This window comes from Engystomops pustulosus, chromosome 6, assembly GCF_040894005.1.
Source record: "Engystomops pustulosus chromosome 6, aEngPut4.maternal, whole genome shotgun sequence".
Classification (NCBI taxonomy): Eukaryota; Metazoa; Chordata; class Amphibia; order Anura; family Leptodactylidae; genus Engystomops; species Engystomops pustulosus.
Genome location: NC_092416.1, coordinates 36,317,097 through 36,461,275, shown reverse-complemented (window position 1 = coordinate 36,461,275; position 144,179 = coordinate 36,317,097). Strand labels below are relative to the sequence as shown.

Here is a 144,179-nt window from a genome sequence, read left to right as displayed (position 1 = left end):
TACATCAATGCCAGATAGTACTGGGTGTCAGACCACCGCAAATCAACATCTGGACAAACGCTGCAGCCAACTACTCCTTTCCTAGCACACTGCCACACGTCGTATAGTGGCCGTGCTTGGTATTGCAGTTATTAAATTGAACTGGACTCGGCTACTTTAGTGACTTCTCTCTTCTGAGAAGATAAGTCTGGTCTGTTGAAATTCAGTGGGATCTTTCATCAATAACGTCAGCACAAAACTTTTCTATATACGTTACATGGTCGTCCAGTAGTTTACTCTAGAATCTATTACCATTGTTATTTTTTTTACTCCTTTCTAATTTTTTTTCTTCCCTAGGTTTTTGGGAAAGGAAATATGATTTTCTGGATTGTCTTCTCTGTGATCCACATAGTCTTTACTCTGGTCTTGAGCACTCAGCTGTATTATATGGGCCGCTGGAGACTAGGTAACGGTCCGAGGGTTAAAGAGGAGGGGAAATAATTTCCTAGGGGTCCTGATCGCATTCCTTTATTTCTTTACCACTAGACTCTGGGATCTTGCGGCGTATCCTGCAGGTCCTGTACACGGACTGTGTGAGGCAGTGTAGCCCTCCTATGTATGTGGTGAGTACTTTCCATTTATATAAATCTTAGTGTAGGTATATCTATAGGTGTAGGTTGTTATATCATATCATATATGATTTCTTTTCTCTCTATATATTATAGTCTGGTATGTGAGGGTAAGTGGCTGGGAAGTCTTTTTATATACGCACATCTCCAGTAGGAGTCTTGTCTCTATTCTACGTCTCACAGCCAAAATACAAAGGCGGAAGAGATTATATAGCTCTAGGACAATAAAGTGTTAATAAAAGCATTAAAACGCATTGTGTAAAGCCTCTAAAATTGGAGGCAACATGCAGTGGCGGTCACTTACCTCCTTTTAGTAGTCCTCCCTTTGCCTTTCTCTCTATGGATAATCATTACATTCACACGACCTTATGGGGGACATAAGGTCGACGCATATGCACCCCCTTCAGACTCCAATGGGCGCACGACGCTATACTGGAGCATGTGCAGCACCGTTCCGTAGCCGGGAGAAAAAAACAGTGTTTGCGTGGGTTTTTTCCAGGTCCTCTGGTTTCCCCCCACACTACAAAACACACTGGTAGGTTGTTTAGATTATGAGCCCCATAGGGGACAGGGACTGATTTGGCAAACTCTGTGCAGTGCTGTGTAATCTGTGTGCGCTATATAAAGGAATTATAATAATAATAATAATAACGCCATCCAAAACCATGCCCATACATATGGGAGAGAGGGCAACCGACCCTGCCGATTCCTGAACAGGTTGTATCATATGTGGGAGGGCTAGCTGTGTGCTTACTATGTTTGATGTCAGAGGAGTCCAAGATCTGATAAATTTAATAAATTTGTCCGATAAAAGTTATTCCAGCCCCTCGGGTTGATGGCTTTGGCCACTCCCCTTTCGCCATTGAAATAACTTGCTTAATTGGCCTTGTGTGAAAGCGTTGAGAGTGATAGTTAACGAAAACCCTCAACGATCTGAAGTGTATGGCCAGGATAACTCTCACACCTACTAAATTCCTTCTTTATCTCTTCCCTGAATTTTCCCTATTAAATTTACATCCCTCATTGACCCGGACTACGATTCTTCCAGGACCGCATGGTGCTGCTCGTGATGGGGAATATCATAAATTGGTCTCTGTAAGTATTTCTATACCGTCCAAAAGAATTCCTAAAGAATCAATCTACAAGTACATGTATTTTACTGTAGATTCTGTTTTAGAAGACACTTTTTGTATCTAATTTGACAAGGGGGTGTGGCTTAAAATGCTACAATATGCATAAAATGGTACAGCTCAATCCACTGTGATGATCTGCCACGTGTGTAGACTCCCAAAGGCTAAGTTCACACGGTCTAGGTATTGGACACATTTGGGGAGATTTATCATCAAGTTTCTGAGGTAAAACTGTTCTAGTTGTCCATGGAAACCAATCAGAGCTCAGCTGTAATTTTATAAACAGCTGTGGGAAAGTGAAAGCTGAAGTCTGATTGGTTGCCATGAGCAACTAGCACATGTCTGCTCTAAGAGACTTATGATAAATCTCCCTCATTGACTTTATGGACCCTAAAGAGGTTTTTATTGAGGAGACCTGTATCCCCTCTTTCTTCAGGGCAGCTTATGGCCTTATCGTACGACCAAATGATTTTGCCTCTTACCTTCTCGCCATTGGAATCTGCAACCTGCTGCTTTACTTTGCTTTCTACATCATCATGAAGGTGAGATGTGAGAGATCTAGTCTCATTTCCTGACTTTGTTCTCCAATATATTGTCCGGAATTACAATGTTTTGTATAATTAGCTCCGCAGTGGAGAAAGGATCCTTCCCCTTCCATTGCTCTGCATCGCCTGCACATCTGTGGTCTGGGGTTTTGCGCTGTTCTTCTTCTTTCAAGGACTGAGTACCTGGCAGGTAAGACGGAAAGTCGTGTTGTGTAGAGCCCCCAGGCTCATCTACCTGTGCTTCTCCTAAAAAAAAAAGACTGGGTCTTAAATTACTTTTTGCTCTGTGCCATATATTCTGGTGTCATTTTACAGAGGAGAAATTCCCCTTTAATCTTCCGTTAGGATTGTGTTCCTAGATGCACTGATAAGTTGGTAGAGGGAGTTGTATATGAAAATCACAGTCCAAATTGTGTTATATTAAAGGGGAGTTTCTACTCTTTAAAATGATACCAGAACTTTGATTCTAGGTGCTATGGATTAAAATATGTAGACATTCATCTGTAGGGTTTATTTTGGGGGTACAGCTCTTATTTCAGTCCTTCACTGGAAAAACGGAAAAATCTTGCGAGGACTTATTCTCGGTGTAGTTCGATATATTTTTTTTTTGTTTGTTTTTATTTTTTTGTTTTTTTTTTTATCTGAAAAATGTGGTACCACAGTAATCTTTCCAAAACTAAATCTACCATCAAAATCGAGCATGGATAAACTGTGGACACTCATAGACCCAGGCACCATGACTGTGGTAATCTTATATTTGTTATCCATGTCCTCCTTCCTTCCTTAAATCAACTCTTAAAATTGTGCCAATGAGCTTGCAGGGTTACTGGGGAGGTTCCTAGAGCCCTTCCGTGCTTTATATTCACAGACTGCTACACTGTCTTCCCCTCCCCTTTGCACTGTAATCTCACATAGTGGGAGGGTATTAGTGCTCCTTGCACTGTAACAGCCTGTGAAGCTAGAGCACAGAGGGACTCTGTTAACACCCCTGGAGCCCTTCAGGCTCATTAGCATATTTTTACAAGTTGATTTTAGAAAGAAGGTCATGAATAACAAAAATAAGATTACCACAGTCACTGGATCCTAAGAGTAAGTGTCCCTGATATATCATGATTGATCTTGATGGTAAACTTCCTTTTAAGGCTTGTTTTGTATGTGATAGGTTGCATTTTTAGATGAAATTTTGTGCTACATGTCATGTTTTGTCTATCATCCATCAATAATAATGGCTCCTTGATTTTTGTGAGTTGTGTGGTAACCTTTATCAATTTGTGTTTCATACAACAATTCGCGGTGTATCCAAATAATTCATATTCAGTGACAGACTTGTGTGAGGGCTTGATTTTTGTGTGTAGTCTCACATGACAACCTGGAACCCGTTATTCGGTTCAGACTTCCATTATGATGACATAATTTTGATTCACTGTCGTGATTGTTACATTTTGATTTTTATCTCTTCTTATATTCAGAAAACTCCAGCTGAATCTCGAGAACACAACAGAGATTGCATCTTACTTGGATTCTTCGATGACCATGATATTTGGCATTTCCTTTCCTCCATTGCAATGTTTGGTTCATTTCTGGTAAGTTCTCTTATCCAGGAATCCTAAAGGGACGCTCTTTTGGTGTTAACCTGTTATGCTTATTGCGGGGTCTGATGGGAGGGGCATGACCCATTTATAGCATACAAAGATCGGACATGCTCCGCCCCCTTCAGAACCTGCATTACTTATAATATGGGCCATCTGCAGTGACCGCAGTGTCCATTACGTCCATTACCATTGAAAAGCTATTTTTTTTTCCCGTTTCCAGGTGTTGCTTTGTCTGGATGATGATCTGGATGACGTACAGAGAGACAAGATCTATGTCTTCTGAAACGGTTGGCTATTACTAGCAATGGATTATAGGTCTGAGCTGTCACCTCAGACAGAAATGAAGCCGTCCTGGAGAATTATCCGTCCAGTTACCCGGATTGCTTCGGGGGGAAAAACTGTAGCTCAAATATTGGGATGTGCCACTGATTTATGCCAGGACATTCTGGTCTGACATTGTACTTTGTGCTTTGGCCACAGGGTGGCAGTGTTGTGTTTCCTGTTGCCAAAACTGAGCTTCCTGTGGTTCCCGACTCTCGGCCATTATATGGCTTTATGCTGCAGAGCTGGGATCGTGTAGATGAATTTGGATGATCGACCTACTGCTGGATATCCACGATCAGGAGACACCCAGGTCAAGGCAGTTTTTTTCCCTCGTTGCCAACTTTTACTTAAGTTTGTGTTGTGGTGGCTGCATTCACATAATGAGGATGAATTCCACAGCATTTGTCGGATCATTTACAGAGCAGAATCGTATGTGTCACGTGCAAAAATCACACAAGTTACCCCATATCGCCAAAAGTACAGGGAAGTAATGTCCCACGGATGTAGATGACATCATTAATGTAATGGACGGATAAGAGAATATCCACACATCTGCTATAGATTTAGGGCTTTGGTTTTGTGGCCAAAACAATTTTTCGAAACTGCAATTTTGCTGCATGATTTTGGGTTTGCAACACCCAATCCACAGTAAGTGAGTAGTCGTAAACACAACTTACTTGGAGGTCTATGTCGGCGTACGATGTGTGAAGTGCAACCAAAAACCGCGTAGGTTCCGATTATTCGGCCGCATTCACTATTGTTACTTGTGATGTTGTAATGGAGCCTTGCGCCCAAAGTTGTTACTGTGCCTCCACCATGTCGCTTCTTCTCTACAGAAAAGATAAAAGGGTCCAGCAATGGCGCCACATAGTGTCAGTGATATTGCAGCTGTTCCCTACTCTCTACAGATCTGCAATACCAGCCTATGTATGCGGGTGGCGCTGTTACTGGAATGCCAAATGGATCTCTTTAAAGAGGACCTTTCACTATTAGTAGGTGTCGCTCCCCTGATTTCGGGCTCAGCTGGAATGTTTTCTTCAGCTCCCACCAGGGACGTTCATTTTGGCATTTAATATTATGCTAATCGGACTCTCTACTGTCAAGTGGGCGGTCCTGGGATAGTGGACATCTTGGCACCTCCCACCTAACAGTACAGAACCAATACCTCAGTGATGTATCCTCAAGATTTTTACACATTGTAATATTCCCGGTTACTTGCACAAACATCCTCCACTGAGGACAAATGATGTTACCGATTTTTACCAAAAATTCACTAATCTAGAGCTGTGATTTGTTGTTAAAAATGGCAACTATTCATAAAATTAACAGTAATAGTAGCAATGGTTTATCACACTTGGAAGATGCCAAGAAAGGGTGAAGAGCATAATTTTACATAAGATGGGTTCCTATAAAGCCTGGTTCTGCGCACTCACTAGAGGGACCCCAAAACCCCTTATAAACCTTCACAACCCTAAACGTCCAGTGATATTATCCATAACCTCTACGTTGCCCTATATTGTCAGTAACTTACATACTGATCAGTAGGAATATAATCAGATTTAGACCACCAATGATCTTCTACATCTTCTACCCCTAGACCACCAGGGATATCATTAGTAACCTTTATTAGTAGCCTTAGATTACCAGTGATATTATCATTTACCTCAACATAACCCTAGACCATTATTGATATTATCAGTAACCTCTTCATGTCCTAGGCCACCAGGAATGTCCTAGATTTCTTCAGACCACCAGGGATATAATCTGTAATCATTACATGTCATAGACAGCCTGCAATATTATCAGTAACCTCTACACTGCCCTAAACCAGTAGGGATATTATCTGTAGGCACCATATTATCACAGACCACCAGGGATATTATCAGTAATCTCTTTATTTACCAGTAGGGATATTATCTGTAGCCTCCATATTATCACAGACCACCAGGGATATTATCAGTAATCTCTTTATTTACCAGTAGGGATATTATCTGTAGCCTCCATATTACCTGAGACCACCAGGGATATTATCAGTAATCGCTTCATGCTCTTGACCACCAGGAATATTATTCTTAAAGGTAACCTATTCGTTTGAATTGATGCATTAGGAAGCAAACATACCTTGAGAATGCTGTAGCTACACTGATGCAGGATAATATTTTGGTTAATCCCGGAGCTGAGTGGTTTTGCTGAAAAAACAATTATGCCATTCGGGACATTGGGAAAGCTGGGACAGACTGCCTTACACATTACACGGGAGCTTGGAATTAAAATGGCTGCTAAATAATGTATGACTAGTCAAGCGCTAATCAACCTGAGCTGGATCACTCATACACAGCAGCTGGGGGATGGTGCAGCAATTGATTATTCTGTCTGGCAGGAAGGGAGAAAAACTCTCCTGCTATGAGAAGCGGCAAAGCAAGCACCAGAGCAGATCTAGAAGCCACAGAGCTTAATTATCATAATGTTATCTCTGTTTTATCAGCGAAACCCCTCAGCTCAGGGATTAACCAAGATATGATCCTGCATCAGTGTAGCTACAGCAATCTCAAGGTAAGTTTGCTTCATAATGCATCAAATCAAATGGTAGGTTTCCTTTAAGTATTATACTGCTCTATACTAGCAGAAGTTTAATTGGTAACCACCAGGTAAGTTACTTTTAACTCCTTCAGTTCTACTGACCACCAAGAATATAAGAATGTAATATGAACCCCCAACCGATCCCGTTTTCTAGGGATTTATTAGCCTGCTCCTGCGACAACAGTGAACATAGAATTTGGTTTCTTCCAGAAGAGCTCTTTGTAATTGGTACATTTACAAAGATGTTCCCCGTTTTTTACAAACTCTTATAGCCCCTGCTGACAAGTAACATTTAAAGGAGTTGTCCACCTTGGAGCATTCATCTCCTTGAGTAGATCCAACAACCAATTCCTGAAACAGAGATGTTCCTTGTTCTTTGAAGATGTGAAATTACACCTATGAGGAAGGTCAGAGACGCCCAGTAACAATGGGGTGTGTCTATGTACACAGTCACCAATGATTGGATAGTATTCTGATTATGCAGAGACACGCCTCCAACTGTCAATTTTATAAATTTCTAGGACGAGAAACGGCACAATGCAATTTTTTTTTAATCGACTGGTCAGTAGATGTGACCGTTTACTGGGAAGATGATGGGTGGTCTATATGAAGGGACGTATATATTGAATATTTACATGCTGGACAGATTTATAGCGATGCAGATTATGTTGCAGCCAAATGAAATAAAATTCAGGTTTTACTGTATTTAATGGTGTTTTTGTCAGTAGAATGTGAGTAGCCGTGACCCTAGATCTGTACTCAAACCTAAAAGCACATGAACCTCCTCTTGTCCCCGGCGCTGCTATTGTCTTAACCAGATTTTTTTTTTTCCATGTTGATTTTATACTGCTGTAATAAAAAGGCAAAAAAATTATATAAAAAAGGAAAATTTGTCTCTGTCTGTACTTACTTTAAACTGTGTACACGTCTTGTAAGGAACAATTTGGGGGATTAGTCATAAGTGTCTGAGCTCATGTCTCTTCCAGTTGTTCATTGCAACCAATCCGAGCTCAGCTGTTATTTAATAATCTTCCATGGGAAAATGAAAGCTGAGCTCTGATTGGTTTCGACGAACAAACAGAAGCATTTTGTGTCGTGAGATGGAAGGCGCTTTATACGGTTTACATATTTATTATTCCTTTTTCTCAAGGAGAACAATTCAGAAGAGAAATGTCAGGGTTTTATTTTATGCAAATTAGCCTCTAAGTGCACCAGGGGCGGGGCTATGTATACACTGATGCACCTGTATTTGTTTTCTTCCTCTGCCTTCTTTCTAAGGAGATGTCATAGTGTTCATTAGGACTTGTATCCTATTGTAGACCACATGTGTGCCCGGCCGAGACCCAACGTTTAGATTTATTGGTCTACAGGAGGAACTCAGATTTGGAAGTATTGATTTTTAGTCGAGGGAATCAGGGGGAAAATGGATAAAATATGGGTAGGATTTTAGGAAGATCGGTATAAGATTTGATTTTGGTTATAAGCCAAGAGGGCTGAGCCTTCTCCTTGCATAGGGGGTGTCTGCCGTATATCAGTACCTGCTATGATAAAAGGGCAGCCACGGTCCCCCCACCCCTTACCGACAAAAACATGCATGTTAATAATTTTATTGAAAAACCCAAGCACTCAATGCTGGAACACATAAAGAAAAATTATAATGGTAATGAATGGCGGGTGACTGCTGTATTATGCCCTAGTCACTGCCGCTTACAGCAGTGATTGGTGCTGCTTTCAATTGCAGGTGTTAACCTTTTGACCAAGGCACTTGTATAGATCTACCAAACTCCAGGGGACCTTAAATTTTTTTTTATCAAAATGAATAGTCCCACATGGTGAACCCTGGAATAGAAAAATACATCTATATGCCATTCATCAACCAAAATACATTAATAAATATTGATCAAAAGGTCCTACAATGGTATTGTAAACCAGTGGCTCTAGACTACCACCAAAAAATTACTTCTTACAAAGCTCCATATTGGAGTATCCGAAAATATGGGATAATTAAAAATTATAGATTTGTTATTTCCATGATCATACTGACCCCACTGTGTCATGTAGACTGCAAAGTCAAAGCATTAAAACATAATTTACGATCCTTAGGCTTTTTTTTTTTAATTGTACTGCAACTGGAATTTTATTCCCAATTGAAATTAAAGGGAACCTACCACCACGAATCTTCCCAAAAAGGTAGATCGGGTGGTAGGTGGATCCATGGGACATGAGGATAGCCCTTTTAAGGGCTAATTCTCACGACCATGCACTTTTTTGATAACTTTTTAGCCAAATATGTAAATTGTTATGCGGCTACGGGGCGGCTACTCCACGCCCCAGTAGCCTCTTTGTTTCTCCTACCCAAACTCTTTGGGTTGGAGCTGCACGCCGAAGATTTTCGGTAGGAGGAACAAAGAAGCTACTGGGGGTGGAGTACCCACCCTGTGTAACCTCAGCTGCAACTACTCCACGTCCCAGTAGCCGCATAACAAAATTTACATATCTGGCTCTTAAAAGTGATCAAAAAAGTGCAGGGACGTGAGGATTAGCCCTTAAAAGGGCTATCCTCACCTCCTATTGATCCACCTAATCTACCTTTATAGGTAGATTCATGGTGGTAGGTTCCCTTTAAAAAAAAATAACATTGGGTTGGTGAAGGAGCATCCACTTCCTTCCAAGTGTCCCCAGCCGTTAGGTAAAGGATCCTCCACCTCCTTCCAAGTGTCCACAGCCGTTGGGTGAAAAAGCTGCCACTTCCGTCATGGTTTCCACAACCGGTGGGTGAAGAAGCTGTAGCTTCTTTCTATCGAGCCATCAGTCATTCTTATTGTTGTCACCCTTTTTTCAAACCAGCTGTCTAGGTTGTGTGGTGCTCACAACTAGAAGGTGAAGGAACCTCCACTTCCTTTAGAATGTGCACATCCAGTAAATGAAGATGCTTCCCCTTCCTTCAGAGTGTTCACATGGTAAAATAGCACCCACTTCTTTCAGTGTCCACATGTGGCAGATGAAGATGTATCCACTGCCTTCAGAGTCCACATGTGATAGGTGCAGCAGCTTCCTTTTGTCAGTCCATCAGTCATCCTTATCGTTGCCACCAGATTTGTAGACTAGTTGTCTAGATGGTGACACAGAAAGAATGGCTGAAATAAATTGTTCAATGACTTGTTGTGTTATGTGGAGAACTGTGAAAAACCTCTGATGACTTCATATTGTTCTGTCTTCATATTGGAGGAAAAGAAATCCTTCCTGAACCAGAATATGGAGATGAGAATAATCCCCATGTGCCCATACTGTAAATGCAGGACTTCAGCCTGACTATTATTATACAGCTGTCAGGGAACCTGCTCTGCTTTATAGCATCTCAGGGACTCGTTGACGTTCTTCATCAGGTTTTCCAGTACTCGATTTCTTAGTATAGAAAGAACATGTCTTCATTGTGGTGATACGACCACCCTCAGAGGATGATTGGACGTCTCCTCTGCTTTAGATGCTTATTTGGATGTGATAGAGTGGGCCCTCTGCCATATAAGCCGGTATACATTACATGTCTGAAGACAGACCCATGATGATCTGCTGTGCGCTGGACTTGTAATTGTAAATTCCCATTAACGTAGGGTTCACACTCTTAGCATTTCTTATATAAGTAATCCTTCTGTGAGTTCTTATGCCGAATATACCATAATATTGTCAATCGAGGATATAATTATTCCTATGAAAGATGCAATGAAGAGCATCTAGTATAAAGAGTAAATAGACAATGGGGCTCATTTACTAAGGGTCCGAACGCCGCACTTTCACCGGGTTGTGTCGCACCGGCGCCGGCTTTCACGCAACAGTAATCAGGGGGGGGGGGGGGGCGTGGCCGTCAGACAACCCGATTTGGAAAAACAGCGGAATTTAAAAAATAATTTTTGTTGCAAGATCAGCGCTTACATGCACTGGGACGAAGAAGGTGAACTCTGGCGGACCTCGGCGCAGCAGCGACGCCTGCTGGGTATCGGGCGCACGGACCTTAACCCCTTCCCGCACCTTGACGTGATACTACGTCGTTCCCGCACCTTGATGTAGTATCACGTCATGGCGATCACCCGGGCTCAGAAGCTGAGCCCTTGCGATCGCCGCGGGATCCCAGCGGTACGCGGTAGCTGGGATCCCGCAGTAACAGCCGGGATCGTGACTATCGCGATCCCGACTGTTTAACCCTATAGACGCCGCGGTCATAGTGACCGCGGCGTCTATGGTGCATCGGTGCGACGATCGGCACCCTCCGTGCACGATCGTTGCCATGGCAACCCTGAGGCCCGATCAGGTCCCCTGGGCTGCCTATGGCAGCTGCCTGCTAGGATCGTGCACTGTGCACGATCTAACAGTGCAGCTGTCAGCCTATGCAGAATGCATAGGCTGACTATGTAATATGCTGCAATACATTAGTATTGCAGCATATTACAATGAACAAGTGATCAAATGATCACTTGTTCATGTCCCACCCTGGGACAAAATAAAACAGTAAAAAAAAAGTTAAAAAAAAGGTGCAACTAAAAAAAAATTATTTAAAAAGAATAAAAGTCCCCTTAAGTCCCGTCCCATGCAGTAATCAAATAAAACATTAAAAAAATGAAAATCACTAAAAAACAACGTCCGTAACAACCCGTACAATAAAATAAAATGGTCATTGAACCCGTACGGTGAACTCTGTAAAAAAAAACACAAAAAAACCTCACAAAAATGATTAAATTTTCACATCTGACCGCATAAAAAGTGCATAAAAAGTGATCAAAAAGTAAAATGTACCCCAACATGATACCAAGAAAAAGTACAGCTTGTCCCGCAAAAAATAAGCTCTAAACCAGCGCTGTAAACAAAAAAATATAAATGTTCTGCCCATTGTTACATGGCGATACAAAAACAAGCAAATTTCTCACAAAATGAGTTCTATATTCTGCAAAAAAGTTAACCATAAAAAAGCCATATAAATGGGGTATCACCGTAATCGTGATGACCCGTAGAATAAAGATAACACATTATTTTTATGGTATGGTGAACGTCGGGGGGAAAAAATGCTAAAAACCATAAACAAGAATGATTTTTTTAACCACCACCAAGAAAGAGTTAATAAAATCTGATTATTAGCTATTGAGCCCCCCCCCCCCCCCCCCCCCGTAAATGATGTACCTGAAAAGCGGATCTCTTCCACAAAAAATGGCGCTCTGAATGGCGCCTCCTTCCGTTCTATGCCCGGCCGTGCGGCCGTACAGCAGTCACCACCACATATGGGGCATCCTCTGACTCGGGAGATGTTGGGTATCAAACTTTGAGGAGTTTTTTGTCATTTAATACTTTGTGACGGTTTAATTTTTGGCCAAAATTAATATATTGTCTAGAAAAAATAACAGCTTGTAAATTAGACCTCCATTTTGTTTTAACCCCTGTGAAGCATCTAAAGAGTTAACATACTTCTTAAAGTTGATTTTTTACACATTGAGGGGTGTAGTTTCTAAAATGGCATAATTTATGGGGGTTTACTGCTGTTTAGGCCTCTCAAAGACAGTTAAAGCTGAGCAGGTGCCTCTAAATAAGGGTTTTGGCGTTTTTCCTAAAAATGAGAAAAATTGCTCCCAAAATTCTGAACCTCCTAACAACCTAGAAAAGAGAGAAGATGCATAAAACCCTATGCCGATATAAAGCAGACATTCGGGAAATGTTAGTTATGAAGTTACTTGGGTGCTATGACTATCTGCCTGAAAAGCAGAACATTTTGAACTATGAAAATGAAGAATTTTTAGAAATTTTTCCCAAATTTCAATTTTTTTCATAACTAAACACAAAAGATATAATCAAAATTTTAATATTACTTTGAAGTGCAATGTGTGACGGTAAAACAATCTCAAAATCCCCTGGATATGTTAAAGTGTCAAAAAGTTGTAACCTCCTATAATGACACAGGGCAAATTTTAAAAATCAGGCCTGGTCCTAAAGGTCTAAAATGGCATAGACACAAAGGGGTTAATGAATCCTGGCAGTCCCGAATATGCGTCAGACAACGCGCCGTGGGATCGCGACTGGACTGGGTAAGTAAATGTGCCCCAATGTTCCCATATTGTCCACATGATGCTACCAAACCACACATATAATGACCAGGGGCCCCTGATAATTTTATTGAAGGGGGAACATAGTGACACAATCCCCTAAAATGTCTCTCAAGGGTTCATCAACAAGTGGGATTATATGGTGCCATTAAAACTGTTAATGTTATTCTGAGGTAATTTTTTTGTTCTGTGTTTCCCGCTTTTTCCATGAGGTAGTTTTGTGCACTTTTCTGTCAGATGTTGTTTTCACGGTTACTGCTTGCTGATTCGCTGAAGATGAAGGCCAGCTGTGATTGGTAAACAGCTGGATCTATGGCAGCGCTGTAACCAGGCAAAATATTGTAGGCAGACAGCCGATTGGCAGCTGGCTGCAGTAACTTACACATAAATAGAGATGTCAGCAGGGTGTCTGGGCCAGTCTGAAGAAGAACGCCCCACCTAGCCCGCCCTAATGTATTTATTCTGACCGTCGCAGTGATTATTAGTGGTTTCATGCTGGGCAGACTAAGTTATATAATATTGTTATGTTGTCAATCTGTATTTTTGAATTATTTTGTTTTTAATAAAATTGATTGATTTAATTATATTATTTTGGTTAACCTAATAATATTTTTATTCCAACATGGTTTATGGTGTCTTTATTTAATGTGGAAATATTAAATTTATCTTCTATGTGGGATTTGTGTTACCATGCGGCCATATAGTTCCCAAAATGCTAAATTATCATCTAGAAACGCTGTCATACTGTAAGTAATGCCACCATATAGTAAAGGTAATAATGCTATAATGCTGAATGCTACTGAATCTCCTTTTAGGGGTCACATTGATTTCCAAATTCCTACTTTTTTCTTTAGTTAAAGAGGAACTCTTCTGCTAGGTCTGGTTTAGTAACTACTCGTATCCTCCACAAAACTCTGTTGTTCCTCATAGAGTTGTGTCCCTGACACTGACAACAGCACTGATTGGACAGTGTCACCTCTGACTGTTACACTGTCCTCCCAGCAGGCAGAAGTGGTATTGGCTGTAGTTTCCCTTGTGATGCTGTGCTGAGGCATCATTGGGCTGATAGCAGAGATTCTTTTGAGTGTTTTTGTTGTGAATGTTTTTTCCCACTACTTCAATTAAAAAGGCCTTCTCATCCCTACGAAAACTTTACTGCTGGTAAGATCCATTTACTATGAATATCAAGATTGCATTGATTATGTGTGAGACCTGCAATGGTGTAAAGAAAAAGTTTGATATCCTTTGTAAAAAAAAAAAGGGGGATAGTAGGAGTATTACCTCTCGGGGGTTAAAGAGGAGGCTAATCCAGAGGAGGTTGTGCTGCGCCTCTCTGCTCAATGTCAGCACAGAAGAGATGACGCTATAAGGAGAAGTTCTGCCTATTGTCTTATTTCCAACAGAACAGTAAATGTCAGAGTATCTCAGTGTGCACAGAACCATAAAAACCGCTGGGCTCAACCATATAACAAGGCAGATGCAAAGGGAGGTCATAACTTTATGGGGTGTGGAGGGTGCGGCACCCATAAGGTGTCTCTTCCCCATATACATAGATCACCTCTATAAACTGTAAATTACAGGTGGAAGCAGCTAAACCCATAGCTATTTCCCCCATATACAGGCAGTCCCCAGGTTACGTAGGTTCTGTAGGTTTGTACTTAAGTTGAATTTGTATGTAAGTCGGAACTGTATATTTTATAATTGTAACACCAGCCAAATAGTTTTTGGTCTCTGTGACAATTAGATTTTAAAAATGTTGGATTGTCATAAGAACCAGGATTAACAATAAAGCCTAATTTCAGACACTTTCGACAACTGTTATAACTGTTTAGCGTAGCCTAAGGATAAAGTACAATAAATTACCAAAATCCAGAGGTCCGTTTGTAACTAGGGGTCGTCTGTAAGTCGGGTGTTCTTAAGTAGGGGACCGCCTGTATATCAGCACCACGGATCTGCAGCTCCCATTCAAGTGACTATACACTGGACAGGACCTTCCACTTCGGGTTAAAGGAAAACTACCATTTGATTTGATGCATTATGAAGCAAACATACCGGTGCTGAGTGGTTTTGTTGAAAGAAACAATAATAACATTGAGGACCTTGGAAAGCTGGATTGCATGATTGCACAAGTTACAAGGAGCTTTACACAGGGGCTTAGACCAGGCAGGACTAATCAACCTGAGCTGGATGACTCATACACAGCAGCTGGGGGATGGTGCAGCGATTGATTATTCTGCCTTCAGGCACAACCCAGGGATTATATCATCCTCCTGTGCAGTGAATAACTAATGTGCTAGGAGAAGCGCTGAGCCAACCACAGAAATAAGACAGTTTCATTATCATAATTATATAACTTATTAGCAAAACTACTCCGCACGGGGATTAACCAAAATATGATCCTGCATTAGTGTAGCTACAGCATTCTCAAGGTATGTCTGCTTCATAATGCATCAAATCAAATGGTAAGTTTCCACAGAATAGGTACCGGTGCGGGGTCCCAGGACAGACTTTTATTTCTTAAATGAAGGGGAAAATGACATATTTGACAACCCCAGTAGGTAATGGGTGGGGGCCTAACTTTTAGACTAAATCTGGAACATCACCACCATCTTAAAGGAAGCCATATCGGATCAAGGGTAAGTTTTTCCAAAGGGAATATCGGAACAGAGAAGACCAGAATTCTCTCAGATATGTATTGTACCAATCAGATTTGCAATTTTTTTTTGTGGTTTAAAAGTTACAAACGGGAATGTTCCCTGTGATGCACAGCTATGTGACATGTTGTCCTTGGTGCTGATGGCGCTGGATCCAATCATTAAGTCAATATCTGAGTCAAATAGTTTTTTCCTTAGATATGAAACATCACCACCTTCACATTTGATAACCTTGATCCAATATGCCAGAGTAAAAGAAGAGGAGAAGGACCTCTCTACTAGAGATGAACCTCTCTACCGCAGACTATTACTCCCATGAGGGATGTAACTACAGGGGTTTCAGCCATAGAAAATTCTATGGGGCCCACAGTTTTAGGGGGGGCCAGCATCTAGATATTAGGTGTGTATATGTGTGGTGTGTATATAATGTATGTGTATGTATATCTGTATATCGTTATGTGTATATGCTCTAGATGTGTGTGAATATGTGACGTGTATATGCTGAATGAATGTATAAGGTATTGTGTGGATGTGTGGTGTGTATATACTGTATGTGTATGTATATGCTGTATATCTGTATATCATATGTATGTGCTCTAGATGTGTGTGAATATGTGATGTGTACATGCAGTGTGTATTTGTATATGCTGAATGAATGTATAAGGTATTGTATGTGTGTGTGGTGTGTATATACTGTATGTATATGCTGTATGTCTCTATATTGTTATGTGTATATGCTCTAGATGTGTGTGAATATGGGATGTGTACATGCTGTGTGTATTTGTATATGCTGAATGAATGTATAAGGTATTGTATGTGTGTGTGGTGTGTATATACTGTATGTATATGCTGTATGTCTCTATATTGTTATGTGTATATGCTCTTGATGTGTGTGAATATGTGATGTGTACATGCAGTGTGCATTTGTATATGCTGAATGAATGTATAAGGTAGTGTTTCTATATGCTGTATGTATGTATATGTGGTGTGTATATACTGTATGTATGTTTATGCTGTATCTGTGTGAATGATGTATACATGCTGTATGTATATAAGTATATAAGTGTGTATAAATGGGTGTGATACAAATATGTCGCCTCTGACTACCATTGCTCTACAACTGAACCCATCAGTAAAGTCACCTGCTTCTTTATGCACCTGACTATATCTGCGTCACTTGTATCTGACACTTCCTAAACTTGTCATATATATCGAGGCAGACCCATACAAATTACATAGCCGACCCATCAATTTTTGGAGAAGCCTATAAGAATATAACGACATAAAACAAACATAACATAAACATTCATACCCTAGCACTTCATGTTCTTCTCTGGCTTTGTATATACTATACTAGAAATATATTTAGTGGGGTCTGTCCCTGCAGAAGGTACATCCAATATTATATTGTGTAATAAGGGCTATTGTGTAATAATAATAAAAAAAAAAAAAGTACAGTAAAAACTTTCACTGAAAAGTTTGACATTTTCAGCTGGGGCGAATAAAACCAGCAAACTACCTCCAGGATAGCGTCATCCCAGTGTAAAGGGTAAAGGGTTTATCTGGGAACCATTGCCCCCGAATTGAGTCTATAAAAGGATTTGCTGGAGGGAGATTTCCCCCCTCCTGTTCAGTGACAATCTCTTCCCCTTTCCCGCATCCTTTAGGTATCCAGGGAATGTGTTCAGACCCCCAAACCCAGCAGTTCAGTCAGACCTTCCCCTAATATGGAGTTGGGAAGATCAGAGTCGGGAGGGGAAGGTGGGACGATACTCCCCCCCCACTTTACTTGTAGAACTAGGAGAGGACTTTTATCTCCCCATCCTTCTCCTCGCTCAGTCAGTACTTTGCATCCTGGAGGGAGACACCATCATCCAGTAACAATCTGTGAGTTTGGGGTTTGGGCTGGGGGTTTAGGATTAGAGTGATAAAGGGGGTCTCTGTATATGTGAATGATGTAGGATGATACATAGATAAGACGCTTATGTATTGGGTATTTGTGGAACTGTAAGTCCCAGCAAGCTCTGGCAGACAAGTGCCATCCAGGTAGGATGTCATATATCCCATATGACCCCTGTCACCTATAGGACTAAAGATATGTGGGATATTCTCTGCCTGGCAATACCCATGCCGCCTGCTATAATATCATTCTAAATAAGGGAAGAAATCAGACTGGAATGTTTCCTCGTGTTTGACGTTCTCTGGGAATTTATTGCAGAAACTTGCCAGATCTCTCGCAAGTTCCTATTTTTTTATGGAGTGAGACCAATGTAAACACATGGAAGAGCATCACGTAGGCCAATGAGACTCCATGGGCAGAGGTGGAGGGGACTTGGCTTGGGATTTAGTCTCCATAATTGGAGCTGACGCGTGAATTAGAGTTCAGACAAAACATTTTGCTACTGTCATTGTAAGGAAACTTTGCATTATGTTTATTAAAGGGCACCTACACCTATTTCTTACAATATTGTGAGACAGGCAACAGGGACACTGTTCCAGCTTACTTTGGAGTTGGCATCTAGGTTTGCTTTTAAAGGAAACCCATCACACTAAAAAGAAAATCACAAAACACCATGTTATACAGCAGGAGGAGCTGAGTGAATTGTATATAGTATCCTATCTGTAGGCAGCATGTTATATAGCAGGAGGAGCTGAGCATATTATATTTAGCGTTTTATCTGCAGGCAGCATGTTATAGAACAGAGTATACAGTGTCCCATCTACAGGAAGCATGTTGTAGAGCAGGAGAAGGTGAGCAGATTAAACATAGTGACCTAGCTACAGGCAGTATGTTATAGAGCAGGAGGAGCAGAGCAGATTGTACATAGTGTCCTATCTAAATGAAGCATGTAATAGAGCAGGAGAAGCTGGCCAGGTGGTACACAATGTCCTAGCTGCAGGCAGCAAGTTATAGAGCAGGGAGAGCTGAGCAGATGGTACATAGAGTCCTATCTCCATGGCAGTATTTTTTAGAGCAGGGGCAGCCAAGCAGGTTGTACATAGTGTCCCCTCTGTATGCAGCATGTTATAGAGCAGGAGAGAAAGTCATTATAAAGGTCAGATAACTTCTTAACACTTGTAACAGTTGTTTTCATCAGGAGTGGTGGAGCACATAAAGAAGCGGCATTTTTAAAAAAAATGATATGTTATTTTTATGTAGTCTCTGCATCGGATGCAAAAACTGCAGAAATAACTGGTGTGAAATGGCTCTAACTTGTCATTAATTGATTAGAATTTGAGCAGGTTGTCTGCTTAGGAGTCCAGTGGGCGGCCCTACACAGTACATAACAGCTTTTGGTATGTGCACACAAGACAGTCAATAACTGAACTGGGCCAATCACTGGACTATGAAGCGTGGGTCAACCTTTATGTCTTTTTAAAAATATTTTTCTGTCCTATCAGTTAGCATTGCCTGGGTGACAAACACTGAAGATGCTGTCAGTCACCGCTAGTTGCCACCCATAGAAGATAAGACTCCTTCCAGGGGAACTATATTTGTGTATATACGTAGAACATCAGTGTAATCCGTTTTGGGTAAAACATATCCCTGATATTTCCCTATCAGACATTTAAAGGTTCAGATTTTACAGAACTTTATTTTGCTCTGAAATGTCCAAAAACCCTCAAAAAGGCTGGAATATTGGAATATTATATAATACTGTTGTATACGATACTAGATAATTTTTTTGTACATTCAGGTCCTAGCAGCCATGGCCAACAAAGGTCCATCCTACGGTATGAGCCGCGATGTCCAGTCTCGCATAGAGAAGAAGTATGATGAAGAGCTGGAGCCTCGCCTAGTCCAATGGATTAAGTTACAGGGTGGGTCAGAGGTCGGAGAACCACCCGAGCCCGGAAGATACGGATTCCAGCAGTGGTTAAAGAATGGAGTGGTGAGGAATGACCAGCCATGATGTGTTACACCTAATATGCATATGCTACCCTCCTAAAATAGGTCTTATTCAGAGATAGAAGCTCTACTGAGAGGGGAGGGGGAATAAGAAGGATTCTCAGCAGCTAGACAAGGACAGCAGGACTCCACATCATCTCCCTTCCTCCCCTGCAACCACTAAACTTGACTCATCTCATGTGAAGATGATGTGAGAAGAGTCATATTTTCCTGACTTTGTAGAATTTCCTCTTTTATGTGAAATCTCACCCGCTAACCTATAAAAAATCTCCTCCAAAGGGCATTTCATACTCTACCTGAGGGGACTAGTAGTTTGGTTGGGTAAAATGTGGTGGCAAGTTAATTGTCTTTGGTTAGCGTTAGTTGTCTACAATGCTGTTCTCCTTAAAGGGTATTTACTAGGACAGGGAAAACATATTGGCTTATTCCAATGAAACAGCGCCCCTCCTGTCTGTGGGGGTTGTCTGGTACTACAGCTCAGCTCCATTAACTGCAATTTGAGTTACAATCCCAATGCAGGGTCAGAATGGGTTCACACCAAATCTCCTTCTCCTCTTCAGGTCCTTTCCAAAATGATTAACAGCCTATATCCTAAAGGATCCCCACCTGTGAAGATCCCCGAGCCTCCTCCCAGCATGGTCTTCAAGCAGATGGAGCAGGTGGCACAGTTCTTGAAGGCGTCTGAGGACTATGGAGTAGCGAAAACAGATATTTTCCAAACCGTAGACCTGTATGAAGGTAAACGGCAGAATATATGGTCATATAAACCTACATTTCCAATACTTTATACAACCATGGCCACATCCACCCTGGTGCCCACTGTTCACGTGATTTTGCAAAAATGGGTGCCCCTTTGGCACCAAGGGTTTGTTTTGTTTCCTTGGTCACCTTCCATGGACAGATTTTAGGGTTTTGTGTGCATCATCATGCTAATGAAACAGTGAGAGCGCGTACACACGTTGCGTTTTGACCTGCGTTTGAATTGCGTTTGAATTGCATATACAACAGCTGAGGAGAGGTGATTTGCCTAATTACCTCACTGTTAACATTGCGTTAACAAACATACACGGTAATGTAATTAGGCAAATTACCTCTCATCAGCTGTTGTAATGCGTTTCAAACGCAAAGAAAACGCAACCAAAACGCAACGTGTGCACGCGCCCTGAACCGTAAAGGGTTCCTAAGGATAGAAAAACATGGCTGCTCTCTGACCAAAATAGCACCATACCTGTCTACAGATTGTGTGTGGTGTTGCAGCTTATGTCAATCACTCCATTATAATTAGATATTTTTCTAATCTCTTTAACACAGGCAGTAATTTTAGAATGTGTGTAAATTAATTTTTTATATGGTAAATTTTATTGTAAGTGTGAGGTAATTTGTATTCGTATAAACTGATTATTGATCGCGAGAATGAAAGATCAGTAGTTCTGTGTCTGAAAGCAGCACAATAGCCTTGCAGGGGGGGGGCGTCAGCATGACCCGATAGTCAACCTATTTGTTATCATTGGGGACATAGGATGGTGGAGACTTAGGCCGGCGGCACATGTGGCGTTTTGAACCCGTTTTTGGGCCGTTTTTAACCATCTGTTTTTGACTGGTTTTACCAATTATCTTAATTAAAACGGGTCAAAAACTAATGCGTTTTTTAACAGACTGCTTAAAAACTGCCCAAAAACTGGTTCAAAACGCCACGTTTGCCGCCCGCCTTATTAGAAGTGTCTGAGAGCAGAACTGTTCCAATTGCTCATGGCAACCAGTCAGAGGTCAGCTTTCATTTTATAAACAGAGGTGAGAAAATGAAAGCTGAGCTCTGATTGGTTGCCATGAACAACTACAACAGTTTTCCTCTCAGACAGTTCTGATATATTTCACCTATAGTCCCTGTGCTACGATGGAGATTTAGATATAAACCATATCTCTATGACATACCACATGAATTTTAACAATTATGGTCAGCGTCTCTTCCTAGGGTACAGAAAGTTTAACTCCTTTACTGCCCTAGACTTCAAAGGGTTGTCCACTTACAGTGAATAATTGATACGGTCTGTGTAATGAAAAGTTATCTAATTTTTCCATATACATTCGGTATAAATTCCTCACGTTTTTCTAGATCTCTGCTTGCTGTCTTTCTATAGGAAGCTTCTATGTTTACTTCCTGTGGATAAAAAACAGTCCCTGGTCATGTGAAGTCACACAGGTTTCACGGCTCCTTATATCACAGAGAGTAATCAGAGCTGTGTGATATAATGAGCCATGCACCTGTGTGACATCACATGACCAGCGAACGTTTTTCATCCACTGGAAGTAAACATAGAAGCTTCCTATAAAATGACAGCAAGCAGAGATCTAGAAAACCCTGAGGAATTGGTACCGAAAGTATATTGGAAAATTGGATAATTTTTCCTTACACAAACAATAATACATATTTGCTAAAACAGGAACACTCCTGAAACCGATTTACTTCCCAGATAATGGGTGTGGCGATTACCTTTGCCGGTAATTTCTTCACGTTTAGGGCAGTCAACAGTGGCGTAACTAGAAGCTGATGGGCCCCAGTGCAAAGTCTGTGCCAGGCCCCCGACTAGAATGTATGGTTTATAGTAATAGTCTTCTCATATGGGAAAGTGACACCATAAGGGCCCCCTAAATCTCTTGGGCCCAGGTGCGACCGCAACCTCTGCACCCCCTAAAGTTACGCCCCTGGCAGTCAAGAAGACAGCATTGCTCCATGTAAATTACTACTAGTTCTCAGGCTGCTCCTGTTCTTCCAATTGTTTAATTAGTGCCAGTTCACACTTCTGAACTCATGTGAATTATGGGCACCCTTAGGCCACAGACATGGAATGATGTGCATTTCACCCTTTGATGTTCATGCTTACATGGAGGGGGACACAACCACAATTTTGCAATGAGTTCTACCTTTTCTTTTTTTTTTTAGTAATGACGCTAGCCTGGATCATCAGTGTTATGTACATTCACCCTATTATTCTCTACCCTAGAATTAAAGGGATGTTCATTTAACCCTATAGCTCCTCTAGACCTCAAGAGATGGTGTCATAAACACTTTAACTACCCAGAAATATTATCTCTATAATATTGGGTTGCAGTACATAGTGCTGGGTGGCTAATAACATAAAATAAATATAAAAGCTAAAGCTATATATAAATGAAGTTGAAAAACTGCAGCTAAATATGACAATTAGATTGTCTAGTATAAACAGTATCGGACTGCCCAACCAGAGAATCATAGAATCCTCCGGCTGGTCCCAACACAAACCCAACAATGGGGCACCAGCATTAGACAACTGAATGTGGAGTCTACTAGGGTTTATTCCCTAAGGGTGATGGCACACGTGGCGTTTTCAACACGCATTTGGCCCGTTATTAAAGGGGTTGTCCGAGTTTAAAAAAAAATATATATGTGGCCGGGAGCGGGCTGACTAAAACAAAGCTGTACTTACCTCCCGGTGCCCTCCCGTATCCAGCGCTGCTGTCGCTCCGGTCCGGGGGCCATGTAAACAAACATGGCCGCCGGAGCACCGCTGCATTCAGCTTCCGGCCGGATGCGACAACCTTCCGGTCCCCATACACAATGCTGTGTATAGGGACGGATAGGCGTACCCGGCCATGGCCGGCCGGAAGCTGAATGCAGCGCTGCTCCGGCGGCCATGTTTGTTTACATGGCCCCCGGACCGGAGCGACAGCAGTGCTGGATACGGGAGGGCACCGGGAGGTAAGTACAGCTTTATTGTCAGCCCGCTCCCGGCCACATATATATATATTTTTTTAAACTCGGACAACCCCTTTAAGCAGTCCGCCAAAAAACGCATACGTTGAAAAACGCATCTGTTTCTGACCAGTTTTAATTAAGATAATTGGTAAAACCTGTCAAAAACTGATGCGTTTTCAAATGGTTGATGGTGAATAATTTTATTTGATGGGTCCGAGGAACCCCAGTCCAACAAAGAATATAAATATACCCAGTCCATCCATAAATAGGGGACAACCCACTATTAACACTTGGAAAATAAGTTGGGAAATGAGTTGGTATTTTTGATCTTGTAATGTACCACCTGAGGTAAAGCCTTTTAATATGAACAGTTTTCCCGCTCAAAAGCTCCTGGCCAATCAGGACACAGCGAATCTTGCTCTGTATCAAGAATAATCTTGCATTAGCTACAGGTTTAAATTATTGCCGCAGATTCTAAATGTAAAATTTAACCCAAAAGGTTGAACTCCCAATCCAATACCAGAGGGAATACATTATAGAAAGCCGCCATGACCAACCCATTGACACATTTTCAGTTCCTCTATAAATTATATTATATGTGTATACCATCAGTCTTCGTTATGGAGATTTAGGTTGGTGGCCTCACTAGGGGTATCCCTATATTTGACAAGTTACCTCCATCTTATCCATAGGAAAAGATCTGGCTGCCGTGCAGAGGACAATAGTGGCTCTTGGGAGTATTGCAGTGACGAAAAACGATGGCCAATACCAAGGAGACCCATCCTGGTTCATGAAGTAAGTGGCATCCGAGTCCATTACAGCACATATAACCTACCAGTGCAATGTAACCGCATTAACCCCTTCCCATCTGTTTACCCAGGAAAGCCCAGGAGCACAAGCGGGACTTCTCCGATGATAAACTGAAACAAGGAAAGCATGTGATTGGTTTGCAGATGGGCAGCAACCAGGGGGCCTCCCAGGCTGGCATGACAGGCTATGGGCGCCCAAGACAGATCATCAGTTAAATTCGAGTCCGGAAGGGTTAACCTCTTCACTCCTGGAAGAGTCCTTGAGTATTATACAGCAGTGTAAGGGTATAACAGTACACAATTTCCAGCTCCCTATGCATCACATTCCATGGCAGAAGCCGTCAGATACATCCCGTCCAAGTACATGTAGTAAAAGAATGGATGGAAAACGTTCGATTTCCACATTGTCCTGTTTTTTTAAATCCAATTAACAGCACATGCATCCGTAGATCCGATCTATAACCACTTCATTGGGCCGAATTTACACAAATCCAGAGAATCCTCACTTATTTTAATACCATATGGCAACCAAATGCTTCATCCCCCGCCTTGACCTGCATGACAAGGAGCACAGTCAACCCTTAGAGACATAGTTCAGATGCAGAAAAAGTCTTCTTTCTCTGTTGCTTCTATTCTTTGCCGTAAACCCCCCCCCCCCCCCCCCAAACCGCAAGTTTTTGGCCTGCAATGCTCCGCTCATTTCTATATTCTGCATGGTCTTACTTTCTGCTCTGTAGCTCCGTACTAATCACTACGATGCAGCAGTAAAGAGGTTAATCTGCTTACCAAGGAAATGTTCAAGAAATCAGTGTTTATTAAGATGAGTTTTTTTAATCTTTTATTTTTGATCAAAATAAAAATTCTTTTATCTGATTGCATCTGGGTTTTATTTCTAAATGTAAAAATATTTCCCAAAAATAAATATATTATATATGAAGATGAAGATTATACACTGAAGATTTGACACAAGTAGCCAGTATACAGCTTGTTTAAAGTGTCACTTTACCAAATTGTCATATGCTACCCCATTTTTAAAAACAAAGAGTGATGCCCATGTTGTGCTCTTCACCCTTTCCTTACCAGAGTAATGGCATTTTTCTGTTCTGAAGTAACTTGTCAGATATCTTCCTCAGCAGAAGTGAAGTGGGAGGAGACTAATCTCTTCCTGTCTTTCCTGCGGCTACCTGTATATTTTGGGGGAGAGAGGGGGGGGGGGGCTGCACTGTGCAGGGGCTACCTTGGGGCAGTGTGACCAGGACTTGGTCCTGGAGCTTTGTTTCTGTACAAAGCTTGGTTAGAATACTGTACTGAACTCCATACAGGTGCTGTATTTATGGTTTGTTTTGGTGAAGTATATGTAAACCACCATTATAATAATTCATGACAGGCACAATATAATTTGAAAGACACTGTACATTTTAATTAAACAGGGGACACTGTATGCTTTGTGGGGGGGGGGGGAGCAATTTATATGCCAAGTCAGACACATACGTTTATATATGGATGATAGCATATGCCAAAAATCCCACTAAGAAATTTAATTTGTGGGGGACTGTTAATGATAAATACCAGGGTACGTTGTAGTTTTTTTTTTTTTTTTTTTTAATAGCCCCTGTACAACAAATTACCTAGAAATGCCTCCGATCTGTGCCATGTGAGCATTAAGGGTTAACAGCTTCCCTGCTGTGTAGAAAGTGTATGGAAAGGAAAATGGAGGTTGGTGAGGTTGCTGCAGGAGTCAGTGAAACAGTTTGAGGTGCAGGCAGAGATGAAGACAAGTTCACAGATTGGGATGGAGGGACTGATAGGGAAAGATCTTTTACCTTTTTAATGCTGAGGAAGAAGGCAAAAAAACAAAACAAACAAACTGCTGAACAAAAAGTAATCCCAAAAGCTCTGGATTTATAGGAGCTGTCATTTAACAGTGAATTTTGCGTTCTGAAAATAACTCCACACTAAGTAATTACTGTCTAAACTAATGGGAACAAAAACTGGACTATACCCCTAAGTGGGTGCAGTGAAGCCAAGAGCGGGAGGCGCACAACCGGATAATGGATCCAGTCTGGTTGTGCGCCTCCCGCTCTTGGCTTCGCTGCACCTACTTTCTGACCACAGTCGATCTAGCATCTCGTGCCTGGAATACCCAAAGACACCTGCTGCACCTCGACCATAACCTTATACGCCAATACGAGAGTTGTGCCTTATGTTGAAGTACAACTCACCCAGGTAAGCGACTTTTCAACCAAGTCATATACCCTGAACCAAACGGTATTACCCTATGAGCGCTGTTGTGTTCCCTGTCTGCTGTCCTCCTATACCCCTAAGTGGGAATTTGAGAAATGGTGCCCAAAGTGTCAATATTTTCCAGGACTTCTCTCTTAGTTAAGATCAGAGAGGAAGTGGAATCCTCTTCTACTACTCCAGGACGACACCACGGCGCTGGTAGATTTTAGAGACCCTCCACCTTCCATAGGATTCAGATCTGGAGACACGCTTGGCCAGTCCTGCGAATTTTAGAGGAGGAAGGAGTGGCGGGCTACCGTGACACACACACACACACACACACACACACACACACACACACACAACTCTGCTACCTGCAGGCCAATAGTCCCCCCTCTGACCATATCCTTACACCACAAAATTTAAAGGGAATGCACAAGACCCTAGAGGTTCACCATTTGTAAGTAATAAGAGGAGACACAGAAGCGCTGACCAGAAGAGCTTACAACCTAAAAAGGTTTAGATGAATAGAAGGCAACATAACTCTATAGATAAAAGAATGGACTAATGGGGACCCCGAGTTTTTAGCTACACCCCTGTGTGACACTGGGCCGGGGGCTGGTCTGACTTTTCTAACAAGTCTATATTGTAAGAATTTTTACATCAACATATGAAAGGTCACTATAATGAGTCTGGGTGGAAATTTTTCTTTAAAGTGAACGAAAACTTTATTTTAATTTTCTACAATAACTGGACTACACAATATTATTTCTCTTGACATAAAGCACACAGACAGTTTTTTTGTAAACCTTTTATTGCCCGTAAAATAAAAATTTCCAACAATGCAATCATATATTCATTGCAACACCCTCGACGTCCTCATAAAAATATCAAATAAATTAAAAATCATAAAAACAGAACAATTTGGGAAGATATTTATGAAATTGTCTGTAGCAACCAACCACAGCGCAGCTTTCATTTTGTAATATGCCACTGACACATAAAAGCTCTGCTGTGATTGGTTGCTATGCACAACATTTGTTTTAGAAACGTTTTCGTAAATCTGCCCCAACTTTTCATGGTTTCCATGTATTGGGTGTAAACCTCAATGTGTCCTATTCCATAATATATTAATCTCTTTCATTTGGTTCTAGTTTTAGGGTGGGTTTCAACTTTGCATGTCCAAAACTTTGCCAATCCTCAGTGGCTGCTGGTCTCATGATTTTACTGGAAAACCAAGGTAAATTTGTGCGCCAACCAGCCACAGTGGATGCTTCTTGGATTTTGGATGCTCCATGGATACCCAAGAATTAGCTAAAAATATGAATTTTCTTTTTAAAATTTCCAGTTCTATCTATACGAAACCGTCAGACGCAGCAGCAAGAGATCCAAAACCTTTCGTAAAACTCACAACAGATTTTCTACTACCCTTACACCTGACTAGCATTGCAGGAATCTGGACCGGATGTCAGGCTCGTGACCTAAACAACCCCCTTCAGACACTCAATTTCAGCAACAATTCTGCGAGATTAGGATTAACCCTTGTAAACCATCACATTATAAAAGTTCTTAAATCAGTCGAAATGCATCAGTGGGGTACTGGCCAGACCAGGGACCAGGTTATTCCACAAATAGCAGGGATTTACAGAATGGGCCAACCCTTATTCCGATGGTGGGAGACATTAGAGAACAAGAAGGGCAGCCGCTGTGTAATCGAAACAGCCTGATCCAAGGGATAACCTAAGGGGTCTGGTTGTGGCTTGTCCCCCTATGCCAGCTCAGCATAGCTGTCCACTAAAGTGTATGGCTGGCCTTAACATTGCCCACCAGGACATAGACCCTTCCATTTTAGCTATAGTATTCCTATGACACCTGTACGAACGTAAAATCATAAAAATAAAAGTCAGATATTTCAGAATCTCCTGCTTTTGGGCCCCAATAGATGAAGTAAGAGGTAGGGGGACTTCATTTTGACCACCGTAGGTCCCAGTCTGGGAGAAGCTTCCTTGATATTTCCATCCAGCAGATATGCCTGATAAGTGCAGGTCCCTCAGTGCAGGTCTAGGACTCTCAAACCACGAGACATGGGGATCTACATATGGCTCATTTATACCATTTTCCAAACTCTTCACTGACCCCCTGAAGGATAAGCTGCCACGAGAATTTGTGTACGAACCCCCAGTCTCCAGATAAGTGAGGGACACAGAGGTGGGACCTACACATACCAGCTAAATATCTACAGAGAGATCATCTAGGCCACACAGCTGCCTGCAGGATCAGACAGACCAGCGCCGCTTCTGCCAGGACCAAGGGGCTAAAACATTGGTAACTGGAACACAATTCCGCACCCCAAATCATCCACATATGATAAGTTAAATACTCAGAAGTGCTCCTTGTTCACGTCTAGTACCCAGTAGACCATTATCCATACTCATTTAAGTTTGTATCACCGTCCCGAGTGTCGTGTCTTACTGTGTCCTCATTGTCCTGCAGGTCAAAGATGGCATTGTTCTGGGGTTTTGGCCTGTTCTCCACCATCAATCGAAACTGTGTGGTGGAGGGCTGATGCCTGTAAAGTGCAACGTGCCCCACATTATCCTCATCTTCCTCATAGTCTACAGCCACGTCATTGCTGCCACACAGAGGCAAGGATTCGGTTTCTAGGCCCGCTTCTAATTGGCGGGGGCCAGAACTTCCCTGGCGTCGGGATAGGATGCAGGAGGAACCTTCACAACTGAGGTCCAGGTCGCTAGAACTGGAAATCCTCGAAAGGTAGAGCTCCACCGTGTAGTACAGCGACCAAAATACAGCGAAACACCCCAGCAGCATGAGGGTCTGGTGAAGACAAAGAAAACAGTAAGCAAAAAGACTTAAAGGGGTTATACCAACTTTGTTCAATTATTATCCCCTACCCACAGGACAGAGGATAACAATTTGATTAGTGGGAGTCAGACTGCTTGGACCCCCCCCCCCCAGGTTCATGAGAATGGACCACCATAGTTAACAAGAAAGGGGGTCTTGTTCTCGCTAATTAATGGAAAGGCCAGACCAAGCATGTGTCCTGCATCTCTCAATACTATGGGAGGCTCCAATTTTACGTCCCTACCACAGTAATGAAATGAGATTCAAGACACATTCTCAACCTACCAGGTCACCGAATTCGACAATGAACTGTAGGGGTCAATTCTCGAATATGGAGACGCACCCCCACTAACTACAGTTACCCTCTATCCTGTGGAGAGGGAATACTAAATGGAAGCTGGCACAAGAAAATATTTACAATGGGACCCAGAAGTTAGAGGGATACAGGACTAAAATATTGATCACCAAGCGTCATGTCAAGTAATCAACACCAGATTGTGCAGCATCACCATATATAGCACCATACATTCTACAGTGGTTGTGCTTGGTATTGATGCCGACTCCCATTCACTAAGCAGCAACCAGGCCAGGTGGATGATAGATGTGATCTAGTAGAGCTCTCCAGAATGCTGATCAATCTGATACTGAAGACCTAGGAATAAATCATCGATATTTTCATCCTGAAAACCCACTATGAAGTTGAAACCGTGGGTGACCGCCTGGTTCTGCGGCAGCGCAGCTTCCTGCCAATTGCCTTTAAGTTTCTCTTAAATACATATGTGGAGTCTTACCCTCAGGGTGTTATTGGTGATTGTATAGCTGTCCTGTTCAGAAATCTCCAGTCCAGGGGGACAAGGAAGAGAGAAATTATCATTCAGGAATTGACCGCCCTGCGACTCCTCTACCAGCCTGAGGAAGGGAAGACAATATTAAGGATGGTATAGACATCAGTAAATATGGAGGACTACAAGTAACAGGACATATAGTCCTACATGCACACATGAAGACCTGATACACAGGACACTAAAATACTAGGGAGCTTTTTAGAAGTCTTACCTCCTTCTCTCAGCCACATCCTCCGGCGTCCATGAAGAACCATAGAGTGTTAGCTGCCATGTCTGAAAGACTCCTCTTTTGAGAGTTTCCTCTCCTGTATCAGGAATAAAAGGTTTATAAGGGGGAAGTAGAAGTATATTCTTTGTGATATTTGTCCAATACAGGCGGTCCCCTACTTAAGAAGACCCGACTTATAGACGACCCCTAGTTACAAACGGACCTCTAGATGTTGGTAATTTACTTTACCGCCAGGCTACAATGATCAGCTGTAACAGTCATCAGAGGTGTCTGCAATTAACAATTATTGTTAATTATGATTCCTATGACAACCCAAAGTTCTAAAATCCAATTGTCAAAGAGACCAAAAAATTTTGCCTGGGGTTAAAGTTATAAAATATACAGTTCTGACTTGCATACAAATTCAACTTAAGAACAAACCTACAGAACCGATCTTGTACATGAACCGGGGACTACCTGTACCATACAGAATTATGCAACAACATGGGCTGCATGGTCCGGAACACAGAATGTGGAGGAGATTTGCCAATTAATGGGAGTTTCCAGATGCAAGACTACGACCAATCTTATAGAGGGTTGTCCAATCACAACCAGTAATCCCCCATCCCTAACTTGCTCATCAGGGACAGAGCAGAGGTGGGATAAATAATAATTTATTTATATAGCGCCTACAGATTACGCAGCGCTGAACAGAGCTTTCCAAATCAGTCCTTGTCCCCATGGGGCTCACAATCTAATCAACCTACCAGTATGTTTTGGAGTGTGGGAGGAAACCCACGCAACCATGGAGAGAACATACAAACTTTTTGCAGATGTTGAACCGGGACTTGAACCCAGGTCCTCAGCTCAGCTAGGCTGTAGTGCTACCCACTTAGCCACCATGCTTCCCATAGATCACAAGAACGGGGGTCAGCCATGTGTCGCTCCATCCACTGTCTATGGAGGTGGCCGAGTATTGCACTAGGCCATCTCCGTAAGCACCATATGAATGAACAGAAGATGGTGTATCTGACTGGCGACCCAGTTTCATTTGGGTTACTTCTCTTCTCAGGATCCCCACCAATCAGCAAGGTATGCCCTATCCAAAAGCTTGGATTCACTGAAATGGCAGGAAGACCCCTTAAAAGTCTTGGACAACCTCTTTAACCCAACCATAGGCACAAGCCTACCTACGTCCGTAACCAGGATTCTGTAAGCCCCTTCTGCGTTCTCTCCCCAGCATCGGACAGTGGAGAACGTCCATTCGGTGAAGCCATTTGGGTCACTATAAAAATATAATAAATAAAATCGATATACTGGTTACATAAATCTGTTATACCCCAGATTAAAAATCAAGTAGGTTCCTACCCATCGTTGTACTTACGCGTCCAGCTTCCGAGTGGCTCCGATAAGGGAAGACATTCCACTCGGACAAAACAGCTGGATCTGTAGGTTTCCGCGCCGTGGGTGTGTGATGCTTACAGTCACACCGACATGCTCTAAGGTCCTCATCCCCGACAGAAGGAGATCAGCGGTGGTCACTAGAAAAACGGGAAGGGAGTGAAAATGGGAAAGACAGATGACCCTCAAGACCAACTTTAATAATAATCTAACAACCCCGGTGCTAATACAGAAGTATTCAATCAATGCCACCATTTAGGTCACATCATGTCCAGATGTCAGAACATAGACCTGGAATATATGTATGGAAACAAAGCGGTGCCCACACATGGTTCACTTCCCCACATACATCCAGTACTAGGAGATCCTTCCTCCATGCTGCTCCCCTCCTCCTCCTCTGCTAATGTGCTACTCGCTCTTTTCTCTCTTCACATTCTTTGCCGGCCAAGTCAGAAGCAGTAAACATTGCCTAAAAAGGGCAGAGGGAGAAATCCTGAGTGCAGCTTGGCAGGTGCCCAGGAGGTGTGTGTGTGCCCTGCTTCCAGCAGCAGCGGCTATGGGGAGTGAGGGGTTAAGGTGCAGGCCTAGGTTATAGGGAGACTTTTGGACGTGGTCCTGCAGGTGTCATTACATAAATCACAGCTGGGTCTGAGGTCTAGAAGTAGAACGTGGTTCTGATTTATGGAATATACCTTCTCTGTGCAAAACTGTAAACTTGGACGCATCGTCCACAACATATTATAGCTCCAAAGAAGAAGTTCTGTTCCAGCATCAGCTAACATACCCACCCAAGTCATCCCAGAATGCAACACTAGCCAAAATATTTCATCCTGACCTATAAAATACCATCCTAAGACAAACACAATGAGACCAGACCCTTGCCAAGAGCAATACTTCTCCAAAAAATTCCCTTTATCCTCGCTGGATTATAAAAGAAACCAGCAGCGGCCGTCATATCCTATTCACCGATTAAAGGGAAATACACTTCACAGAATTATGGGGGAGATTTATCATCATGTCTTAGAGGTAGAACTGCTCTAGTCCCAGGCTGCAGTGATCAGCTGTAAAAAGTGTCTATAATGAAGGTTTATTGATAATCCTTGGTCCCATTATAGCAAAAAAAGTTTAAACTCCAATTGTCACTGGGGCAAAAAAAAAAAATAAATAAAAAAAATTTATGTCTAGAACTACAATTATAAAATGTACAGTTTCGACTTACATACAAATTCAACTTAAGAACAAACCTATGGACCCCATCTTGTACGTAACCCGGGGACTGTCTGTACTAATTTTTTTTAAAGGAAACATGTTATCAGATTTTACATCATTTAACTAGTAGCCCCCTCTATAACTATTGCCAATTTAGACATTCTCACAGGGGGATATTTATCAGAGAATTTTTAAAAATTTAAAAAAAAAATGTTTAAAAAAAAAAAAATCCAATGGCCAGGAATAGTGGTGGGAAAATCAAGCACCGACATACAATGTCACATGTTGGCTGCAGGTGTATGGAGAGGGCTTCAGGACCATCCGCGGTCTGGGTTGGCACAGCTCACAGGTGTTAACCATGTAAATGCTGGAGGAAAGGCTGGTGTAGTTATTTAAATCCTGGCAGGGCGCCGCCGTATTGGAAACCAAGACCCAAGGCTGTCTAATTCTACACTGCGATTTGCACAATGTACGGTAATAAATGATGTATAAAATCCCCATTTACTGCCATACTGTAGAACGTTAGCACAGGCGGTCCCCTACTTAAGGACACCCAACTTACAGACTGCCCCTAGTTACAGACTGACCTCTCTGCCCAATGTGACCTCTGGTGAAGCTCTCTGGACGATTTATTTTAGTCCCAGGCTGCAATGATCAGCTGTAAGGGGTCTGTAATGACGTTTAATAGTTAATCCTTGTTCCCATTAAAAGAAAAAAAATTTAAATAAAATCCAAAATACGTAACCCGGGGACTGCCTGTATATGGGAGGATCAACCAGACGATCTCACAAAAAGACACCGCCCACAGCTGCGTACACTAACGTATGAAAAAGTTATTAGCGCCAGAAGATGGTAAGATTACATTTTTTTTGTACAGGTGGTTTTAATTTTTTTAAGTGTATAAAAACATAAAACCTACATAAATTCAGTATCCCTGTGATCGCACCAACTCAAAGAATAAAGTAGACATGTCACTAGGGGCGCACATTGAAAGTCGTAAAATCCAAGCCCACAAGAATATGGCGCAAAAGACCAACACCATGAAAAGCAGGGGAGCTCCAAAGGCAGCCACAGACCCATCACAAGGAGCCTGCGTGTGTTTTTGTTAATACGATAGCGCTGCCAGAACTAGTTTTGGATCTGTATACGCGAATTATCTTGCGCGGAGAATGTTTTACCTCTGGACAAGTATTTGCTTTGCATTCATGAAATGCTGAGATTTCATTCTACTCCTAAAAAGGGAAAAATGTTTGGATCGTCATGCAAGGTGGATGCCAAAATCATCGTGGGACTTCATTACCTGCATTGTCCTTTCCTCTCACCCAAATACTGAGCGCCTTGAGATGAATTGGCGTTACTATGCAGAGCGACATAATTGTCCACGTTGTAGATTAAATTTGCGTAACAGTCTCTTTAAAGGGAATTGATCCCCTATACTTTTCCTTTAACAGAATACAAGATACGAATACATTTTTTTCAATCAATTTTTAACACCATGTACATTAATTTGATGGCCGAGCGCTGCTCACAGCATTTAGAGGTTTGCTTTACAGCAGCCATGTTTACCATTGTAACCTGCAGGACTAACCAGGACACATTGGCTTGTTAAGATAATAAGAGGTCTGCACAGTAGTGATCTCTACAGAGCAGGAGGAATCGTCCAATTAAGAAACTCATTGTCCGAATAGGGTTCCTTGGACCCTCTAGATAAGATAGTTCTGGGGGTCCACACATCAGCCTTCTGGCAAACAGACCTTTCTGGTCTCTTTAATTAGAGTTTCTTCTACCGTACTTCTGTGGTCCAATATTAAGATACAAAGTGGGCCCACTGAAAGATCTTCTGGTTCCCAGTCCATCACTGATTAGAGAAAACTGAGATTTTAAAGGGAACCTACCACCACAAATCTACCTATAAAAGGTAGATTGGGTGGTAGGTGGATCAATGGGACGTGAGGATAGCCCTTTTAAGGGCTAATCCTCACGTCCCTGCACTTTTTTAATAACTTTAATTTGGTATTTATTCAAATTTACTTATGCGGCTACCGGGGCGTGGAGTAGCCGCATATGAGATTACACGAGGCGGCTACTCCACGCCCCGGTAGCCATTTTACCACTCCTACTCACCCATCTTCGGCGCGCAGCTCCGTGTAGCTGCGCGCCCTCGTCCGGCGATCCTGCCGTCTGCGCATGCGTAGAAGAGCAGGCCCGCGCCTGTTTCGGAGTTGTGACCGCGCAGGCGCGGGCCTGCTCTTCTGCGCATGCGCAGACGGCAGGATCGCCGGACGAGGGCGCGCGCCGAAGATGGGTGAGTAGGAGGGGTAAAATGGCTACCGGGGCGTGGAGTAGCCGCCTCGTGTAATCTCATATGCGGCTACTCCACGCCCCGGTAGCCGCATAAGTAAATTTGAATAAATACCAAATTAAAGTTATTAAAAAAGTGCAGGGACGTGAGGATTAGCCCTTAAAAGGGCTATCCTCACGTCCCATTGATCCACCTACCACCCAATCTACCTTTATAGGTAGATTTGTGGTGGTAGGTGCCCTTTAAGGGAATGGGTCACCAAAATAATAATACCCTATATACTGTCGGACTCGCTGTTTACACACTTGGCTGCTACTTTTTTGCACTTGGCACTTTATTTATAGGTTGTCATCATCCTCTGCATTTATGTATTGTTGTGGTACTTTCTACACTCTATTTGTAACACGCTAATTCTTTATCATTATTTATTTCTTAAGACATTGTATTTGCATTATATATTATAGAGTTTTAGTGGTTCATCGATTTTTGTAGCTATAGCACATTGCACTTTATTAGGCATTTATGGATATCAATTTTGGATACTATTAATTTTTGTGTAGTTTGTGCATATACATTATTCTAAACAGCCTTGTGATCTATCTGTACTATATACGTGGGGTATATCTTTGTGAGGAGAGACCAGCATGTTCTCATCCCCTACATTGGGGTTTTTAGATGTTTTTAATCTGTATTTTGATGAAATAATAAATTAATGGTTTGCACATCCGCTTTTCTTCCTTATTTCAAATTACCCTATATACTTGTGTATAAGCCAGATCGGTTACCATGGTAGCCTCGGATCTTCTTTTGACACAAGGCTACATGGCTTATGCAGGTTCGTTACAATGAGCCAATGGCTCATTGTAATGTATGACCTGCAAAAATAATAATAATAATAATAATAATTCTTTATTTATATAGCGCACACAGGTTACGCAGCGCTGCACAAGCATGTCAAATTGGTCCCTGTCCCCATGGGGCTCACAATCTAAACAACCTAACAGTATGTTTTTGAAGTGTGGGAGGAAACCGGAGTACCCGGAGGAAACCCACGCAAACACAGAGAGAACATACAAACTCTTTGCAGATGTTGACCTGGGTGGGATTCGAACCCAGGACCTCAGTGCTGCAAGGCAGATGTGCTACTCACTCAGCAAAAATGCCATATATTGCAATACAGAAGTATTGCAGTATATGGTAGGAGCGATCTGACCATCTAGGGTTAATGTACCCTAGATGGTCTAAAAAATAGTGGAAAAAGAAAAAAAAAAAAAAGTTTAAAAAATAAAAAAAATTAATAAAATATTAAAAGTTCAAATCACCCCCCTTTCCCTAGAACGGATATAAAACATAATAAACAGTAAAAATCACAAACACATTAGGTATCGCCGCGTCCCAAAATGCCCAATCAAAATATAAAAACCGGTTACGGGCGGCGGTGACCTCCGAGGCTGGAAATGGCACCCAAATGTCCGAAATGCGACTTTTACACCTTTTTACATAACATAAAAAATGAAATAAAAAATGATCAAAATGTTGCACAGACCTCAAAATGGTAGCAATGAAAACGTCGCCTCATTTTGCAAAAAAAATAACCCCTCACACATCTCCGTGCGCCAAAGTTTGAAAAAGTTATTAACGTCAGAAGATGGCAAAATTTTTTTTTCTTTTTTGTACACATTCGTTTAATTTTTGAAAATGTATTAAAACACAATAAAACCTGTATAAATTTGGTATCACCGCGATCGCACCGAACCAAAGAATAAAGTAGGCGTGTTATTTGGAGCGAAGAGTGAAAGTCGTAAAAACTGAGCCCACAAGAACGTGACGCACGTGCAGTTTTTTTTCAATTTTTCCACATTTGGAATTTTTTTTCAGCTTCGCAGTACAAGGCATGTTAAAATAAATAACATTACGGGAAAGTAAAATTTGTTACGTACAAAATAAGCCCTCACACAGGTCTGTACACGTAAAAATGAAAAAGTTATGGATTTTTGAAGTTGGAGAGCGAGAAATGAGCCGAAAAACCCTGCGTCCTTAAAGGGTTAAAAACACCTGACTTACAGACGACCCTAGTTACAAACGGACCTCTGGTAATGGGTAATAAGCTGTACTTTAGTCCCAGGCTACAATAAACAGCTATAACAGTTATCACAGGTGACTGTAATGAAGCTTTAGTGTTAATCCTGGTTCTTATGACAACCCAACATTTTTAAAATCCAGACCAAAAAAAATAATTTGGTTGGGGTTACAATTATAAAAATACCGTATAAGCAGAATTTTTCAGCACATTTTTTTTTCTCTGCTTATACTCGACGTCCCCCTGGGAGGTCCTTCGATGTTCCGACTCCCTCTCTCCGTGCGGTGCTGTCGCGCGAGCTGTGATGTTAGCGGCTTGCTGACATTCTAGTGTGCGCACCACCATCTAAGCTGACGTCACAGCTCGAACGATGGCACCGCACGGAGAGAGGAAGCAGAATATCGATGGACAGAAGAGGACCTCCGGTGTTACAAAGTATACAGTTCCAATTTACATACAAACTCATCTTAAGAACAAAAACTACAGAACCTATACTGTACGTAACCCAGGGACTGCCTGTTTTCACCTTTCCGACGCCCCCTATAGGTCATCTTCTTTCTACTGATGCTCCGTCTTTGGTCCCCATGTGCTGCCGCCACTTATATTGGCATCGCTCAAGCACCAGAAAATGGAGATGGAGCACCGGAAGCAAGAAGAGGACCCACGGGCCGGAGTCAGAAAGGTGAATACAAAGTTAATTTTTTTTAAAGACTCGAGTACAAGTTAACATGAGTATACATTTTTTTGTGCTGAAAGACTCTGCATATACTCTAGTATATACAGATTATTTCAGGGATACAGAAAGCAGCCATGTTTTTTAACCTCTGGACAACCCCTTTGAGACCTGCATGCTGTACCTAGAATACACCGGACATCTGATTTTTTTTACATTTTTTTTCAGCAAATAAGCCCAAAAAAGTGAATAAGAAGGTGAAAATCCCATTCATTTCTGAACAGACACAGACTATTTTCTGGTAGGTGTGAAGATGCTATACAGAACTAGTCTGCACAGTCTACCATCTGGATTGAGTGAATCCAAATCCACAAATAAAAGGCAACCAAAAAAAAAAAAAAAAAAACACCAACCCAGGACTCCAGCCAAATCCTGCAGTCAAATAAAAGGATTACAAGCAAAGTCTGGAAAGTTTCATTAGTGCAATACATTATATTCAGCAACTTTTAGCAACATGGTCAATTTAGGAAATGACTGCTATTTTATGATGGCTGGATGGGTCATAAATCTAAAGTTTATACTCTCGCCCCGCGCAGCTGAATTCAAACATTAAACATTTGCATTACAGGAGTTTTCTCAAATCTCAATCCCCCAGTTATGTTTACACAATAAAGATCATTTTAACCCCTTACTTAACCACTCAGTGATGGTCAGTGTCATATTCCAGGGTGTGGGCGGGGACTCGCTAAGCAGACACATTATGATCCATTAGTTCTGTGGGGTGACAATGTGGTTACATTATCAGGGTACAGGTGTATATACACTGATCTGGCTACTGACATTGTACTAATACACTGACACAGACAGAGATGATAAGATGCATGATGCCTGTTGGAGAGAGGCATGATGGAGAGAGGCTGACAGACTTTTACACGGTCAGCTCTGCTACATCTCTGTTCTCACAGAAATGTGCCTGCCTCCCCCTTCACTTCTCTCCTTGTAGTTTGCAACGTCTATCTGCTCGCGATATGTTAGCTGGCAGGAAGTGATGAGTGTCTGAACTCCGCCCTGGACTGCAGGGGGGCGGGGCTAGAGGCACAGAGCCGAAAGAGACTGAAATTTCAGCTTCACAGCAGTCACAAAGGAATCCAAGATGGCCACCGCCCGATTACAAGCCAGAAGTTACAGGGTCGTGTCTAGGGGCAACTGAGATTGTGTACAGCAGGACTGATAGAGACAGGTTGGACTTATATTTGTGAAATATTGCATTTTTGTTCACAACAGGGAATTAGTCAATGTGTTATTTTGTTATCCTGAATACATCTAAGAAACTGGGAATACCCCTTTAAGGAAGAATAAAAGACACACCCTAAACAAACCCTTGGGCTACAGAAATTAAAAGATTACACTACAAACACTGTGCTGACATTTTGAAATCCACAGCCACAATTCGCGGAAAAAGTCACCGCTTTGTGGCTAAAGTTTTCACAACTATAACATTGAGAGGAGAAACCCCGAGCAATAGCCAGGTCTGTTTTACATCCACAATCTTGTTTCAGTTGAAGCCGAGTCTGTATGGTAACCAGTCAGTCTTTTGTCATGTACATAACTGGGGACTGTATAGCATCAGTTTTTTTACAGCTTCAAAAATTAAGTGTGTGTGTGCGCGCGCATTACATGTGTCTGCATTTTTTTAAATTTATTATTCCCTTGCCCTAGAGCCCTTTATAAGTATTTGTAAATACAAGTATATATTGAGTATAAGCCGATCTGAATATAAGGCGAGGCACCAAGAATTTTACAAAAAAAAAAACAAAACACACATTTGGAAAACCTATTGACTATAGGCTTATTGAGTATAAGTCCATGGTGAAAAATGCATTGTCACAGCCCCCCCAGTATATAGCTAGTTCCCAGCCAGCCCTCTGCCCCCCCCCCCCCAGTATATAGCTAGTTCCCAGCCAGCCCTCTGCCCCCCCAGTATATAGCTAGTCAGCCATCCCTCTGCCCCCACAATATATAGCTAGTTCCCAGCCAGCCCTCTGCCCCCCCCAGTATATAGCTAGTTCCCAGCCAGCCCTCTGCCCCCCCAGTATATAGCTAGTTCCCAGCCAGCCCTCTGCCCCCCCCCCCAGTATATAGCTAGTCAGCCATCCCTCTGCCCCCCCAGTATATAGCTAGTCAGCCAGCCCTCTGCCCCCCCCCCCAGTATATAGCTAGTTCTCAGCCAGCCCTCTGGCCCCCCCAGTATATAGCTAGTCAGCCATCCCTCTGCCCCCCCAGTATATAGCTAGTTCCCAGTCAGCCCTCTGCCCCCCCCCCCAGTATATAGCTAGTTCCCAGCCAGCCCTCTGCCCCTCCCCCAGTATATAGCTAGTTCCCAGCCAGCCCTCTGCCCCCCCCCCCCCAGTATATAGCTAGTTCCCAGCCAGCCCTCTGGCCCCCCCAGTATATAGCTAGTCAGCCATCCCTCTGCCCCCACAGTATATAGCTAGTTCCCAGCCAGCCCTCTGCCCCCCCCCCAGTATATAGCTAGTCCCCAGCCAGCCCTCTGCCCCCCCCAGTATATAGCTAGTTCCCAGCCAGCCCTCTGCCCCCCCCTCAGTATATAGCTAGTTCCCAGCCAGCCCTCTGCCCCCCCCAGTATATAGCTAGTTCCCAGCCAGCCCTCTGCCCCCCCTCCCAGTATATAGCTAGTTCCCAGCCAGCCCTCTGCCCCCCCCCCAGTATATAGCTAGTCAGCCATCCCTCTGCCCCCCCAGTATATAGCTAGTCAGCCAGCCCTCTGCCCCCCCCCCCAGTATATAGCTAGTTCTCAGCCAGCCCTCTGGCCCCCCCAGTATATAGCTAGTCAGCCATCCCTCTGCCCCCCCAGTATATAGCTAGTTCCCAGCCAGCCCTCTGCCCCCCCCCCAGTATATAGCTAGTTCCCAGCCAGCCCTCTGCCCCCCCCCCAGTATATAGCTAGTTCCCAGCCAGCCCTCTGCCCCCCCCCCCTAGTATATAGCTAGTCAGCCATCCCTCTGCCCCCACAGTATATAGCTAGTTCCGAGCCAGCCCTCTGCCCCCCCAGTATATAGCTAGTCAGCCATCCCTCTGCCCCCCCAGTATATAGCTAGTTCCCAGCCAGCCCTCTGCCCCTCCCCCAGTATATAGCTAGTTCCCAGCCAGCCCTCTGCCCCCCCCCCCCCCAGTATATAGCTAGTTCCCAGCCAGCCCTCTGCCCCCCCCCCCCAGTATATAGCTAGTTCCCAGCCAGCCCTCTGCCCCCCCAGTATATAGCTAGTTCCCAGCCAGCCCTCTGGCCCCCCCAGTATATAGCTAGTCAGCCATCCCTCTGCCCCCACAGTATATAGCTAGTTCCCAGCCAGCCCTCTGCCCCCCCCCCAGTATATAGCTAGTCCCCAGCCAGCCCTCTGCCCCCCCCAGTATATAGCTAGTTCCCAGCCAGCCCTCTGCCCCCCCCCTCAGTATATAGCTAGTTCCCAGCCAGCCCTCTGCCCCCCCCCCAGTATATAGCTAGTTCCCAGCCAGCCCTCTGCCCCCCCCCAGTATATAGCTAGTTCCCAGCCAGCCCTCTGCCCCCCCAGTATATAGCTAGTTCCCAGCCAGCCCTCTGCCCCCCCCCCAGTATATAGCTAGTTCCCAGCCAGCCCTCTGCCCCCCCAGTATATAGCTAGTTCCCAGCCAGCCCTCTGCCCCCCCTCCCAGTATATAGCTAGTTCCCAGCCAGCCCTCTGCCCCCCCCCTCCCAGTATATAGCTAGTTCCCAGACAGCCCTCTGCCCCCCCCCCCAGTATATAGCTAGTCAGCCATCCCTCTGCCCCACAGTATATAGCTAGTTCCCAGCCAGCCCTCTGCCCCCCCCCCCAGTATATAGCTAGTTCCCAGCCAGCCCTCTGCCCCCCCCCAGTATATAGCTAGTTCCCAGCCAGCCCTCTGCCCCCCCAGTATATAGCTAGTTCCCAGCCAGCCCTCTGCCCCCCCCCAGTATATAGCTAGTTCCCAGCCAGCCCTCTGCCCCCCCAGTATATAGCTAGTTCCCAGCCAGCCCTCTGCCCCCCCTCCCAGTATATAGCTAGTTCCCAGCCAGCCCTCTGCCCCCCCCCTCCCAGTATATAGCTAGTTCCGAGCCAGCCCTCTGCCCCCCCCCCCAGTATATAGCTAGTCAGCCATCCCTCTGCCCCACAGTATATAGCTAGTTCCGAGCCAGCCCCTGCTCCCTGGATATAGCTAGTTCCCAGCCCCCCACCCTCCAAGATTGTACAGCCTTTACCGCCTATGCAAATATGTGCCTCTGTGATCCCTTTATTACTGGTCAGTATGAACATAATGCACCAATGCATGCCACTAGAGGGAAAGGAGCGCTATATTGGGGAAGACCAGGGGCAGCTGTAAAGAAAGTAATGTCGACTTCTGGCTTACAGCAACAGAAGATGGAGATCACCTTTGTTGGCCAATTGTGGGAACATTTTATCAGGTTTTCACCAACGTTTGCTGAAGAGTAATCCTGAGGTATGGGAAATGAGGGAGTTGACAGATGTTGCCCGAGTGTGACTTGCTGAAAAGAATCAGCTCACTCATTCCCCCCGCCTCAGGAATTTTCTTTAGCAAGGACACACAGCCAACATCTCTCAACATTTCCCCTCCCTCATTCCTGAGGGAGAATATGAGGAAGCTGAGCCGTGTCATGCACAGACTTGCCTGGAGAGAAAACCTGGCAAGGTGATCTGAACTTCTATGGGAAATAGGAATTACATTTTAACAGGATAGCACATATACTCATTCATAAAGAAAGTTTTTTAGTGCTTCTGTCTTCTGAAGCTCTGGGCTCCACCTTCGCGTCCCTACGCGCTTCGTTGCACACACCATGATGTCAGCTGCTTGCTAACAACATAGTGTGTGCGCCGCCAAGCTGCTGAAGTCATGCAGGGAAATGACAAATTCATGATTTCTGGCGCACAATCTTGGGGAATCACTACATGCAGCATTATTATACACAGAGAATAGCACTTTTCGTGCATTTTCCGAATTTTTAAGTGAATGTGCCCGAGTAGGTTTTCCCAGTTTTGTGTTAAATTAGGTACCTTGGCTTATACTCTGCTATATACGGTATACACTCACCGGCCACTTTATTAGGTACACCATGCTAGTAACGGGTTGGACCCCCTTTTGCCTTCAGAACTGCCTCAATTCTTCGTGGCATAGATTCAACAAGGTGCTGGAAGCTCCTCAGAGATTTTGGTCCATATTGACATGATGGCATCACACAGTTGCCGCAGATTTGTCGGCTGCACATCCATGATGCGAATCTCCCGTTCCACCACATCCCAAAGATGCTCTATTGGATTGAGATCTGGTGACTGTGGAGGCCATTTGAGTACAGTGACCTCATTGTCATGTTCAAGAAACCAGTCTGAGATGATTCCAGCTTTATGACATGGCGCATTATCCTGCTGAAAGTAGCCATCAGATGTTACAGGGTACATTGTGGTCATAAAGGGATGGACATGGTCAGCAATAATACTCAGGTAGGCTGTGGCGTTGCAACGATGCTCAATTGGTACCAAGGGGCCCAAAGAGTGCCAAGAAAATATTCCCCACACCATGACACCACCACCACCAGCCTGAACCGTTGATACAAGGCAGGATGGATCCATGCTTTCATGTTGTTGACGCCAAATTCTGACCCTACCATCCGAATGTCGCAGCAGAAACGAGACTCATCAGACCAGGCAACGTTTTTCCAATCTTCGACTGTCCAATTCCGATGAGCTTGTGCAAATTGTAGCCTCAGTTTCCTGTTCTTAGCTGAAAGGAGTGGCACCCGGTGTGGTCTTCTGCTGCTGTAGCCCATCTGCCTCAAAGTTCGATGTACTGTGCGTTCAGAGATGCTCTTCTGCCTACCTTGGTTGTAACGGGTGGCGATTTGAGTCACTGTTGCCTTTCTATCAGTCTGCCCATTCTCCATTGTCTTGACCATGTCTACATGCCTAAATGCACTAAGTTGCCGCCATGTGATTGGCTGATTAGAAATTAAGTGTTAACGAGCAGTTGGGCAGGTGTACCTAATAAAGTGGCCGGTGAGTGTATATTCTATAATTACATATTTCCATACTCTGTGCGGAGGGCCAGAAAACTGGGCACTTGCCCAGGGTCTCCTTTCCTATAGGACCCCCTGCATATGGACTTTTAAGGGCAGACAATGATTGCTCCTTTAATACGCTTTGGTTTAATCCAGCTCTGTCTTTTTCCTATCTATCTAGTCTAGCCAAATTTTCTCGCTTTTTATCTTTATATCCTCTTTCAATCGATCGACTCTTTCTCTTCTACTGTATCCATCCATCTTACCATCTATGTATAATCTACTTTATATTTCGGCAACTATAAATCTATATCATCTTTCATATTGATCTTCTATCAACATCTTCCCATCATCTGTCTTCTAAAAATTCTCCTACAGTCCCCGTATTACACATTGTAGTTACAAGCTGTAGTATGCCAAGGCAAAAAGTGTTATTATTGTGCAGTGCCAAAGGAGCCATCGCTGACTGTAACTGTTCATAAAATAGTTTTATTTTGGGGCCCCATTTTTAGTTTTGCCCAGGGCCGCACAACAGAAGAATAATAATATATAGCCAGGAGAACAATTTACAATTTATTATTTTCTCTTACCCCCTGCGGTTCAAAATTCCTAGAAAGCCCCTTCAAGTGTTGGAAAGAAATTATCTTCCCACCTCTTATTCTAATTAACTTTTAAATTTCAGCAAAGCCACTTTTTTTTCTTTTATCAGGTATTTAATTAGGAAATGGGATACAATGCCAAGACAAGACGGAAAACCCTTATCTGATGTTCCCTCAGCATCTCAATTCCCAGCGACCGTTTCCCATATGTGGTATACAACAAAATGCCCGAGTACTGGGGACTCCATTGCAGGGCATCTCATCACACTATTAAAGGGGCTATCCCACAAATTACATCCCCATCCTATACTGATAGAAAGCACACATCACTGTCCGGATTTATTCTCATGTGTTCTGTGGCTTGATCTGGGTATAGTAAATCAGCTCCATTCCCATGAATTTGGACGAGTATTAATAAGACAAAGCACACGGAGTGGCATTTCTTCTTCAGGAAATTTATAAATCCAGTCTTATAATCCCTTTAAAGGAAATCTACCATCAAAATCCATCATGATAAACTAGGGACACCTACTCATAGATCCAGGCACCGTGACTGCGGTAATCTTCTTATATTTATTATCCATGGCCTCCTTCCTTCTAAAATCATTTTCTAAAGAGCCCGAAAGGCTCCTGGTGGCATTAGTAGAGAGCCCCCTCCATGTTGCAGCTTCACAAGCCATTTCCCCCTTCCTCTGCCTGATGTAACTTCACTGCAGTTGTGAAGTTCCAGGATACACAGTGGGAGGGGGAAACTTCAAAGCATGGAGGAGCTCTGGTAACACACCCAGGAGACTCAATAACATTGTAAAAGTTGATTTAAGAAGGAAGGGGGTCATGGATAACAAATAAGATTACCACAGTCACAGTGCCTGGATTATTGAGTTTTGTGGCTGTCTTAGAGCTCCATGTATTGTTATGGGATCATACATAGAGCTGAGGATTTCTCAGCCCCATGTCTAACCCTGCTGCCTGGAGGGGAAGAAAAAAAAAAACTAACAAAAAGCAAACAAACAGACAAATGAACCACACCCTGTGGTCCTGCGGCTGCATATGCGGCTCTGCTTTCCCTTAGAAGTCTATGGAGCTGTGAAAAATATGTATGACACAGTCTGTGGTGTCCAGCTACAATCCAGGAATACAGAGCATTTTTTTACTGTCCTGCTGGAGAGGGGAGGAATTAGGTTTCCCCCCATAAACAGAGATAGGTAGACTACACATAACATAGAGAGCCAGAAAATGAGTACTCATGTACAAAGTTTGTTGAAATGCTAGATATGGTTTAAGAACCATATTTCAAGTCAGTTTTTGTGCATCTTTTAATGCAACTTGTAGAAGGACATTTCATAATTCTTCCCTCCTCTGCTGCTACAGTAAAAAAAAAAGTGCAGATTCTCTGCAATATAAAGATTTAGTTTATGTGGGAACATAGCCCAAGCTTCTAGCGGCCTTCTATTCATGTCAGACACTCTATTGACAAGATGTTTACACGTCAGATTATTAGCAGAGGATCTTCCTGATAAATGACTTTTCATTGGCAGTTTAGAAAGTTTTATTTGGATCTCTGCAGCGCGAGGGAAAAAAAAAAAAAAAAAAAAAAAAAAAAAAAAGGGAAAGTGGTTTTATGGATCACACAGAACTGGAAAGGTTACAGCGCCCCCTACCGAGAAGTGTGGAAGTACATTGGAAGTTTTGATTTGATTGTAGAATTTTATTCAATATCCTGTCCATGGGGATGGACTTAGCCATTTTGCCCGAGCTGCCATCAACCAAGTTCCCACATAAGCTTTATAAACCACAGTGTCTGAAGATGATCAATGGAAGAGTGTTGTGGGCATGCTCTGTGACCTGTGCACCCACTATGAGTAAGGTTACGTTAACATTTACGTATGCTTACCTGGTTGTAGCCAAGGTGAGCATATGGCAAAGCGCTGCTCACCCCTCTCCATAGCAAAGCACAGTGCACGGCTGTAAACATGGGGTGAAAGAGCATGCGCTATCCCTTTCCCCATGCACAGAACAGCACCACACATGTGTAATCACTGTACCTCCACCGGGCACCATAGGCGTTTATGGGGACGTATATATCCAGAAGCAAATTTGCAGCCGGATAGACCCTTTCACAGAGGCATTGTGGGGATGTATAAGGGCGACTTACTCTTACCAGTTGTACCCGCTTTTAAATATTCTTTATTAAGAGTTACTGATTTAAAGCCACGCTGGAAACCACATTTTCCCCACTTTCTACATAAGTGAAAGCTGTCATATCAGTCGTGCCTGTGATAATAATGACAACTGCTGATAAGTGATATCTTAGTCCAAGACCACTAAACCTAATAATAGTCCGAGAGAAAACTGCAGAATTTCTTAATCTATAGATGGTGCCACACACAATTAAAAAGGAAATCTATAATCAAAATCCAGAATGATAAATCAGGAACACCAACTCATAGATCCAGGCACTGTGACTGTGGTAATCTTCTTATATTTGTTATCCTTGGCCACCTTCCTTCTAAAAATCAACTTTTAAAATTATGCTAAGGAACCTGAAGGGCTCATGGGGGTGTTTCTAGAGAGCCTCTTTGCTGTAGCTTCACAGGCCCCCACACTGTGCAAGGTGCACTTGCCTGTGAAGTTGCAGCATGGACGGACACTTAACACCGCCAGGAGCCTTTGTGGCTCATTAGCAAAACTTTTAAGTTGATTTTAGAAGGAAGGAGGCAATGGATAACACATTTGAGAAGATAACCACAGTCAGTCAGTCACAGTGCCTGGATCTGTGAGAAAGTGTCATGCTGGATTTTAACCCCTTAAGGACCAGGCCCTTTTTCGTTTTTGCGTCTTTATTTTTCACACCCCACCTTCAAAAATCTAAAACTTTTTTATTTTTCCATGTAGAGAGCTGTGTGATGGCTTGTTTTCTGCGTAACAAATTGCACTTCATAGTGATGGCATTTAATTGTCTATGCCATATACTGGGAAGCTGGAAAAAAATTCTGAATGCAGTGAAAATGGTGAAAAAACGCATTTGCGCCGTTTTCTTGTGGGCGTGGATTTTACGTCTTTCACTGTGCGCTCCAAATGACATGTCTAATTTATTCATTGGGTCAATACGATCACATGGATACCAAATTTGTATAGATTGTATAATGTTTTCATACATTTACAAAAATTAAAACCTCCTGTACAAAAAAAAAATTCTTCATTTTGCCGTCTTCTTGCGCTAATAACTTTTTCATACTTTGGTGTATGGAGCTGTGGGTGGTGTCATTTTTTGCGACTTTTGATGACGTTTTCAATGCTTTTATTTTTAGAATTGTACGACCTTTTGATCACTTTTTATTGATTTTTTTATATTTTTCAAAATGGCAAAAAAATGGCATTTGCGACTTTGGGCACTATTTTCCGTTACGGGGTTAAACGCAGTAAAAAAACATTGTTATATTTTGATAGATCGGGCATTTTCGGACACGCTGATACCTAATGTGTTTATGATTTTTACTGTTTATTTATATTTATATCAGTTCTAGGGAAAGGGGGGTGATTTGAATTTTTAGGTTTTTTTAATATAATTTTTTATTTTTAATTTTTTTTTATTAAAATTTTTTACTATTTTTCAGATTCCCTAGGGTACTTTAACCCTAGGTTGTCTGATTGATCCTACCATATACTGCCATACTACAGTATGGCAGTATATAGGGATTTTGCACACCATCTATTACAATGTGCAGATCGCACATTGTAATAGATGGCCTAAAACATGATAGCCTCGGATCACTGTGTGATCCGAGGCTGTCATGGCAACGGATCGCCGCTCCCCGATGACGTCACGGGGAGCGGCGATCGGAGCCAAGATGGCGGCGCCCACGCGCCGCCGGCTCGTTAATGCCGCCGGCAGCTTTGCCGGCGGCAATGAAAGGGTTAACACCCGCGATCGGTACAAGCACCGATCGCGGGTGTTAGCGACGGGTGCTTGCTTCATTGTGAAGCAAGCACCCGGCGTGTATGAAGAGGGCTCAGCCTGTGAACCCTCTTCATACTACCCCATGCGCAATAAAACGTACAGGTACGTCTTATTGCGCTATGGGGTTAATGGTAGATTTCCTGTAGTTGTAAATGCACCCCATTAATCAACTAGGACCAAATTGGCATGCTTTGTACAGTACTGCGTAATCTGTAGGCGCTATATAAAGAATTATTACTACTACTACTACTATAGACCTACCCTAGGGATAGGTAATTAGTAGCAAAAGTGCTCCTTTTAAATGCCACATAGTAAAAGATTTGGATTCCTTCTTACACAGATTTAACATGCTATGAACAACTTTAAATAAGTCATACAAAACCCAAGTCATGTTGCTCCTGAACGTACCGTTCCAACTCAATTCCAGCACATGGGGAACCAGAGGAATATTCTTGTTCTCTTTTAGCACAGGGCTCACATAAGAGGCTAAATAAGGGACGGACTCCCACACCTAAAAATGGGGAGAGAAAATAGGATTTACTGTAATGTAGAAATTGATTGACTTCGAAATGAGGTTTGTGTTTAAAGGGTTCGTCCACTTACAGAAAATAATTGATATTTGTGTAATGAAAAGTTTTACAATTTTCCAATATACTTTCTGTACCAATTCCTCAGGTTTGAGGAGATCTCTGCTTGCTGTCATTCTATAGGAAGCTCAACCAACCCCCCCCCCCCCCCATGGATAAAAATCAGTCCCTGATCATGTGATATAACGAGGCGTGTGACGTCAAGTACAGTGATCAGAGCTGTGTGATATAATGAGCCATGCTCCTGTGTGACATCACATGACCGTGGAGTGTTTTCTTAATCAACAGTAAGTAAACAATGAAGCTTCCATTAGAATGACAACATGCAGAGATACAAAAAATGTGAGGAATTGATACAGAAAGTAAAACTTTTTATGACACAAATATCAATTTGCTGAAATTGGACAACCACTTTTATACAGAACACCCTTATTTTAATGCCATCAATTTCGACATTTCACACAAGCAAAATTAAATATTTGCTGAAAGAGGACAACCCCTTTAATCAGCTCCGCTATTCCACATAATCATGGCTGCGATGACAATATTTATGTAGGACAAAGGTCCATTGTTACAAGTGATCTGTCAACTCTCCTGATATATAAAAGATAACACCGCAACACTTGGAGTCATGGCAAAAACATACTTTTTATTATACAGAAAATTCTTAAAAATTACTCAATAAAATACAAAAAAAAATTTTTTTTAAATTATTAGGAAATGTATTTTTTTTTTAACTTTTTGTATTTTATTGAGTAATTTTAAAGAATTTTCTGTATAATAAAAAGGATGCTTTTGCCATGACTCCATAAGTGTTGCGGTGTTATCTTTTATATAGCATTTAAATTTTTAACCAGTAGGTACCCTGGTACAAACGTGGTAATTGCCCATTACAGTCGTGCCTTCCAAATCTATCTACCTCTCCTGATAAGTTTAAGTTAGTAAATAAACATCAGGAAAGGTCTGAGGTTCTCTCTACAGTAGACTACAACTTAAGATAGGAAAAGTTTGTACTTTGTTACTGGGTAAAACATAAATGTGATCAGTACTGGCAACAAGAGCTCAGATATAAGAATTTTTGTTCTCTTTTCCAGCAAGTACGGCAGGGCATCTCTATGGAGATGTGAGCAGTGTTCATCCCTCTGCCTCTCCAGCCGAACGTGCACATTTAACCTAACACTGCATCACTAAGAAAAACTGGTATTACTTACACAATTATGTGCAACCCATCATGGTTACATTACCTTGGCAGCGTTGGTCAGGCGCCAGGCATTTAACAGGCCAAATCCATGCTGATGACTGTGATTGAATCCTGCTCCATTAGTTTTCCAGGCAGCTTGATGGTCTTCATACTGCACATACAAAAGCATTGGAAAGGGCCATTAACCAAAATAACGTTGGAGCATTTTGCTAATGGCACAATGTTGACCTCAATCTGCCCAAAACAAAAATATTACGATTATGTCTGGGGCACTCAGTGATAATGGGACTAACAGGCCAAATAGAAACTCTGTTATTCCAGTTTTAGAGTTCATCAAATGCTAGGTAGCTTTAGTATATAGAGGAAAGAAGTGGTTACAAAACAACCCAATCTTCTATTCAGTTACAATGGTGCTGGTTTTAGGAGTATACGGATCTTCTACATTTATGACAAACTCCTTTAATAATACTAATTTGTGCATAGCCCATGTACCAGGACAGGGCAATTATGAAATCGAGCAACAGCTTTTACAGAAAAAAAAAACCCAAAAGGTTCTAAGTAAAATGAGCTACCTCCATCACTTACAAAAATATCTACACAGGTCAGATTCATAACGACACTACAGGTACGGTCAGAAAGGGCCACACACAAACATGTTACAGTAACAAGTAGTTATATTGTGGGATATTTTGGCATGTATTGTATGTAGATATCAGTCTCTACTCATCCAATTATCAAAGCTTACTGGTCAAATGATATATATATTTTCTCTCTCTCTCTAACACACACAAACATATGTGATAGGCAGTAAACCAATAGACAATTATTACGTATATATTATGCAATAATAACTATTTTAATCCAAATGGTACTGTACTTTTGTAGCCGTGAAGACTATGATATGCTGGACATCCCTCCACGTCAGACATGGCCGGACCTGAAGCATCAGTGCTACCATCCCAGCAGCTATTGGAGCGGCAGCAGAGGTTCCCGTATGGCCTTCTGTGCAACCAGTTCCCTTCTGCAGATCCCAGTCTGATGTTACCTTTTTTTAAAAAAAACAAAAGAAACTTCTACGTCAACCTGCCCACACTTACAGCACCAAGAGCAAAAGAGGCATTCCCATCTGGGTTAAATATTGCAAACCCTTAAGACATGAATGTTCAATAGATAGATCAGAGATCACTGGAAACCATTCTACGGAGTGGTGGTGACAAGTGTAGTTCAAGCAAATAATGGAATTTGCAGTTTCTTGAATCACTGGACTGAACAAATTGGACCCCAGCTATGAAACATTTCCCCTTTGTCCTGTGGAGAAGGCTTCTACCAGCAGCTTTTGTGAAATCTCCCCTCTATCCCATTGAGATGAAGAAGACCATCCAGTCTGCATAGTAAAGGTGACCAAAATTATGAAACATGTCCTATTTTTTTTTACGTGTGCATGCATGGTCAGGTTCTCAGTTTGCCATAACAAAACCCGGGTGACTTAACCGCCTCTCGAACAGAGGGAGAGGTGCGGGTGGGTGCAATAGCGCACGCTGCAGGTGTGCACAATTAGAAACTGGAGGAGCGCTGGGCATCCTGTGTGACGTCCACAAGAGCGCCCGGCGTCAATTAGCACATTCTACAAAGTCTTTTTATTTTTTGTAATCTTTATAAAGGTGTTTCAGGACTAAATGAAGATAAGTTCCTGAATGAAGAAGAAAAGGCCCACCCTGTAAGTGTACTTAGTTCAAATCACTCCTACCCAAGTGGTAGAAGTAACTAGCTATATATTTTAACAGGTCTATATATCCTCACACATCCTTCACAATAGTTTTACATTAAAGGAAATCTACCATTTGATTTGATGCATTATGAACCAAAACATACCTTGAGAATGCTGTAGCTACACTGATGCAGCATCATATATTGGTTAATCCCAATGCTGAGTGGTTTTGCTGATAAAACAATTCTAAAATTATGATAATTAAGCGGTCTCGCTTCTGTGGCTAGGCTCAGCGCTCCTCCTAGCACATTAGTTATTCACAGGATGATGTTATCCCTGGGTTGTGCTTGAAGGCAGAATAATAAATTGCTGAACCATCCCCCAGCTGGCGTGTATGAGTGATCCAGCTCAGGTCGATTAGTCCTGTCTGGTCTAAGCCCGGTGTGCAACACAAGCTCTGTGTAAATAGTGCAATCATGCAACCCAGCTTTCCAAGGTCCTGAATGTTATAATTGTTTTTCAGCAAAACCACTCAGCTCAGGGATTAACCAACATATAATCCTGCATCAGTGTAGCTACAGCATTCTCAAGGTATGTTTGCTTCATAATGCATCAATTCAAACGGTAGGTTTCCTTTAAACCCATGTGTTATGGTATGTGGGAAGTATGTAAACTAGTTATGGTGCAAAGAGATAAATTAAAAAAAAACAAACAAAAAAAAAAAAACAACACATTTACAAGCTACAATAAGGAACTTGGAATGCTCACGTCCTGTAAAATACTAGCCATACTACTGAGAACAGTCTTGGTGCTGGAAATAAAATCCTGAAAAACTTACGATACTTCTCATCTGTTTGTCCCCGCTGCTGAAGGTGACGGCCAACATTGAGGCGCATTCTTCTGCATAGAAAGGCATTTCACCAGCTTCATTAACTGCACCTTAGGAAGCACAAATTGGCATCATCTACATTGCCAGACCTGTAAGATGCTGAAGTTTGTGTGCAAATACACAAGTGCTATGGGTTGAAGTGCACTTACCTATGGTGACAGTGTAGATGGAGTTGGCATAGCCATCATAATTACAGTTATCATCGTACTGGCCTCCATTACCGCTGGCAACAACAAAAATACTCCCAAATCCTTTCCGTCCAGCAATCACTCCATGCTGAAGAGCAGCCTAAAGGTCAAGTAAGACACAAAGCTTACTAAGCAACAGTCAAATATGATCTGTATCTAATGTACACATCAAACTTCAGACACCAGTCATACCTGCGTTGGGGCTTTCAGATTAGAAATTATAATTATATATAAAAAAAAAAAAAAAAACCATCAGCAATTAGGGACCAATATTGCCAAAATTTACACTATATGGCCAAAAGTATGTGCACACCTGATCATCACACCTAAATGTGCTTTAGAGACATCCGTGTATATGGAGACGACATCAATATAAAATACTGGACAACCCCTGCAAGTGCTTCATCAGAATGCCTTAGGATATCCTGCTTGTGACACAGTTAACAACAGCCATTATTGAAGAGGCTATTTGCACCGAGCAGCTGGACACGACACCTACAAGTTCATCACAGATATACAAATCTCTTGTAAACAGAATGACTGATACATCTTGTATAGTTGCTACCTTTCCCAGCTGGTGAGGTCCATCGACAGTCTTCCCGTCATCATCAGGACCCCAACTATGAAAAGACAACACAGTCAGAGCCCGCAGAGTCATTTATGTGTATTTTATCCTGATTGCTCAACATTTCACTACACAGTGAACTTTATGCATATACCTGCAGCTGTAGATGTCATTAATCTGGTAGTGTTTGTTGAAGGCAATAGCCTCCATGCTGTCTGTGAGCGGCCCGTCCAGAACTCTGATCCCTGAAAGAGAAAAAATCACATAAGCAACATAAATCTGGATACAAGGGTCATTACCAAATGCTGAAAGAGGAAGTCACGGCTGCCAGACGCCTCCTGGAAAATTTCAAGTCACGGCAAAACTTAAACAAGTGATGAAATGTAGTAGGGCCTGTTACAGGGTGTGGTGCTACGCAGTGCAATCATGCGAGATCTATAGGCGACCTGGAGGTAGATGTATTGTGGATCGAGGGGGATTCACATACCTGCAATCCTGCTCCCATAAGCTACACCCACTGCACAGAAGCTATTATTAGGGACGGCCGCTATCTCCCCCGCACAACGAGTTCCGTGGTGGTTATCACTGTATCCGTCCGGACGTGGCATGGGGTCCGGATCATTGGAGTTTAAGTCGTAGCTTCCTTCTGGGCTCTGCAGAAGAAACTACGTTATACAGTTCTGCATTTATATATTTATACGCTTGCATTGCTAGTATTCCATTCACTTATACAGAGCTGTTGGGGACAAGATAGTCTTTCAGCCCAAGACATAAATAGAGCATCTGTCACTCTCGATATCTGAGTGACATATTATATCCCTGGCGTTCTCCAGAGGTTATTCTACTCACATAATTTGGTTGAATGTCCTGGATTGTGTACTGGACACCATCATCCACGACCACCACAGTGACACCTCGGCCAGTCACATTTCTCTCCCAGACGCCGGTAACATTAATATCCATCCCAGGGCTACGGCTATTGTGCTGAAAAACGGGAAAAAATGGTTCCTGAGGCAAGAGTAGGAAATGCTCATTTTTAATGGGACTTTACCAAGAATCATTAAAACCTCCTCAAGGTAAAAGATAAAAAAAAATTTTTTTTATCCCAGAGCAGAATTGGGTATTGTAATAATTAGATTTCACAATTAGAGGCCACAGTAACTATTGAGGTTGCAGACACACACACAATGCAGTCAATGTAGAATAATACAGGCTAGCTTAGCAAACCCTCAACATCTATGAGAGTCTGTAAAGTCTGCAGCAAGAATTCCTCAGAGGTCCCAGTAAAGAAAAAAAATAAAAATGGCTGAAAACAGCCCAGCTCAATTCCACTAGAAAACCGTTTACCGGTTAGACGCAGAATCTCGGCCTGGCGTTAACAATGCAAAAATTGTAATGAAGATGTTAACACAGTGGTTTACACTCAGAGCAATGAAGAAAAAACACTTCCAGAGTAGCCAAATGCTTTGTAACATTTAAACACACATGTATTCTGATACATCCAAACTGCCACGTGTGAAAGCACCCTAAACCATTGGACTTTAAATTATTTTCAGAGGCTACTGGTGGCGTGTAGTAGCCCAAGAGAGCTCTGGGGGCAAAGCACAGAGCTCACTAGAGTCAGGCGCGTCTCTGGCATTTTACACTAATGATTGGAAGCACTTTATACCATATTTGGGTGAGGTTTTCTTAAACCCCCTGAACAATGACAAGTCTATAAATCCTCATAGGCAATTTGGTAGCTGCTTATTTATCCTGAGTTTGTGAAGCAGCTACAATAAAAGCTTCCATCCACTACAGGGACTTGGAGCCAACTGCATCTGGTGTTATGGCTCTGTGCTTACAGATGGTCAGTGCGATTGCTGGGTGTAGACCCTATAGCGCTAATGAATTTCATATGTAATCATGGTGCCAGAAATGGGTCCTAACCCTGTAGAATATGTCATCAAAACTTGTCACTCATACCAGAGAATTATTGTAAAGTATCTAAGGCAATTCAAGTGCCTTGTTTCAACACGCAATCCAAAATACATGAGGTTTTGGCCTTACAGGACCTTCACTGCTAGTTCCTTAGGTAGACGTATCTACATCTATTCAGGTACATCGGTGGAGCAAGGCAGCCACTCAATATGGATACATTCCACATCTGATTGAGGCTCTATAAGACCAAAACATCATATGAATTTTGGATTGTGAAACGAAAATAAAGCATTTAACCCCTTAACGCTCTGCGCCGTAGCTCTACGGCGCAGAGGTGTAAGGGATGTATGAAGAGGGCTCACGGGCTGAGTCCTCTACATACAAAGGTGGGGGTTTTTGCATAATGCATAAAACCCCCACCGCTAATAACCGCGGTCGGTGCTAGCACCGATCGCGGCTATTAACCCCCCCGTTGCCGCCGGCGGCATTTAAAAGATGGCGGCGCGGGCGCCGCCATCTTTTTTTCGATCGCCATGCCCCCGAACGTCATCGGTGGGCGGCAATCGGTTGCCATGGTAGCCTCGTGTCGTCTTTTGACACGAGGCTATCTGGCAGCTGCAGATTCGTTACAATGAGCCAGTGGCTCATTGTAATGAATGTGCTGCAAAAATGCCATATATTGCAATACAGAAGTATTGCAGTATATGGTAGCAGCGATCTGACCATCTAGGGTTAATGTACCCTAGATGGTCTAAAAGATAGTGAAAAAAAAAAGTTTAAAAAATAAAAAAAATTAATAAAATATTAAAAGTTCAAATCACCCCCCTTTCCCAAGAACTGATATAAAACATAATAAACAGTAAAAATCACTAACATATTAGGTATCGCCGCATCCCAAAATGCCCGATCTATCAAAATATAAAAACGGTTACGGCCGGCGGTGACCTCCGAGGCGGGAAATGGCGCCCAAAGGTCCGAAATGCGACTTTTACACCTTTTTACATAACATAAAAATTGAAATAAAAAATGATCAAAATGTCGCACAGACCTCAAAATGGTAGCAATGAAAACGTCGCTTCATTTCGCAAAAAATGACACCTCACACATTTCCGTGCGCCAAAGTATGAAAAAGTTATTAGCGTCAGAAGATGGCAAAATTTTTTTTTTCTTTTTTGTACACATTCGTTTAATTTTTGAAAATGTATTAAAACACAATAAAACCTGGATAAATTTGGTATCACCGCGATCGCACCGAACCAAAGAATAAAGTAGGCGTGTTATTTGGAGCGAAGAGTGAAAGTCGTAAAAACTGAGCCCACAAGAACGTGACGCACCTGCGGTTTTTTTTCAATTTTTCCACATTTGGAATTTTTTTTCAGCTTCGCAGTACACGGCATGTTAAAATAAATAACATTACGGGAAAGTAAAATTTGTGACGCACAAAATAAGCCCTCACACAGGTCTGTACACGTAAAAATGAAAAAGTTATGGATTTTTGAAGTTGGAGAGCGAGAAATGAGCCGAAATACCCTCCGTCCTTAAGGGGTTAAAGTAATTCTGTCGACTGGCAAAGTATGGTGCTTAACAGGAGGACCAAATCCTGGGTAACCACTTTTTGTACATCATTCCCAGCAAACAATTAGCAGCATCACTGCAGACAAGAAAATACATGCATAAATGTATGATCCATGTGTATGACTCCTCTCAAGAAGGTGCATGCAGATTGTCTCACCAAATGCCATTGCTGTGGGTATTTGGGATCATTAAAGTGCAAGCTCCTCTTGGATCTCTTCAGTAGCTTTTGTTCGGAGAACCACCGCACGCTGTCGTGTTGTGTGAATATGGCATGAACTTTCCTCCGCGTATTCTCCTTGCTCTGACCATGTCCAATGTGTGCAAATAAGTAGTGATCCTTTAACTCCCCGATCACACCCCGATTCTCCAGCCCCACAGCATGTGATAGTGCTTCCGCTAGAGCGTCCAACTCCTCTCTCCGTCCAGAGCCATGAGAGGGGTCCAGACGGACAGCCCAGGTCAGCTCCTCAACCAAACCTGTGGCGTCATTGCTGCCAGTATGTGTGGAGAGTAAGAGGAAGAGGGGCCAGGTAACAAAACAAAGGCACATAAGTGGAATGACGTAGCGACGCATTGTGACGGCCCATTACACAGGAAGCAACCGAGCGCGGGCATTGGGACCTGTGGATATAAAAATTAAAAAACAAACAACATGGTTAGTACATAGTTCATCAACATCAGATTAGTGGGTCAGGTTTTCGCTCATGAACACTGCCTGTTCTCACAATTATTGTCATTTATTATTAATATTATTTACATATAGTGTAAATATAGAATAAATAGTGGTTTTTATGTCTTTCATGGTGCTGTACAATCAATAATGGTTGCATTGACATGGACGTGTGTGCACTGGAGAGGAGATAGCACTGCCCGGCTGTACATACGGGGAAAGATAGATCATTCTCCAGCTTTTCCCTGTGTATGCTCATCTCTACTCTAGATAAAACACCACCAGAGATATACAGGGCCGAGGGTCTGTGTTATGTCTAAGATACATCATCATTTAGGGGTCAGTTATGTAAAGTACAAGCGTGTTATCACAGGGGGGAAGATTGGGTGAGATTTGTGTTCAGCCCATTATAGTTACACTACACTCACACACTGCAGATTTCATAATCTAACCCCATACATACAATGGTAGAAATTCATGCAAAATCCCCCATGAAGGGAACCGCAGCGTGTGAACACAGGGAGAAACAAGTGTGCTCCTTTTCAGCCAGGCAATGCAATGGTTAACACCTGGCACCGGTATCTCTGTTTGGGACCAGTGACGACCCCCCAGGTATCATGGTCCAGTGCTGCCCACCTCCTGACAGGTGCCCCGCACTCACCTCTCCCCTCCGCTCCGCTCGCTTTCCCGTTGCCCACTTCCGCATTTGGCTCAGCGGTGACGTATATGTGGTCGTCACTTCCGGGGGGCGCGGTCAGGTGACCGGCACAGGGCGGAAGTAAATATCTTGTACTTGTTGACTGAGGTAACGGGATCGGTAATGTACGAGGGGCCGGGAGGGCCATACCAGGGGTGGAGGACGGTCGTCTAATATCTGTATAGGGCAGAGGAAGTATAAAGTATGGAGGACAGTCGGGTTTTGTGGGGGATTTACATCACAATTGATTCCTGTATATTACAACATCAATTAACCCTTTAATGCCGCAGCCTTTTTCCATGTTTGGGTTAATTTTAATTTTTTTTAAAGGACTTCCTCCTCCAAAGGCCAGAACGTCTTTATTTTTCTGTGTACGGCGCAGTACGAGGGCTTATTATCTGCGTAACACATTATCCTCCCTAGAAATATATAACTCAATATACTCTGAAGCTGGAAAAAAAATTCCCGAATGTGGCAATAAACACGGTTGTGCAGTTTTCCCGTGGCTCTGTAGTGACTGCAGTCACTGTATGGTCTGAAGGATACTTCCCAATTATCCTTTGGGTCGGTACGAGCACAGAGATGCCAAATTTATATAGGTTTTATTAGGTTTTAAGAATTTTTTCTAATATATTTTTATTGAAAAACCAACAATGAGTTTTCCATTTTTTAATATTTAAAGGAAACCTACTACCATGGATCTACCTATTAAGGTAGATCGGGTGGTAGGTGCCTCTATTGGATGTGGGGATAGCCCTTTTAAGGGCTAATTCTCACATCCCCAAAATCTTTTTATAACTTTTATTTGCCTCATATGCTAATTTTCTGAAGGGGCTACTGGGGCGTGGAGTAGCCAGAGTTGAAGCTATACAGCTACTCTGCGCACCAGTAGCCTCTTTGATCCACCTACCAGATATATTTGGCGCACAGCTATGAGCTTCTGCCCGCCCTCGTCTGCGAAGCCGGCGTTCTGCCCCATGCGCAGAACAGCCGGCCCGCGGTTGCGCGGTCAATGCTCCGAAGCCGGTACTGCTGTGCACGTGCAGAACTCCGGCTTCGTTGACGAGGGGGGCGTGTAGCTGCTAGGTGGATCAATGAGGCTACTGGGGCATGGAGTAGTCGGGCCGTGTAGCCTCAGCTTCGGCTACTCGACGCCCCAGTAGCCTCTTTAGAAAATTAGCATATGAGGCAAATAAAAGTTATAAAAAGATTGCGGGAACGTGAGGATTAGCCCTTAAAATGGCTATCCTCACATCCAATTGTGGTAGATCCATGGTGGTAGGTTTCCTTTAAACAGCATAAACATTAAACATGAACTTGCAACTAACCCCCAGGTTTTAATACGAAAACTTTAAAGGGAACCTGTCAGCAAGACACTAACTATTTTTGGATTATTACAGGTTCCAAAAGGCCATAACGTGACAAAACCCCATGTGCTTCTGTCGTGTTTGTGTGATGTTTACATTAGCTAACATTAGAGTACAGTCACTGACAATGTCCCCCCTGAAGTCCCGGGGGCTTTTGGAAGCTGTCATAACTCAAAAATAATGCCTTGCTGACAGGTTCCCTATACACTTAAAAAATGTGTTTGTTTTGCCATATTCTGATACCAATAACTTTTTTGAGTTGTGTAAGGTGTCTCTTTTTTCGCGGGACAAGCTGACGTTTTTATTACTACCATTTTGGGGACTATACAACCTTTTGATCACTCATTATTAAAATTTTTGTGTGTTGTAAAGTGTTTATTTAGACATTTGGGTGTTATTACACGGTTTACCGCCGGGAGTGAATTTTTTTTGTATATTTTGATAGATCGAATAGGGACATTTTTATGTTTATTTGTATTCTAGTGAATTGGGTTGGGGGTGATCTAAACTTGAAATAATTTTTTTTATTTTTTTAACCATTATTTCAGGTTTCTAGGATGTTTGAACGCTAAGGGCTCTGATTACTCATACAATACACGTATATTGGGGTATATTGTGACTCGGGTTGATCCTTGAATCCTGGACCATACACTGATCTGTTTGAAGGAGCAATCACAGTGCAGAGGACGAGGCTCCGCATAGTGAAATAGTCCCCGGGTTACGTGCAAGATAGGTTTTGTAGGTTTGTTCTTAAGTTGAATTTGTATGTAAGTTGGAACTGTATATTTTATAATTGTAACCCCAGCCAGAATTTTTTGTCTCTGTGACAATTGAATTTAAAAATGTTGGATTGTCATAGGAACCAGGATTAACAATAAAGCTTAATTGCTGACACCTTTAATAACTGTTATAGCTGATTATTGTAGCCTAAGGCTAAAGTACAGTAAATTACCAATTACCAGAGGTCCGTTTGTAACTAGGGGTCGTCTGTAAGTCGGGGGTTCTTAAGTAGGGGACAGCCTCTACAGGGTCTCTACTTCCCTGCCAAACTATGATCATGATCATATAACTATTATGCCTGGCACTATGGGCAGTCCTTCTTGTGGAATGTGGAGCTATTGCAATGTTTCTTAGGATATGTTATATTTTATGAACCTCCAAATCTGTCCATTAGCACTCTAAATCCCTTTTTTTTTTTGTAGACAAATTTCTGAAGAATTAGGGCAGTGTGATTTTTGGCATCGTGGATGACATAGAGGAGAGACGTTCACCAGGGGATATGCCCGCTGCAGAATCTGGCCCTACAGGTGGTAACATGTCAGAAGGGGTTGATAAGAAGGGCCACCATAGTGGATTACATGGCATTGGGATTCCTGGTGGGATGCTAAGTCAATGCATTGCAGTGCAGGTGAGATCAAATATTTAGCATGTAGTAGTTCAACTTTGTGCAAGAAACATGTTGATGCAGCACTTTCTCTACTCACGCACCAGATGTAAAGTCCCCGAAATCTTAATAAATCTGGCGCGCCTTGCACCAACTGGGAGATGTGAAAGGAAATCTACCATCAAAATCCATCATGATGAACCAGCGGCACTTACTCATAGATCCAGGCACGGTGACTGTGCGAATCTTCTTATATTTATTATCCATGGCCTTCTTCCTTCTAAAATCAACTTAAAAATGTGTTAATGAACCTGAAAGGCTACTGGGGCGGTTCCCAAATCTACTCTATGCTGCAGATTCACATACTGTTTCACAATCGTGCCCTCAGCACTTCCCTCTCCCTCTGCCTGATGTAATCCCTCTGTAGCAGAGGAAATTCCAGCACACAGGCGGAGGGGAGCAGTGCTCCTGAACAGTGTAACAGCTTAAGAATCTGCAGCATAGAGGGGCTCTAGGGACTACACTAGCTTTTCAGGCTCATTGGTATAATTTTTAAAGTTGAATGTAGAAGGAAGGAGGCCATGGATAGCAAATATAATAATATTACCATAGTCACAGTGCCTGGATCTTTGACTAAGTGCCCCTGGTTCATCCATGCTTGATTTTGATGGTAGATTTCCTTTCTGCCTTCTCTAACCATTTTCATTACAATATAATTGTTTGTTTTAACCTACCTGGCTTCCTGACATAAATCCTCGGCTTAGTCCCTGGGGTTGGCTTTGGTTTGGATACAGTGAAAAAAACAACACGTGACTTGTCTGTGCTACAAACTCCTCAGCTCTCAGCCCCCACCTTTGTGCTCCTTCACAGGGACAGAGCTCACAGCCTGGTGAGCTGACATCAGTGTGGGTGGGAGGAGCTGTACAGGAGAACAGAGGTGGGGGCTGAGAGCTGAGGAGTTTGCAGCACAGACAAGTCACGTGTTGTTTTTTGCACTGCATTCAAACAAAAGCCAACCCTAGGGACTAAGCCGAGGATTTTTAAGGAAGCCAGGCAAGTTACATACACAATTATATTGTAATGCAAATGCTTAGAGAAGGCAGAAAGGCAAATTTGCACTGCAGGTGTGATTTGCTTCTGTAACCTGCCTTTCATGATAATGGGGTGCCTGGTGACGGGTTCCTTTTAAGACCAGAACATGGTTAACTTATCTTAATAAATTCCCTACAGAGACTGCAGTGGGGAAAAGTGCAGATGTAAATTACCATTTAGCTCTAGAAGTCTCTGCATACACCTATGTATGGCTTTCATCAGAATCCTCTCACTCATCCCCTCCACACTCCTACACTTCTGTGTACAGTAATCTGATAAATTTGTGAGCTGTGGATTAGGGGAGAGAAGAACAAAGAGGCAGTTTACTGGAGATCAAGTAGCTTTCCTCTGATTGCATATATTACAAAGTTGTTGTATGTGCTACTACTATTAGTCTTCATTTTGACAATGTATGTATACTTTCTATTTAAGGTTTTTGTCCTACTTCTAGAATAATTTCCCTCTCTTCTTCCCAATCCCGCAGACGGAGCATGAAAAGCAAGATGCAGAAACCTTTACAGAAGAAAATGCTGAAAAGCTCTTGGTGAGCGTATACTGTATATATGCATAAAGAGTTGCCTACTTTAGCATGGTGGGGCCCGAATAGGGTCATCCATAGCTTACTTGCCTTGGTAAAATTTGTCTGCAGTTAAAATATAAATTAAATGTGTCCCCTTTTAATATATGTTTTGCTTCTCTTTTATATATATTTGCATTAACAATCTACCTGCAGAAGCTGCTCATTGGTCGCAGAGAACTTCTGAAAGACACATACCAGGAGGTGCTGGACCGACAGATCCAGGCTGAGAAGCAGCTACAGGTGCAGATAAAACAACTGCGACTGCAGAAGGAGGAAGAAACACAAAGACACAAGGTAGGAAGGAAAATAATCTAATGCTATACATAATCTGTCAATGCTTGTTGAATTTTAAGATTTATTAAACCTGCCTAAACCTGCCCAACTACAAAGGGGTTGTTCTATGTCTTCACACAATAGTCTATACCATTTTGAACGGTATGAGATTGAACTGCTGGTACAGCCACTGATGAGTACAGAGGTCCTGTGTCCTATCTATTAGATTAGTACGATGCCTAGCTATTTCAAACAGTACCAAAGACTATGAATAGAGCCCCAGGATTTATGCTCAATCTGCTGCTTCATTTGTTTAGTTTTCCCGTTCTTGTGATTGGGGAAGAACCCAGAGGTCAGACCGCTTATCCTGTAGATATGGGATAACCATTAATAATGTGACAACCCCTTTAATTCTGCATATGCAGGACTAAGCTTATATAGACAATAAGGGGAAACCTTTACACTGCTAATTGTCAGGGGTCATGGAGGTACATCCCCTTTAAGGCAGGATGGAAAGTTTATAAAAAGGTCCTATAGTTTATATTGATTTAACATTATCATTGTTCCAATGATATAGTAATGCATACTTGTCATTTCTGTCTAGCTTAGTCCAGAGATGGTCTTGCAATCAGTCATACATCACTGAATCTTCTTTGTTTTCCAGGGTTATCTGAAAAATATTCAAGACCTGACAACAAAGAAAGAAGAGACTCGAAAGAAAGTAGAAAAAGAGCGAAGGGAACTTGGCCAGAAAGAACAAGATCTGGGCGCTGAATTTTTAAAACTGCAAAATAAGAATGAAAGGTATTCCGGGGGACAATAAAGAAGGGCTGTATGTCCTGAGAAAATGTCCTTTTGAAGGGGATGTCTGGGATGTAGACAGACTATGAACATGTAAAGAGATAGTACATTCACTTCCGCCGATTTATGGAGCCATCATTGAAGTAAATGATGGCTGCATCTGTAGTGCTGCCAGGAAGCTGATAAACTGGACAGAGCTAGTCATATAGCGCTAGGGAGGGCTGAAAACCCCCTTTCAAGACTTCACCGCCATATTATTGTGTTAGAAATCAAGATGGAGATAAAAGATTATATTTCACAGAAATTAATTTCATTTGGAGGCTCATAATAAGTTAGGCTACCACATGCTAAGTCTCAGCCCTCATGCATATTGTTTGTGTCCTTGTGTTATCTGTTGATTCAATGGATTTCACACAGACAAATTTGTTTCTATGGGCCCATACACACAAATGTGGTTTCCTGCCTACGAGAAGACCACTGACATTCTCTAGTGCAGTCATCGTCTGGTGAGTAACCTCTGCGGTGTGTGAATTGCATAGAGCCTCACTGACTTTGTACAGATAGTACTAAGAAGTTCACTTTTGGTACACCACAGTAACTGCAAACATCAAGGGGAAAGATATTGAAAGTATTCTCTTTTTAAATACTTAAGACATTTCAATTTTTTGCAGCTTTGAGAAAGAGCACAATGATATTGAAAAAAAAATTGCAGATCTACTTGCTGAGCAAGCAGCAGAGAGGTAAGTCGGTGCATCATTATAAATAAAAGGTCTCTTACTCTTCTAAACATTCTAATGGCTTTTTGTAATGATTTTCCTTTCTTCATAAACACACTTCATAATCTAAAATGACTTCATGAAGTTAATAATAATTGCTTTATTAATATAGCGCACACAGATTACGCAGCACTGCACAGAACTTTCCAAATCACTCCCTGTCCCCAATGGGGCTCCCAATCCAATCAACCTACCAGTATGTTTTTGGAGTATGGGAGGAAACCGGAGGACCTGGAGGAAACCCGCGCAAACATGGAGAGAACATACAAACTCTTTGCAGATGTTGACCTGGGACTTGAACCCAGGTCCCCAGCGCTGCAAGGCTGTAATGCTAACCACTAAGCAACAGTACTATGGTCTAATGAACATTGACCTGCCCCCTCCTTGTAGACTGCTAGCTGACGCATGCTCAGAAATTGTACTCATAGCTAATGGGATTGGCTAAAGAACATTGCTTATAAATTATGATGTATTTTGTGCTGCTCCCTATGGTAGCAGAACGTCCCCCTGATACTCTGCTAGATTATCATACATTGACCTGTCTGTTCTTATGATATGTACATTACGGGTGCGGCATACTTTATTGTACTGGATAAAACAATTGCAGCTGCTGGATGTACATGCATCTTATACATTACAATAAATTGGGGCAGATTAACTAAGGACCTTGCACCAGTTTTCTGTTGGACTTTGCACATTCTTTTATGTGGAAACTACTTGCGCATGTGTTTGAGAAGTGTCATTTGTGTCGCGACGGCACTATACTCGCAGCACAAATTTCTGCACATAAAGGGCCGTTCCAGTGCACACTCGAACTGTGCGCCACATTTATCATGCAGAGTCTGACAGAAATGTGTCGCACACCCCATGTTAGAGGACAAAAAAAAATTGGTGCACACTGTCGGAGCAGTGCAGGGGGCGCCAGATTCGTGAAGAATGGGCTCCACAATTCATGATTCTGGCGCCCCTGCACTACACACAGGCAACTCCACATAGTGCAGTTCCATTGTTTTTAGTAAATGTGCCCCCTTGTGTTTTGTACTTGCTTATCACAGGAAGGAGTGGGACGCTGAACTGGCTGCACTGAAGAAGAAGGATAGTGAACTCAACCAAAGCACAATAGACCACATGGAGCGTGCTAAACACGCCGAGGTAGGGGGAGACATCAGATATGTGTCCTCTTATGTTACATCTCTCTGCCGTAGCTGTTGGATGTTACTGCCATCATATAGAGGGGGCAGTATATTGCTGCCGGACAATGCTTGTTTCTGTGGGAGCATGGTAAAATATATCTGCCCTCATTCTTTTCTTCCAACGCTTCTCTTGGAAAAGAATCCTCATACACACTGTGTTCATCTGTTCACACGGGTTTATCCAACATTCGTGTAATACATATGTTCACCTTAAAAGGGTTATCCCAAGTTTGTTATTCCAGATTCGCAGGATACTATGTTATCAATGGGGGTTCAACCAACCAACCCCTACCAACACAAGAAAAGATCCCTGCAGTTTGCAAGAAAGGGGGATCCTCACTAATTAAATGAATTTGCAGGTATAAATGCATCCTGCTTCATTCATTACTATGGGAAAGTTGAAAACTTCAGAGCACAGTTTTCCGATATATCTGCCTTTCCCACAGACCATTTATGGGAGTGCCAAAGATGGCTGTTAAGGGATCCCAGCGGTCCCCCACCTATAAGGTTGTTATCCCCTCGCCTGTGGATACAGAATAACAATTAAACTTGGGATAACCACACAAGAGAATATAGATTTAGCTCAAAGATTTGGAAAATGGTTTGAAAACTCAGTTACCTTCATATCTCCTGTACTACCGTAATAACTATCTGAGCCCCTATACTTTACATTACTGTACATTGTTAGTCTTATCGTGGGTTTCTCAATACGAGTGGAAATAAGAGTTGTGAAATAATTCAATTGACTATAAGACTAACGCATTATCCTTTCCACTACAGGTCATGTCTCTGGAGAGCAGAAGAGACCTATTACTTATCTCTTTAGAGGAGGCGGAGAAGGAAGCGGAAGTCACTCTTTCTTATCTCAGGTATGGGAGACGTAATAGACAACAGGCCTTAGGCTTTATATTGTATGTAGATAAGGTATAGTCCTATTTCATTCAGAACGAAAGCTTTAATATACCATTATCGATCTTTTATCGTTACAAGTCATGTTTCAAAAGTTAAAACCCTTAGAAATGAGCACTTGAAACTTTCATTCAAGTAAACCCCCAGTATGCTCTGCAATGAGGAATGTCGGTGCGGCAGAAGTGATGTAATAACCCAACAAATGAGAAAACATTTGCTTATTTGTTGATCTATTGCTACAATCCAATATTTGGGACTAAACATAGACCCATTCAGCCTGTCTAAAAGGGCCTAAAAAGATTAACTATAGTCTTAGGCAAATTTGATCCAATAACCTCGGCTGGTTTGTTCACCATATTTACTGAACTGAACTCACTTGCTGCGTCAGTTCACCTGTTTTGGCCTCTACCTGTCCAACACATGTACTGAATTTGTGGGATCATACTGTCCTCTGTGCTTCAGCCTTTAGGATACAGTTTATGGTCTTGTGTATCCAGTTCAAATTGAGCAGTGGCTGCACGTATCCACTGCTATTCTACGTCATCTCTATGGGACTGATGTGAATAGTGAAATGCATTGCTTGACTACTTCTAGTAGACCCATAGAGTTAGAATGGAGCCCATGTACTTGACCACCAGTCCACTACATTACACAGGGCATCATGATCTCTTGGTGGTTCTTATCTATACAATGCATATCTCTTCTCAGGGTGGCTCCTCCAAATTTAGAGTGGATTCAGCTAAAGCAGAGGTGGGATGCCAGACTTGCCGGGATTCAGCAGATGAAGACAAACCTTCTGGTAGGTGATGACTTCTCTCATTTACTTATGAATAGGAGGCTTTGATTGGTATGTTATTATCTCAAGGTACAATTGTATTTTTACAGAATGTACATTCTGTAAATTCTGTAAAAATACAGAATACAAGGCATATAATGACCACAAATAGTGCTGTTCCTCCTGTACATGCACTGAACTTTTCACTTGGACAATGTTTTAAAGGTGAGGTACAATGTACATGTAATATGACTACAATACGTGGATCATAATTTACGTTCTTATTTACGTTCTCTAGGAGCAGTTTGAGACACAGATCCAACAGGTGAAGAATGGCACCCGGTTGGCGAATTTACCATTAATAATGGCTCCAAATTTGACTCCTCCACCATCTGATGTAAGTGTACCCCGAATCTGAAATGTAATATTATTTCTATCTAATGTAGACAAACACGTCTGCTTCATACAGTTCCACACACTGTAACAAAGACCAGCAGCACAAAGTGATCTGCAATGTGAAGGTGGAATGGTGTGGCAGACTTGCAGCTATTTGAACATTAAAGTGAACTTGTCTTTGGGCGTTTGGGAGACTAAACTACACACAAATCCTTGATGATCAGCAGCCAAATGTCCCAAACAGCGTTATTCTAACGACTGTGACTGCCTTTAAAGTAAATCTACCATTTGTTTTGATGCATTGTGAACCAAACATACCTTGAGAATGCTGTAGCTACACTGATGCAGAAACATATCTTGTTTAATCCTTAAACTGTGTGGTTTGCAGAAAAAAACTATTATAAAATTCAGGACCTTGGAAAAGCTGTGTGCCCTGGCTGCCGTGCATAAACACATTACATTACTTCTAGGAGCTGATTGGACTGTCCATGCAGAGCTAATCAACGTGAGCTGGATGGCTCATACACAGGAGCTGTGGGATGGTGCAGCAATCCATTCATTAGGTTCATAATGCATTAAAGCAAATGGTAGATTTTCTTTAAGAGTCACACAGGCAATTCATCTATATGGTCACTAAGGGTCAGTTCACAAAAGGAGAAGACGGAAAATAAAAATAAAAAAACGCTGCGCAGTTCCTAAAACACAAGGTAGAGCCAAAAGATGTCATTCAAAGCTTTATTTGCATTTAAAACGTGAAGACGCGTTTTGAGGTTTCACGTTTCACAAGGTCAAATATAAAGTACTAAGGATGATGTCACACATGGCGGTTTTGGGACGTTTTTGTTCAGATTGTAAAAAACGCATCCGTTTTTGTCTGGTTTTCCGAATTTGTGCAATTAAAAACGGACAAAAACGCATGCATTTTTATAAAATGGATGCGTTTTTTTTACGATCTGAAAACACACTAACTAAAGACGGCATAAAAACGCCATGTGTGACATCACCCTAAGGGTAATTACACTCAACATTTACAGTATATACGTCAGAGGGATCTCCTTATAACTATACAGCTATAATTATACGGCTAAAGGAAACCTGTCTTTAGATTTTATCTTATTAAACTACCAGCCTTCTCAAGTAGGAGATGAAATGTCCTTTCTATAATTCTCTCTTATATGGGAAATATCACCTGCTAACTTATAAAAAGATCACCTTCAAAATCATGTGGAAATGAGCAGAGAAGGGTCATTCTTGCCTGAGACGGGGCAATAATACAGGCTGCAGGGGGTGTGTCACTACTTCAGACACCCTATCTTCGGTTCTATCGTATCTTCAAAATCTGGTGTCGTATTAAAGATAAGAATCTTATCTTTCAGATCACATCAGACTTGTAGTTCTGTGAGCTACAGAACTAGAATTACAAGCAGTTAAAGAATCGGTGGGAACTGGATCTTTATCTGCAGTTCACATATCCAGCTATGTCTTTTACTGTCTATATCTCTGCACAAACTTGATGTGATCTGAAAGAAGACATTCTTCTCTTTTAATATGACAACCTAAAGATGTTTCTAGGTGCTATATAACTAAATAATAGGGGTGTTTGAAGTGACACTGACTTCAGCCTCTAAACTTGAATCATCTCGGGCAAAATATGGCTCTTCTCTTCTCATTTTTACATGACTCGGAGGAAAATGGGGGAGATTTCACATAAATAGGGAATTCTAGAAAGGATATTTCATACCCTACCTGAGGGGGCTGCTAGTTAAATGAGGTGAAATCTAATAACAGGTAAAATACTTCAACCATAGGCTCACATACATTTTCATACCATTCTATATCAGCTACATGATCCCACACAGCAGACTTCATGGTATAGAAGTATTTACCAGCCAGTGATTTGTCTACCCCCCCCCCCCCTATTTATTTTCCAGCCCACCCTCATGCTACAGAAGATTGCTTTTGCCCCTGCTCAGATGGTCACTCGGTCAGTGACACCTCCAGACATTGGCCTCCAGGGAAAACCTAATTTGCCCTTCCATCGTCCTCATCCAGCAACGTTCAATCCATTACCTTTCCCCGGTAATGTTACCTCAGCACAGAGCCTGCTTAGTTCTGCCCAAAACCCAGGCCCCTCTGATCTCCCTGCTCCACCCGGCGCAGACAAGTCAAGCAAAATCCTGGACAAGCTACAAATCAGATTCCCACAGTACAACAAGTAAGTAATAACCTGACTGCTGCCTATTCTTAACTCAAGAAACATTTGCCTTTTTAATCCTCATTGCATTGTAAGATGCTTGTTCCATATGCATTTTCTGACTGTCGCCCCCCTTGTTCAGAGGGCACCTGACCGAGATCCTTCAGCATATTAAGATGAAGCGTGGCACTCTGTCTGGCCTCACCATTGATGCGCTGTTTAACCTTGTGGAGACGCACATAGAACAGTTTCCTCTAAAAGAAGCATCACACCCAGCTGCAAAGGTAAGGTGGTTGTTATATAGCACAAGGGTTAATCCTGTGAAATCTAAAGCTGCAGCATATTTATCATATGACATTATATGATATGTTGCTTCTTTAAAGGGGTTGCCCAGTTGCAACAAGATAGTCCATATACACAGGAGAGGGGCTAATTTGCTGATCGGTGGGGGTGTTAGTGATGGTGACCCCCACAGATCAGGGGTGTTTGTTGTATGCCATATAAAAAGAGCAGACAGTCATGCATGTGCTCAGCTGCTCTATTTATTGTTCTCATGATCTTTGAGGGTTTCATCACACCTGAGTGAAGTTGGCCCCCCCACTTTGTTCAAATCAAACAAAATTGGTGTCAAACGTTTGTGCTACGTTTGTGCTGGTTTGTGCAGCAGAAATTTTCGTTTGTGCCGCTATCGTTTTTAAGATTTTAATGAAAGTTTCCAGAGGTCATCAGAGGTCAACCAGTCCCCCCACATTGCCCAAATCAAGCAAAACTGGTGCCGAACAATTCTGCTACGTTTGTGCTGGTTTGTGCTGTGCAAATTTTTGTTTGTGCTGCTTTTGTTTTGAATATATAAACAAAAAATTCAAGTTCAAAAGTTCAAGCAGCCCCCCCACATTAACCGAATCAAACAAAACTGGTGTCAAACGTTAGTGCTACGTTTGTGCTGGTTTGTGCAGCAAAAATTTTCGTTTGTGCCGCTATCATTTTTAATACATTCATACTTTTTTGCAGAGGTCATCCGAGTTCATTTCTTCCAAAGTACAATGTGTTTGCTAGCTCCCCCTAGTGATCAAGCCAGGGAAGTGTCACTAGGTTTGTTTTTTACCAGTTCATCCTAAACACCTCAAACACCTGAACATACCTTAAAAATGATAGCGGCACAAACAAAAATTTTTTGATGGTTAGTTAGACCTTATACATTATTGATGGTTAGTTAGACCTTATACATTATTGATGGTTAGTTAGACCTACCTGTCATGTTTTCACATGTCTTATGGCAATATGTACTTCAGTATGTACTTCTGCAGTATATTTTCTGACCCATTGTGCTCTTTCCTCAGCCTATTGGCCACGGGAGACCACAGTACCCAGCCGGACAAAGAACCTCCACATTCCTGCCTTCAACTTATGGGGCATATTTAGGACGACCACAGGTATGGTGTATGGAGAAGCAACAAAACTTCTAAGCCTGTGAGCAGGAAACATCCCCTTCATGTAAGAATGTTGTTTCCCAGGTGTGTTTCATGTGCACGAAGATTGTACAGCCTCATGAGCGGCAGCCGATGTCTTGTAACCACACCATCCACCGAGAGGTAAGAGTCAAAGACAAGGCGTCAGGTCTGTCTAGTAACCAAGATGTGATAAGAAATTAGTAGTTCTCTTATTACCATAGACTTCTATGGGAAGTCACAGATGGCAAACATGGGCTGGAATACAACCTACACATGGGTGTCTGAAAAACAAGTTCTTCTGCCTGGATCTATGAAAATTGTGTGTGACATCCACAAAAAAAAGTAGCACATGTCTAGTGCTTTTAGTGATGAGGTTTAGTGCTCCATACCCCAGTCCCGTCTCTCATTGTGTCTAACAAAGGTGAAAATGGACATGGGTAACAGGCTCACCTCATGAAACCCTTAAAAGACACTATTAGATTAGAGGCCCAGAATTTGATTTTAGGATCTCTTTTCTCAAGAAAATCTGCTATCAAAAACCATCCTGGTAAACCAGGGACACTTACTCATAGATCCAGGCACTGTGACTGCTATAATCTTCTTATATTTGTTATCCACGGCCTAATTTCTCATAAAATCAACTTGCAGATTCACAGGCTGTTACAATGAGCGGAACATGTCTCACTCTCCCCCCTGCCTGTGTTAATCTAGCAGCAGCAGGAAGTGAAGGGGGAGGGGAGACCTGTTCTGCTCATTGTGAGCCTGTGAAGCTACACCACAGTGAGGTTTTGGTAACGCCACCCACCTCCAGAGCCCTTCCGGTTCGTTAGCACTTACTCATAGATCTAGACACTGACTGTGGTAATCCTCTTATATCTTATTATTTTATTTCATATGTTATCCATGGCCTCCTTCAGTTCTAAAATCAACTTTAAATGTATGCTAATGAGACAGAAGTGGTCCTGGGGGTGTAACCAGAGTCCCTCCATGCTCTAGCTTCACAGATTGTTATACTGTGCAAGGAACATTTCTCCCTCCCACTGTGTGAGATTACATCAGGCCAAGCGTTACCAGAGCCCAACAGTGTTGTAGCTTCACAGGTTGTTGCACTGTCTCCCCCCTGCTCTCGTAGCACTTGCCCTCCCTCTGCCTGATGTAATCTCACACAGTGGGAGGGAGAAATGTTCTGTGCACAGTATAACAATCTGTGAAGCTAAAGCTTAGCATCATTTTAAAAGTTGATTTTAGAAGGAAAGAGGCTGACAGTCGTGGTGCCCGGTACCTATTGGAAGAGGAAGCCTTCTCCATAATTGTCTGTGCTGGGAGTATCCTGTATGATGTTGTCTGATATGTACGTACATTATAATGTGGGCTGTAAATTCCCTTATTTCCTCCGCAGTGTGCAAAATCCTGGTCCTTAGCCAACCACAACAGCACCTGCCCGTTCTGCCCGAGCCAGCGATAACCAGATGTGTGATCATTTGCTAATCGAAGTCTGAGTATGCTGTGCCCCGCACCTCCATGAAGATATCATTGTCCAGTATTGTCTCTGTAATAAAGTCCTGTTAAAGGAGAACCCTAAATGTTTATGTGCTTTATAAGGACCTCAGACATAGGCCCAGATTTATCAAAAGTCAGGCAAACTGCATCAAGGAGCGCAGATTATTCAATATTGGCGCACGGCCTTCAATTATCTGGCACGCCTTGCTCTGCTCGGGGAGTGTGCACCATTTTTTCTCTTTGGTGCACCCTTAAAGGGGTTGTCTGAGGGTTGCCCCATCACCCTGGCCATATTGCTCTCTGACAACCCCTTTAACTGACAGCATGCGACACAATTCTGTGAAGTCTCTGTGTGACATGTGTCTAAGTAGTAACGCGCCCCTTGAGGTGCTCATTACTGCGAAGCCGCGACACACACAAAACTGACGCGGACACTTTATTATCATATGTACAAGCTCCAAGGACCTTCTGTTTAGTCCAAAACTGGTGCAGCCAGAATAATAGATCTGGGCCATAGTGTCTCATCTTTATGCCCACCTGGTCACTACTATTATTCCACTTTATATCTTTATAGAAGCTGATGTCTGGGGAAGGGAAATGGATTGGGTATGTTACATTTAGGTATGCCCCATCCTTTGGGACTTGGATGTTTCTCAGCAGTTTTTCCTTTTCGCTTTTTGTAAACCCCATGCACTTTCCGCACAAGTGTATGGGGCTGTGATCCACTGCAAATCTGCATGTGCATGTTTACCCCACTAAACTACCCCTCCGGTACGGTATGAAATGGCCTTTCTATAATTCCCTTCTTTATGTGAGTCAGGCTTAGAGGTAGGAGGGGGAACCTCAATGTAGATGTTAATATTTTGAGTTCTATAGCAGGGTTCTGGTATAAGACTTCTAGGACATCTACCACCAGGATGAAGGATTGTAAACCAAGCACACTGACATACTGGTGTATGTCCCCTCTGGCAGGATCTGCTCTTCTTTTAGCTTCTTATGCCCTTGTTTTTGGGAAAAGTCTTTAAAATTATGCAAATGAGCCTGAGGGGCTCCAGACTCCATTAACACCTATGAAACCTGTCAGTGTGCTTAGTTTACAATCCTTCTTCCAGGTGGTAGATGTCCTTTTAACAATAAAATATAATCTATTAACCTGTCTGAGGCTTGTGGTTCTTTGATATAAAGAACCAGAGATTTGGGCAGGTTTAGACGTCGATGAGTCTGCAATCTGCAGATAAAATCCAGTTTCCACTTTTAAACGTTTTATTAGACAAGTTTCTGCAGGTTCGTTCCTGTGTCTTTGCTCCTGGATGGCTTCAGCCTTTCTCTTTCCTCACGATGCTGCCCTCTATATCTATACAACTTCGTCTCTCTCACTGCTCTAGGTCGTCCTTTTTGACGGCTCTCATTGTATCTTCTGCTAACTGACAGGAAGAGGGGAGGGAGCAGGGCTCAGACATGTAAACAAAAAGCACGGAGGGTCTGCACACTGTACAAAAGTAAGTAGCAGGGATGTTGAATCACTTGATAAACATGCAGGGGTTGTCCACAAGATGGTAAAGGCACATGGGAAACTTCTGTTAAACCATGGCCAACCCCTTTAATATGATACCAGACCCATAGATCTAGCAGCTAAATTAATACAGCCTCTGAGCCTGACTCATTTCTCACAATTTTTTGGTTATTTGAATAGTTTTTTTTTTTTTTTATAGGGAAATGGGTGAGATTTCACATAAAAGAGGGAATTCTAGAATCCACCTGGGGGGACTAGTAGTTTAGTGGGGTCAAAGAAGCTTACTTTAATAGGGTTTGCCCCGAAATGGAAAATAATTTATACTTCTATATAAGTAAATATTAATTATTATATAGCTATATAAAGTAAGTATTCATTAAAATATTAACTTTTCTTGGCCAGTAATCTTCCTGTATGTGGGAGGAGTTTAGGATTCTTTCATTTTTTTCCCCCAAAATAAAAACTTATTAAAAAAAAAATCCTTGGATTTGCATTTATTTGTTGTGTTCCTGAATGCTCCATCCACACTTCCCAGACATCACATGACATCAGTTATCACCTTTTCCTTTTTTTTTTTTCTTTTTTCTTTTAGAGGATGCACAAATTTGTTACAACATTTATAAAACCAATGAAACATCCGAACTGAAAAAATCTATACATTACACCACAAGAGAAACATTAAGAGTATATTTCTGTAAGGCCATTTCTGTGGTGGTGAAGAACTAGAAGCACATGAAACATCTTACAGGCAGAGTTCCTCCTCCTTCTTTCCATTGTTATGTTATTTAAAGGGATATGACCAAAATACTTTTTTCCACTCACGATAGGTGATACTTTGCACGACCTAGAAGTCAGACCCCCACAGGAATTGAAAACAGGGTCTCCCTTTACCTATATAAATGGAGTGGTAAGTCAATCAGGGGCATTGGCTCTCTATTTATCTCTACAATGACTGTGAGTTAAAGGGGTTCTCCCCAGACTGAAAAACATGGCTGCCTTCTTCAAAACCAGTGCCACACCTGACCATGGTTTTCGGCGGTATTGCAGCTCCGCTTTATAGAAATGAGTGGATCTCAGTTGCAATACCACACACTACCCATAGTCAGGTGTGGCGCTGTTTTTGGAAGAAAACAGCCATGTTTTGCAACCTCGGGAGAACCCCTTTAACCAAGTACAACAATCTTCTGTTTTTGGCAGTCCTCACACAGTTATATGGAACGTATCAAGTCTACTTCATCTGCCGCGCCATTTACAAAGGGTAGATATGACATAAACCTCTTTCCACGGGGGGCAGAGACCCTTGTAATCTGTAAACCATATCCACCCTATGGTTAGGTAATAACTTGTTATCCTGGTCCTATCCCTTTAAAAACGTTCTCTAGTAAATTAAAACGTTGGTTGAAGAGGGACAGTAAAATAATCAACACTCCCGATTCCTGGTGCACCGGACTTCCTGGGCGTCTCCCGACACCACAGGAAGTATAGGGGCTGTTCAGCCAATCGCTGATTAGAATGGTGACCTGAGCCATTAATTGGCTAATCGTCTTATTCTAAGGTAACTCCCAGTAGCTGTAAGTAATTATTTCATTGGCCCTCTGTGGAGCCACCAGAGTTTTATTTTTCTTAAAGGACATCTACCACCCTGAGGAAGGACTGTATGCAAATGAGCCCGAGGGGCTCCAGACTCCATAGGTGTTAATGGAGCCTGGAGCTCCTCAGGCTCTTTTGCATACAGTCCTTCATCAGGGTGGTAATATTTTTTAATATTTAAAATATTAAATACAAAAAAGTTAAAGAAGCCACAGTGAAAAGTATAGAGAAGGAATAGACTCTCTTTATAAAAAAAATGTTTCCAATCCATAGTTTGTATGTAAACCCGATCCAGCATCGCCCATGTGGCACAGTCATGACATCACTGTAGGATTAGAAGTGTCAAATCTGCTGTTCAAAGGGTTTTTAATTGACAAATCCTATGTTCTGAGCAGCGGCCTCTGAAATATAGGGTGTAGACAATGAACAAAAAATATGGCCGCCTCCGATGGAAGAATTTAAGCCTCTTTCACACTGTCAGTATTTTGAGCAAGAAAGGTCAACTAAGGACCTCACTGAAACCCATGGGTCTAAATTAAATTATTGAAAATGTGCCCCCGCACCCCTGAGGACACCACGGGGGGCTATGGCTCAGTGACTGTAATGGATAATAGTTCCAGCCTGTGATGTACAGCGATATTAGGGAATAGTGTTTCTTCATGTCATACAGATCACCTACTATTGGATACAGGGTCGGCTCCAGGAGGCCCCTGGACAACAGAGCCTCAGTGGGCCCCTTTGTAGTGAACTCACATGGCGGCATTAAAAATTCAGAAATTAGAACAGTCCCCTATTCCCTAGTTTATCATCCCAAACAACCCCATCATGGATATTTTTTTATAAGTCCCCCCTCATGCCATATGGGTTCATTAGATACAGCCCCCACCCCAATGGATTACTTATGTACAGCCTTATTTGGGCCCCACGAGTATCCCAGGGCCCTGGCACTTGCCCAGGTATGCCAGGTGCTGCCGCCGGCCCTGATTGCAGAACACATATCCAAATACTCCGGTTGGCCATAGAAGTTTATAGAAGTTTAATATTTGAATAGCTCGTTTGTCGAGCATAAAATCATATATACTTTAGGGACTATCATACCAATGTCAACTCGTTATGACGTATATTCAGCGGGTGAGATTTTTTACATCCTATTTCACTGGATTCAATAGTAATTAAAGGACATCTACCACCAGGATGAAGGATTGTATGCAAATGAACCTGAGGGGCTCCAGGCACCATTAAAACCTATGGAGTCTGGAGCCCCTCAGGCTCATTTGCATACAGTCCTTCACGCTGGTGGTAGATGCTCTTTAACTACCTAAAAAGCATCATATTAGCCGACAAGTGTAACCCTTCTCCCTCATAGTGGTACAAGTGCGACCCCTTGTGGAGACTTGGCTATACTGACAGCTGATTCCAATAAAGTGTTACCATAAATGTAATTCTCACTATCCCTAAACTACTTCCGGCTAACGTTGAGACATATATATTTTCACTAGATCTGTAGCTTTTTGAATCGGTTTTGTAAATTTTCATTTATAATACAATAAAGGTTATGTTTTATTTTAGACCAATGGGTTTCAGTGAGGTCCTTAGGTGACTTTTTTTTGTTTAGAGATTTGTTAACTCTAAACTCTGTTTGTTAACTTTATGGACCCAGTATTTATTCCAGTTCACAGTGTTAACATTAAACCCAAGAGTGGACTCCAAACACTGAAGAGATCCAGAGCTTTCCAATATACTGTTTATAGGTTCCACCTCTAGTTCTGTCTTTAAAGGGAACCTGTCACCAGGAACCTCATTTTCACTAAAGACAGGTTACAGAAGCCCATTACACCTGCAGCGCTAATATTTCTCTAATCATTTGAATTACAATATAATTGTCGGTTATAACTCACCTTGCACCCTGACAGAATCCTCTCTGTAGCCCCAGGGGTTGGGCTTTGGTTTAGCTGCATTTCAAAAAACAACATGTGACTTATCTGGGCTGCAGACTCTTCAGTGCTTGGCCCCTACCTTTGTGCTCCTGTACAGCTCCTCCCTCCCTGACTGATGTCAGCTCACCAGGCTGTGAGCTATGTGAAGGAGAAAGAGGGAGGATCTGTACAGGAGCACAAAGGTGGGGGCTGAGAGCTGAGGAGTGAGCAGTACAGACAAGTAACATGTTGTTTTTTGAAATGCATCCAAACCAAAGCCCAACCCCTGCGACTACACAGTGGATTCTGTCAGGGTGCAAGGTAAGTTATAACACACAATTATATTGTAATGCAAATGCTTAGAGAAGGCACATGTGCACTGCAGGTGTGATGGGCTTCTGTAACCTATCATTTGTAAAAATTAGGTCACAGCCCTTTAAATAGTGCCGCAAAATACTGATGAAATACTGATTGTGTGAAAGTATCAAAGTCACTTGGGAATTCTATGTAGAATTAACTTCTATATAAACTATAAAATGCTTGAATTAACCTCATTATATATTAAGAATCTACTCCTTCTATACTCCACCATTGTTGATACAATGTATTAATAAAACTTATTGAGTAGCAGAACTTTGCAGACAATGAGGCTGCAGAGAATATTGGATTTGCACATCTCTGGGCTATAGGCACCTAAGGACCATCAGTTGAATATAGAAACAGTGAGGAGGGACCGTCGCTGGGAAAGGGGTTTACTCATCCAGCAGGGATTGATTTTGTCATTCCTAGGTATCCTTTTTTCCTTCCTGGTGTATGTGATTAGGTTGGGGTAACACAGGTCGGATGTGCAGAGAAAAATCTCATCCATGTAGCATCTCTATGTGCCACCATACAGCTCTGTCATGCCCATGAGGCCCAAGGATGAGGACCTTATAACCTTTAATAGGTGTCGCTCCCACGATTCCGGCAATGTTGGAATTTTTTCTCTAACCTCCACTGTTCCTGAGCAATCAGGGCCATTAGTGTCAGCTAATTAGGCTCTCGACTGTCAGGTAGGCGGTCCTCGTCTGAAGAAAAACCGCCTGGCAACGCCCACATGACAGAGAGCCAAAGCTATTTGCACTCATTGCTCAGGAACGATGGAGGATGGAGCAAAAATTCCAACTGTTCCAAAATCGTTGGAGCGAAGCCAAAATAATACAATATTCATTGTAACAAATTAATCGTAGAAAAGAACCATCACCTCTCCTGACACGACTGTGCTGGTAAATACTTCTAGTCCCCAAATAGTGACATCTTTTATAATAACCTATAAACTCATTGATAAATTGACAACTGGGTGTCACCAACACAACAGGAGACATGTTACAGAATGATTTTATGGGGAGTACAAGTAGTTACTAGAACGGACATGTCAGGGGAGGGGACAGATCCTCTTTAATTTGCTTCGGAGTCTCATGTACTGTTAAAAAAAAAGACAAAATTGTGACAATTACACAGTAATGATAAGTCAAAATAGGCAATAAAAATGTCCTGTTCCGATAGGTGTGGATTGTTACTGATTGTTTTAGTACCATTGATATAACAATTATTGTAATCCTCGTCACTTACAATTAGATTAGGAATGTTTACATATGGCCCTCCTACCCCTATAATCATATCTCAGTGGCTTCTCCATCTTTTTGGATCCAGTTATGTTCCTGTTGTCTATATAATTTGGATAAGGCTTAATATATGGATATATACCCTCCTGGATGAGGATTACACAGGACATGCTGCATAAAGGGGGAATGACCTGTACTGAAAACATATATGTTTGGTAGCCGATGGGAACTGGAAAGGGTTAAATGGCCAGTAACTTTTCAACAAACTTTGCATAAATCGTATCAAATTTTAAAATATCTTACAAGAGAAAAATGTTTCCTTCTCTACTCACATTTGCTTCTCTCTGCTGAATTTCATCCTGCTAGCAATCCTGACAGTATACATAGAAGGGAGAAGGGGCGGAGGATCAGTGAGTCACAGCCGCTAGGTCGCTACCCAGGGAGTCACAGCCGCTAGGTCGCCACCCAGGGAGTCACAGCCGCTAGGTCGCCACCCAGGGAGTCACAGCCGCTAGGTCGCCACCCAGGAAGTCACAGCAGCTAGGTCGCCACCCAGGAAGTCACAGCAGCTAGGTCGCCACCCAGCGAGTCACAGCCGCTAGGTCGCCACCCAGGGAGTCACAGCCACTAGGTCGCCACCCAGGGAGTCACAGCCGCTAGGTCGCCACCCAGGGAGTCACAGCCGCTAGGTCGCCACCCAGGGAGTCACAGCCGCTAGGTCGCCACCCAGGGAGTTACAGCCGCTAGGTCGCAACCCAGTGTGTCACAGGCCCTAGGTCCCCACCCAGTGAGTCACAGCCGCTAGTTCTCGACCCAGTGAGTCAAAGCAGCTAGGTCTCCACCTAGTGAGTCACAGCAGCTAGATATCCACCCAGTGAGTCAAAGCAGCTAGATCTCCACCCAGTGAGTCACAGCAGCTAGATCTCCACCCAGTGAGTCACAGCAGCTAGATCTCCACCCAGTGAGTCACAGCAGCTAGATCTCCACCCAGCTATGATAAAGATCATAATTCAGATTTTCACGTTCACATAGTGGACCACTAATTTTTTCAAAGTTTGTTGAAAGGTTAAGTACGATTTTAGCTTTCCGCCATGTTTTACCTACTTATAAATGCCACCACCACTGCTGAAAGAGCATGGCCGTCTATGGGCCTCTGCATCTACGGGGCTGATGCAGACGTGGAGCCTTTGTACCTCCGCCACGGTCTGCTATGTGCCTCTGTTCCCATGAACTTAGATTTTTGGATGCTACTTCAATACATCACCAGCAAAACTAAGTCCCAGATGAATTAACATGAAAAACAGGGAATGGGTTTTGGGTTAGTCCTTAATATGGCTTTGTGTTAATAGAAGCCCCCTCCTTCCTTATCGTGTAGCGCTGTTACATAAGAAGATGCATTTTTGCTTAATCACAAGTGAGAGATTGGAGAGGCTGTATCGTAAAGCTGCAAAATAGTCCATCATTTGGTGGTCTCATGTCCTGGCACCTCTGGTAGTCGCTGCCTGAGCAGGACCGATGGCTATGCTATGCCCGCCGCACAGGCCACGTTTTCTGCCGCCACCTATGGATGGTAGAAGGGATACGGTTTGTTATTTCAGCAAGGAAATGTCATCGGCAAAATCATCTTGTGATCGTCTTAGACAGCGGAAGCAGCGCCACTGGAACAGCATGAGACAGAGGGGGAGCATGAAGAGCGCGCAGACACCCGCCATGATGTAGGCTGTGGTCATCAATGCCGACTCGTCCAGCTGGGGGGTGTTATAGCCACAGTCCTCCAAGTCTGATGCATAAAATGGACCGTCCACCGAGGCCTTGCGGGAATAGTCATGAACTGCAAGATATGAAGACACAGGGGAAGGTTAGATTTTTTTCCCTGTTAAGGCTTATTATGAAGAGATGTCTTATTTTTTCCATCGCCAAAAAATTCACAAAAAAAATATCAACATTTATTCAAAAATAATCATCACGCTCTGGAACATCATCATAACTTGAATTTCTTGTGACTCTATGGCCTTAAGAATTATTGGACCAAATGTCTCATGTCTAGCAATGACCCTTTTTTTTTTCTATCTAGCTGCTTGTGGCCACTGAATCTGTCGGCTCCCTCTTCCCTGCAGCTCCCTCCTCCTTCTCCATAATGCCTTCAGCTGACAAGGAACTGGTGGCATCTAGAAACACAGCTATGGTGTCATTTTAAAAGATATCCACTATTAAAAGCAAATCACTCTCCCAACTTTAACACAATCCTTGTGTGGTACTAAAGGAATGATTCTTCTCTTTGAAATGATAACAGAACTTTGTTTCTAGGTCCCTGGAATAAAAGGTTATCACCTTTTATAACTGGGGCTTATTGTTGGGTTAATGCTTATATTTCAGGCCTACTCTGAAACGACTGCAAAATTATGCTAGGGGATAGATCTTGTTTTTGGAGAAAATCTCCAGTGTTAAACATCCTCCAAAGCAGTGGTCCCTGGCCTTTTTTTTGCCCAGGGACGGGCCGCAAGCATAAATTTTTTCCAGGGACTGACGGGCATGGGTAGGTGGCCTGGCGTCTAGCCAAAAATGTATGGCTTATATTGTCCGAAGAAGCGCCCTGCCCCCAATTATATTGCCCTTTTCCTGCTTGCTGCCTACCCTGCTTCCATTGTCCATTAAAATTTTTTTAACAGAGCTCGGTTGCAGCCCGGGCCAGGTGCTCCACGGCCCGGTGGTTGAGGAACTCTGCTCCGAAGGAAAAAGATAAGAGTTGGCAGCCATTAAGCGGGCCCCTTCCTGCCTGGGTCCTATAGCAGCCACTACAGTGATAGTTTTGCCAGAGCTGTATTAAAGCATGCTGGTGGTTTAATGGTCCCAAACTCACAATTTATTATAGGGGTTGCTTCTCACATCACAAAGATTCGCCCCAGTTTTACGGCGACATTGTAATGATAATCTCCTGTCTTCACAATGTCCTGTTGTAAACCATTATAAACAATTTCTCACCGTGACACGTGCTGACTGCGAACCCTATGCGTTTGCTTGCACGGTCAAAAACAACATAGAAGCCCTCCATGATGACAGCTCCCATTACTGTGCCGGTGGAAGACTGCGATACTGCAAACTTGTAGCAGTCATCCTGAGACGTAGCGATATCCTCCACAGGACGAAGGTATTGCTGTGGGGGGAAAAGAAGTGTTATATCGCCTGACTGGAAATTTAAGAGCTAACTGCACAATGCTTTCAATATATACAGGTACTGTATACAATGAGCACCCCCTAGTGGTTGCCACAGACATACAGAAATTTGTGTCAGAACTCCGAGGGATATTTTCATTGTGCAATTTGCCTGGGACTGATGTGGATTTTTATGGGATACTAACCTGCGGCAGGATGGTGATACGGAATGATTCGTTGGTATTTTCACCCATTAGATACAAGGAAATTACTGGAAAGATATTCCATGGTGTTGTACCTTCCTGCCAACATACCAGCTGTTCTCCCAACCAGAACCCATCAGGGAATTTCTCTGTCTACGAAATAAGAGAAACAATATATTTGGAGACAATTGTTGTAATAAGGCATGGGGATGGCTTAAGGTCCAAAAGTGAACAGACAAGTTCCCTTTAAACAACCTGTAAGTGAATGATACATCTCAAAAATAACCGATCCTGATATCTGATTATCATCACATTATCTTCTACTCACCGAGGAAGCAGCTTTAATCGCTTTTACGGCTTCGTCAAACACGCGTTTTGGCAGGCGGAGGTTTGTGGTTCCGCTGTCCACGATGCTCTTATCATAGTTATACTGGGAACATGAGACAAGGCAGAATCAGAGGGGCGATCTTCTCCTTCATAAAGAAGTACAGACCTTTAATAGGCCCTGTATTCCACATAAACTCTAATCTACCATAGGACATCTATACGTCTACCCTAATGATGAGAAGCTAGTGGAGGTACCGTCACCCAGTGGTCTCTTAATCTACTGATCAAAGTAATTTGCTTTTAATGTTTAATAAAAGTCTGGATAAAACAGACACATGGCCCAGCAGGATTCTATCTGGAGTGTTAAAGTGGTTTTCCAAAGTGAGCTCCACTACTTTCGGCTTTTTGGGGGATGTGACCCACTACAGCCAATGAATAGCTTCCTTGGACCAAGCGGCAACAAGTAAGTGAAGTCCCCTGGAAAATGGTAGTGATGAGCCAAAGTCCAAGGAGGCCAGCTATTGTCTGAAGCAGGTCCATGAGTCCCTGGTGCTGTATACATGAAACGGGAGGTCCCTTTACCACATCCTATATACAACATGGTGATTGTATACGATAATTTTCAAGAATTCGAAACCAAGATTCGCAGCAGTAATTGATGTTTATTTAGCAGTAATGACTGTGTATAAGGTGCCAGCAATTCCACCAAGACTAACCTGGAGTGATTGTGACTACTTGTGTAGAAGAGTTTGCTGAACAGTGGGGTCTGACTACTGGGACCCCATTGATTACAATGACTTGGGTCCCATTCAACCATCTGGCACTTGATCCATTCTCAATGGGAGTAACTCAACCTGCCGCTTCATACAACAATTTTGTCAGACTCTTACCGATCAGCAAGTCATCCCCTATGGATAGGAGATCACTTTTATACATGATTGCAGAAAAGACTATCAAGATAAATAAAAACTGATTCTGCAACACAAACTATACAAAATATTATATACGACTATTTCCATATGTATTTATCTCCACATTCACCCAGACGTCTACAATAAAGTTATCTCCTCTAATAACTCTATTATTAACTCTAATAACGGTTAATATACCAAACATTATGAAGCCCAAATGGTAAAATTCCTATTGTCCAACATGAAATAAAATGCTACAATATCTTTATTCAAAATTGATGCCTAAAAACACACAAAAAAAATACTTGCTCCATAAGATCTCGGGTAGCTACACAGCTCTAAAATGAAAGAAAAAAAAACTTACGGTTTACAGAATACAAAAAAAGCTAAAATTCTTGCTCATTATAAGGTTAATTGTCGTCCCTGCGCCAGTCCCCAAGTGTTGTCACACATGCCAGCTCCTCGCAGACACGTTACTCACTTGTTAGTCAGACGTGGCTATAACATAGAGGGCTGTGCCAGGAGACAGATGCCATGTAGTGAGGTCATGTTCAGCTACATTTCTAGGTTTTTTATGAAACCTGTTACCCTGTACCAATTCTACTGACATGCGATCTAATGTATCCTCAGACTGCCGGAGATTGCTATACTTAAAGAGGACCCGTCACCTGTAAAAACGGCACTAGGAGCTGCATGCTAAAGTGCTACAACAGATGCTCTCTGCTCTCCTGCTCCCTTGTCTTATTGCAGCACAGTGCTGGAAACACCAACAGGGAATTGTTTGTACAAAGTATTGCTGCCTATAATAGGAAATGATGCAGGGGAAGCAGGGAATCGAGTTGTCTGTATTACAATATAGACCCAAATGGATAGAACCCATATTCTGCAGGGATGTGGGTGATAATACAAAAATATAAGCACAGTTGAAAGGATATCACAGGGACTCTATCATCAGGGATATTCATTATAGGTATGTAGGAAGCTATGATGCTACTTAAGACCTAGTGAAGGCAGCAGCATCCTGGACATACAGATCTCACATCCATCTATAATCTTTATATCCGGAAGTGTTAAAGGAAACCCACCATTTGATTTGATGCGTTATGAAGCAAACATACCTTGGGAATGCTGTAGCTACACGGATGCAGGATCATATCTTGGTTAATCCCTGAGCTGAGTAGTTTTGCTGATAAAACAATTATAAAATTATGATAATGTCTCGCTTCTGTAGCTGGGTTCAGCGCTTCTCCTAGCACATTAGTTATGCGCTGCACCAGAGGATGATGTAATCCCTCAGTTGTGCCTGAAGGCAGAATAATCAATTGCTGCACCATCCCCAAGCTGTTGTGTATGAGTGATCCAGCTCAGGTTGATTAGTCCTGTCTGGTCTAAGCCCCGTGTGTGATACAAGTTTGTGTAACTTGTGCCATCATGCAATCCAGCTTTCCCTAGGTCCTGAACGTTATAATTATTTTTTCAGCAAAACCAGTCAGCACAGGGATTAATCAAGGTATGATTCTGCATCAGTGTAGCTACAGCATTCTCAAGGTATGTTTGGTTCATAATGCATCAGACCAAATGGTAGGTTTCCTTTAAAATGAGTAGATGAATAGAGTGTAACGTGTTTTAAATACTAATAGAGACAGTTTAAATACTAATAAAGACAGATACAAGATAGAAATACTAATAGAGACAGAGACATAACTATAAATGCGCAATGAATTAGATTATTGTCTCACATACACTAAATCTAGGTCTTTCTTTTATTCTGCTACTAGTCAGTGCTATCCCCCACAGCACTCACCTCCTTACAGTCCATCTTCAGATCCTGCCCATTGATTTCAATCTTCACAATGACGACCTCATAGTACCACTCCTTCCTGATTGGTGTGTACCATATATTACCTACATACAAGGAAGGGTCAATCCCACCAATGACCTAAAGAAACAGGATATATTCTGATTTTATTTGAGTCTTCTCCTGACATGGGTTATGACTGTACCACATATTACCACGATTGATGAGGGCATGTTTATGGTTGGTCATACAGGACTCCACCATATAACCAAATTGAAAGATCACTGTCAGTCATAGTGACGTATTCTCATGAGAATATATGGATTAGGAATGTTGAAATATAACTACTGATCCTTCTCTCTCCCGAAACCTTTCATTGGGTAAAAGGGTTAGCGGGGCCCCATGGACCTTGGATGGTCAGCCATGGTCAGATGCTGTGGTTAATGTAATGTGTTTGTCTAATTTATGGGAATACTATGACTATACTCACCATACTTCCTCCTACTGAGGCTGATGTGTTCCCCTCCTTGATGGGGTATCCGGTCCCACACAACTGTAGTGAGAAGATATTTGGGACCCGCGTTTGCTTTACAAGAGAGTCAAAGAACGGTTCAAGGGAGTCATCCGGCTGAAAGAAGATGAAAGTGGAAGGTGACTATAAATTCAAGGAATACTTAATTATTGCCAGATATTGTATATCTTAACTATAAGGCAAAGTTACTTAGGAGAACATTTAAAATTTTGCCCCAAACACACAGGTAATCTATATAGAATCAGTTCTTAGCAAGCTCCTGGTATGCTCTTTTTCTGAACTCTGTATTCTGTTTTGACCCTTTGATCATATTCAGACTATCCTTTTGCCTTGTGATTTTGTACTGCACTTGTTCTCTCGCTACTCACCTGTCTCTGATGACTAATCTTTGTTCATATTGTCTTTGTCTCTGTGTTTTGCACTTTGGTAAATGAAGGGAACGTTGACGAGTTGTCCCTTACCGCTTAGGGTAAGCAAGCCAAAGAGGCAAAGGCAGCTGTGAAGGGGGCTTAGTCTAAGAACCCACTGTCATTGTCTGTATTGCCTGTCTGTTACCAGAGCCTGCATTGCATTATTAATATCAGATTGATGAAAATATGTTTCCCACACAGTGGATTTGTAGTGGCTGATCTGTGTTAGAGCAGCTCAGTTCTAATTCGATTGAATGTGGGTCTCTGTAACATGGTCCCCATAATAAGATATCTACCATCAAAATCAAGCATGATAACCATGGACACTAATTCATAGATCCAGGCACCATGACTGTAATAATCTTCTTATATTTGTTATCCTTCCTTCTAAAATCAACTTTAAAATTATGCTAATGAGCCCAAAGGACTTTGGGGTGTGTTACCAGTGAGTCCTTCCGTGCCCTCACAGTCTCACTCTCTGCTTCTGCTCGGGACTCCCCTCCGGCTCATTTAACCTCATTGCAGCACAGGAAGTTTCAGCACACAGCTGGAGGGAGAAAGTGCTCATGCACAGTGTAACAGCATATGAATCTGCAGCATCTTCAAGCTTATTTGCATAATTATACAAGTTGATTTTAGAAGGAAGGACGCCATGAAAAACAAATATAAGAAGATTACCACAGTCACGATGCCTGGATCTATGAGTAAGTGTCCCTGGTTTATCATAATGGATTTGGATGAGAGACCATCCCTTATAGACCACTTTGCAATCCCAAAAAGAAACCATACTGTATAGGATACTATACTCACCCTTGCAATCTCTGCATAGGCAAGTCCTAGAATTCCCTCCCAGTTGGAGCCATTGATGAAGAACTTATCAGAGTCAGTTATAGCTGCAATATTTGCCGTGACTGTGACATTGGGGCCATGTGGGATCGTAACCAAATCCGTACCCAATTCTCCCTCCCATTTTCCCTGAGTGTATGGAACGTACACTCCCCTTCGGACATCCCGGTAAGTCCTGGACCTGTAAACACAAAGGAAGAGAGAGATCTACATCCTGCCATATAAATCCAGCTTGTCAAAGCAAAATCCTATGAACACCATGAAGATCATCACCCTCATCATCAAGCAACTCCCAGCGTTTACCCAGATGATCCATATTAATTGATCCTGTGCCACATATAATAAATTATTAGTCGTTTCCTTCACCCGCCGCGGGTATAGATAATGGCAAGCGCGCCAGCTGCTGTTTGCTACTGTTTCCATAGCTACTTGGCGCTCCATCTGTCTCATATCGCTATCCAGATAGTTTAACTCTTTAACTCAGAATATGTCTTCGGGGTTTTCTTATTTTATCGATACATATGGGGGATAAATCCAGTATATGCAGTTAGTTACTGAGACTGGTGCATTATTATTTCTATCCTATGGGTGTTCACATGAAGGGTGTTGGCATCATTTTTATAGACGATCAACAAGTTAGGGGATACAAATCTGATCAGTGGGGTCTGACTGCTAAAACCCATACCAATCATCAGAACAGAGGTCCTAACTGAAGGATCAGCAAGCAAAACATGTGTCCTGCTCCTTTTATTGTCTCTGGTGGTGCCGGAAATAGCCAAATGTGGCGCTTAAAGGGGTTGGCCACCTCATGTTTTTGTAATGTGTGTGTAAGTGTGGAGGCAAGATATCAGGTAATTTACCAATATACATCTATTAATAGTTCTTTACTGCTTTCTTGATATGTAAAGTGAAGCCTCCTGTCTTTTACCTCATCAGCCAGACATTCCTGACTATAAAATGGCCGCAGATGGAGGGTCATGTGATCTCTATCTGTTTATGAACAATCGCCCTGCCAGGACCTCATGATAGTTTTCATGAATATAAGATCAATGTCCTGGAAGGGTAATTGTTCATGGACAGATAGAGATCACATGACCCTAAGAGGGAGGGTGAATATTTGGAACTGCAGGAGATGGGGAAGGTTAGTACCATTATGAACAGAGGATGTGTGATCTAGCACTGGTTTACAATAGCTTTTGTCTGCTGTGCCAGAATATAATACAGGGCACCACTAAATTGAGGTCTGTTGATGACTGATGGCCTTACAAGTCAATAGCCGGGTTCCCACCGGGCTTCTACTTTTATTAGATATCTCTGGAACATAAAGAGAGTACAGGCAGTCCCCGGGTTACATACAAGATAAGGTCCATAGGTTTTTTCTTAAGTTGAATTTGTATGCAAGTCAAAACTGTATATTTTATCATTGTAGGTCCAGACAAAATTTCTTTTTGGCCCAGTGACAATTGCAGTTTCAACATTTTTTGCTGTAATTGGACCAAGGATTATCAATAAAGCTTCATTACAGACACCTTACAGCTGATCATTACAGCCCGGGACTATAGTAATAGCATCCAGAGAGCTTCACCAGAGGTCACAGTGGGCAGAGGGGTCCGTCTGTAACTAGGGGTCGTCTGTTAGTCGGGTGTCCTTAAGTAGGGGCCGCCTGTACTAGGGAATTACTATATATAATGTACAATAATGTATACATATGATCTCATATCATCTATAGCAGTAGTTTAGATGTAGGCAGTATTATGTAGAGCACTTTTGTGTCCCCAAGAGGTACATAGGGATCATGTGACTGAACTCTTGAAAAATAGAGACATACTCACTCAATCCTTTCCTAACTCCTTTTCACCAACATTTGGGGAGAACTTGTTTAGTAAGCAGCTTATCTACCTGGGCTGCCACCCTAGTGGGGTATCCCTCAACCCCAATTTTGAGAAGATGGTCCAGCACTACAAGAGTGTTAGATGTTCTGATGGCCAAACACCTTGACCATAGAAAGGACATGCCATACATTTTGGCACCCAAAAAAGTCCTTAAAAGAAGTAGCTAGACACACTTGAGCAACACTTCAACTTGGGCCTGACAATATCCCCCAGCCATTGTGCATTTTGTACATGACTGTGTGTGTAATCTATCATTTTAGCGCTATAACTTTTCCTTGAATATTCGGTTTATAATTATGGCTCCCTGCAGTCACACAATGACAATATTGTTATTTTTTTTAGGCAGGATTTACAGGTTAATTAGATAAATATGGAACCATAGCAATAATCTCATCACCCGTCTTATTACTAACAAGCACCACAGGGACCTAGTCCTGCAGTCACTGTGGAAACCATGTCACAGGTTACAGCGAGGGCCCGACACCTGCGGCATCCTGTGTATCTGCTCCTCTAGCTTTATTATCATCCTAAATCATGCCCAAGGAAGGCAAAATATCTACTGAACTAATATCTAAGCCAAAGACTGACAGTAAAAGAGAAATGGGGATTATACCGGAGATATATATATATATATATATATAGGCCTCATAACCTCCCTACAAATCTCCATATCTATGGCAACTCTAAGACCACAAACATCAGTATTTCCTTATACTACAAACTCTAACCATCATTACCTATAAGTAGTACGGACAATAGATTAGTACTATTTATTCTCTAACTTTATTAGTACAACATATATAACAGCACATTATCATCTAGACCTAAAAACATGGATATAAAATCCCATGTGGTGATCACAAAAGGCATAGTCCTATTACAAAAAAATGTATGTCCTATACTCCACATACATAAGCTTTTTGGGTAAAATAGTACAAGAAAGTATCACAAAACAAATCACCATTACATATGTTACAAACCACATTAAAGGAAATCTACCATCAAAATCTATCATGATAAACCATGGACATTTACTCATAGATCCAGGCAGCGTGACCGTGGTAATCTCCTTATATTGGTTATTAATGCCCTCCTTCCTATCACTACAGCTTCTCTGAAACCCTCACTTATCTTGGGATCGGGAGTCCGTTGGGTCGGGTCCTTTCTGTATCTAAATTGAATTGAGATTGTACTGCATAAGCGCAACCACTTTCCATTCGACTCTATACAAGCATATATAGGAGCAAAAAGTTATGGACACCAAACCACCAGATCCTCAAAAATGCTTGGTCATGAAAGGGGTTTTCCCACAAAACAAGTTAGGCCCTATCCACAGGATAAGGCCTAACCGCTGATCGGTGGGGGTGTCAGTGATGAGAACCCCAGAGATCACGAGAAAGGGGGTCCGAGGTACCTCTGTTGGACCCCTTTTTGCTCCCACAGATGAGCAGAGCAGCCGGTCATGCATGGCCAGGCCGCCCCATTCATCTCTATGTAGCTGGACAATCTCAGTCAGCTAGATAGAGATGAATGGGGTAGTCCCGTCATGTGTGGCCGGCTGCTACGCTCATCTTGGTGAGCGACAAGGGGTAAGACGGAGGTACATCATGACTGAGACCCCCACTGATCAGCAAGTTAGGCCCTATCCTTGTTTCACGGGAAAACCCTTTAAAGTCTTTTCAGGCCTTGTCTCTATGAGACATTTTTGGTGTAACTCTCTATGGTTTTTTTTCTACACAGCTTATGGCCATCCATTGTGCAGGTAAATACTTTGACGGTGACACTGTTCTCCAATATAAGGATGGGAGAGGGTTTCACCAACTGTACCCACACAGATTAGTAGTGATCCTAGGGATGGCGGAAACATGCAGCCAGGTCAGGACCCTCTTAGCCCCGATATTCTGCCTTCCGTCTTCCATAGTGAATAATGATGCATAAAAGGCACAACATCTACTGATTTGTGCGGAAGCCCGGAGTCTTCTTTGCCAAAGTAGGAGACACTGGTATTGTAAATGGTAGAATGGAAAGGCTTCACTTACCTCTGCCGATGATAGTATCGCTTCAGAAAGGGGTGAGGGGCTGCACCCACTGCAAAGTTACTGCTTCCAGTATCCACCAGAATGTTGAGCTGTAACATAAAGATAGGAAATATTACACATTCACAAATATTAAGTGTAATAATTAATTAATTCTGTTAATTAAATAATGACTTACATTATGTAATTTGTGTCATGGAAGGCTATGCACACCTGGGTTACACATTTTTATTACTGCTGCAATTTTTAATAGTGGTTAGAACAATTTTACCAATGTGGAAATCCCCTGCTAAATACCTGTCACAGCCGTGCAATCCCCGAAAATGGCGTAAAATCCGACGAAAGTGCGGACCCTTAGTAATAAGCCCCTATATGTCTCCGTGCTTACAGACTACACTATAAACCCTGCCAGTAGTCAGACCATGCAGTCATGAATTACTCTTTGTATTGCCCGATCTTCTTCCTGCTGAACTGCACAATAACAGACAGAGCTAAGGCATCAGTGGAAGGAAGGGTCCCTGGACCCCTGTATAGGCATACAGTGGGATACGTGACTGAACCCAGCCTCATTTTTTCATACTTCGGTGTACAGACCCGGAGAAATTTTTGGTAGGACGTGATTTTGGGGACTGTATGACCTTATGATTATTTTTTTAATAAAATTTTTTTATGTATTACAAAATGGCAATTGAATGGCATTTCGAACATTTGGCCACTAATTTCTGTTATGGGTTCACCACCTGGGATTAGCCATTTTAATATTTTTATATATTTATAGATTGGGACTTTTGGGATGGGATACCTGACATGTTTATGATTTTATTTATTTTTATATCAGTTCTAGTTAAAGGGAATAATTAGATTTTTTTTTTTTACTACTTTTAACCCTAGGGTCGTTCCTATCATATACTGCAATACCACAGTATATCTGTATATGCAGAATTTGCTATGGATCTGTAACACTCTGCCACTGGCACACTGTTACAGAGCTTGCCAGGCTGCAGACTCCATGCTGCCATGGGAGGGGATCCTCTCTCACTGATGGTGTCACAGGGAATGATGAACCAATACAAGATGGCGGCGCCATTGGACATATGTTTTGTTTACTGGTGTACTGATGTATCATCCACCCCAGCCCTGCAACAACCGTTCATGGTGGATGGATGTAGCAGAGATGAGGGGGACATACGTAGTGAATGAACCAAGCTGAAGGTGACAAGCTGATGTTGTCCGCAGCTCTTTTTCACACTAATCCCTACACACAACCCCTGGTTGTGAGCAGAATGAGACTAAGGAGTGTAGGAGGTCGTTCTACATTCACATAATAAGGCTAGCGCTTGCAGGGGATCTTTTTGGATTACTTTGTGTGGCAGACCACGAACTTCCCTCAAAAATACAATCTAATAAATGCCTTGTGAACCCAGCCGCACACACAAACACATGCGGTACAATTAAGAAATTTTTTTTTCCGGTAAGTTCACAGACGTCATAATGTAATATGACAGATCCTATTGAAAATCAATGTTGTCTGGTGGGCAGTATTGAGTATCATGTGACGGAAGAGAAAACCAGATATGACCATACATATGATCAGCCATTAGAAGATGAAGGAATGTACACAATACACTGGTAACATTAGAATCTGAAAGACCTTAATGCAACTAATGCATCATGACAGACAGGAAAACCAATTTATAAGTGATGGGAAAGTCAAGAACACGGCTAGTTAAAGGGGTTTCCCATAATAAACATTTATTACCTATCCATGGGATGGTTGGAACTTTGACTTCTGAAACCTCAAGGAGGATTGGAATGTGAGTGGATCAGTCAGTCTTCCAGCAATCTGACATTGTTGTGTGAACAAGTTACATATCGATCTATGAATTATTTATCAAAATAAGGGACATGTTCCTTCCAAAGTCAATGATCCCAATTCCAGAGGATAAGGGAAGTGCCGACTAATGGGTGCCTTACCCATGGGACCATTAATCGGGATAATGGGGGTCAGAATTCTCTTTGTGATTGAAGTACAACTTCAAGTGAGTGATGCGCACAACTAGCACCTTGCAGCTTTACTCAGGTGGATTAAACACCAAGAGGATTTTCCCAGTTCTCTTTCTGTCTGGTGGTCCCAATGATCTAAAACTTCAGCGGGTCAGGAGTATGTATATTTTGTGGGACAACTCACAAGATAAAGGGAAATTTTCTCATTCTGGAGATAACAAGGTTTAAATCTCCATAGGCAAGAAGGCTTTTTTTATCAGAATTAGGAATCTGTACAATAGCGGAGCTCAGGCACTGATCACAGCAGGAAGAGCAGAGAGCATCAAAAATTGCCTAGATCAGTGGCGGCGAACCTATGGCACGGGTGCCAGTGGTGGCACTCAGAGCCCTTACTATGGGCACTCAGGCCATGACTGCAGAACAGAGTTCACCAAACAAGACCAAATCCACCAAATCTTCCTGCAGTCCCAGACAACTTAAGAGATGCTGCTCTCAGTGCTATTTTAAAGCGACACTTCATTGGCTGTTTGGAACTGCAGGAAAAGTGAGAAGGTGTTGACAGAACTACAATATCTTTGGAGGTCATCCTGCTAGAACCACCGTTCGTCCTGTACAGAGAGACCCTGGAGAGAAGCTATTTGCCCTCTTTCTTTGAACTGTACTGGTGGCCTCAGGGGGCCGATACAATTGAAAGATGTGGAAGAACACGTAGCAATAAGTTACTGCTTAAAATGCCAAGTTGGCACTTCATGGTAAATAAGTGGATTTTGGTTTTAGTTTGGGCACTCGGTCTCTAAAAGGTTCGCCATCACTGGCCTAGATGCTTCTTACTGCAAAGTAACCTTGATGGTTAGATTATAATATAGAATTGTGTTCCCTTACATCCATTCCTTATTCCTTGCCTTCCTTGGTTGAACTTGATGGACAGACTAATTTTTCTTTTAACCACAGTAATATCACAATCCTCAATCTTCTTTTATTATGGGTTTCAATGCCCGCATTTCATCGAAATAGAAGTTTATAAAATATTGGAATGAGCTTGAGGCGGCCGCCTGGCACTGCCCCGGCCACCTGGCACTGCCCCGGCCACCTGGCACTACCCCAGCCGCCTGGCACTGACTGCAGAGCGATCCAAGAGCCGGTGACGTTACCAGCTCTCTCCTCGAATCTTGCACATTTGCGAGAATAACTTTCCCTGCGCTGTTGGCTTGCTGCCCAGCAAATATTTTCAGAGAGAGCCGGTGACATGAGTAATAATCATCTACCATCAGGAAATCTAATGGTAGATGACTTTTTAACACAAGTGTGAACACAGTTTATCCAGCAGTCATCCAATGGGTTAATGTAATATTAAAGGAGGAACAGACCTCATTGTATGGTGCACATCTAGCAGTAATCCAATCCAGTGCTGTGAGGTACGAGGCGCAGCAATCAGCAGTCCTCCCTGACCTCTCCAGTTATCTCAATCCATATTTTCCATTAGTCTCATTTTTAAGACATTTACGACTTTTCGTCTCCCGCTGGATAGTGCAGGTTTACCATAAGCTTCATTAACTCGGGATGTGGTTGGGTGATTTTGGCACAGATCACATTGTATAGGATACAGCTATTGTCCGTGACGTGCTTTATGTAGGAGAATAGCTACCCTGATAATATACATGGTATATAACGTATGCACCAATACTTATGCAGCTTATGCACTTTTATATCCTAAGTGTAGTATTATGTTATGTATACTTATGTACAATAATATCATATATACTAATACACTTACGTACTATTATGTTATATATACTTATGTACAATTATATCATATATACTAATACACTTATGTACTATTATGTTATATATACCTAAGTGTATTAGTATATATAATATAATTGTACATATGTTCTATTATGTTATATATACTTATTTACAATTATATCAAATATACTAATACACTTACGTACTGTTTTGTTATATAAACTTATGTTCTATTATGTTATATAAACGTATGTACTGTTATGTTATATATACTTATGTACCGTTATGTTATATATACTTATGTACTATTATGTTAAATACACTTATGTACTATTATGTTATAATTACTTATGTATGTACTATTATGTTATATTTACTTAAATACAATACGTCTTAGGAACACGTTCTTTTTTTTACCACAAACTATAGACCTCTCATTTGTGGCTGATGTACCCTCGGCATGTAAGGTCCGGTTACACACATCTGCCAAATTTTGTGACAGGTCCTATACCTGACCATGTTTATGGCTCGGGCAATTGGCTCTTACACGGGGCCTTTAGCCTACATGCACACAGGCATATTCTATAGGTGCTTGCAGTCCGTATTCCAGAGAATGCAGAGGAGGTTGGCCCAGTTATCCTCAAACTTACAGGTATTTAGAAAATTAGATTGCCAGCCTTTGTGAACACGGATTGATCTTATTGGAGATAAATGCTGTGCTATAGGTTGGTGCTGGAAATATAGGAAATATTCCTTTAAGCTGAGACCTAACACTGATTCCCAGGGTGGATTTTACACCTGGATTCCTTTGGCACTGCTCAATTCTTTCCATTGCTCAGAAGCTCTGACAAAGGGTTTGTTCGGAAGTGGCATTGATTTCAGTGAAATCTTACCAGGCAAGTGCATGCAGTAAGTGATAGTTCTAATGATGAAGACTCCTTGAAATGGAAATTCCATCCATCCCGAGTCAGAAATCTCTGACCTGGGCTGTAACAATTAAAGCAACAATCCAATCAAGAGCTCAGAAATAATATATAAGTCATTGCCTATAGAGGGGGGAGCAAATTTTGCTTCCTGGCTGCTTTTTTTAGCTGAACTTTATTAATGCAGTGTATACTGGGGGTCAGGGGTAGTCTGAGACACACCCCCTGCAGCATTAGTGGTTCAGGCTTCTGAACTTTCCCCCTATCCCTGTAGATCTGCCCCTTTGATTGGCTGTTATCACAGGCTGACCAGGGAATATATTACAAGATGGATAATTTACTAAGAAATTACAGGGATTTCAGGGGTATCAAATGTCTCAATCAGTGACTGGCTGCAGCGGTCAAGTAGGAGTGTTTCCTGCATGAGTCAGCACTGATTGGATAATCTCAGAGTGTTCAGTGACACGCCCCTAACTAAGAACACCCAGCTGCCAATGTATTCATAAACCTTTCGGAAGAATAGCAGAAGAAGAGTACAACACAGAGTTATAGAGTAATAGAGATGCCAGGCAAGGGATGTCAAGATGATCACATGAATGGGAAGAGGTCCCATTCTCGCTAATAGGTAGAGCAGCAGGACGAGGGTCTACCCTGCCGCTCCATTCAATAGTATGGGAGTACTGGGAATCTCTGGCGTTCTTATTCACTTTCACACATATTATACACTCATGTGCACATATTTATGCACAGTTATTTACATTTATACATAGAGTATATACTCATCTAATACACATATACAGTTAATATACTTCTGATACACAGCAACAGTGTATACACATCAAATACAGACATAGAGTATATACACATGACATATGCAGATACATATACTCACACATGCATACAATACCACATACAGGCATACAGTACAGTATATATATATATATATATATATATATATATATATATATATATATATACACACACACCAAATACAGCATGTACACATCATATATACACACATACAGCACATACAGTATATACAGACAACACATACACCATACACACACTCACATACCAAATACTGCATGTACACATCATATATACACACATACAGCATTTTCATCCTACACATCAAGCACAATTTTTGTCGTCAAAAATCATCAAAATTGTATTATGTTAAAAAGACAGAAAATTGTTGAGACAAATAGACTGTACTGGAGGGACACACAGCAACATCAGGACAGGGCAAGCTGGAAAAACGGGAATTTACAATCACAGAATCTAATACCTCATGTGGTGTCAGTGCCACCTCTTTAACAACACATCAAGAACACCAAAGGTCTCATACTAGTACATCACATACAGTAGTATTATCACAACCAGTGTTCTATACTGCAAATAGAGGATGTTAATGTTTCCTTTGATAAAAAGTAAGTAACTTATGTGGGTAAGACGGGTAGCAAAGAAATCACAGATAATAAAGTGCTTAGTGAAAATCCTCTATTGCTGTATCATTCCATAGCTTTACAGTGCCAAAAAATAATCAATGTTACTCAGCTAGAGAGGGAAAGACATTCTACCCCACTCTATGGAGCAGATTTATCAAGCAGTCTGAAAGTCAGAATATTTCCAGTTCCCCATGGTAACCAATCACAGCTCCCCTTTAAAATATTCATGAGCACTGGTAAAATGAAAGCTGAGCTGTGATTGGTTGCCATGGGCAACTAGAAATATTCTGACTTTCAGACAGCTTGATAAATCTGCCCCTATATGTGCAATATACAAGACAATAAAGGAGAACTTAGTGCATATTACCTCTGCTTGGATGACTAACACCCAATGCACGTTTTGGCACGCTGCCTTCATCTGGGGGCATACAGTACCATATACACAAATACAGCATATATACACACATATAGGGGGAGATTTATCATTAGGCAGGATTTTGAGGATGGCAGGTTTCCTACAGTTGGATTTATAGTCGGGTGTATGTGCTGTGTTACCTGCCTTCTGATGTGACAATCAGCTGTATGTGAATAGACTGCACCAATTTCTCGTATGTTTAACATCTGCTGAATTTCTGCCTTTTTGCGATGTTTTTGCGCAGGAAATTCTCAGACACCTCCAACATAAAATTGAGCAAAAACTTCAAAATTGAACAATTTTTCCCCCACATGTCTTATGTGCGATTAAATTTGTGTTCGTATGAAAACTCTCAGTTGATAAATGCGGTGTTGCACACTCTGTGGTGTATTTTTTCCACCATTGCGTGACTTTAGAGTTGCAGGTTTTTCCTCGCTAAAAAAACCCTGCAAAAACGATGTTTGCGCAAACATTTGTCACAATTATATGCCAAGAAGCTCCATTGGACTAATGATAAATCCCCCCCCCCATAGAGTGTACAGAGTAGATGTCAGGAAGTAGAAATGATAGGTTACTGCCCGGGCGAGCATGCGATTGTGCGTATGAGACCTTATGCTGTACAATGTGTAGAATAACATGTATATAATGGTGCACATCCTCCATTCTTTAATGTGTGTGTCAGAGGCCAGGGCCCCATGACACAGCAGGCCCCATAGAAGCTGCTATGGCTGCTAACACTGTAGTTACCTCTGTAGCCCTTGGGCAGAAAGTACGCAAAACTGCCACTCCACCCTTCAGTGAGAAGCATTCCCCTATTCTCTGGAATGATGGGAGTCCCGTTCTGGTGATTGGCTGGATTTGCCCCGATTAACTTGTTATCTTCTATCATGTGGATAACTTGCAAACTTGGTACAACCCCTTTAACTATATAACCTGCATGGTGAAAAGTGCTGGCTACGACACCTTGCCTGTGGAGGGAGCACGGACATCCAGCGGCCACTTCCCGTGCTAGTGCTAGTGTCCCGAGGAACAGATGTGACAGCAGAACAGCAGGGTTACACTCAGGTCATCCTCTATTATGCTCCAGTTCCCACATTCCCTGCTCGTCCACATTCCATATTTCACTTTCCTGCCAGGAAACTAGAAAACCGCACGAACTTTGCGATGAAGTAGTGTAGCCTACAATGGGATCTACATGGTAAACACTGAGGGGTCATTGCGTGACTGAGGTTAGTATAGGAAGCAGGACAGCATCAGATATGACCTGATAATATGTAATCTGCAGGCTCAACTATGGAACACAGTGATCTCTTATACAGCCAAAAAGTTATGCACCCCTAGTCCATGACACAACACTGACTACTATAGAGCTGTAATATTATATTACCTTGTATTTTTTTGTAACAAAATACTGAGTATAGTGTATAGAATCACTTTTAACAAAACCAGAAGTGTACCTCAAAGTTGCTCACCCCCCAAAATCTATGCCATGTTACCCCCTGTAACGTGGCACTGTAAAACTGTAGCACTAACAGAATCTGGACTGCTGTTGAGGACAGTCTGCATTCTGTGCATGTAGTGACATGACGTAGTCTGGGTTCGCTTAAGATTTAAAGGAAATCAAACACTGAAGAAACATAAAAAACAAATAAATAAATGTCTTGATCCCGGCGCTGTCCATCACTAGTTTTGACAATAAAATAAAGTTTAGAAATTAAAAATCAGTTATATTTAGCAGCTCGGAGAGCGGGGACAAGATGTCCGGTGCTCCGGGCTGCTGATTATGCACGCCCTTGCTGGGAACATGGGAGAGTGAGGTGACATCAAGTGAGAAGCATGAATTCAATTCAGCATGAGAGAGGGAGGTCATGTCAGGCAAGAAGATGAACTCGTGCCTTTCTCCTGATGTCACCTCCCTCTCCCAACATGGGAAAGGGCGGCGTAGGGACATGCATAATTAGCAGCCAAGAGCACCGGATATTTGTTCCTGTGCTCCGAGCAGCTAATTATAACTTTCTTATTTAGGTGAACCCGGCAAGATGTAGAGGAGCGGTGGTGAGTATTTGTAGGTTTTTTTAAAATGTTTTTTCATGGGTTGATTTCCATTAAAAGAAGACAAAAAACAGTGATCAGTGGCCAATATGCAAATATATACCGATATATTATATAGATCACCTGTATAATGCCTCATTAGAACTCCAACTCTCTATAATGCTAAATAGAATTATTCCCCCTCTTTGGCCTCTTAACATCCCCTTATACCAGTACAATGATTACATAATACTTGTCTCTCCCCAGCAGGTCTATGGTATCAGTAGCAGATGCGATTACATAAATACATTGGACCTATCCCATTGATAGTAGAGGCACATGGGGAATGGTGGAGCTCCTTGCTTTATCATTGTGATCAACTCACTCCACATCCCTCGGATGGAGACAGAGTTGAGGTTGGGACGTACTTCCTGCCACATTGGACAAAGGGACAGCACCCGAAATCACAGTTAGGTGATATTTATCATGTTTCCATTCAATGGCTACAAGCAGAGGTCCTAAAAACAGTAAACATCTGATACACATAGCACAAAAATATTCCATTTGTGTAAAATGTGCATTACTGGGCCCTGACTGCAAGCAGAGATCTTGAAAATGGTAATGGGATCTTAGTAAGCTGCTGGGACTGGCATCTATGTAGCAGACAAGGAGATTTATGAGGTGCTGGAAACAATTATGACTCACAGAATGATATAATGTAATATATCGCTCTGGGAGATGTGGAAAGGATGAATCTGCTCATTCCCTGGTAATATCAACACATTGAAAGGATTATTCACTGATTCATCAGCCCAACATTTTTTTGATGCTATTGTACTTCAAACATACTTCGCCCCATTCACACACTGGCATCAGGCCACGTACCGTCTGAGGAGGAGTGCCCACTCTCATCTCCACGTAATATCCTTGACCAGACTTCCCTCTTAGGTTGTCTTTCATGTCCATGAAGTTGGTCTCTTGCCCAGTGTCTTCTTCTGCCGACCTCTTGGCTCTGTTAGCCTGCGGCGCACCAAGGCCTGGATAATTTTTCAGGGGTACTTTTATAGCCATTTGCCCAGGAGCGACTGGCAGGAAGCAGGGTAAAAGCATCAGCAAGAGGCTGCTTGTACTTGCCAAAGCCAAAATCTCCATGTTCATAACCTGCGGTGGTCACCTCCCCCTACACTCACAAAGATCAAAGCAGGTGCCTTCCTGGAAGCAGCCTCAAAGCCTCCTCCAGCGCTCCATGTCAGCCAGGACTATCATCATCTTCATCATCACCCAGACCTTGAATCACTCTCCTCCCTCCTCCAGAGGATGAAGGATGCTCTAGAGGTCTGCAGGAAGGAGGACCAGGCTGAGCACATCCATGCACCAGGCCCCAGAGTCGCCTCGTACCCCCTCCCTCACCATAGCTGAGGATTTACTACATTCCAGGGTCTCCCCCCTCCTGTTGGTGCCAGGCTGAATTGTCAGTCTCCCCCTCCTTGTGTGTTGTGGAGGAGGATAGATCCAGTGATGCCTGGAGGAGGAGGAGGAGGAGGAGGAAGAGGGGAGGAGGAGGCTCCTGCAGGGTCCATGGGAAATGTAGTTCCTGATGATGATTGTTACATTGTACTCAGGAGGATGGAAGATCTGGGACTTGTCACATGGTAACAGCACAGGACACGGATACTGTGTCACACGTGTCATTTATAGAAGAGAACAGTGTAACATTATACTGAACATGTTATACAAGAAGGAGGCTGCTGCTCTTTCAGACATGCCTTATATTTATTCATTGTGTTTATATACTGTGTTCTACTTTATTTAGTACTTTCATAATATTTATTTGTTATATATAATAAACAAGATGATTCATAGATAATAGAGAAATAATAGATATGAGATAGTTATGTAGGTATATAGATAACATATACAGTATGAGATTTTATTTTATGTTTTTTTTTCAAGGAATTTTATTGTTTTTTCATATATAATATAACACTGAACAGTAGGACAGAAGTTAGGCAACATGGCCTATGAAGAAAAGACCAGACACAGACGGTTAACATATATCAATGGTTGCAGCAGGGTAATTAAATTATCCAACTTACAATAAGCAGATCTTAAGCATTATGGGACAATACAGAAGTTTACCTTTATCAGAATAAAAGGGAAAAAAAAACACAAAGCAAGGATAAGTTCCAGGCATTCAGGCGGAAATAAGAGGGTGCAATGGCATAATGTGCGGATGTACTGGCTCTGTAGCCAAAGGGACCAGTTTCTTTGAAAGGACACCACAGTATGATTCTGGTCGGCTAACAATCATTTGGAGGCACAAGTAGAATTAACGACCTTGAAAACCTCAGTGGTGGCCGGGCAACAAGGATATTTCCAATGCAGAGTAATGACTAGTTTGGTTGACATAAGGAGGTGGACTACAACCCTTCTATGGGATGGATCAAAGATACGGAGCCCCTCAAAGATGAGGTTTAGCTTTGGCTGCAATGTAATTGATTTGTTGGTGAGATTACGAATTGTAAGTTTGATTGCATCCCAAAGCGAGGAAATCTGGTTATAGGTTAATAGAGTATGTAGGAGGGATTCCCTATTCCCAAAAAACTCTACCATCTGAGGGAGGTCTTAATTGCCGCCTCTGAGTGGGCGTGAGTGGCGCTGTATTACGGGGCACCTCCTCTCTCAAATGCCAACATGTGCCCGCCATGCTACGGTATGGCGGGCACACGTTCGTGTAAATGTATCTTAATGGTATTTATCACTATAATCCAATATGCATCACCTCACGCCTATAGACTATTACCCCATGTATCCCCCTTCAATATAAAATTACCTTTCAGGCCCCCACGTCTATAGACTTACCCTTTATGTCCCCACTCTTATATACATTATCCCCCAATGGCACCACTTCTATACATTATTACCACTCTGAGTCCACCCTTATACAACATGCTCCTCTGTTCCCATTCCTTTACTTCTGTATACTATGAATCTCTAAGCCACCTTTCCCATAGTTAATGACACATTATCAGTCTAGCAGTAGTCTGGCCAGAGATGGAAATAAAAAAAATAACAAACAATTGAATCAGTCGGACCATGCGCCAGATTTAACAAGCAAAGTCCAACAGAATTGTGTTGTACGCTCAATGTTAAAGGTGTAAAAATAAAAAACAAGTGCTGCACTCTGTCGGAGAAGTGCAGAGGGCAACAGATTCATGAAGAACCGGCGCCCCCTGAATACTACACAGGACACTGCACCTAGTACACACTGCACTATTCTTAGTAAATGTGCCCCTCTATCACACTGTTGTGCTTTCCCTAGAGATGACATTTTGGTGAGTTTTCACCTTTTTAATTTATTTTATTCACATTGTGTGCAGTCTTTTTGCACTTTTAGTATTGAATGAAGAGAGCATCCATTAATACATGACATGTTTCTTTGTTTTTTATTGCCCTCCTATAACTGGACATAGTCCTAGAAATAAATATGAGATAGATAAATAGACAGAAAGACAGATACTGTAGATAGATAATGTGAGGTAGATAGATGATAGATTTATATGAGAGAGATAGATAGATGAAAGACTGATATAAGAGAGATATGAGATAGATAGATGCAAAATAGATATGAGATAGATAGATAGATAGATAGAATAATCCAAAGCAAGGCAGCATTCCAAAAATAGTGAAAAAAGTGCCTTATTTTTAATCTCCTGCAATGTTTTAGCTGTACAGAAACTTTGTCAAGCTGATATAAGAGGGATAGATAGATAGATCGATCTATCTATCTATCTAAGAGAGATGGATATAAACAGTTAGATATATGAAAGATATGAGAGGGATAGAGATAGATATGTATCTAGATATAGATGAAAGATCGATATAAGAGAGATGGTTATGAGATAGATAGATGTTAGATATGAGAGGGATACAGTATTTACATAATAGATAGGTACTTAGATATAAAACAGATAAATAAAAATATTAGATAAAATGACAATTAATCTGAAGCTCATACAATCTTGTTACATTTACCCATATTGCCTTATATGGATATCTATTATATCTAATATCTTCTCTTTTTCTATACACATTAGCTACATACTTACCTTCCATGTGCTAACTTCTGTATTTGCCATGATCCAGTATCCCAGCAGTCAGTGCACTTACCTCTATACCGACCTCTCTAAATTCTTATACTATGTGGTCCAAAAACACTACGACTAAAAAAAGACTACATTTCCCATCACGCCACAGGAGTGCATGACGTCACGCTCATACGTCCTATTGACTGACAGATGAATGATCGAATCAGAGCGAGAGTTGGATGCTGTAAGCCAATCAGCATTCACAGTGGGAGGATTCGCTCCGTTGCCAAGCTGGAAGATCCCGGAAGTGGTTGCTGTTGCTTTTGCAGGGCAACGCAGGGAGCGTCCCTGGAAGCGGAGCCGTTACTGCATGTGTCCATAGCGGAGCCTCAGGTAGGTGCACAAACATGGCTGCGGATGTGGGGGCGCATAGTGAGGAACAGGCAGCGTTATCCCGCACGTCTGCTGCAGCGGTGGAGCTGTGTGCAGGCGGGGGCGCGGGATTACCATTGGCCTGGATTATGTTCTTATCCTGCAGCAAGGACGCCCATGTGTATGATATGTGTCCCTCAGTTGCTGCAAAACTACAGTTCCCAGCATGCCCTGATAGGAACAGACAGTCAGTGCATGCTGGGACTTGTAGTTCTTTACCCAATGAGCTGTCTTCACTAGTATAGGGGGTGCAGGCATGACGTCAGAGGATCTCTGATGACATCATGCCGCCATATATCACAATGTATACATTTCTATATGAGCTCTCTAGTATCTATAGACCATCTTTGGAGGAAGGGGGTGGTGGGCATCACTTCCTGACCCCTCACTTCTGTTCTGTAGCATCTAGAAACATTCTGCTGTTGTTAAAGATAAGAATCTCAAATCATGCTTATGGTTCTGTGAGCTACAAAAATGGGCATACAGGCAGTAAAAGCTGTAGTTGGAAATCTAAACTGAAGATAAGATCCAGTTCCTGTCTATTTTTTTTAATTGCTTGTGTGTCCAGATCTGTAGCTTACAGAACCATAAGCCTGATGGGATTCTTAACTTTAATATGACACCCGTAGCATGTTTTAGGTGCTATAGAACAGAAGATAGGGGCTTCTGAACTGAAACTTCCCCTGCAATCATTAAACTTGACTCATCTCATGTGAGAATGGCATATGAAGAGTCATATTTTGCTGAATTTGGAGGAGATTTTGAATAGGTAAACGAGTGAGACTTTACATAAAAGAGGGAATTCCTAGAAAGGTCTTTTCATACCCTCCCTGAGGGAAGTTGGAGTTTAATGGGGGTAAAACCTAGTGACAAGTTTCCTTTAAGAGATCGATATTAGAAATCCATTGAGGGTATATAACCCTGTGAAAAGCCAAAAAAACCAAGGGACATGATTTATGTAGTATTTGGGTATTAGATAGTTAGTGATGTCATCTGAAGCTCTCCTGGTACCAATACTACCGACACAGAGGCCATAAAAGGGTCTTCTATGGAGGTCTCATGACTTGAAAGGGTTTTCCACATAGAAGTGACTGCTAGGACCCCAAACAATCACAAGAGCGGAGGATCTTTATGTCTCCTGCGTGGCTGGGGTGGTACTGATGTAGGACCACTTCCTTGTTCTAGGATAGGCAAGAATCAGTCACACAAGGGCCTAAGGGACCCCCATTGTGGTGATAATTAGGGGTCCCCCTGCTCAGACCCGGACTAATCAGACGCTTCTTGTGTAGGAACTTCAGCGTTTGGCAACCTCTGGCACATTTTTGTTGTGATGCTACAGTAAAACTCCCATCAGGCACTCTGTTCTCTGAACTACAGAGCATGCTGGGAATTGTAGTTTCCCAATAGCTGAAGTTCTCTGTGTTAGCGGGTGATCCTTTTACTGTATAACCTACGTACATCACCTGCACAATCCAATACTTCAGCCCAAACAGAATTCGATTTGTCTTTTGTACTTGAGGTTTATTGACACCACTTTAAGTTGAATAACACAAAGAGACCATTGAACCGGAAACTTTTGTGGACCCCTGGTTCACCTGTTATGCACAGGTAAGGTACCATCGCCCATTGTCTGATTCTATTGTTAGTCCTGGACCATAAGTAACGTCTACAATGTTTCATCATGGGGCTGGGGGTCCCATAGTAGCGTCTCTTGTCCTTATATGACACATCTGGGACCACGTGTAATAGGCACCGGTGGGTAATAACGTGGTTCTCCTCAATAATTAGTCTTCCCGGGAGAGAGGAGGCGTCTGTCGCTGTGCACTGCCTTAATCCTTTGATTGTAGGGGCTTATTAGACTGATGTCTAATATATAGGTTCTAACGAGGTTTTATTTAAAGGAATATCCCCATCTGTGGAGAAGATGATGATGATGATGTATTGCTGGGATATGCTGTCACTATGGGTAGTGGAGGTCTGAACACAACCTCTTTCCCTGTCTTCTGCTTCACCATTATTCGTTGCTTTCTTGCAGACACCGGCTTGTATCAAGCGCCAAGATGTTGGCTATTCCTGCGGCTCGGATGGGGGATCAGCTGATCCTGGAGGAAGATCACGATGAGAACTACATACCTCAAGAGCATGGTCGGTCACGTGTTTCCTGTTGTCTTGTATGTTTTAGAAAATAGTAGGCCTCATTCACATGAATGATGATTTTAACTTCTTTTTTTTTCTGTTTCTTTTGCATCCACTTTTGCATTTTCTTTTTGCATTGTATCATAGTATCATGGTCTCCGATGTAAAACTGATCAATGCATTCATGTGATCTGGTTTTAACCTGGACTTCATATGAATGGACCTAAATTCTTTGCCTTTATTCAGCAAGTGAGAACGCTGCACTTCTAAATGAATAATAAGAAGAAAATCATCAACTTGGACCCCAGTCATCGCAAGATAAGGACACCGGCAATATAGAGAATGGGGGGTCCTGCTCTTACTAATGGGTGGAGTGGTAGGTTGAGCATGTGTCCTTCAGTTTCATCCAGCATTATAGGAGTGTCGGAAATGGCTGAGCTCAGCGCCCGGCTATCTCCAGAACTCCCAATCACTGCCTCCGTGAGTGCTGGAGGTAACCGATTTCCAACACTTACAGTATTGTATGGAGCGTCACCCATTAGTGAGAACGAAACCCCTCATTCTCTGGACCACGGGGGATCCATTCTTGTGATTGTTGGGGTTCCTAGCAGTTCAGCCTGGACCGATCATAGTGTTATCCCCTATTTTTGCCACACTTGGTACCACCCCTTTTAAAGGCGATGGCTCAAGATTACATGATATTCCTTAGCCACTTGCTAATTGTTGGAGATCCAGCTGCTGGGATCCCTTTATCAATGACTCCAAGCTGGGTGAGGTGAAGGGAGATGGCAGTGAACCTGCTATTGAGAAGATGGGGAATATGTTATTACTGGATCGGACTTCTGTGACTCCCAGTTATCACAAGAACTACTACTTTTAAAGGTGCTGGATCAAGTTTTCTCTTATTCACAGGACAGGGGATAACGTGCTGATCAGTGAGGGGCTTAGTGGTGGGACCCAAATGGATCATGTGAACATGGGTCCATTGCACCCCCAAATGAATGCAGAGGCAGGTCGGCCATGCACACTGCCCCATCATTCATTGTCTATGGCACTGACAGAAGTAACCTAGTACCATAGTGCCATACAAGTGAATCGATCTTAAGTCACATGTATGACCAGCTTCTCAGGGGTACAACTGAGACCCATTCTTGAGATCTGTGGGGGTCTGTGTATAGAAGAAAAGTTGAGGTGACATTTGATATGACCCCATATAAATGTAGTGCTGGTATCCCTGCTTTACCATTCATTCTTATCATTACTTCAGGTCCCAATGTTCAGATGCTTATATTTCCTTTGGATAAAAAATTCTAGGAAATCTACCACCAGGATCAAGGATTGTAAACCAAGCATTTCTAATAATGTATTGTTCATTTTCTAGAAATCCAGGAGTATGCCAGAATGATAGGGATTGATCCGGATGCTGAACCTGAACTCATGTGGTTGGCTCGAGAAGGGATCGTTGCTCCGTTGCCTCCAGATTGGAAGCCGTGGTAAGTAAAAGATCATGTTATAGAGGCCTTAAAACAAGGAACGTTCATCTTGGCTGAGCATGCATATCAAGGGAAAGGTTGGTGAAGCTTCTCAATAGTCTTTGTCAAATGAATGTACAATTTTGCAGCAGCCCTGAGCTCCATACTTTCCCTTCAGAGCTTCCCCTCTTCTTTGTCTTTCAGTCAGGACGTCACCGGTGACATCTACTATTTCAACTTTGCCACCGGCCAGTCCACATGGGACCATCCCATAGATGAACATTATAGAGAACTGGTTGTACAAGAACGGGGAAAGCAGCCAGCACAGGGGGGTGTCAAGAAGAAGGAGAAGAAAAAGAAGAAGGAAAAAAAGAAAGAAAAGAAGGTGAAGGAACTCCCCAAACCTGCTATGGTGAGTTATTACTGAATGTACTTGACACTGGGACTTGATAGAAGCATAACGGTCATCATATGTAGCTTGGTTGAGGTTAAAGTGCTGACCCAAGATTGAACTGGCTTGACCTTTGTTCTGGTGATTGTTGGGAGTCCCAATGATTGGACCCTATAATCTAGCCGATGTTCTTTACTGTTGTACCTCCTTTATCATTTCCTCACACGGCAGCTACCGTGACTGATGTGTAACTTCGCTAATGGAGGCCTAATGGAGAGTTATGTACAAGGGTTTCAGGTACAAGAAAATACCTGTGTCCTCTTCCAATATCTTAATATAAACACCTATTTGTCATTCATGAAGCCGCATGAATGTGCGTCTCTGGTCCACGTCTACTGGGAGGTCATAGTGAGGTTCTGGGACTGTTCTTAAAGAGGACCTGTCACCCATAATTTCGGCACTAGGGGCTGCTTACTATAGTGCTTGAACAAACGCTGCAGTGTTAGAAGGATAGCGTTACTAACACTTCGGCGGGGTACTGTGTAATCGTCGGACTGCTTGCAAAGCAGTCCGACGTATTCATGAGGGGGCGGGGTTGGGGACGGTGACCAGCCACCGTCGGCCTATGGAGCGAGCGGGGCGGTCCGCCCCTTCATGAATACTTCGGACCGCTTTGCGAGCGGTCCGATGATTGCATTGTACCCTGCCGCAGTGTTAGATAGCGCTACCGGAGGTTTCCGGAAACGCTATCCTTCTAACACTGCTGCGTTTGTTCAAGTAAGCAGCTCCTAGTGCCGAAATTATGGGTGACAGGTTCACTTTGTCTGTAATTATTACCTTTTTACTCCTCCAATCCTCCATTATACTTGTGTACAGCACATGTAAGGTCTCATTCCTTCTCATCAAATATTTAGCTTACAAAAGCTATTAATGTAATCCTCCCATGGTAAGTATTAGATTTTTACTCTGCTACACTAGACAAGCACTATAGTGACATCATCACCTGAATAAAGACAAAACTATTGCGACATCATCACCTGAATAAAGACAAGACTATAGTGACATCATGACTACACATAAGGGAACATAGACAAGACTATTGTCTAGAGATTATGTCACATATATGGAATAAGAACAAGACTATTGTGACATCATCACTAAACAAGAAATAAGGACAAGACACTTGTAACATCATCACTACACATAGAGGGAAGAAAGACATGACTATTGTCGCATCATTATGTTGGAACTTTTCCTAGGAATAAAAGCAGATTACAATGACTTGAAAAATTTTACCAATTTTCAAATACTCTTCTTTAGAATGCGTTTTTTGGGTGCAGTTGGACCCACTTGTCAGTATAATAAATATAAGGGTCCCTGTATAGTGGCTGACAGGAGGATAATGATGAGATACTAATGACATGACTTTGGTACATCTTCTGTAATGGATCACAGTACTAGTAAATAACTTGCTATTTCTGTATCCATCCTTGATGTCTATTGATCCCGGATGTCTTTCTCTTGCCAAGAAGCCATTTTGCCGGTGAAGTCTTCGTCTCCCTTAATTACTTCTATTCAGGGTAAAATGAGCTCCTCCAGATAAACCTGCAGGTGTCCTGACGTACTGTGATCACATCTGATCAGTAAATCAGCAAGATCTAAAAATAGCATTGTCCGTGTAAATCCCTTATCCCAGAGGGAGGCTCGGGTGTCAGGATGACAGAGGAAAGCCCTTCTTTCTCCCCATGGACATACAGGTGCACCATGTGTCGTAAGAAGACTTAAAGGGGTTGTCCAAGAGTCAATATTGATGGATGATTCTTGGTAGAGGTAATTAACCTCTACTCAGTACTTCTACTTCCTTTTCTCCCCTTATTCCTTCAATAACTTGATAGGCCGATAATCTCCAGGCATAATTTGTGCACTGTGTTGTTCCTAGTGTTGGGCCAGAGGGGGCAGTACACTACTCATACATGCAAAAGCCACAAAAAGAACAGAGGCATGAAAAATAGATCAAATAAATAATATCTTTATTAATAGAAAAATACACCACAAAACATGCTTAAAAACCTTTAAAAATTGTGAACGAAGTCACAAATGAATGACATCCTCGGGAAAGTGCTCAACACATGATAATGTGCACTGTTCCCAGAACTCCAGCTCCCCCTACTGGCCACAATATAGAATACAACAATGTACAGAAATAAATATTATCAATGGTGAGCTAATCAAATCTTTAGACAAGTCCATACAAATGCAGGATAACAACAAAAAGAGGGGTGAAACACAATAATGGATGGACACACAATTCAAGGATCAGCACAGAACCATGTACAAATAAGAAGGTTGTATACCTAAATGCTCAGGCCATGAGAGCGGGGTGCTGGGGATAGATGCCCCACGCGTATCGCTACTTCGTGGTAGCTTCCTCAGGGGTCACTACTCATACATGGACTGAAGTCGTAGTGGACAAGCTCCACCACCACCACCTCATTTTAAGCCGTCTTAGAGGGATGTGGTAGGACGTATTGCCAGAGGACCCTAGGGCTCTCCGGACCCCATTCTGAGAAGTCCATTAAATTTCTTTGAAGCTTCAATAAACAACTAAACGTGTACTTTGCTTTCTTCCTTTATGCAGTTCATGCTCAATAGCTCCTCAGTGTAATCTCCTATTAACTGTGATGGGGAGCAGAGGGATTTTATTACCCCCAGACCCTATAAACCTGCACACTTGGATTGGCCAGGCATGCATGTGTTCTCTACAGAGAAAGAGAATAGCTACTGTCAGACAGACACATCTAGTGGAGGACTATCTGTTCTGACAACAGGTTTCTTAAAAGCCACTACTTCAATCCTTCTTTGGCCACTGGAGAAGGTTAAATGGTTGATTTTGTCTGTATTAGGCTACATTCACATTGATATGTTCTCGCCCGGCCGCTGGAGAGGAGGGAGGGATAAGCGCTGCTAAATAATTTCTCCTGACATGTCCTTTTTCGGTAAATTAAGTAATTGAGTAGGAAACGGATATGTTCTGAATATGATTTCCCCATTGCATATTTAGGCTCAACGTGCAAGGAAAAATCATCTGTCCCCGCACCTAACCAGCGACTTACAGTCTCAAGCCTCAGGTAGACGGAGACTTAGAGAAGATGACTATAGGGAGATATCTCCTACCCAGGACCGGGTAGCTGCCCATGTTGATACAGGGAGAGCTAGCGCACCCCGTAGACTTCAGCCTTTGGATATGGAGCAGACAAAGCTTGTTCTAAAAATGGCAGATAGATATCATTGGAGGACAGGGAGCCATGAGCAGGAAGATCAGGAGTGCAGTTCACCTCAATATATAGGGGTTCAGCACATGATACCCATACCTCCTCATATGCTGGACGTATCGAGTGCCACCGAGGATTCATCTGATGTGATATACCCATTTATAAATGTGATAGAACAAACTAGTGACCTCAGCGAAGGAGAAGTGCCAGGTAAGAGGCAAATCGATCGGTTGACTATGCCAATGGAAGGACTGAAGACCACTCAGATCTCTCCAGGTGCTGCTAAGACAGATCTCCTTAAAAAAATATGCCGGTATAATGAAAAAATTACAGAAAACTTTCCTAAGTCATTCAGAAAAAGAGAGCAGACGAAGCCACCTGATGCCTCCATAGAAGCTGCCACCACCACAAAAGTAAGACATAGCCCTGAAGAGAAGATGATAAATGACCTAGAGGAACCATCTTCTGGTGGCGTTATTCTGCATATTCCAAAGTTTCTCACTAGAGATATCCTTTCTACTACTTGTTTAGACACTTTGGAAGAATTGAGTGATTTGTCTACTTCAAAATCAGACCATCCAAGCATCGATTCTCACCAAAATAGTAGGTTTCTACAGCAACAACATGGGCAAAGTTCTTGCACATCTCAGAAGCTTGTAGACTCTGATTGTAGACCTCCAGGAGAACCATTCAATAAAGAAGCAGGAGTGCTTCCTGTCCATGACCAGTCAGAGGTCCTCAATTTAAAGACTAGACCCTTATTGATGCTGTCCTTATTAAATGAGCTGATAGTAGATCCCCAAGAAGAGCGAGGGAGCAATAAATATTTGGATAGCCAGACGTTACATAAGCCTGAGACAGAATCCCTGGTTGGAGCTCAGGTCCAAAGACATGGTGACCACATGATCCTAGAAAGTTCTGAAGGAATCCAAAATCTGATAAGTATGCAACGTAGCTTAGAGGTAAGATAGTTATTGTAGAGGATTGTCAAGAGGTTGGAATCATCCAGATAGTTTTACCTAAATTGAGTCTCTTAGCAGGTTTGTCTCCCTAAGAATCAGTGCTAGAGGTGACATGTAAAGCGGCCAAGTTATATATATTTTGTTGGTCTAGTTATGTCACCGGGAAGAACATTCTTGTAGTCCAAAGTGTCCTTTGGGTAGATGTTTTAAAGGAAATCTACCATCAAAATCCAGCCTTATAATCCTTACTCATAGATCCAGGTAATCTGCTTATATTTGTGATCCATTGCCTCCTTTCTTCTGAAATCAACAAGATTATGCTAATGAGCCAAAAGGGTTCTTGGGCGCGTTACCCAAGCCCCTTCCCGATGAAGCTTCACAGACTGTTACAGTGCCTCTCCCTCCCCCTGCTCCCTCAGCATTTCCCTTTTCCTTCTGCCTTCCGTAATCTCAGAAAGTGGACGAGGAAAGTGCTCCTCCACAGTGTAACAGCCTGTGACGCTGCAGCACGGGTAGAGCCCTTCTGCCTTATTAGCATAATGTTAAAACTTGATTTTAAAAAGGAAGGTGGCCATGGATAACAAATATAAGAAGATTACCACAGTCACGGTGCCTGGATCTATGAGTAAGTGTCCCTGGTTTATCTGGATGGATTTTGATGGTAGATGGTAGCGCCATCGCTTGGAATTGGAGAGCTTTACTGTAGAGAACTCTTTCCTGGCACAAGGGGCATTAAAACTTCTGTTCTCAATACAACAGCTGAGCAGCGGAGATTTGCCTAACTACATTAGACCTGCACAAGTGACTTTTCTACTCTACTGTCAGTAGCCTCTGTGTAACCACAAATTTGTGTGCATTGTTGTTAGCAGCAGGACTGTGGAAATGCATTTATATTCCAGGATTGTAGCTGGATTCGGAGCACTATGGTGCACTTGTGTGTGAGATCACTTCAGTACACTGCTGCACAGCTGCTTTTCCTGAGAAACTGCTGTAGGATTCAAACAGAAGCTGCTACATAAAGGGGCAGGGGCTGTGCAGCAGTAAATAAATAGATCTCACACACCAGTGCACTAAAGACTTCCAAATCCAGCTAATAACACACACAAAAGTATGTTTATACTGATCTCCGGGGCCAATACCTAACACTGCAGCCTCATATGGTCAGAACTGCTGGCACTAAAATGCAAGACATGACAGATATGTTTGTACAAGTTATAGCTATTAGATTCCCGGGGACTAGGTTGTTCCAGGGATTATTTTGATTGGTGTTCTGATTTGGGAAGGATTTCTTCCATTATATGGCTTAGTGCCCACCTCATATTAATTAGTTTGCCATCTTTGGGGTTACAGGTAATACTTGATAGACTTTTACAGTGTTACTCTGAATATTATGGACTACATCTTCATCTACAGGGGCTTGTTCCTTATATAGGGATGATGAAGCTTACTGTAAATACGGTCTTGTGGGTCTAATTGACGATAGTGATTGTCCCTGTCCTTTTGTCACTTGAAGTTCTTAATTAATGTAAACCTAAAATTGGTTGTCAGGAAAAGTTTGAGCCCTCCATTAGGTGAGATGCCTGGTGTGAATTTCTCTCTGCGTAGGGTGTCTGTCTACAAACTGCCCATGAACATAAGCATTTTTTTAGCTTTTTTTTTTTTTAGAATTTTTTTCAATCAGTTCACATCTTTGAGGTTTTCACTAACTCTGATATTTCTGATATTGTGATTAGAATCATCTGAAACTTCCAATTAATTTTTTAAAGGCTTTTTTGAAGACTTATCTAACGTGTATGGGTCCTCTTGACTCATGTCAGATGAGATAAGGATCAAGGATTTTTATGTCTTCAACTATATTCTTCTGTTGCTGTCCCCCCAGATAGTTTTCATACATACTCATTGACCTGTAGGCTTTCTAATGATACTCAGGGGTGGGGTCCTAAGCCACAAGACTACTGTCACTGTTAAAGGGAATTTTTCAGTAGCTTTGACCATCTAAAGCTGCAGACAGTGTTGTGTAGCAGCCCTAGAGAGCTGAGTAACCATACCTTTTCTGTGTTGTAGTTACAGGAAAATTGAGGATTTAATCCAGCTCTGCAGCTCTTGCAAAGGCTCTGGGTGGGTCTCCCAGCTTGAAGAGCTTTCTGCTCTCTGCACTGAGCTGCTCCATAGCCCCACCCTCTGCTCAGAGTTGCAGCTATTTTGGTTGGCTATTTACAGCAGCCAATCAGAGCAGAGGGGAGGGGCTGTGGAATTCAAGAGTTTTCAAAGAGTAGAAAGCTCTTCAGGCTGAAAGACCTGTCCAGAGCACTTACTGTAGCTAAAAACCTAGATTAATTTTTCTTTATCAATTTATTATTGGCAAAAGTATGCAATTATGAAAAATATCTTTGACTTTGTTCACTTTGTTTAAACTTTTGTGTTTTTTTTTCTATCCATAGTCTTTGGGGACACCTCTTGGACCAGTGCAGGGACCCCTTGGTAGTTTGGCTCCTTTACGTGCAATGGGTGAATCTGTTGGAAGCAGTGGTGGAGTGCGGGGATCTCTGAGTAGCAGTACAGGGAGCTCAGGAGGATTCGACAATCTGTTGGGCGGCACTTCTACAGTAAGTTACACTGCTCATCATAGATAATTTCACCCCTTTCTAGATGCTGGTTGCTTTGTTGAGAGGTAAAATAACCTTAATGTGCTTAGAAATTGTGTTTTTGTCCTGAGCTAGGTCTAGCCTGCGCTCAGGTGCAGATTAAGACTGCCATGGGCCCTGGGCTGTATAAATATTATAGCCCCTACATGTCTGGGATTCTCTTCCTACTTGTGGTACTAGAATCGGCTTCTTGTGTACTGGAGGATGCGTCCTTTCTGCCTGATTTCATGCTGTGATTTCAGGACCTTATGGAGGACCTTCAAAGGTCCGGCAATAGCTCTTGTGTATTGAGAGCAGGAACAGATGTACAAGGATTTCATGGGTGAAGGTCCTTCTTGGTATAAAATTTGTTGGTGGTTTTGGCCAGCCATGGCCCCCTGCATAGTTAGGGCCCCTGGTAACCGCCTATATTATAATACACTACTGCCTGCGCTCCCCTCAAGAATGTAAATCCTTGCTATATTTAACCTAAAATGTGTGCCATAGTAAAAGACACTTAATATGCCCCCATCACCGAAGGAAAAGTCCCAAAACAGTTAAGTTTGTGTATGTTGTTTGTAGTAACATGACTGTAAAGAATGAATTGAGGCTGCAGCTCTACAAGTGCTATTTGGGGAGGTTCTTCTCCCTGAAGAGCTATATACGCTCTACAATGAGATACTCCTTGGTCTCTTTGCTTTCCTCTGAGTAACCGTTGTTTTATCCAATTTAGTGTCTCGCACTGCTGCCGCCCATTGCAGAATGGAAGGTCTGTGGAGCTCCTTCCCTAGTAGCACCTGAAGAGCTGCAGCCTTAGAATAAAAGTACATTTTTCACAGTCCTGCTTGTACTAACTACATGCACAAGTGTATTATAAACCTCTATCCAGGGCTCTTCAGCAGTTCGGCATGTTTGAAATGGCTGGCAGACTGTTTTCAAGTGATCTTTCTTCCATCCATACTTATCTAGGTTCTAAGTATTATATTGTCGTTGGACCTGTGGCACTCTAACAAAAGCATAGACCAGAAAACCCATTTCCGATAACTTTTTTTTTTTTTTTTCCCCTTTTAACTTAATTTTTCTGTAGGTTTCTTCCACACAGCCCCAAAAAACAGCAACATTTATGAAAAGCTCCACAGCAAAACAACCAGAAGAGAGAGTGAGCCTTACTTTACCGGGTCTAGAAGAGGAGGATGAGGATGGAGATCAGGAAAGTGAAGATCAGGTACTAGACTGGTGCTGATTTCTTTCCTGGCTCTATGAAGTTTAGTGAGACTTCTTAGAACCCAGATTCTTCCGAACTGTTTGCCTTCTATTACTAGGATGACTTGTACTCACTTCTTTTAGAGTCCACGAGGATCTGCTCGACTGCTCAAGAACTTGCATATGGACATTGGATCTCTGGGAGGCGGCTTTGAATATGAGGTAAGGCCTAGTAATCCACACTAACGCAACACGGCAGGACATGGGTCAAATTGGTAGAGAAGACTTGTCAAATTAGAAGTGGAAGTTCCATTTCTGTGTATCATTCAGGAGAGTGAGCGGAGAGATGAGTCCATAGCAGCCAGCTGCACAGACGAGGGCTCTGACCCAGAGTTACAGAACCTTGGAAAATCCGAGGATGAAGATGAAGAGATCCAACGAGAGGTGCCTGTGGTATATGACATCATGCAGCAGTGATGTCATGGACACCCTGCATGTGTGTGATCCCTCCTCGCTCACCTATAGTTTCCACCTGCCTTCCTATTAGACTTGTGCAGATTTAGAAGTCAAAGTGGCTTTTATCCAGAGAGAGAGAGACTGTAAGCAAACGTTCAGCATCACATTGACTATTACTACTGTAGTGGGAGTAATTATATGTAACGTGTAGCATCTATTTGTTTACTTACATCTATATTGGATATTACAGGACATAGTAACTGCTTCTTAGCATTATTGCACATGTATATCAATATCTCTGGTCTCATGAGGTTTGTACACAGAAAATTCCCGATCTTAAGACTTAAGGACCCCTTCCTTTATTTGCTGTAATTTTTTGTACTGCTCTCTTAATGGCAGTATAGGATATCTGCATTTGCATTATAATCTTAGGTGATTGTATAAACTGCAATTTCCTAGCATTTGCCAAATAAACCTTAGGACCTGGACTGTTCTCCAAACTTGGCATCCCCCAACTCCATTGAAGTCATTGACATTAGTTGAGGGAAAAGGTAACACTCTTTGGAGTCTAGAAATTAAGTTTACTATAGGTCTTCTACCAGCCCAGACCAAGACGACTTCCTACAGGCAATGCTAAGTTCCTGAAAGGGGCATGACTTATGATATGTCAACATAGGCTCAGAATTTGGCACAAAATTATGCCACAAAGTAATCCAAAAGGAGGTGTGAGCATTATATGATCTTTATGATAAATCGGGTGGCTTTTAAGACTGTCCAGGCCATGCTTTTATCTGTTTAAAAGCATACTTTTAAGCCATACTTTATCCATTTATCTAGCAAGTTATTATAACCTATGTCTAGCTTTAAACACAGGTGTTTCATGGAGAGAAAGTTCATATACTTACACAGTCCTTAGAGTTTTCCTTCTCTTCCTGAGTTCTGTCAGACGAAGGAACGAAAGTTCATGCTTACCCCAAGTCTGTGGAGGATGCGCTGTATAGTAATGGCAGAGAGGAACACTGGGAGCACTCCAGCATCCTGTTCCTGAGCTTCTTGAGCCATTACACTGTCCTGCTATGCCTCACCTTCTGCTCTCTTCACTGCTGGCTGCAGGAGTAAAAAGAGAGGAGAGGGATTGAAGGCTGTGTGCATCTGCTGTGCCCCCATCTCTGTGGTCAGAACTGCCATGTTCACCATCATTAATAAACCTTTATCAGCAGGTGACTGTAGTATTACTTTAATACTAAGGAATATAGCGCACACAGATTACGCAGTGCCGCACAGAGCTTACCAAATCACCCCCTGTCCCCATTGGGGCTCACAATCTAATCAACCTACCAGTATGTTTTGGAGTGTGGGAGGAAACCGGAGGACCCGGAGGAAACCCAAGCAAACACGGAGAGAACATACAATAGTTGATGCTCGCAGCTGACGATCCTGGTCTTCGGATCCACCATAAACCAATCAATACGACGAAGCTACAGCATCTAATTAAGTGAAAAGGTTTGTCTTTATTCTCCTGAGCACAACGTCTGCAATGTTTCCATCCTCCATGAATCTCCATGTAGAATCGAATTGTTCCAGATGTTATGCTCAGGAGAATAAAAGACCAACCTTTTCACTTTATTAGATGTTATGGCTTCGTCGTATTGGTTGCAGTATAACTTTAATCAACTTAATTTTATTTTTTGTCCAACTGATGTAGTAATTTTCGGCTTTGCACTTTCCCTGTACCTGTTCCGCTCTCTAGTGCTGGATTGTCCCATCCTGTGTGATGATGCATGATGGCCCTTGTTTTTTTGAGTGCTTTGCCTCTAGAATTAGTTCTGTGGTGTATCCTTTTTCTATGGCATTTGCTACAATTGCACGTTGATGTTCCCACTAATGACTCTCTCTAGAAGGAAGTAAAGGGGAGCCCGAGTGCGCGTCCTACTTCCCATTCCTCTGCTCAGTCCTCACCAGGACCCCAAGAATCCAATGTGATCAGAGGGGAGACAGATATACAGGAGGTGCACATTATGTCTCCTGCTGAACTGAAGGAGGGCTCTGAAAAAAACTCACTAGAGCGGGATACTAAGGAAGAAAACTCTGCCACATCTGTAGCTGGAGAACCCGGTTCCAGTATCGGGGAACCTGATGCCCAGGATGTAAGAGAAGTCCTGCACCCCTGTTTGATGAGTTGCACTAGTACTAGACATGTAGCTATTTAGTTGTGGTTGTACATGTGTTTAGGGAATAATAATAATTTCGGTCACCTGAATACCCCTTTACTATAGAGGACGAGGGGGTTCTTGTATGCACCTATCTGCTCTTCTTTTAGCTTCTTATGCCCTGTTTTTTTTTTTTTTTTAATGCTTTTAGAATTTTGCAAATGAGCCTGAGGGGCTCTGGTGTCCACTGGCCACACAGTGCTTTTGGGTCCTTCAAAGTGGACACATCTCTCCCAGCCCAATGGTCAGAGCAAACTCTTCCGTACCTTTGGTTTCAACTAATGAAAATATAATTTTTTTTGGAATTGTGTTGAAAGAATGAAGTTCTTTGAAAGTGATTGGCTAGACAGCCTTTCAAGATTGGATCTTGGGGAGGGAGCTGGGGGTCTAAACTTTAGGCAATCCTGCTTTAAAGCATTCCTGATGGCTGCACGTGGTATTGCAGCTCACTTGGAGGACTGGGGCTTAGAGTGCTACAGTATCAAGTATAAAACATTGAAGGTAATGTTGCACTTTTCAGAATGCTGAGTCAATTGGGGCGCCAAGAGATGGACTCACAGCAATCTAAAAGTTTTGTACTATACTAATGACCATATAAAACCCTACAAAAGACTTCTGAGATCCAATATTTTAAAAAATTGACAAAAATTTGTGATAAAGAATCTTCACACTGGTGATGTCTTCTCGTCAGAATTTAGCATAATAGATGGTGGGGCAGGCTGGTGCTTAATACCACTAGGGTGGTCTACTATGTTAGAGGAGATTCTTAGTCTTCTGTTGGATCATCCTATTGTATTATTTACAGTTATACCACTATAAAATACTTTCTGTTTAACATTTCTAAAGATTTGCAAGAAATTAATCTGTCTGGTCCAAGGCTCACCTTCTCGCTCTCATTGCAGGAATCTGAACCCAGTGAAGGTGTCAAAGATGTTCCAAAGATGAGCCATAGTGGACCAGGAACCATGGTGAGTGCCTGCTATAAGAAATATTACTGGCCTACTGTACACCACATACACCATCCAGGAGAACAGATACATTTACCTACAATATAGGTTCTTTAGGTTTGTGCTTAAGTTGAATTTGTATGTAAGTCAGAACTGTATATTTTATAATTGTAAATCCAAACAAAAAATGTTTTCCTCCCGATGAGGACGATGTATTGGTTTATTCTGCAGGATTTTGGACTTGGTAGTCGATCCCTGGAGAAAGTTCTGGACATTAGTGCACTATCACCAGGACCATTAAGTCCAAAGGTAAGATATACTTAAAAGGGATTTTCTGGACTGAAAATATATAATTTTCTTAATATCAGATTGTTTGGGGGGTCAACAGGGGGAAGCCCCTCTGGTCAGCTGTTTTGAACAGGACACTGTGCAGAAAACTCCCGTCTCTTTCTAGTGGCTGAACTGAGTCACTGCTGCTCAGCCCCATCCAAATGAATGAGTGCAAATCTGGGACGTTATAATATTTGAGTCCAGATGTCATACAAAGTGGTTGGATGTTTACAGGTTGGATGGGCAGACGTATCATCAGACTATACTTACTCTGCTATGGGTCATAGGTTTGTTCTAAATCAATTACATTAGAATGCTGTTCCTTAAAGGAAATTCTACCATCAAAATCAAGCCTGGTTAACTGGGGTCACTTACTTATAGATCCATGACTGTGCTCAATGGGGCAGATTTACTTACCCGATCCAGCGGCACGTTCTGTGTGGAGGATTCGGGTCTTCCGGCGATTCACTTAGGTAGTTCCTCCGACATCCACCAGGTGGCGCTGCTGCGCTGAAGTTCATCGGAATGCACTGAACTTCACCAAGCCAGGCTGGGTGCAGGTAAGCGCGTGTCCAGCTACACTTTTTTTTTTTTTAAATGCAGCGTTTTTTCCGAATCCGTTGTTTTTTTGTACGGCCACGCCCCCGATTTTCATTGCGTGCATGTCGGCGGCGATGCGCCACAATCCGTTCGCGTGCGCCAAAAACACGGAGCAATTCAGCGAAAATCGGCACAAAACAGAAAAATGTGGTAAATCGCCGTAAAAACGCGATTTGGGCCCTTAGTAAATGACCCCCATTGTATCTAACCTCAGATAAAGCACAAATACTATCATCAAGAACTATATTAAAGGAAGGGACACTTGGAGGGTGGATTTTTTTTAGTGGATTTCTGTTGAATTTTTTGTTTAAAATGGCATTTTAAATTCCTCTACCACACAGGTCAAAATCTGCGTAAATCATGATTATATTATTGGGCATTATCATCAATATTATAATTTTTTTTTCATTTGTGTTATTAGACACAGCAATTCTTTCATTCCTATAAGAACCAAAAAAAAATTAAAAATTCTTGCAATGAATGCATGTGGCCAATAGGTGGCGCCGTATCCTCTGTAGATTCTGATCCGTGATTGCAGTGTGTTTTACAGCTTTTGTTCCCGGGCTCAGCTGGATGACAGCTTTAGCAGATTCGGCCACCCGTGTACATAGCATTACCTGACCTGTGATCACTAGGCACGGGCAGGTATAACAGAAGGGGCACACCGCTCATTACAAGGCTGGAAAAATTATACGGGTCGGGTAAAATGAAGCTAGCTATTTATTAGAGCTGCAGGCTACGCGTTACACTCAGTGGTTTGGTGGGTTATCGTATAGCTTGCTGCAAATTACACGAATAAAACTGTAAGAACATTGGGTTAATAGACATTAGACGTATTTGTATTATAGGTGATGGCGTCTTTAATACTGCAGAATATGTTGGTGCTGTATAAATAAAGATTATTGTTATTATTATACATCTGGGTTGAGATATTTTAAATTTTTTTTTGATAATACCCCCAAATCACCCATGTAATACGGTTACTGCCCTCTTAAAGGGGTTGTCTAATTCAAGGCCATACAGTAACTATGGCTGTAACACCCATCACATGACCATAAATCACAGGGTTTTAGTGCATTTATTGCAGCTATTGGAAGTAAATGCAGTCATGTTGTGTCCTGATCCTGGGATAGCAAGAAATCTGTCATGTTTGGAAGTTTTGCCATGGGGGTGTCATGGCACCAGAACCATATTCACTTCCATTCAATGCAATGGAACACTACAGTATGCCTTAATCTTTAGGTTTGTATCGTGTTTCAAAGCTAGAGTCACCACCTAGCTCCTGCCCCTCGGTGGATAGCCTGCCAGCCCCTGCCCGAGTATGCCAAGCCTTTAATTATAAAAAATTAACACTCCGAGTCCTCACCTTTCTGACGCCCCCCCCCCCCCCCCAGGTCCTCTTCTTGCTTCGGTGCCTCTTTGAATACTTACGGTCCTTTGGCTCCTCTTCGGCTTGTTTGGATCTTGGCGCTTGGTCAGCACACACGATGACGTCAGATGCTTGCCGATGTCATTGTTTGTGAGTCGCTGGCATTGCGCAGGGGCCCGTATGTGGCACCGGAGCTTTGGAAGCAAGAAGAAGGGTGCGTCTGAAAGGTGAGTACTGTGTTACTTTTTTATTGACTCGAGTATTAGCCAAGTTAGGTTTTTTCAGCACAATTTTTTAAATACCTTAATGTTATGACAGATTTATCTATATTTTACACACCCTATGGCTTTTCCTTAGGAGGCGATAGAAGAAGAAGTGGATGAGGACGTTGAAGAAGATGTAAGTGAAGACGATCCTCTCGAGCCAGTAAAAGATCTAATGGAAATAACAAAAAAGTAGGTGAATTTATTTATTTTTTAACAACACCTTCTTGAGCAGTTGTATCTGGTTACACATTATTCTTGCTCTTTTATTATAGGGTTATTTCAGAAATAAAGCCAGTGAGTTCTATCCTGGATATAGACTCCACTAAGAATCAGTCCAGATTATTACCTGAGCCACACAAACATGGCAGCCAGTCCATGCTAAATGAGGCTAAAGAGTCCAAACCGAAAGAGGAAACTAGAAAGCCCATCACGATGCCGGAGAAAGGCGCGGAGGAGTCTTCAAGACATTCTAGCGATACGTCCGAAGTGTTGATAGCGGAAGGCAAGGCGGCGCTGGAGGAAGAGCACAGGCGAAAACTGCAGGAACTGAGAGACAGACTGCACAAAGAAGAGGAGGAGGAGAGCCGTCACCTGCATCAACAACAGGAGAGCCACCTCAGGCAAGTCCTTGTACATACCTATACCAGTACACGTCACTGCTCCCCAATGACAGTGACAGGTCTAGATGTGACGGAGGAGCTAGGGAACATTCGATTCAAAGAGTAATATTTGCTGCCATTCCATTGTATCACATGGAGCTACAACTCCCTATTTTGGCTCTTAGGCTACATTCACACGATGTATGCCCGACGTACCGTAGTACGGCGGGCATACATCGGCGCTGCGGAGAGGAGCAGGGGATGAGCGCTGCTCACCCCCGCCCCTCCCCATAGGAAGATACAGCGCACGGCGCTGTATCACGGGAAAAGATAGGACATGTCCTATCTTTTCCCGGGCTACGGAGCGGTACAGGGCCGTGAGCCCATAGAAGTGTATGGGGGACGTATATCGGCCGTATAGACGTCGGCCGTATATACGTCCCCCATACATGTGTGTGAATGTAGCCTTAGTTTGTAACATATTTTACATGGAAATATTTGCATCACAGGGCCTTGGAGGAACAGCTAGCGGAGGAGACGAAGAAGGAAGAGGACAAACTGCGGGAGTTTCAGAGGCAGAGATTGCTAAAACTGGAATCTGAGCTCATCCTAGAGAGGGAGGAAGAAGAAGAACACATGAAGTAAGGGGAGATTCCCAGGGACTATTTGTTACTTCTGCTTTGTCCCGTGCAGAGCAGATGAGAAAATTTTGGAGTCTAAATCCCGGCTGAGGGGTATTCATCATCATATGGGATTAAAGAGAACCTGTCATCAGGAGCCCTTTTTCTGGCTCCCTCATGGCTCCTATCCTCAGTCTCGTAGCCAGACCCATAGTAGTGGTTCCTGTGTATGCTTCAATCAGAGAGTCAATAATAGCTGAGCAAATGGCTATTAAAGGGTGGTATAAAAATATCAAAGAGCATATAGTCGCTCCTCTCTGACCCTTCAGTTCAGGCTGTCATAGCTTGTGTTTGTATACATAGGCTCAGCTGTGATGCAGCATCGATAACTGTGCACCTGCTACAGCAGCAGTTTCAGGCTGTAGTATGTGTGGACACTCCAATATGTCATCACTTTTGAGCCTGTGTATACAAACGGAGGTTGTTGGTGATGGATGGTGACACATTAAACTCGAGTGCCAGTCAGGGGGGTGTATATGCTCTTTGTTATTTTTATACCCTACTGGGGACAACCCCTTTTAAATGGAATAACAGCTTCCAGAGGTGGGGTTTCCACTATAGATGGGTCATAAATATCTCAGATGAGAACAGTCAGGAGGACCCCAATCACATTGATGGATCTTCCAACCTAAACACATTACATATTACTATATTACCAGTTCACATTAATGAGATGTTCAACTTTTTCAAACATTTTATTATTTATTTGCTTGGTCAGAGACTTATCTCCCCCACTTTTCTATCTGTTATGTGCAGGATTCGGGAAGAGGAGCTCAGGGAAAAGCGTGAGCAGGCAATCCAACAACTGGAGGAGTCTCAGGAGGAGAGACTGCTGCAGGAGAAGAATGATCTTCTACAGAAAATGAATAAAGAGACTGAAAATCTGCTTAAACAAGAAAGGGAGATGCTGCTACGGGATAGGGAAGCTGCCCTGGAAGAGCTGCGGGAGAAGCACAGGCAAGATACACAGGAGGTGAGGGATTTTTCTCCCTATAGATTACAGCTTTTTCTATAATATCAATGAATAAGGGCGTCCATATTGAATATTTTGTTTTAACTCTTGTATATGCTATGATTTCAGGTTTTTAATTTAATTGCACTGATTACCATATAGATTGGGCCTTCTGTTAGTGTGAGCCAAAACCAGGAGTGGTCAAACACACAGAAGAGGTATAAATATTTCCATTATCCCATAACTCTGCATAGTCGCTGGAAAGACTTGTACCTGTTCTGCCTGTTTAAACACTATAAGGGTACATTCCCACAGCCATATGCCCACCCGGCTGGATACCGCTGTGTGCTGGAGTGGAGGAGGTGACCCCTTCCTCCTCCATAGAGAAAAGCCCCGCTTATGCCGTCAAATTTGTGGCCACATATACATCCCCCCAGATGGCTATCTGAATTAACCCTAAGCAGAAGAAATCGGCTCTATAATTTGCCCTCTTCAGGAGAGTAATGGACGGTCACTCGGCAATTTCCGTCAGCTCCATTGAGATGTATGGAGAAGAACGTCATGCACGACCGTCTGCTCCATTACTTTTCTGGAGCAACAAGGGGTCCGACTGAGGTAACTGGGACCCCTTGTTTTCGTGATCTGTGGGGGTCTCATCACTGGGGCCTACCACCAGAAATCTTATTAAGGTACAACTAATGGTACGTTCACAGTGACCTTGTAAATCCTCATCCATCTTTAGCTAATCCTAAAAATATTTTCCACACTAAAATACAGTTTAACTATATGCTAATTTCTGGCAGAGGTTACTGGGGCTTGAAGTAGCCTCTGCAAGCATGGGGAACAAAGGCTACTCCATGCCCCAGTATCCCTTCCACCTGCTCGTTCCCAACTCATAGATCTGAATTTATGGTAGAACGTAAGCGCATGGCAGCGCCAGAAATAGTTGAGGACGCAATTCGGGGCGGCAGCGTGCCGGGGACAAGCAGGTGGAAGGAAACTCACACGCTGCTGGGGCGTGGAGTATTCTTTGCTACCCCACGGCCCGGTAGCCTCTTCCAGAATTTAGGATACTAGTTAGATAAACTGTAGATTAGTGTAAAAGTATTCTAGGATTGGCTAAGGATAAATTAGGGTTAACAAGATCACAGGGAACCTACCATCAGATCAAGCTTAATAGGTAGATTTCTGATGGTAGGTTTCCTTTAAGACGTTCCTTTATCATGTGCTGCGCAGCCTTCTTCAGTCCAGTAAGCATTACCAGATATCCATCAGTAGTGACTTGTTACAAGGTGTAAATTTCAGCTTCAGCTCCCTGGACATGACTTGGATGAATGATTTTGTCTATTTCATTACTTCTTATACTTACACACCAATTTTCTTATATGTAACCGCATTTTACGATGTCATAATATTACACCTGTGTAATACAGCTGCAGGGTACACATTATATACATCCCCAATTACAAAGTGACAAATCTCTGGTCAGGTGTATCCAAAATGTGCCTAAATGTAACATTATATAAATAGCGTGCATCATACTAGGATAATCAAGGAACTAATGAAATAATATGCAGAATTATATCGGGTTTCTTATGTTTCTCCTTATTCTGTAGTGTGGAGATCATATAAGCAATGTCCTTGACAGTTGTTATGATCTTACAAAAACCCAAAGCCTAAGGATAGGGAGCAGATGGCTCTTGCCTAGCAGACACCCCATGCTATGGTATGCTGATCAGCGGATATCCACAGAGGGTATCCCAGACGGGAGGCATCAGGTGCATATATACTGAGTATTGGATGTATACTATGTAGCTTAATAACAGCTGGACATACTAGGAAAATAGGCAACCAGATAAGGAAAAGGCTGAGTACCAGCGGCCCAGGAGCGAAACAAGAGGAAATCCTTCTAGTGGATTATTGAACTAACTATAACATTAATAAATATGTAAATTACTGTTGAACCTTATCCATTTTGATTCATTTTCTACAGTTCATTTATATTCTTGACAACACTTAAAATGTGGGCATTTACTTTATTTATCATCATGTCATATTCCAGTCCAAGTTTTTTGTGCTGATTTACTTTCCTAATATATCTGAGAGCTATACATACATTATCAACAAGAGAGTTGGAGCTTTTTTCGGCTCCTACAGAGCTCGGAATCTTATGTGTGAACAGGAAGTTACATGTTGACATTCTGTCTGCTTGGAGCCACCACTAGAGGGAGCAGACCTAATACTGTCTAATGATTAAGTACAATGTATTACCTGTATGCGGTGTGCTCTCAGGATGCTCTTAAATGCAGGAGAACTGGACGTCTGGATTATAAAACACATCCAAACTCTTTTGTTGGGAATGGGCATAGGAGTCTTTGTCCGTAGGAGTGAAGTTACTCTATCTGCGACTGCCACTTCTTTGCAATACCTGTATGTTCATTTTCTTTTCTTTTTTTTTTTTATCCAGGTTCTTCAGACTATGGAGAAAAAACATTTGGAGGATCTGGAGCAGATAAAGGCGGATGTTCAGGATAAACATGAGAAGGTCAGGACAGGAGGCATTTTGGGCTATTTTCTCATATATTTTCTTACTTCACTGCCAATCATCAGATGTAATACGCAGAGGAACAATAGGAGTCAAAATTGCCATAAAAGCCACAATGTCATCTTCATTAATTCATATACAAAGCACACAATCAACAGAGACTCAATAGGTTACAGTAAGCATTAGTATACTGCACACCCATCAGGGAGAAACCATGTTAGTCCCTGCACAACGGTCTAACACCACCACCATTATAACATGAATTAAAGGGGCTGTGCAAAACATGGTAAACATGAACTGTAAGGTCCACTCTATATTAGAATATTATATTAGAGTACATTTTTAACCTTATATGCAGCATTTGAGTTAAATAGGGGGACATAAGGACATTGCAGAAGTCTATGTAAAATCAACTGAAGGACCTAACCCGTTATTGGTGGACAGTCAGGAGTGCCCAGGAGACACCAACACTTGTTTTGTGTTTGGATCACTTCCTCAGGGGGTTATTTGAGATAACTCAGTGCTTATGCGTATAAGGCCCCTCTCACACTGACGTTGTGGGGATGTATATCCGGCTGCCTATGGCGCCCGGCCATGGTAAGCTGATCACATATGTTTGTCACTGTACCGTGCATGGGAAAAGATAGAACATGCTCTATATTTTCCCATGTTTACGGCCAGGCGCCATGTCTTGCTATGGGGTGGGGAGGGGGGAGCGGCACTTACCCCTCCTCCTCTCCAGCGCTGGCTGTGTGCCCAGCCAGGTGAATTTAAGGAATATAATACAATCTAAAATAGAGTGGACCTTTGCACAGCCCCTTTAATTATTTTTATAATGGTATATGGTGGTGTTAGACAGTTGTGCCAGGACTAACATGGTATCCCCCATAATGGTTGTGCAATATACAATTTCTTACAGTAACCTGTTTGTATTTGCTTTTTAGAGGAATTAATAAAGATGAGATTGTGTTTTTGATAGCTATTTGGCTCCTCTGTGTATTATGATGCTGAGGAAGTTGTTTTTATGTTCCTTGTTTAAATGCTTGAGAATGTTGTGTTTAATGATCTTTAGATGTCCGATACATCTCTCTATCTACAATCCAGATTTTATTTACTATACGAATTATAATAATTCTGAAACTAAAAGAAATCTTGTTTGTGTCTTAGGAAGTGTCTGACCTGCAGAGAATAAAAGAGAAGGAGGATGCAGCAACACCCGGAGAACTGATCCTTGCTAACAAGAAAAAGACCCAAGTGTTGGACTTTGAAACACAGGTATCTATCTATCTATCTATCTCATATCTATCTCATATCTATCTCATATCGATCTCATATCGATCTCATATCGATCTCATATCGATCTCATATCTATCTATCTATCTCATATCTATCTATCTATCTATCTCATATCTATCTATCTATCTATCTCATATCTATCTATCTCATATCTATCTATCTCATATCTATCTATCTCATATCTATCTATCTCTCTATCTCATAATTATCTATCTACCTACCTATGTACACATCAAACCAAGCTTCCAGTCACATGTAGATATATTTAACATCCAATAACAGCAGTTCTAATCCTCTATGTAGATGATGGACCTCCTGCAAGAAAAACGTGAGGCCTTGCAGAGAGACCATGAAAGAAAATTGGAGCGTATGAAAGAGGATCATGAACAGGCACTGGAGAAAATGCGCAATCAGCTGGAGGAGGAGGTAGGTTGTGTGAATGTATCCTGTGCAGTTAGATACGAATCAATGATCCCTCACAGTCCTGTGCAGAATTCATACAATTTTTGGACTTGAAGTGAAGAATTAAGATGATCATAAACTGTTCCTCTTACACCCCTGCAAAAACCTACATAGTGGGAAATATGCAAATAAGGTTTACAGGATGGGATAAGATTAACGGCGCCTCTTTTTACTACCTCGTATGGAAGCTCCCTTAACAATCAAGCCTGACTTTCAAGAAGCCCAGTAACATCATCTGGGATAAAAGCCAAACCAGTTTATCTATTTCAGAAGTAACTGATTCCTGTACACAGAGCTGTTTCGATGTGGTGGCGTCTCTTCAGTACAGTGTAGGGAACTGGTTTAGGCGTGTGAGAGGCTTATGACTGGGATCGGGAAGTAAAAGCTTTACCTTGCAGGCGTGCCGAGACTCACAGCCATTGATACTGTTTTACAAAGTTGCTAATAAGCAATCTTTTCCTTATCCCATTCTGGAAAATGTATTTGCCTATTTCCCAGAATCCGCTAGTGGAGTGTCAGTGGCTGTAAGTCTCCACACGTCTGCCTTAATTGGAAAAGTCTTTGTAAGTCTTTCAGACCCAAACCTGCATACTCGAGCTTGGCTGAGAGTGCCTGTGTTTTCTGTACAGAGAGGAGCATATCCTTTGAGAACAGAGGGTGGTGCGTGTTGACTTTTTTTCTACTTTCTCCGACATCTGCTGTCACTGTGTAGTCAGGATATTCTCATACACGTGAAACGCCCACCTTATCCCACCCAAATCAGATGATGCTGGATTCTCTTCTAGGAGCAGACCCAGAGATCGCAAATGGTGGAAAAACTAAAAGATGAGTTGGGGAGGATAATGCGGCTGCACGAAGAGGAGCTGGAAATCCAACGGCAGGAACAAGAGCGACGTCTAGAAGAAAGGCAGCGCAGTTACCAGGAGCAGGTAAGTGCTACATCATGTGACATGACACTAGTGTATCAGCCTGGTGACTACTACTTCATCATCATACGTCTCTTGTGTCAACGCTTTAGGAGAACAAGTTACAAGATTTGGAGCAAAACCTAGAAATCAGAAGAAAGCAGCTTATACTGAAGACAAGTCAGCTGGACGGCCAGGTAACAGGGGGTAAAACTTATCTACATCAGAGAATGCTATCCTGCAGAACGAAAATTATTATATCGTTATCTAGATTCATTAAAGAATGCCAAGATTTTCATCCTGCTATGATCTTTTTATACTATAGCTAAAAAATGTTTTCAGCCTTAGAGTTCCTTTCGCTGAAAGAAAGTAGAGATTGTGAAAGCAATATGAATTGTAAAAGTTATTTCCACCATAACATCTATGATCTATACATACAGCCAAAAATTGGGTGATGTATATGAGGCCTTAGTATTATGAGTGTTAGGCTCAAGGGTACAAGATGTTGTAATGTCATCACCGATGCAGCTTTTGGGACTGAAAAGAATTCTGAAATAAATGTCACTTTATTGTAAAACTACTAAAAATAAAAAATCTAACTGAATCCACGGCTAAAGATTTTGTATCATGCAGTGAATTGTAAATTTTCAACGTATATCCTTGTCTTATGCTAATGCACACTCCTGATTGGTGATATAATGTGTTTTATTTTAGGAAGAAGCTTTGGCACTGAAGATGGAGGCGCTGGAAGATCAAGAGAAGGAGCTAGAGAAAAAGGCACAGGTGAGTAAAAGCAAAGGTTGTGTTAATGCCTGGTCATCTAAGGGTTTGATAGACTCTGTATACTATAAGCCGGGGGACCTAAATGTACCACAAAAGACTGGAACAACGTTGACTCGAATATAAGCCTATGGTGGTAAATGTCACAACCTCCCCCCACTTAATGAAGTTTCCCGCAGCCTCTGCTCACTACTGATATGTCCTGCAGAAGCCTCCCCTCACTAATGAAATGGCCAGCAGCCTCCCACATGGAGATCCCCAGCAGCAGCCTCCCACTAGTGAGATGCCCGGCAGCCTCCCCTCGCTAGTGAGATGCCCGGCAGCCTCCCCTCGCTAGTGAGATGCCCGGCAGCCTCCCCTCGCTAGTGAGATGCCCGGCAGCCTCCCCTCGCTAGTGAGATGCCCGGCAGCCTCCCCTCGCTAGTGAGATGCCCGGCAGCCTCCCCTCGCTAGTGAGATGCCCGGCAGCCTCCCCTCGCTAGTGAGATGCCCGGCAGCCTCCCCTCGCTAGTGAGATGCCCGGCAGCCTCCCCTCGCTAGTGAGATGCCCGGCAGCCTCCCCTCGCTAGTGAGATGCCCGGCAGCCTCCCCTCGCTAGTGAGATGCCCGGCAGCCTCCCCTCGCTAGTGAGATGCCCGGCAGCCTCCCCTCGCTAGTGAGATGCCCGGCAGCCTCCCCTCGCTAGTGAGATGCCCGGCAGCCTCCCCTCGCTAGTGAGATGCCCGGCAGCCTCCCCTCGCTAGTGAGATGCCCGGCAGCCTCCCCTCGCTAGTGAGATGCCCGGCAGCCTCCCCTCGCTAGTGAGATGCCCGGCAGCCTCCCCTCGCTAGTGAGATGCCCGGCAGCCTCCCCTCGCTAGTGAGATACTTGCCTTCAGTGCTCCCTGCAGCTCTTCTACTCTCTCAGGGTTCTTGTGTAGCGGCGGGTTAGAGATGGGTACATGCACTTTACCCTTACACACTCCACGTTCTCATGGTGTGTGTGCAGGCAGAGCACATGGACCTGTCTTTACCTGTGCTGCTACACAGGAAGCCGAGAGAGAAGAGGAGCTGCAAGGAGCACCAAAAGTAAGTACTGACTTTTTAGTAGTCCCTTTTTCTTTCTGGCCTAGAGATGAAGGTCCCAAATGGAGAACTCCACAAAATTTCTCAGTTTGTTGAAATTTTTGTTTTGATTTACAACCTCTGTAATAGCATTAGGAAATCGTGAAAAGCTTTTCCAGGACACTATTGACTTGAGGATAGGTGACCAATTCTGGATTTGTAATGACATCTTACACTCCAACCTATCAGCTGTAGAGTATAGGAAGGTAGAGATGCAGTTCCACTCTTGGCCACTACACAGTGTACAGAGCTGTCTATGCTCAGGTTCTGAGGTAGGTAAGAACAGCAGATCAGTGGGGTTGGACATCTCTCTCCCAATCCAATCCTGATTTAATCATGGGGTTGTCCTTATCAAAGTCTCAAAATACCACTTGAAGTTCTCATTTTGTTTCCTCACACCCCACAGAACCTCAAGTCTCAGGAAACTGCTGTGAAGGAGCAAAGACGACTAAGTGAAGTCCTACAACGGAATCACCGGGAACTCGAGGAAGTACAAGACCGGAAATCAGAGGTGGAGGCTCAAATAGAACTTCTCCAGAGCCGCTACAGCCGACTTCAGAAAATGGCAGAGTAAATCCTGTTTAGTCTGTTACAAAATGTTAGCGTTGTGGTAGCCCAGCTAACAATATCCTCTCCGCAGTGACCTGGAGGAAGAAGTCAACAAGAAACGGGAGGATCTCAAAGAGTTAAAGAAGGAGGGCGCAGTCAAACCAATGGAGACAGAACTACGTGTAGAAGATCTGACACAGTCCAACAGCCTCCTCCATACCATCGCCTCCCCGGTCAGTAGATTGGTGTCTGGTGGGATAGCTTCTGAGCACAATGGGTTAAACTGATATAAAAATAGATAATGCCGACCCCTCCCCCACCTCTGTAGTATCTACACTTGCAAATGGCCACTAAGCTTGGCACTGGTCGTGGTGGTAACCCGCATCATCTGGCGACAGGGCTGGTAGCCTTATGTGACATGACCATTTGGGTTTGATGTCAGTTAATGTGAAAGTTTACACCTAGACATTTGCTTTCCTGACGTAAGACTAATTATGTTCTCCCCTCTATATCAGTACCGCACAGAACCTCCAAAAGCAACTTCTACTCCGCTACATATCCCTGGACTGGACTCCAGCATCGATGAGTAAGCCCACTTCCAAATATTTTCCCCTCGTTGAGAGATTTCTGTAAAGTTCTTGATTTATTGGCATGGATCTATAAGAATTCTTCCTTAAAGAGAATGTGTCACCAGGAATGTGACCACATTCAGTATTTTGAATCATTTCAGTAGTTTATAAAACTATATTTCACATTACCTGGCTCCCTGCCAGCAGCGTGTGGTGAAACCCAGGGGAGGGGGCATCTGCAGCCTGTGTGTGCCTGTGTCACTCATCCAGCTCCTTTCCCAATTCTGGTCATCTGCATTGAGCAGGCAGGGGGAGGGAGGGGGTGGTGTGGTGTAGAAGGAGAATGCATGAGGAGACACAGATTGCAGCTTTCCCCTCCCCCGGGGACTCACCACATGATGCTGGCACTGAGCCAGGTAATGTGAAATAAAGTATTAAAAATCAGCATAGCATAGACTATTGGAACCTGTCATCAGATAAAAATGACATTCCTGACGATAGGTTCCCTTTAAAGGAAAACCCTCAGAGGGCCAGAGGACACATATAGTTATCCCGCTATGCTCCCAGTACCCATATAGCTCTGGTTCTTCCAATTTTTGGGTCTGTGTCCAGCCAAAAGTTGCCTCTTTGGACCAGGGGAGACACCGAATTTGAAGTCCCATGGAAAATGGAAGTGATGTCTGAGGAGGCAACGCATTGGCTGAAACTGGTTCTGTGACCCCTGGAAGTTTAGGCCACGCACAGGCGGGGGGTACAGAAACCTCAAGAAAACCAGGATCTGGGGTAGGACATGTGTGTTCATTATGTTTGTGCTAAAAGGGGCCCCTAGTGTTAGGTGGGTGGTATATCTGCCCAAGCCAAGCACCACCCACCTGACATTATAGAGCAGTGGTGGAGAACCTATGGCACGGGTGCAAGAGGCGCCACTCTGAGCCCTTTCTGTAGGCACCCAGGCCATCACCCCTGCACACCAAACAGGACTCTAAGAAATTTCCCTGCAGTTCCAAACAACTTGGAAGCAAAGATGCTGCTTTCAGTGATATTTTAAAGTGATACTAAGGCTAAATTCACACACACGGCGGGTACACTTCGGCGCTGCTCACCCCCGCCCCTCTCCATAGAGAACCATAGGACACTGCGCCGTATTTCGGGGAAAGATAGGACATGTCCTACCTTTCTCCCGGCTACGGAATGGTACAGTGCTGTACGTGTGCTGCACCGTACCGCTCCCGTACCATGCCGTATATATGCCCCCCATACGGCCAGTGTGAATGTAGCCTTACTTGGGACTGTAGGATGAGGGAGAATGTGTAGACAGGGCCTAAATATATCTGAAGGACTTCCTGCCGGCCCCATGATTCTCTTTGTACAGAGGGACACTGGAAAGAAGCTACAATGATGCAAATGTTCCCTCCTTTCTACTGTGTTGGTGTCCTCAGGAGGCCAATATGATTGATCGTTGTTGAAGAACACGGAGCAATAAGTTACTGCTTTACTTTTTGGTTGGCACCCCATGATAAATAAGGGTTTGGGGTTGCAGTTTGGGCACTTGGTCGCTAAAAGGTTCACCATCACTGTCATAGAGTCTAATGGTGCAGATTTCTGGGTACTGGTAAATCCAGTGTCGGTATAGAGACTGATGGCACCAATTGGCACTTGGGACTGATGGGGACTAGAGAAAAACCTTGCCTGGAGCTGATGGAGGTGGTGCAAGTTCTTCTTTACTCCTCTCTATGTAAGTATTTGTGACATCCAGTCTCCCGGGTTGTGTTCTTTCCAGCATGCGTTCTTACATATCATCACAAGGAGCTTCCATCCAAAAAGCCAAGGATTTCTTACGCCTTCAGACCCGCTCTATGTGCCGGCGGCAGACTTTGCTGAAAGCGGCCAAACAGCAGTGGAGGCACAACATGCAGGAGTCTCAGGATTCCCAGGACTCCCAAAAGCTGGAGGGCATAAGGAGGAACCTAGAGGAGGTAAGTGGCGATTATCCGGATATTGGAGCTTGTGACACTGGACGTTGATGATTATAGATGAAACTATTAGATGCCCCTCCACCGCTATAGTACCTGGGGGCAGTGACCCCAGGAGATAATACGAAGGTCCACCCGAATAATGTATTCTTATAGGTATCTGTTTGTCCTGTTACAAGGAAGACGCCCTTTAAACCCCGAATGTTACCTCTGAGGATAATGGATATAAATTTGAGTTGTTAGGATTTTGAGGTCCTTTAAATTATTCAGGATTTGGCTTGACAGCTAAGACCTGACACTGTTATTTTATGGAAGGCCTTAAGGGAATTTACCGGAATATACTTAGAATGTGTTAGATCACAGCCGCACCAAAATCATTGTTTAGTGAGTTTATTCATAACGAGAATCTGACACATTAAACATGTATCGGTAGTCTGATCTAGAGCAAAGCAGGAGGAGCTGAGCAGATTATACATAGTGTCCTATCTGCAGGCAGCATGTTATAGAGCAGGAGGAGCTGAGCAGATTGTACATAGCGTCCTATCTGCAGGCAGTATGTTATAGAGCAGGAGGAGCTGAGCAGATTGTACATAGTGTCCTATCTGCAGGCAGCATGTTATAGAGCAGGAGGAGCTGAGCAGATTGTACATAGTGTCCTAACTGCAGGCAGCATGTTATAGAGCAGGAGGAGCTGAGCAGATTATACATAGTGTGCTTTCTGCAGGCAGCATGTAATAGATCAAGAGGAGCTGTGTAGATTGTACAGTACGTAGTCTTCTATCTGCAGGCAGCATGTTATAGATCAAGAGGAGCTGTGTAGATTGTACAGTACGTAGTCTTCTATCTGCAGGCAGCATGATATAGAGCAGGAAGAGTCGAGCAGGTTGTTCAGTGTCATATATATATATATGTGTGTGTGTTACATTACTGTACAGTGTATCTATGCCAGTCATTGTGTTCGCTATATGTGGCTCTATCATCATTGCTGTGGGGAGCCCTGTGTGTACAATATTCAGGTTTGTGGAGCAGATATTATTACTCGCTCCGTGTTCCTGCAGGAAACTCGCCACCTCAAAGACATCCGCAGCACAATGGAGAAGGGACATGTTTTGCTGCAGGAGAAGGAGCATCGTCTGCAGGAGCTGGAGGATTCGCTCCTAGAGGAGGTACGGCATAACATATGCCACCCTGTGCCCTGCCCGCAAATATAAACAATCATACGCTGCCAGCTGAAGACCTATATGCAAACAAATGTGTGTTTTCTGCCATATTGCGGTTGTCTGGTGGGAGATATCACTGTGCTATCATCTCAGAGGGGCAGAGGATAGTATTATCCTGTAATCCACACTGTACAGTCACACATCTGTGGCCTATAGCGGTGGCTGGCACTAGCGTCTCATGAGGGCGGCAGTAACACAGCAGATGGTGGGCTTGGCTGCTGCTGCAGAAGAAGATACAGGGTTTCCAGATACTGATATCAATGCCGGCGTCTGCATCATTACACAATGGCTTTTCTAACTAACAAGACAAGGAGGGGGATCCTATGATGTCCAGAATAGCGCCACATCTGTCCATGGGTTGCATCTGTTATTGCAGATTGACTTTGTTGTCAATGGTAAAACCCCATGGATTGGTGTGTGCTGTTTTGGGGAGAAAAGCAGCAGTTTTGCCCATGCCATGGTATTGTCCCTGCAGATCTGTGTAACCATACCTTTGTGTATGTTGTCAGTAGTGACAGGACAGTGAAAAGTGAAGTTATAATCCACCTCTGCAGTTCTTGCAAGGTCTCTAGGCGGGACTTTCTGCCTGAAGAGCTTTCTTCTCTCTGCACTGAGCTGCTCCACAGCTCCTCCCCTTTTGAAGGAACAGGAGGTGTATCAGGAGTCTGGTTGGATACTTACAGCAGCCAATCCGAGCAGAGGGGAGGGGCTGTGGAACAGGTCAATGCAAAGTGCAGAAAGCTCTTCAGGCTGAAAGACCCACCCATGGCACTTACAGGTGATGCCAACCTGGATCAAAAGTTCACTTTTCCCAGCCTTTTAATATCATATTGGCAGGGGCCTGACAATTATAAGGGATTTTCCCTGGGGGTCTGATGTATATGACCTATTCTTTACATAAGCCACCAATATGACAAGTGGGAAACACTTCTAATATCATATCGGAGACTGTGGTTTCCTGAAAATCCGACCCTTTCACCTTCTTTCTCCTTCTTAAGGTGTCAGAAGATGATACTCTAAAGGGCAGAAGGAGCAACAAAAAGATTGTGACCTTTGATGTCAGTGACTCGGATGACACCAGTAGTGGGACCAGTATGGACGCATATAGAGGTGAGACTCCGGGAACTTGTTATGTTCAGTTTCCAAAACTTTTTTATTTACAAAGAGCAAAATTATTCAACTATTAATTTTTTTTCTACTTTACGTCTCTTTTTTTTTTACCTATAGGGATGGATCCAAAAATATTAGCTCTGTAGATAATTAAAGAGGACCTGTCACCAGATTTTACCCACTAAACTACTAGTCATTTCCCTCTTTTATGTGAAATCTCACCCATTTACCTAGAAAAAAAAACTCCCCCAAAGCAGGGGTGCACCAACCATGAGGCGCGTTGAGCGTCTTGCCTCAGACAGCACCACCTGCAGCAAGATGGGGGGCAGCAACTGGGGTGTTATCACCTGATACAAAACAGACCTTACACCCATGCTGACATCTGGGGTGGAGTCACTGCATGGAAAACCCACATACTAATTGATATATTAATATGACACATACAGCATGTTTCTAGGTGCTATAGGACAGAAGACAGGGGCTTCTGAAGTAACACTACCCCTTCATCCACTAAACTTGACTCATCTCATTTGAAAATGAGGTGAGAAGAGTCATATTTGCATATGACTTTGCATACTAGATACGATGGAGGGGGCTATGTTCTATAGATCAGTAGAAAGTTCAGGTTCACCCTTGCCCCAAAGTCATATGCAAATATGACTCTTCTCCCCTCATTTTAAATGAGATGAGTCAAGTTTAGTGGATGAAGGGGTAGTGTTACTTCAGAAGCCCCTGTCTTCTGTCCTATAGCACCTAGAAACATGCTGCATGTGTCATATTAAAGATCATTTCAGATGAGAGAACAGGCTTATCGCTTTGTGAGCTATAGAACCAGAGATACCGGCAGCTTTAAATGTAATTGGAAATGTGAGCTACAGATATAGATCCAGTTCCCTCCTATTTTTTTTTTTAACTGCCTGTAGCTCACAGAACCATATGCTTGATGGGATCGGAAAGATCATTATTTTTAATATGACACAAAACCCGTAGGTGTTATAGAACCAAAGATAGAGGCTTCTGAAGTGACTCTTCTCTTGCAACCACTAAACTTGACTCATCTCCTCTGAAAATGGGATGACACGAGTCATATTTGCCTGAGTTTGGAAAATTATTATTTTTTTAAAGGTCAACAGATGAGATTTTACATAAAATTCTAGGACATTTTATGTTCTTCCTGTGGAGACTTGTAAACTAGTGAGGTAAAACATGGCGACAGGTTCCCTTTAAAAGCTCAATTACTATGTTGTTGTTTATTACAGCAGGCGATGCGTCTGGGGCACTGGGCAGCCTGCCACTGAAGGTCCAACATCTGACCGAGTCACTACGTCACCTCACCACTGAGCTGAACAGTGTCCTATCATCCCTCTCGTCTGATCCCCAGTCCATATACCATACACACAGCCAGCCCCCGCCGGTGACGGGTATCCCTGTATCTGCCTACGCTTCGCTTTCCAGGATCACTCCTCAGATTGGCAGTCAGTGGGCCTGGAGGACCGGAGTACACTCTAATGCCGCTTCTTCCTCTGCCGCCCAGACGGTGGATGCCATCATGGCAGAGAAATGGAGAAAGTATTTCCCAGGTGAGACACAATCACAGATCAATGATAAGAGATTGCTCCAAACTTGTACAAGCTGCATCCAGACCATGTCCCATATACGTTCACATACTGATGGTGATATGTGGTAACATCTGAACTTTGTTTTTCAGGCGGGACACCTTTGCTCGGCGAGCCGGCTCAACATACAGAGAATAAATTAGGATACGTCTCTGCGGAGTAAGTTACCATCACACATATATAAACTTTTCAGTAAAGTTTCACACAAACATACACGGGGCTGCCTATTGGCTTGTTGACAGAATGCCCCTCCCACTGGTTCTGGTCTCCCTGGATACTGCACGTATATACAGCAGGATACGGTGCACAGCTGTATACAGCAAATGTTCCCATCGACTTCTTTGGAGCATACGAAACGTAAATACTGGAGAAAATAGGACATGATCTGTATTTTGTATTTATTTTTTTACGTCGCTCGAGGCCATGTAAACGGATGACCATATTGCCCATTGAAATGAATGTGGCCATATGCTACCCGTGTGAAAGCGGTATGGATAGCATACATCATAGAGGTCCCTAAACCAGGCACATTACTCATAGATCCAGGCACCGTGACTGTGGTAATCTCCTTATATTTGGTATCCATATCCTCCTTCCTTCTAAAATCAACTTTTCAAGTTATGCTAATGAGCCTGAAGCAAACTGTCTCCTCCTGCTCCCTCAGCACTCCCCTCCCCCTCTGCCTGCTGTCATTTCTCAGTCCTGCACAGTGTAACTGCATGTGAAGCTGCAATATGGATGCCCCCAGTAGACCTTCAAGCTAATTAGCATAATCAACAAAGTTGATTTTAGAAGGACTGAGGCCTTGGATAATAAATATACGAAGATCCAGTCACGGTGCCTGGATCTATGAGAAGTGTCCCTGGTTTATCATGCTGATTTTTGATGATAGATTTCCCTTAAGGGATTTCCATATCAATGGCCAATAGTGTTATAAGCCTAACCTTTGGAAGGGCAGCACAGCAGTTTTTCTGCCATCCTTTGGGTGCTGGGCCCTAGAATCAGAAGGCTTCCTCTACTGTACAGCAGCGTTTTGGGGAAACCCTGTCACCAGGGTGCTATTTTCATCAGTTGACAGGTTGTTATAACCAAAGTACTGTATATCCAAAAATGTTTCTGTGTTATATGTTGTTTAAATTATAGTATGTGAAACTTTACTTGGTTCCCCAGCGAGTACCAGACAGGAAAATGTAAAATGACAACTTGCGTCTGCTGTATAATATATTCACTGCTCTCCTCCGTCACTCCTGGCTCCTTCCCTCCATCCACCTGATGATGTGTCAGCTCACTGCAGACAATGCAATCTGCTCACACATGTATTTATAATGCATTTGTACCACAGTGTGCACCTAAAGGAGCAATCCACCGGCCTCCATATTTATGTTGGAAGTCTGGACATAATTTTGGCGCATGGCCGTTAAAACTGCAATGAAAAAAAAACTGGTGCACTCAGTTTAAGTGCGTCTGGCCAGATTATTAAAGATAACTATGTGCAGTTTGCCTCACTAATAATACATTTGGGCCAATCTCTCTCTCTGGCATCTAAGTGCAAGGAGAGGATGTGATGGGGAGCGAGTGCAGGAGCCAGGAGAGCAGTGAATATATTATACAGCTGACGCAAGTTTCACATAATTTTTTTAAAAACCATATAACTCAGATATTATATGAAAACATATTTGGCATATACAGTACTTTGTACCTGTCCTCTGACCCTTAATAAAAATAGCTCTATGGTGAACGGATTGTATACGATCTGCTCAGCTCCTTCTGCTCTGTAACATGTGGCCAGTAGATAGGACACTATGTACAATCTGCTCAGCTCCTCCTGCTCTATAACATGCTGCCTGCAGATAGGACACTATGTACAATCTGCTCAGCTCCTTCTGCTCTATAACATGCTGCCTGCAGATAGGACACTATGTACAATTTGTTCAGCTCCTCCTGCTCTATAACATGCTGCCTGCAGATAGGACACTATGTACAATCTGCTCAGCTCCTCCTGCTCTATAACATGCTGCCTGCAGATAGGACACTATGTACAATCTGCTCAGCTCCTCCTGCTCTATAACATGCTGCCCTCAGATAGGACACTATGTACAATCTGCTCAGCTCCTCCTGCTCTATAACATGCTGCCCTCAGATAGGACACTATGTTCAATCTGCTCAGCTCCTCCTGCTCTATAAAGCACTGAAAGGACACTATCACTGTTCCCTATAAATCCACAATATGACAAATTAGAGGTTAAACAGAAAGTCCCATACAGGGAGTCAATACATGACAGACTTTTGTCCTTATTTTACAGAAATCAGTTAAAGAATTGAAGGTCCATTTGTTCTGGTGTCTTTGGGGTAGAGACACCCAAGGTTCCTGGGCTGGTGTGCCCATATCTTCTGCACCCACTGCCCAGGCACCATCCATACTATGTATTGCAGCAGTGACTATATTGTCCTGTCTGTAGCATTTTACCAAAGGACTTCTTATATCTTTCCCTTACGTCTTTCCTGTAGGGAACAGCTCAGAAACATGCAGAGCACGACATTACGAGCGCAGCACACGGACCGGCAGACGCTGCAGGCCATGATCGACACCAACAAGAAGTGGCTGGAAAATTACAAGAATGACCCCAAAGTGTATCCTAAAAGAGCCTGGAACCTTATGGGGGTCTGAATCTCCATGTTACAGGATGGGATCCGGCACAGTGTATCCATCCATAACGTATCTTCTGCCTACAAGATATGTCATAATTATGTGACTGTGGAGGGTCACAGCAGTTGTATTCAAAGCCTATGGGACTGTCCGAGTTTTGCTTTCTCCTCCGGTCCTATAGGGATTGAATATAACCTATAAGACATTGCTCAGGATTGGGATAGAAGATGAGGCACAACAAGCCTTACGCCTTTTATCTTGATTAATGGGGGTTTTAGGGATCACCTATAAGGCTATCTACCACCAGGATGAAAGACTGTATGCAAATGAGCCTGAGGGGCTCCAGGCTCCATTAACATGTATGGAGCCTGGAGCCCCTCAGATTCATTTGCACACACTCCTTCATCCTGATGGTAGATGCCATTTAAAGCATTTCTAACTTGAAACAGGTTTCCATATTTAAAGGATTAGGGTGGCCCAGGAATAATTATTGATAAACTACAATCTTCAGGAGAAGCTATTAATATCATATCTGATCTAAATATGGCATAATTGGCTCCATGCTATGTGTAGTGGCCAAAAGCAGTCACTACAGCTGCGTCACACATTCCTTTCTATTGGAGCTGTGGCTGTAGTTGCATCTTCTGGCCACTACATGGCGCTCTACCTTGCAGAGTAATTCCCATGACCGTAGGATCATCGGGTCTTGTGTTTTCTTACAGATGTTAAAGGTTCCCCAAGAATATACTATGTAATAGAATGGGCTTTAGGGTTATGGGTAATATAGATGGTCATCACTGAGAATCTCCCATTTTACTCCGTAGTGACTGTTCTCCTTCATGGCCAGCCCTTCCTTAACTCGTATCCACAGTCTCCTTCCATCACGGATGAGCCGATCTCCTACAGGAAAAGGATTAGTGCAGCTGGGATTGGATGAAAATGACAAAATCAAAGTCTATCATTACTAGTGTCCAACAGCGGATGACACTTCTCCAGGAGCCGGATGGGACAGATTTGACATTCTGGATAAATCAAGTGGTTATGATATATGAAATGCTGGAATTTTTTTAATACTTCTGATCAAATGAAAGGGATCCCTTTACCATAAAAATCTAGTCTGATTTTCAGGCCACATGACATAGAGCAGGAGGAGCAGAGCAGATTGTACATGGTGTCCTATCTGCAGGCAGCATGTTATAGAGCAGGAGGAGCTGAGCAGATTGTACACAGTGTCCTATCTGCAGGCAGCATGTTATAGAGCAGGAGGAGCTGAGCAGATTGTACACAGTGTCCTATCTGCAGGCAGCATGTTATAGAGCAGGAGGAGCTGTGCAGATTGTACATGGTGTCCTATTTGCAGGCAGCATGTTATAGAGCAGGAGGAGCTGTGCAGATTGTACATGGTGTCCTATTTGCAGGCAGCATGTTATAGAGCAGGAGGAGCTGAGCTTATTGTACATAGTGTCCTATCTGCAGGCAGCATGTTATAAAGCAGGAAGAGCTGCGCAGATTGTACATGGTGTCCTATCTGCAGGCAACATGTTATAGAGCAGGAGGAGCTAAGTAGTTTTATATTATCTGCTCAGCTCCTCCTGCTCTATAACATGCTGCCTGCAGATGGTACACTGTACAATCTGCTCAGCTCCTCCTGCTCTATAATGCACTGATAGGACACTATTATACAATCTGCTCAGCTGTGCACTATGCAATGATTGCAATGAGGGGGTCTTCCTTGGAAGAACACTAAGCCTAAAATTTACACTACGTTTTATGCTTTTTTTAATGTTTTTATTTAGTATATCGCCTGCGAGCAGTTATTTCAGGTTAGAGAAAAAAAAACATTTTCCCTTTAACTGTTGTAGACAAGGTGTAAAATAATGTTTGCTGCATGATCTCATTTGTTTCAGTTTACATATGTATATAGGATTGACACCGGTGCTCATCATCATACGCTGCACTACTATATATGACCAGCATCCGGTTCAGTGTCCCTGTAGATAATAAGTCATG

At 42.7% G+C, this 144,179-nt stretch overlaps 6 protein-coding genes across 24 annotated transcripts in view; 4 read left to right on the top strand and 2 right to left on the bottom strand.

Moving 5' to 3' along the window:
* The window catches only part of SIDT2 (SID1 transmembrane family member 2), a 37,917-nt gene extending 30,245 nt beyond the window's left edge, over nt 1–7,672 (top strand). For 7 of the 8 annotated variants that reach the window (XM_072155733.1, XM_072155736.1, XM_072155732.1 and 4 more), the window contains 7 exons: nt 337–445; nt 526–602; nt 1,657–1,703; nt 2,175–2,280; nt 2,363–2,473; nt 3,753–3,866; nt 4,096–7,672. In XM_072155733.1, the coding sequence (XP_072011834.1) occupies nt 337–445; nt 526–602; nt 1,657–1,703; nt 2,175–2,280; nt 2,363–2,473; nt 3,753–3,866; nt 4,096–4,158 (627 nt within the window). In that variant the 3' untranslated portion in view covers nt 4,159–7,672. The remainder of the gene's footprint in view (nt 1–336; nt 446–525; nt 603–1,656; nt 1,704–2,174; nt 2,281–2,362; nt 2,474–3,752; nt 3,867–4,095) is intronic. The other variant, XR_011856426.1, reaches the window with a different exon arrangement.
* A 9,579-nt stretch (nt 7,673–17,251) lies between these two features.
* Nucleotides 17,252–24,619, top strand: TAGLN (transgelin). Its single transcript, XM_072155728.1, has 5 exons — nt 17,252–17,403; nt 19,215–19,409; nt 19,987–20,164; nt 23,852–23,954; nt 24,040–24,619. Exons 2-5 carry the CDS (start codon nt 19,227–19,229, stop codon nt 24,182–24,184), a joined length of 609 nt encoding a protein of 202 aa, XP_072011829.1. The 5' UTR covers nt 17,252–17,403; nt 19,215–19,226; the 3' UTR covers nt 24,185–24,619.
* A 2,369-nt stretch (nt 24,620–26,988) lies between these two features.
* PCSK7 (proprotein convertase subtilisin/kexin type 7) lies at nt 26,989–58,506 on the bottom strand. Its single transcript, XM_072155720.1, has 16 exons — nt 58,381–58,506; nt 57,207–57,670; nt 54,404–54,538; nt 54,042–54,207; nt 53,709–53,799; nt 53,555–53,609; nt 52,951–53,089; nt 52,751–52,851; nt 51,082–51,249; nt 50,248–50,355; nt 48,825–48,927; nt 31,491–31,647; nt 31,297–31,391; nt 30,110–30,203; nt 29,845–29,962; nt 26,989–29,026 (listed from the first exon to the last, which is right to left on the bottom strand). The coding sequence occupies exons 2-16, from the start codon at nt 57,621–57,623 to the stop codon at nt 28,613–28,615; spliced, it is 2,361 nt and encodes a 786-aa protein (XP_072011821.1). The 5' UTR covers nt 57,624–57,670; nt 58,381–58,506; the 3' UTR covers nt 26,989–28,612.
* RNF214 (ring finger protein 214) lies at nt 58,388–73,986 on the top strand. 7 transcript variants are annotated; one of them, XM_072155724.1, is made up of 16 exons: nt 58,478–58,524; nt 60,332–60,525; nt 60,986–61,191; nt 62,744–62,803; nt 62,993–63,133; nt 63,777–63,916; nt 64,585–64,653; nt 65,745–65,841; nt 66,663–66,751; nt 67,500–67,590; nt 67,865–67,963; nt 69,894–70,177; nt 70,299–70,440; nt 71,497–71,589; nt 71,671–71,748; nt 73,007–73,986. In XM_072155724.1, exons 3-16 carry the CDS (start codon nt 61,063–61,065, stop codon nt 73,070–73,072), a joined length of 1,578 nt encoding a protein of 525 aa, XP_072011825.1. In that variant the 5' UTR covers nt 58,478–58,524; nt 60,332–60,525; nt 60,986–61,062; the 3' UTR covers nt 73,073–73,986. The 7 variants fall into 7 exon arrangements, with proteins under 7 accessions (XP_072011827.1, XP_072011823.1, XP_072011825.1 ...); XM_072155725.1 differs by lacking the exon at nt 58,478–58,524 and adding an exon at nt 58,537–58,618 and having other exon boundaries at nt 60,332–60,521; XM_072155723.1 differs by lacking the exon at nt 58,478–58,524 and adding an exon at nt 58,537–58,618.
* Nucleotides 73,987–78,940: 4,954 nt separating this feature from the next.
* BACE1 (beta-secretase 1) lies at nt 78,941–104,559 on the bottom strand. 2 transcript variants are annotated; one of them, XM_072155719.1, is made up of 9 exons: nt 104,515–104,559; nt 91,842–91,930; nt 87,875–88,091; nt 86,613–86,750; nt 86,129–86,263; nt 83,415–83,516; nt 83,090–83,239; nt 82,713–82,884; nt 78,941–81,561 (listed from the first exon to the last, which is right to left on the bottom strand). In XM_072155719.1, the coding sequence occupies exons 1-9, from the start codon at nt 104,542–104,544 to the stop codon at nt 81,320–81,322; spliced, it is 1,275 nt and encodes a 424-aa protein (XP_072011820.1). In that variant the 5' UTR covers nt 104,545–104,559; the 3' UTR covers nt 78,941–81,319. The 2 variants fall into 2 exon arrangements, with proteins under 2 accessions (XP_072011820.1, XP_072011819.1); XM_072155718.1 differs by lacking the exon at nt 104,515–104,559 and adding an exon at nt 101,291–101,941.
* A 212-nt stretch (nt 104,560–104,771) lies between these two features.
* CEP164 (centrosomal protein 164) lies at nt 104,772–143,736 on the top strand. 5 transcript variants are annotated; one of them, XM_072155713.1, is made up of 32 exons: nt 104,772–104,886; nt 106,961–107,070; nt 108,443–108,554; nt 108,738–108,945; nt 111,986–113,158; nt 115,600–115,764; nt 116,870–117,007; nt 117,130–117,207; nt 117,316–117,429; nt 119,340–119,588; nt 120,554–120,619; nt 120,830–120,907; nt 123,255–123,352; nt 123,436–123,783; nt 124,272–124,403; nt 125,199–125,415; nt 127,862–127,939; nt 129,107–129,214; nt 129,539–129,661; nt 130,483–130,626; nt 130,716–130,799; nt 131,317–131,385; nt 132,892–133,055; nt 133,126–133,267; nt 133,550–133,620; nt 135,384–135,579; nt 136,635–136,742; nt 137,795–137,906; nt 139,166–139,486; nt 139,615–139,681; nt 142,031–142,223; nt 143,041–143,736. In XM_072155713.1, the coding sequence occupies exons 2-31, from the start codon at nt 106,986–106,988 to the stop codon at nt 142,188–142,190; spliced, it is 5,208 nt and encodes a 1,735-aa protein (XP_072011814.1). In that variant the 5' UTR covers nt 104,772–104,886; nt 106,961–106,985; the 3' UTR covers nt 142,191–142,223; nt 143,041–143,736. The 5 variants fall into 5 exon arrangements, with proteins under 5 accessions (XP_072011814.1, XP_072011813.1, XP_072011817.1 ...); XM_072155712.1 differs by having other exon boundaries at nt 142,031–142,153; nt 143,041–143,735; XM_072155716.1 differs by lacking the exon at nt 111,986–113,158 and having other exon boundaries at nt 142,031–142,153; nt 143,041–143,733.
* Nucleotides 143,737–144,179: the final 443 nt, after the last annotated feature.

Coding starts and splice junctions, on each gene's coding strand:
- RNF214 (XM_072155726.1), top strand. CDS start 61,063: ATGCCCGCTGCAGAATCTGGCCCTACAGGTGGTAACATGTCAGAAGGG. Junction 63,917..64,584: donor CTGCAAAATAAGAATGAAAG/GTATTCCGGGGG, acceptor AATTTTTTGCAG/CTTTGAGAAAGAGCACAATG. Junction 71,749..73,006: donor ACCACACCATCCACCGAGAG/GTAAGAGTCAAA, acceptor TTTCCTCCGCAG/TGTGCAAAATCCTGGTCCTT.
- CEP164 (XM_072155712.1), top strand. CDS start 106,986: ATGTTGGCTATTCCTGCGGCTCGGATGGGGGATCAGCTGATCCTGGAG. Junction 127,940..129,106: donor TTCAGGATAAACATGAGAAG/GTCAGGACAGGA, acceptor TTTGTGTCTTAG/GAAGTGTCTGACCTGCAGAG. Junction 139,682..142,030: donor TTAGGATACGTCTCTGCGGA/GTAAGTTACCAT, acceptor TCTTTCCTGTAG/GGAACAGCTCAGAAACATGC.
- BACE1 (XM_072155718.1), bottom strand. CDS start 101,563: ATGAACATGGAGATTTTGGCTTTGGCAAGTACAAGCAGCCTCTTGCTG. Junction 91,931..101,290: donor TGGGCACTCCTCCTCAGACG/GTACGTGGCCTG, acceptor TTTATGTTACAG/CTCAACATTCTGGTGGATAC. Junction 86,751..87,874: donor CCTATGCAGAGATTGCAAGG/GTGAGTATAGTA, acceptor ATCTTCTTTCAG/CCGGATGACTCCCTTGAACC.
- PCSK7 (XM_072155720.1), bottom strand. CDS start 57,623: ATGCGTCGCTACGTCATTCCACTTATGTGCCTTTGTTTTGTTACCTGG. Junction 53,610..53,708: donor AATGACATCTACAGCTGCAG/GTATATGCATAA, acceptor GTCTTTTCATAG/TTGGGGTCCTGATGATGACG. Junction 50,356..51,081: donor TAGTCTTCACGGCTACAAAA/GTACAGTACCAT, acceptor TTGTATGTGCAG/TATGAAGACCATCAAGCTGC.
- TAGLN (XM_072155728.1), top strand. CDS start 19,227: ATGGCCAACAAAGGTCCATCCTACGGTATGAGCCGCGATGTCCAGTCT. Junction 19,410..19,986: donor AGTGGTTAAAGAATGGAGTG/GTGAGGAATGAC, acceptor TCTCCTCTTCAG/GTCCTTTCCAAAATGATTAA. Junction 20,165..23,851: donor AACCGTAGACCTGTATGAAG/GTAAACGGCAGA, acceptor TCTTATCCATAG/GAAAAGATCTGGCTGCCGTG.